The sequence below is a fragment of the Euprymna scolopes genome, chromosome 23 (genome assembly GCF_053919585.1).
Source record: "Euprymna scolopes isolate OS-2025 chromosome 23, ASM5391958v1, whole genome shotgun sequence".
Lineage (NCBI taxonomy): Eukaryota > Metazoa > Mollusca > Cephalopoda > Sepiida > Sepiolidae > Euprymna > Euprymna scolopes.
In genome coordinates this window covers 11,757,910-11,865,693 of record NC_136504.1, presented here as the reverse complement: position 1 = coordinate 11,865,693, position 107,784 = coordinate 11,757,910, and the positions used below count along the sequence as shown (strand labels likewise).

The 107,784-nt window shown below is 31.5% G+C and overlaps 2 protein-coding genes across 2 annotated transcripts; one reads left to right on the top strand and one right to left on the bottom strand.

The window, feature by feature from the left end:
- The first annotated feature begins 398 nt into the window (after positions 1-398).
- Positions 399-79,682, top strand: LOC145245752 (kinesin-like protein KIF11-A). The gene is made up of 26 exons (XM_080107351.1): positions 399-603; positions 8,055-8,282; positions 15,828-15,969; positions 18,216-18,320; positions 21,174-21,301; positions 28,902-28,992; positions 31,130-31,196; positions 32,113-32,191; positions 34,653-34,749; positions 36,814-36,909; positions 37,085-37,173; positions 41,403-41,490; positions 43,064-43,252; positions 46,511-46,718; positions 47,802-47,974; positions 49,172-49,297; positions 51,645-51,812; positions 55,329-55,403; positions 58,667-58,722; positions 59,115-59,214; positions 62,085-62,168; positions 65,347-65,442; positions 67,953-68,175; positions 72,644-72,792; positions 76,633-76,707; positions 79,136-79,682. Exons 1-26 carry the CDS (start codon positions 551-553, stop codon positions 79,268-79,270), a joined length of 3,120 nt encoding a protein of 1,039 aa, XP_079963477.1. The 5' UTR covers positions 399-550; the 3' UTR covers positions 79,271-79,682.
- Positions 79,683-89,933: 10,251 nt separating this feature from the next.
- LOC145245751 (RYamide receptor-like) lies at positions 89,934-94,600 on the bottom strand. Its single transcript, XM_080107350.1, has one exon. It carries the CDS (start codon positions 94,458-94,460, stop codon positions 93,405-93,407), a length of 1,056 nt encoding a protein of 351 aa, XP_079963476.1. The 5' UTR covers positions 94,461-94,600; the 3' UTR covers positions 89,934-93,404.
- Positions 94,601-107,784: the final 13,184 nt, after the last annotated feature.

The following is a 107,784-nucleotide window of genomic DNA, read 5'->3' as shown; positions in this document are numbered from 1 at the left end:
AAGACGTCAGGGGACGGTAATGTCCTATTCCAAAAACCACGTAAATTAATCAAGTTTTGTAAATAAAATCATTTTTAAACCATTTACAAGGCTAATACCGCAAGTTTAAATTATTGTAGACTTATCTGCCTTTTTTTTCAAGATGATATCGTCTCTTTGCTTACTCATTAAATTTGATTTTCTTAGTTAAAAATAAAACTTCTTGATGTTTAGAATAAAGTAAAACTACGTAGTTTTTAGCATATGACATTTTCGTTGTTAGATAAATCATAAAGATTTTCTTCAGTTTAATTTTTGAAAATAGGTTTAATACTAACAAAAAAACACCCTAAATATTCAATTTCCTACGATATCTTAAGCGGCACTAAAAAGCAAGCACAATAGTTCCAAAAGATCGTAAGCGGCAATTTGAATTCAGCCAATCAGCACCCTCGCTGCAATTTGATTGGTCGAGTTTTTAAATTACACGAAATTCGAATTTCTGTTAAACGACAAATATTTCTCCAGCGAAAGTTTTTATTGACACAAGTTTATATTTACAATTTACAAAATGCCACCGAAAAAGAACGGAAATCAAAATATTAAAGTGGCCGTAAGATGCAGGTACGTTAATGATTTTTATATTAAAATATTTTTTTTAGTACGATTGTTATAGTTTAATATTTAGTTTTCAGCCGTTTGGCTTAGTAATCATTTTTCACGTTTTTTCAAAATGTCAATCTCGTTTTAGAAAAGACCTTTCTTATCAAAACCTTAGTTTTGTTTAATTAAAACCGTAGTTTTCGTTTAATTTAAATACCTAACTTCAAAATTCTAACTTTTTACTTATGTTTGTCACCTCCCCTTTCCACGTCGAGTTAATGTGACACAAGGTCCGTTTAAGGTAGGGTGATTTTAAACCCCGACTTCCAACAATAAGTACTACTGTTGATTTTGTTGTAAAATTTGACGTGATCAATCCCATCGTCATCCCTTGCAATCGTCAATAAATCGATTTATTCTTCCGTCTCTGGGAGAGTGGCCTCCTGGGACCGAACAGAACTACTTTATATTTTCTATATTAGGGTAGTTGTTAAAGATCGCGTTCAAAGCATAATGCGGGGGGGGGGGGAAATTGCGTAGACATGAAACCTGATTTTATGTTTTTGTTTCATATTATTAAATGAGAAATTATTTCGAGTTAAAACTCTATTTAATATTGTGCATTTAACTTGAGATTATCCTATTTTAGCCTTTAGGGTTCGTAATCCGCATGTAAATTAAAGATGGACTAACGACTAAAATATTTAAATATCGCCTAATTTGTTATTTGCATTGAAGTGAAATTTATGTTCTTTTGCTTTTAAAAAAAAAATTAGTTGCTAGTGCAGTAGTCCGTGCTGAAATAATAACCTTATTATTTAGAAAACCATTCTTAACATGGGGAAGGAACAGTGTTTTGTAACCTTACAATTTAATAAAACCAGATATCAATTAAACTTAAAAGTATTTATTTTTTTAAATAGCGCGGATCAATAAGTGCACTAGCGACAAATTTTATTTTATTTAAGTATCAACGATGAAATGAAACTTTCATTTTACATATTAATCAATTAATGTAATTGTTTACAGTGCGTGGCCATTTCAATTTTTTTTTTCAACGGATTTTTAAAATTTGATTTTAAATTAAAGCACAAATGCCTTAGACTTAGTTTAACCGTTATTTTTATTTTTGGTATTATTATACAAACACCGTGACAGCGTTAGGGTTAGGGTTAGGGTTTAGGGTTAGGGTTTAGGGTTAGGGTTAGGTTTAGGGTTAGGGTTAGGGTTGGGGTTAGTGTTAGGGTTAGGGTTAATTCGCTGTCACGGTGTTTGTATAATTTTACCTTATTTTTTTTTTAATTTGCCGGAACTCGTGAAATGGTTGATTTCATATCGTCTAAGCAGATTCTTCAATAAAATGAATGAATGCGCGATAATATATAAATATGTGTCTGTGTGTGATTAAGAACGTCTGGAATTAAAACAGATGAGTATTTACGTCGTAATTAAGCTGCGTTTTAAAACTTTGGGGTTGTGTTACTATACAAATAGATTCGAAAGAGTTGTCAAAAAACAAATATATAAGAAATAAATGTTATCAAAGGCAAGATAAGTTTTTTTTTCTACCTAACTGGGTAATTTTTTAGTGCTTTTATTTAATGTAACGTATTTATTCGGTTAGAAAAATAGTGTTTACCGATGTATTTGAAAAATGCAAATGGCGGCAGACTCTGTGTTGAATACGTAAGTTTGGGAAAATGAGTTCAAACTAAGAAAAACTATACAAAATACTGTTAGAAACCCACCGAATATGTCAACCTATGTTACGGTAACATATATTGAGTGGGTTTATTTATTTTTATTTATTTATTTTTTGACACTTTTTTTCGCTTGTTGGCTTCTCTGTAACATATTCCAAGGGAGTAAATAAATCCGTGCAGTTTTAACAAAATTAGTTTCCAACGAACAATTTATCAACAGAAACAAACAACAAAAATGAACATGTGTCGAGTTAATTTACATTCTAAAATCCTGCAATTTGCAATAAAATGTTGTTAAAGGTATCAGTCTCTGTACGACCGTATTGTTGTTGCCACATGAACTCGTCCAAATGAGATGGTAATATTCCCATTTACTTACCTCCCCATGAGGGTAGTGTTAGACACAAGGGCAGTTTTTAATGTGAGGAAAATCCAGCTTCTCAAAAAGGCGCACTCTGGATAGGAACAAAAATAAAAATTGCCTCAATCATAAAGGATTTCTCCTCCACTGATCAAGAACCGACAAGGTAGTGTAGCAATGTAGCATCAGAACAGCTACTACACTGTGATCTTGGCCCGAAGGCCAAGGAAGGTTCTGTAGTTGTGGTAACATAAGTGTACGCAACTAAAAATAAAATTACACAACACTTTAAATCATTGTGAATTTATTTAAATGGTCCTTGATCTCGCTAAGTAAATTCCCCTTTCCCAAAAATTCTGTATACCCATAAAAGTGAAATTGTGTGTCATTTCCCTACCAAACTACTCTGCCAATTTTCGATCTACAAACTCGAGACTTGATATAAGAGGTATTGAAATATGGGAGAACCTTTTAATCGGTTTTTGACCAGAAATTTGGCTGTTAAGGGGTCAAATTTTAAATGTAGGTTACTTGGACATGGATCAAACTTTTTAATTTGATTTGAGCCCAAAACAATAAATGTAAAGGGGTCAAAGTAAAAAAAAATTACCTCTGCAGTCGCTACAACTTACTCGGCCAATTTTTGGTTTAAACATTTGAAATTTTACATAAAGGGTATTCAGATATAGGGCAAGCTTTTTAATTGGTTTTTGGGCAAAAATTTGTCTACCAAGGTGTCAAAGTTCCAAAGATTTGACATTTGCGGTTTCTAGCAAACTACTCAGTAATTTTGGGTCTAAGCATTTGAAATTTTACACAAAGGGTATTTAGACATGCGGCAAGCTTTTTAATCAGTTTGAGGGCGAAAATTTGGCTGCTAAGAGGTCAAAGATGAAAGAACCTTTGCAGACTTTACCAAACCCCTCCACCAATTTTGGGTCTAAACACTTGAAATTTTAGATGTAGATCTGATTTCTGCGGTCTCTACCAATTTTTCTCTATGGTAGTTAAGGAAGCCTAATATATATAAAGGCATTACCGTCATATGCACACTTTTTAATATATACATATGCACATAAAGTTATGAACAGTACATAGGGCCCAACCAAATCCGGGCTAAACTGCTAGTACACATATATAATGATTTTTATATCGTTAACTGCTTCAGCAATTTCCGGGACTGACTTCATAACAAATGGTACCTCCCCTCAATATATATATATATATATATATATATATATATATATATATATATATATGTGTGGTGCTTATGCACTTATGTTACCATGCTATTTTTTAATAGTAGTTTCAAGTTTTACGATATCTTTTTTGTTTATTAAATTGTTAGATGAAAGTACAGAATAGTTATAAAACACCCACCAGTCCGGTAACATAAGTGCATAAGTACCAATAAAGTGATTTTTAATATTGTATTCAGCTAAATCCATTATAAGCATCACTTGAATGATTTGTTTTATTCTCACTACACCGTAATCACATGATTAAAATTTTTGCAGACGAGGAGAACCAAAGTATCATTCTAACATGAAACAACTTGTCCTACTACTACTACTACTACTACTACTACTAATAATAATAATAATAATAATAATAATAATAATAATTATTATTATTATTTGTCTAAAAATGTAATAAAATTATTTCAGTTAAAATATCTGTTGGAAAATGTTTCGTCAAGGATACCAAATCATCTATCACCATCTACACAACAGAAGTAATGATATTATGTTTTTGTCGTGAGAAATACGCTAGAATGCCAAAATAAACTTTTAAAAATCCAATTTACAAAATAAATAAAAAAATAGTTTAATTAGGAATTTAAATCCACCATAATACATTTCAGTTTCATTTAACTGAGTACTTTTAATATTTTGTTAATAGTTTAGATATAAAAAGCAAGAATTAGTTTGTGACCATTTGAAGTGGATGTGGTACTTGTGCAGTTTACAGACTGTGCTGAAGTAATAATGTTATTATTTAGAAAGCTATTCTTAACATAGGGAGAGGGACTTTGTTAACTATTATCTACTTTCATCCAGCAATTTAATAACCAAAAGATACCATAAAATTTGAATTTAACGTAAAAATCCTATCTAAAAAAAGCACAGTTTGTAAACTGCACAAGTACCAGAGATTCGGAAGTCTTCAAACTGTCGAATGGAATATCACTTAAACTGGCTTTAAAATTCTAAACTAATTCTTATGTATTTTTGAAGCTATTTACATCCAATCATTTTATCGAGATTATCAATTACTCATCATTTTATTATTTGGTTCAGTTAATAATTAATAACTGAACGATACACTTGTAGCGACAATTATATATGACCGGAACAAATCTTTGGCAGAGACATTCTAATAACAATCACCATTGTCAATGTGCATGAAGTACACACAAAGACACAACATCATAATGTGTTCATCTGCACACATGCGGTAAAGAACTGTTACGCTTCGCGCGCAGTAATACAATAAATAGTCCAGAATGTTCTAAAACTCTCCTATATAAGCTTTTGTGCACATAAATCAGTCTGGTATGCAGTTCTACGAATAACAACATCGCTGGCGACTCTGTCTTGTGGGACATAAAATCACCAACATGACTTTGTGTGCGTTAAACACTTAAATTCTCATCATGGAAAGTACCATATCAAATGAGAATTAATTCTTTTCAACAAGTTATTTCGAACTGCTGTTTGTATATGTATTAAACACACACACACTCACCTCATCACTTAAGCAAGTAATGATTGTACTTTCCCTCTATAAAATAACCATGCATGTTCCCTCTCGACATGAAAATTCATGAACTTTTGCCTTTTCTCCGAGACACAGATTAATGAACACTTGTCGCAAAAACCTTAACGTTGAAATGATTTGAATGACTTTTTCTTAAACAAGTTAATAAATATTATTTTATCACAGTACAGCGATCTCGGGTGATTGATTTTTTTTTTTTTTTTAATACATCACACACATGAATCATTTTTCATAATTTTTGGAATTCATACTAATTTCAACTTGATACATAAGTAGATATTTTAAATCTAAAATGCATTGGTTTAAAAAAATCACCAATGTAAATAAGCACCTGAAAATGAAAGTAAAGATGCAGCTTTTTTTTTTTAATCATCTTAATTTTCTAAACACTTTGATGGTTGGATACTTTTGCTTGATTGCATGTGAAACTTGTTTTTCTTTGGTTTTAAGAACAGAATGTATCACGGTCCATACTATTTGACATTTTTTTTTTTAATTTCAACTTAGAATTATTTTCTATTTGGTAAATTAAGATTTTAAAATTATGAATGGTTAAACAGTTGTCAACCATTTTCTTATCTATTAATGGCTAATTGTGCGTGTATATATTGGCCCTAAACTGATGTTGAACCCTTTTTAAATAGTACTCTGGTAATATTACGGTATCTGGGAACTGTTGAATGTTACAGACATGAGGAGAGGTGATTTTTAGGTCTAACAGTGTGGCATCTAAAGGAGTTCACTTGAACTTGTATCGCAGCCATTGTGCAAAGGCAGCATGCAATTTGCCGATTCATCTGTCACAAGTGAAATAAAAAAATAGAAAAAATTATAAGCAAGTTAGAAATGTAAGAATGGAATAGATGCAGCTAAGAGAAGGCATAACATAATGATCAGGAAATGTATCGAATTGCAGAAAATAGGATCTGGTGCACACACACACAGGTGCAGGATTAAGTGAAGAATTGCGCAATGTTCTGGATGAGTATAAAATCTTCAAAGTTTGTTTTTAGTCTTGCAGGATTCAGTAACAAATATGGTTGCTGGTGTCAGGGAATGTGGTTTACAATCAATATCATGCTTCATACATTCATTGCAAATTTCAATAAATGACATTTTCCCAACAAGACAATTATTACAACTAACAGAAATATAGTCTTTCACTTTAATCATTCTGGTAATGAGATTCCTACCTTAACAACTTACCAAAGGAGACTTGTTCAAAAAATTATACAGTTACTGAACCCATTTGAAGACATCACCAAAGAAACATTGACACAAAACTTTAATTATATCGATGATATTACCAACAATTTTAGCTTTGAGATTATTTCTTTCAAAAGCTGTCCAATCCAATTCTGATATTTCTGACTTTAGTGGAATCCTTTTTACCACTGTTGAACAATTCAATGAATCAATGGAAACAAGATTTTCATCCTATCTAAATGATAAAAACTTATGTCTACTTTCCTAGATCCAAGATTCAAATTTAAATTTCAAAAGAATGACATGAAAAACACTATTAAGAATTGGATTCCACATCTACTTTCCATTGATAATGAATCAGAATCAGCAGAATACACTTCTTCAAGCTTTGTTGAAGGTGAATAAGATTAAAGTGAAAGTAAAACTGTATCTATTTGAAGCTTGTTTGAGGAATTAGTTTCAAATAAGTCTACAGTAACGAATCAAAACTTAGAGCAGGTAGAAGCAGAGTTAAAATCTGGAGACTGCAACTACAACAGAAATACAAGAATCACAATCTAAACTCAAAAGGAGTAAATCCTTTATGGTTAAGTGCACAAAAAACTTGATCATTATGTAGCTTTACAACTACTTGCAAGAGGTGATGATCCATTTCAGTGGTGGAAGAAGGAAATATTTAAGTGCACCACCTTCATCTGTGGAGAGTGAAAGGCTCTTAAGTACAGGTGGTAATGTGTATGAACCTATGAGGAACAGGTTATGTCTTGAGAATGGAGAAACTCAAATGTTTCTACACTACAACTTAAAAGTATTCAACTTTAAATACTTATGTTGGTATGAGAGCAGAGGAGGCAGGCAGCAAGAATAGAAGAGGAAGTAGAGCAGCAGCAGGTGCAGAACTTCAGTTTATAACTATTCACTTAAAGAATTACAATTTGTATTTTGTAGTTGGTTTGTAATTTCTTTTTTGCTTATTTAATTGTTTAATCATATTCATTTAAGAATTGGAAATTTTACTTTGTATTTTTTGATTTTATTTAATAAAGGCAAAAAAGCCATATTATTAGCCAGACACTTAACAAATATTAAGTTAAATTAGCAGTTACTATGTTAATGTGTCGAAGCTATCTAATGACTCACTTGGCAGTGATGAAATGGTTTTAATTTAATAGGCAAGAGAAAAGTAATTAACCGGCCGATTAGGTTGATTACCGATTACCTGCTGATTAATCGGTGCACCACTAATTTATTTATATATATATATATATATATATATATATATATTGAACTTTTTAGACAGCATCCTTTCAAGCATTTTCCATTGAATATGATATTCTGAGTCTATTAGAAAATATTTTAATAAAAATTTGAAATTAGATTATTCCTAAAAAAAATGCAATCTTTTTTCCTTTTCTTTTCAGGCCTATGAACAGCATGGAAAAAAAGTCTGGTTCTTGCTCTGTGGTAAACCCAATTCCTGAAAAGCGTGAAATTCACGTTAAGGAGAAGTTGGGAATTTTCACACAGATGAAAACATTTGGCTTTGACCATGTTTTTGCCCCAAGTGCCCAACAGATTGATGTTTACAAAGCCGTTGTTGTACCCGTTGTTGATGAAGTTTTGTTGGGTTACAACTGCACCATTTTTGCGTGAGTAATTCATCAGATTTTTTTTTTTTTTTTAATTACAACAATACTTGGAAAGCAATTTGGATCACATGAAAAATATCTTAAAAATATATATGTACTATTAAGATTATATATGACTAGCAGTATTACCCGACCTTGGTTGGGGGTTGATTTAATGCCATTTTTATGCTTATGAAGTGCAAGATAAAATAAATATGTAAAAATATAAATTTTCGAAAAAAAAAAAAAATCTCAATCGAAATTTATGAGAAGATTAAATGAGAAGAGAGAATTTTAAATAAGTGTTCGTAAATGCATAAGTATTGTATAAGCAATGTGGTTTTGTTGTTGTGAGGATTGTTTTGTTTTGATTAGTTAATTAAAAGAAAAAATCATTTTTGGTAAATTAATGAATTTGTATTTGTATAAATGTTAAAGTCAAGTTAATGAAAAAAATGAAAGAGCTATTTTAAAATATAAAAAAATGTTAAATTGTATTTATACTGTAATTGAGATATTACCCTCTGTGAATTTTTGATTTAAGAAAGGTGTCCAATTGTATCAATAAACATCTTTCCAATTAATGGAACAACATTAAGAAGTTACATCGTAAAACAAAAAAAGGAAAGAAAATATGCTGTAATGGTCGTGTGTTCATCTGTGCGCGAAGTGTGAAGTAGTAGTATGAACAATTCCATAACAGAAATACGGTGTTAGCATTGGTCTGGCTCGTTGCTAAGCATGGCCGGTCATTTTCATTTACATACGTACAATAATAGCGATTATCAGTTGCCGATACTTGTTGGAAACATTTCAATGCAAAACCTAGCTTAAAACACTGCCAGGCATAACAAGTACCTTTGTGTGTAATTTCATAAAAATCGATGGAGTCTATAATGAATGAACTTACACACACAAAGTTGCATTTATATAATTGTATAGATATAGATATACAAGTATAGTTTCAGATATTGTACTGGTATTTTTTTTCTGCAATTTATATATATATATATATATATATATATATATATATATATACAGAAAGTTGTTAGATAAGACAAGTCATTGGTACCATCGGTTTCAAGCTTGATAATTAGGACCGTTTTAGATATCCATATCAAGCTCTCTTCAGCCAATACTTATCTATTTTATAACCGGAAGTGGAAAATATATATACATTATAAGTTCATGTTTAACTCTCGTTTTGCTAAAAAAAAAAATCCCCCCTCCCCCGTTTATTTATTGGATGATGATTTCATTAACTTTAAAATTTGAAATATTTTAATTTTAAAATTTAATTTTGATTGAAGTTTTTTATATATAAAACGCCTTTAATATTGAAGTAATTTAATTTAAAAATCTAATTTTTTTATATATAAAAATTTAAACTTAAAATTTACATCAATATCAATTAAAAACGTAAAATTTCATTTAAAAATGAAATCTAGGTTTTGTCTTTTTCATTGACCCAGTTTATTAGGAGTGCTTTCCTTCTATGTATACAATTTTTCAAAGATTCACTCCTCACATTTAAACATCTTATTTCTGGGTCATGAATTGTCCACAGGATGTGGTATTTTTCTGCATTACAGGGCGAGCATTGACTTAATTCCGGGGCGTATGCTGGTTTGTGCTCGATTTTTCTCCATTTTATATAAAAAGTTGTATCCTTTTCTTTTAGCTCTCATACCCGGGTTGCTAATGCTGTATTTATCCTTGTTTTAGTTTTAAAGGAGCTCATATGTGCATAGTATCTTTGTTTAAATGGGCCTTGTGTCATACCTATATATTTTTTCCGGTGTGTTTATTGATTGGTTCATTATTGTAGCCTCATAAACAAGGGATTCAGCTTTACAATTGCCCTCCAATGGGCAACTATTTTTGGTCCTACAAGAGCAGCCTGCATTATCTTTCTTGGTTCCTTAGATACAATCGACTTGATTGATGGTGCTGTTGAGTAACTAACTTTCACAGTATTTCTATTAAAAATTTTATGCAGTTTGTGTTTTTCTGGGAAATGCTTATCTAGAAATCTAAGAAAAAAATGTCCTACTCTAGTTTTTGTATTAATGAGAACGGAGGTAAGAACCAAATTATCTTCTGTCTCCTATTTCGTTTTTTATTTTCTTTTTTATCCTGAGTTTGAAATTTTATGTTTTCTCTGAACCCACTTTTCTGTAGTGCTTCGTTATATGGTGCTGCTTGTTCAAACACTTCAGCATTTGAAGAAAGTCGTGATATTCTTTTGCTAATATTTGCTACCATATTTTTAAACACTGTGGGTGGGTGGCATGAACCCTTATTTATGTACGTGAGTTTTTCATTTAGTTTGTGGAAGGGTTTGTATTTTTTTCTCGAGAGTTGCATCTAAAAAATCTACTTCATCTAAGTTTGTCTTTATAGTTATTTCAAAGCCTAGCTCCTTGAAAAATTCAACTAGGTCTTTCCTAAGCCTGTCTAGCGCACATCCATTGCAGTCACGCAATAGGCAAAGTCCATCATCCCTATATAAACCAAAAAAGTGGCCTGGGAATTTATTTTTCATAGTATCTAGTAGGAAAAGTCCAACCAGATCTCAGATGTCCACACTGTCATACGTCCCATCATGACATCAAAGGGGTCTTCGGGATTTGATTTTTTGACTCATGTTTTATCGTCAAAAAATAAAAGGATCTGCCTTGCTTGCATGATGGTTTCCTTATCCAGCTTGCTTATCTTTTTATATTTTGATGTGAAAAGCAATGATTTTTCTAGAATTTCCTTAGTAATTGAAAGGTAAAAATCGACGATGTCCAGTCGTATGAATTTACATTTGTGGTTCAGTTATGCTTTTAAACCAGTCCAGTACCGCGCTCGTGTCTGCCCACAAATTAAGATTTGATTTTCTTTTTATATCTTTGTCTATTTCTCTAATTATAGACTTGCTAGCTAGACCAATCTCGCTTTCAGCCGGGTTTATTAGCCTGCAGGTTGGCTTATTATTAAAATTATCTTTGTGGTCTTTTAAAGTTATAAGCACATTTTTCTTTGCTAACCTATTTACTCTGTATTCTGTGCCTAACTTTGTGGCTACTTCTGTAGCCTTTTGATTAATAGATTTATAAGTATCCTTTTCTGCTAATTGGTATTTTTCTGTAATAGCTTAGTACAAGTTATTTTTTTCTTTTCCTTTTCCATAAATGTTTCGTTTTATCTGAGAAAACAATCGTCTCCTTTTCTCTTTTTATTTTTTTGATATCAGCTGCCATTGTTTTTTGAAATTCATTTGATCTATGTGCAAAGTCAAGCTTAGGGATAATGTCTAGTAAATCTTTTTCGAAATTTTCTAATTCATCTACTTTATCTGCATATTTTATGGATTTTAATCCGAAATTATTTTTTACTTTCTCTTGGACGTTTGCTTCATTTATAATCTTCCATCTCATCCTCTTGATTACATCTTCAATTTTCGTTAGGATTCTTGTATATAGCTGGTTACTGGGTGTTGGTATATTTTTAGTGGAGTAATTTAACATATATTTTTCCATCTCCGGTTACTTTAAAGAAGGTGGTCTTTGCTTTCTGTATTGTGGTGTTCTTTCCTGATAGTGCTCAACCACTGGGCTATTGATATTCACTCTAAATTCCTGGTGGTGGATTATTAGTTTTTCTTGGAAAAAGAAATCCAGCAGAGTGCTCAATTATTTTTTTTAATTCAACATCAAAATGGGTTAGGGTTATTTAATTCTATTATACAACAATATTTTGTAGTACTATATATATGCACAAATATTATATTTTAATTAATAAGAACTGAGACTTGTGCATGTGAATATTAGTTTTTTTCCTAAACTGTTCACTTCTTGTAAATAAAAAGAAGAAAAATGCTTGAGCTGAGATCGAAACCAAAACCTAAACACAGCAAACCAAGTACAATAACCATTAGACCAGCTGGACATGATCTTTTAAAAGTGTTTATTCTTAACATAAAGAAACTCGTGTTTCATGGCTGCGTATGCACATTCATGAAACATTTGGCTACCAGTTAAAAATCCTATGACTCCCAAGTACCAATTTTTCAATTTTGGCCCCTTAGCACCTCTTTTTTCCGGATGAGAACCAGATTAAAACGTTTTCCACGTCTGAATATCCTATATACCAAATTTCAAATAGATCAAAATTTTTTTTTTAGTATATAGGTCGAGAAGTGTGCTCACACACATTCTCATTTTTATAGATACTACTCGTGACCTGTTGAGTCAGTATATGTTATAACTACCTATGGAATAGTGAGTATACAGAATTAATGTATAAAAGTGCAAAAAGTCAATGCACATGCGCATGAAAACAAATATGGCGACCAGTGAAAACAATATGGAATACATTGGATAATAAAGATCTTAACATCACTGCCCTTAGATTAAATGAAAAATCCTTTCTATAAGATGGGTATAATCTGTTGAAAAAGAGACGAAAAAAAAAATTACAAGTAGAGAGTGTGCATTGTACATGGCCACCCTAGTTTTTTGTGTGTTAACAGCCTTAAATATATTGGGAAATAATAATTAATGTTTAACCTTTCAAAGTAAATCTTTACCCCCCCCTCCCCCCAAACACACTTTGTATTTTTAAAATGTTTAGAACTTATGACCCCCCCCTGCCCCCCTCTCTGTTCCCTCTTTTTGCCTCTACCTGTTGCCACCAAACTTTAAAAAATGCTAACCATTACATTTTGTTTACCGCTATGTGGCTAAGAAGCGGGTGCTCATTTTATGTTAAATTTATATAGGAAAATGATATCCTACTCTAAAATGTTAAATGTTTATTATTCAAAAAATTTCTTTTATATTATCTTTTAAAAGCCATTGAAACATATTAGCTGAAAAAAAGTAGATTTTGATTTCTTTTTAGGAGATAAACTATGCTGGGTTAGGTCAAAAAAAATACAAAATATTTTGAAATATATGTAAATTGATCAAATAGTTTTTTTTTTATATATTAGAAAATGATTCCAACTTACAATGAAAATACAATCAAAATAATCTTTTTAAAAATTTGGAATGCTAAAATTGTACATGGTTTTAGAGGGAAGTCATAATCAAAAGCATTCGTGAACAATATTTGTTAAAAAAAAATTCTATTTTTATTGTTTAAAATTAAAAATAAAAACGTTTATATTGTATAAAATTATAAAGTTGCATTTATATTAAAAAATTTTAAAAGTTCTGTATATATTGTTTAAAATTTAAAAAAAAGACGTTTATATTGCATAAAAAAATATTGTTTTAAAAAAGTGTTTATTATTAAAAATAGTTACGTTTATATTTATTTTTGAAAAAAGAATTTCTGTCTTTTTAAACTTCTGAAATATCAATGTTATTGTTTACATGGTAACATAATGGTGATTAGGGGAATTTGGTTCCTTTTATGTGATATAGGGATCAAGAGTATTTTGCCACTCAATTTCCAATCTTACCCGATTTTTTTTTATTTGTAATGCAAACTAATTTAAAAAAAAAAAATATAAGAAATGTGAGATGTTATCATGTGTTGACAATTAAGTATTTTTTTATTAACATGGTTTCAATTCCTGGGCAAGCTGATTTGAGTAATTTTGTCATCTTTAAAGGGTCAATTACAGAATATATAAAAAAAATTAAATCGTAAACATTTATTTAGTTTTTGTTTGAAACGATTCCAACTTGCAATGAAAAATACAAATAAAATTCATAAAATACTGATGAAAAAAAAAAGCAAAAGGGATTTACAGCTTTCTTATTTGCATATTTAAAACGCGAAAAAATTGTTGATTAAAAAAAAATGGATTTCATAGCTTTGTTTTTATTTCTTTATGCATGCGCATCATAAAACAGAACCGGAAACCTGGTTTCAATGCCCAAACAAGATGATTTGAATTTTGTAATCTATTATATATATATATATATATATATATATATATATATATATCATAATAGATAATAGAAAGACATCAGAATTTCATAAGGATCATTATGTATGTTTTCACTCTGCTTGTAACACCATTTAACTTTGTTTTTGTTGTTTCTTTTCCCCTTATCTTACTTCCTAATATAGTTGGAGGAGCTGAAATATTGGAAAACTCTGAATTAGTGTTTTGTACAGGACTTAAAGTTCATTAAAATCAAATATGAGTTTTTAAGGAGGTTCTGTCCCCATGGGTTATTTAAAGATGGAAGCGTGTAGAGATTCAGGACCAATTTCATTTTTTTTTTTTTTTTTTTTTGTCAGAAAATTTTGTATGTAGGATATTCAGATCTGGAACATTGAATTGAAAACTTCTCAGCTGATCCTGGAATATGACGAAAAAACAATTGTCTTGCTCATGGTCACTAACATACAAAATTTGATGGCCATTAATTAGGGTTTCCCTAATGAGAATTCGATAATCAATAAGAAAATTTTGAGGAAATGATTTTGTTCAAATAGGACCATGTTCCCTTGAAATCTTCGACTCTATAGCACCTAAGTTGGTTAATTTCTTAAGTGTTGGAAAGATATTTTGCAAATCTGAAGATTTCATGCCTTGTCCAAATTTTTACTTTCAGTTTTTTTTTTTCATCAGTATTTTTGGAATTTTATTTGTATTTTTCATTGCAAGTTGGAATTGTTTCAAACAAAAACTAAAGAAATGTTTACGATTTAATGTTTTTTATATACTCTGTAATTGACACTTTAAAGATGACAAACTTACTCGAATCAGCTTGCCCAGGCATTGAAACCATGAAACTACCATGAAAATACTTAATTGTCAACACATGATAACATCTAACATTTTTTTTATAAATATTTTTTTTTTTTAAATTGGTTTCCATTACAAATAAAAAAAAACATGTTCAGAAATTAGGAAAGAAATTCAAGCTTTTAATAAAAACAAAACAATTTTTTCTGGACTAAGGAAAAAATCTCAACATATTAAGAAAACAAAACTTTTTATTTATAAAACCTGTTATCTGTTAAAAATATATGGAGGTAGTTCCAAAAGTATTCCCCCCCCCCCACCCCCATTTTTTTTTTTTTTTTTAACTCAGAAAGTTGAAGACTTATTAAGATGAGCTACATTTGTATTTAGGAATTTATTTTTCTACATAGTCACCATCATTCTCAATACACTTTTGCTAGAAATTCAATGATGCACCTCCATGACGGGTTGCTTTATTAAAGTCTCACAATATCAATATCTGCAACAGGGAGATGAAACTTTCAAGTCATTAATGCATAAGTTCAGTCATCATAACAATGCAATTTGTAATCCTCTCTGATCTATTTAAGTGGAATAAAAAGTAGGAGGTATTACTTTTGGAAAATCATAAATAACGGATATCGAATTACTATATTAAAAAAAAATTGTCTTGTGGGATTTACTCTCTTTTTTAAATTTTTTTTTTAATTTAAATATTTGTAACATTGAGTTCTGGTCTTCCTGTATTTTTTACATAAAAGCCAATTATCAAGATTGCTTTGCATGATATTAGTATTGCATTAAAATTATATGAAGAATTACTTATTTATATGAGCTAATAAGTTGTCTTAATTGTTTTGATATTTCAGATATGGTCAGACTGGAACAGGCAAAACCTTCACAATGGAAGGAGAACGCAGTCTAGATGAAAATTCTTCTTGGGAGAATGATCCCCTGGCTGGTATCATCCCACGAACTATGCATCACATTTTTCAAGAATTAAAGAAACAAGTAAGCAGGTTTATGAAAGAGGAAAATGAAAGAGAAAAAAACTGACATTTTTTTTTCTTTTGCTTTATAAAAATGATTTTAAAAAAAATTTAAAATTAGTTTGGTACTTGTCCAGAATTCTGCTTATATTAAAAAAACAAAAATAAAGAAAAATATCTATTAAGTATATCCGCATGATCGAAAGAAAATATCATACTCTAAAAATCATGTAAATTGATTAAGTAGTTTTATTTTTAAACAAGAAAATCAAATTTTGTAACTAAGCAACCAGCAACAATATCACAATGTCATCTTGAAAACCGGCTAAAAACAAGAGAAAACTCCAAATAATTCAAACTTGCAAGATTTTAGAAAACCATTCTTAACATGGGGAAATTAGAAAACTCAGATTTGCTTAAAAATAATTTTCTTATTTAAAATTAAAAGTATTGGTCAATTTACATGATTTTTGGAATATAGTATTTTCTCTTATGGATCTGTACATCAGATTTTTCTTTTTTTTTTGTTTTTAATATAGGGAGAATTCTGGACATGCACCATTAATTTTTCTTTTATCTTTGATGCTTGAATTTTATTTATACATTGTTGCAGACAGATATTTTTTTACTTTTCTTTCATTAGATTTTTCACAGTGAACATATATTTTTCATTAGATTTTTCACAGTGAACATATATTTTTCATTAGATTTTTCACAGTGAACATATATTTTAACATATTTTTCACAGTGAACATATATTTTTCATTAGATTTTTCACAGTGAACATATATTTTAACATATTTTTCACAGTGAACATATATTTTAACATATTTTTCACAGTGAACATATATTTTAACATATTTTTCACAGTGAACATATATTTTAACATATTTTTCACAGTGAACATATATTTTAACATATTTTTCACAGTGAACATATATTTTAACATATTTTTCACAGTGAACATATATTTTAACATATTTTTCACAGTGAACATATATTTTAACATATTTTTCACAGTGAACATATATTTTTCATTAGATTTTTCACAGTGAACATATATTTTAACATATTTTTCACAGTGAACATATATTTTAACATATTTTTCACAGTGAACATATATTTTAACATATTTTTCACAGTGAACATATATTTTAACATATTTTTCACAGTGAACATATATTTTAACATATTTTTCACAGTGAACATATATTTTAACATATTTTTCACAGTGAACATATATTTTAACATATTTTTCACAGTGAACATATATTTTAACATATTTTTCACAGTGAACATATATTTTAACATATTTTTCACAGTGAACATATATTTTTCATTAGATTTTTCACAGTGAACATATATTTTAACATATTTTTCACAGTGAACATATATTTTAACATATTTTTCACAGTGAACATATATTTTAACATATTTTTCACAGTGAACATATATTTTAACATATTTTTCACAGTGAACATATATTTTAACATATTTTTCACAGTGAACATATATTTTAACATATTTTTCACAGTGAACATATATTTTAACATATTTTTCACAGTGAACATATATTTTAACATATTTTTCACAGTGAACATATATTTTAACAATTGTTTATTGATGAACACTTGTAAGTTAAGAAAAAAGATCAACTTCTGGTGTAACTTGTGCGTCATCAAAATAACACTCTCGCATATGAGAACGAAGGAGGAGTTTGAATAGACTCAAACTTATGCATGTTGTTGCTCCTCAACTCTTAAGGTTATGCATATCGCCTTCCTTCCTTCCGGTGCTGCCAGATCAGGCTGCTGTCCGAAGATACTTTCTGGCCTAAAATACATCAAACATTGATGTTATTGTTTTTTTCTTTTTCCCTTTGTAAAATTCAATCATGTTCTGAAAAGCCAAAAATAAAAACAATTTTCCGTTACAAAACAATCAAACTAAACAACTTAAAGCATAATTTTTTTTTCTTTTTCAAAATTACTGGATTTGACATTAAATAACCCCAAAAGGGTTGATGATATGCTCTAAAACAAAACAACCAAACCAAACACCATGAATAAATATTTAAAGATGTAAACAACTGAAGCATAAACACTATTTTCCAAAATTATTGGATTTGGCATTAAATAATCTAAAAAGGGTTGATAAGCTGTAACCCCCTCCCCATGCACACACACTTCTAGCATCTTACATTTTTACATACTTGGCAAAAAAAAAAAAAAAGAAGATATTATATCAATAATTATTTTTCTTTAACAGGATGTGGAATTTTCAGTCCGTGTCTCTTTCATAGAGTTGTACAATGAGGAGTTGTCTGATCTTTTGGGGACGTCGAATTTAAGAATTTTTGAGGATCCTAAAAGAGTGAGTTTTTACAATTTTTGTTTTATTTCAAAATGTTTTAATTAAATGAATTTTTAATTGAAAGCACTTCATAAATCTAAATACCAAAAACTGAAGTGAAAAGTGTTGCATTCAAACGTTTTAACCTTACAAATCATTGTTATTTTAAATTTGCAGACTTTTAATTTAACTTTCTTCTTTTTTCTTTTTCAAAATATAAATCCGTGATTTAATAACATGCGTTTATGAAACATCTTTTCACACTGTGCGTGATTTAATAACATTCTGTACTTTTGTGGTGAAGCCAAGACTACAACTTCTCCATGACATTTCTCTTTCTCTCTACCTTTCCCTTCCTTCCTTCCTTTTCTCTCTATGTGACCAGAGGTTGTAGCCAATCAGGACAGAGAACAGTTCTGGTGGGAAAGGAGATACAAAAAGTTTTGGAAGCAAAAAGACGAGTTGTTCTAGCATCAGGGGACAAATGAAAATCCCGAACTTTCTATGACCCGATACCACTTGGACGCTGAAATGTATATAAAACCGTTTCGTTTTGAAATGCCTTTTTTCTTGATTATTATTCCCTGGTCGGTTTCTCAACCGTTCCAACACTCCCGTCTTATTAATTTCGATGACTCCCCAAAAGGAGGACCCGCCGAAATGGTGACCTACCCAACAACATTATGATAACCGCCCGATGTCCATATGAACAAGGACAAATGATGACGACGTAACAGCAAAATCCGAGGACAAACACGCACACAAAATCACAAAACAAAAAAAACAAGTGAATATATATATAAATCCGCCTAAGGAAGTGTCGATAAAATATATTTTTACTGTTTTGTGACACGACTCGCCCTATCAACAGGAGGGGGAAAAAAAAAAGAAAAAATTACGTGATTCCCACCGAGTAATTTACGTGATTCAAATAGGATCTGGTCTGAGAAGTCTGAAGGCGGATCCCTTGTAAAATACAAAAAAAAGTCCAAATTAATGGTAGGATGCACTTGTACAAAATTCTAAAATTTTGCCTGGATACACACAAAAAAAAACAAACTTTCAAACACGCATACAAAAATAGTACATTTAATTGTTGCCATTTTAAGCATGTGTAGGAAATTCACACGTATAGAAATTTGCCTGGACAATAACGCAGTGTTGTGTCAAAAACATTAATCAAAACTAGTATATATATATATATATATATATATATATATATATTTCTAAAAAAAAAAAAAAAAATTTTTTAGCAATAACAGTTTGAAACACAAGTCTCTTGATTAATTCAACCTCTGGTGAGTAAATGCTGTTCCTTCCTTTCTATCATACCTAGCCCGCCCCCCTCCCTGCCATTTCTTTTGGTCGCGACTACAAAAAATATTAATGAAAGATATAATAAAAATAATCATACATAATTTTTTTTTTTTTTTCAAATAAATAATATTAGTAAAATCATAATGGATGCTCAACAAGCATAAAACCCCCACAATTTATGGAAACCAGTGTCGAGGGATGGTTTGCAATATTAGAAGCGCAGTTCCATCTCCGACATGTTACTATGGACAATACTAAGTTTTATACGGTTATAAGTGCATTGCCACCTGACGTAGTGACGAATATACCGGCAGCGGTTTTACACTCGTTAGATTATGCTAAATTAAGGGAGGCGGTATTGTCTATCTACGAAAAGACTAGACTTGAACTCTTGGAGAAATTGATGAGGACCACTACGTTGGCAGGTCCTCTGTCAATATACCTCCAGGAGATGTTAAGTCGAAAATAGAATAGGAGCAAGCGATGAAATAGTGCGCCATAAGTTTATACGCACACTGCCGAAGCAAATTGCCCCGGTGATAGCGGCTCACACTGAGATGCCCTTGGTAGAGTTAGGTCAACTATCCGACAACTTGATGCCATTAATAGAAAATACTCCGGTATTTCAGACTGTAGAGAGTCAGGCTCGAACAAGTCACCACGGTGCTAGACATACAGGCGAAACAACACCAGGCGGTCTATGCCCTTATAGAAGGAAACAGTGACCGAGAGTATGTAGAACCCATATTTGTTTCGCAGAAGAGGCTCGTACATGTAAGCTGTGGTGTAAATGGCAGAAGAAAAAGAGCAATATACAAATGCTACCTAACTCGCGTCCCTCATCTCCCATTCCTAGCGATTTGGAAAACTAAAAAGGCGGACTACGTTTGCTCCGGTAGTGCCGCTGTTACTAGAAATTACTGCAAAAATAGGAGCGTCTAAAGTAAATTTTATTGTAGATACAGGAGCCAGTATTTCCATTTTAAAATGCTATGGTCAAACTAGCTTAGAAGTCAAGATTCCACGTTTAAGATCTTTCCAGTGGAGAAAAGAAGGAAGGAAGGGAAAGGGAAATAGAGAGAAAGAGAAATGTAATGGAGAAGTAGTAGTCTTGGCTTCACTACACTTTAACCTAATATTTTAATAATTCAACTTTTTTTTTTTTTCATTTTGATCCATTATTTTACAAAATGCTGATAAATAATTATCAAAAAATATTAGGTTTACACACTGAATGATTACAACCTATTCTGTAAAAATGGATATTGGATCAGCTGTTGTTGATGGAGCAATCCAGGATTATTATCAAACAAGTTCTGGCTTTGTGCCATATTTACAGTGGGCAATGCCAGTATACGAGTCCTGCTAGTTGACAGTAAAATTGAAATAACAAATTTTAATTATTTAATTTGTTTTTATTGAAAGTATGAGACAAGCTACCCTCTACCTCTGTAAAAATAATCATTAAATGTAATTTTTAATATTCATTATTATTAAACTTTTTAAAAAATTTAATACTGTGATAAGTTGATGTTTATTTTTTAATGTTTCCCTCAGCCTGGATCAATAATCATTCATGGAATGGAAGAAATCACAGTGAACAATAAAGACGAAATTTATCAAATTCTGGAAAGAGGTGCTGCTCGCAGACAGACAGCTGCCACCTTGATGAATGCGACTTCCAGGTCAGATTTTAACGATTAAAATATCTCATTTTTTTGGTCCTCCGATTTAGTGGTGTCCGTATGTCTGTTAATTTAGACGATTGCCAGATAACCGTTCATTAGTTTTTTCCTGAAATTTGGCCACAAATTGTATTTCATTAAATAGATGTGCACAGTAAAAAATTTTTTTTTTTTTTTGCAAAAGTTCCCGTTGCGTCTCCAGGGGCTCAAAAGATGCCCCAAAATGGCCAAAAATTATACGTTTTTCCTCATAACTTTTGATCCATCCATTAGATTTTTCTGAAACTTGGCCAAAATGTGGAGCCCATTGTTCTTAATATAAATCTAATCTAGAATGGGTGACCCTGGCAAAATTCTGGTTTGCATCACCGGAGACTTTTAGTGCTAAAAAAGCCCTTTTTGTGGCTCTTTTTTCATATTTCTCAAAATTTTGATATGTCTGTGTTTCATGGTGGTCAACTCCAATATACATGTGTTAAGGCCTGAAATTGCAACTGATTTGGCATCAAAAGAGGCTCAAAAGGAGTAAAAAATGACACTTTTTGCCTCATGACGTTTTATCCATCCAGTAGATTTTCCTGAAATTTGGCCAAAATGTGGAGGCCATTGTTCTTAATATAAATTCAGTATGGGTGACTGGCAAAATTCTGGGTAACATCTCTCTGGGACTTTTAGGGCTAAAAAAAAATGCTTTTTTAGAGCTCTTTTTTCATATTACTCAAAAACTTGATATACAGTGATGATCATATTTATTGGCACGGTAAAATAAAAGTTAAATTTTGTCTAATAAATTCTAAAAAAGGGATTAAATTAAAGAAAATAACAAAGTATATTATGTATTTTTAACTGGCCTTTCCGATGCAGCAATCGGATTTTAGAAAAAAATAAATAACAAAGGAACAACAAACATAATTGCAAAAAAACCTTGTTCAAAATTATTGGCACGATTTATTTAATAATCAATTGTATAGCCTTTGGCCTTGATTACCTTCCTCAGTCGCTTTTCATAGTTTACAACCAAGTTGTTGCACTCTTCAGTAGTAATTTTAGCCCACTCTTCCTGACAATAATCCTCCAATTGAATAAGATTCTTAGGCTTCCTTTGCATTACCCTCAATTTTAATGTTCTCCATAAATTTTCAATTGGATTAAGGTCTGGGCTTTGTGATGGCCACTCCAAAACATTAATATGATTGTCCTCAAGCCATTTCTTAGTCAGTTTAGCCGAATGCTTTGGGTCATTATCTTGCATGAACCACCAACGACGACCAAGTGAGAGCTCTTTAGCAGAGTCTTTCAGGTTTTCATCCAATATTTTAACATAATCTTCCTTTTTTTATGCTACCTGTGACCTTAACAAGTCGCCCTGGTCCAGAGGCAGCAAAGGATCCCCAAAACATCAAACTGCCTCCACCGTGCTTCACTGTGGGTATGGTGTTCTTAGGCAGGAAAGCTTCGCCAGATTTTCTGTAAATATAAGACACTTTATTATGGCCAAATAACTCTATTTTCGTTTCGTCAGTCCATAGAACACGTTTCCAGAATGCAACATCTTTATCAATATGACTTTTGGCAAAGGCTAGCCTTGCTTTCAGGTGCATAGGCTTCAATAAGGGAGTCTTTCTTGGACGACATGCTTTTAAACCAGCTCTCTTCAAAACTCTACCAACTGTATGTCGAGATACATTCACTCCAGAGGTGCTCTGTTCATCAACAATCTCCCCAACAGAGATCCTTGGGTTTTGTTTTACTTGTCGAACAATTTTCCGTTCATCTCTTGGGGAAAGAATCCTTTTTCTCCCTCTACCCTCTAAACTCATAACGTGGCCTTGCAATTTGAACTTGTTTATTATGGCTCTAACAGTGGATTTGGGAAGGTTTAGCTTCTTTGAAATCTTATCATAGCCCTCCCCATTGGTATGGCATGCTACAACAAGCTTCCTGACGTCTTCGCTGTGTTCCTTAGTTTTAACCATGGCGATTGAAAATTATAATTTAGTCACTTATAATAGTTTAAATAAATCGCTATCTAAAAATTATCTGAAAAAAATTATTCACTGAATTAGCGTTAAACAAGCATAATATGGCTATAAAAAAGTTCAGAAAGCACGTAAACCGGAAATTGATTGATATTATATTGATACTAAAAGAAAAACAGAGCCGTGCCAATAATTTTGAACAAGGGTTTTTTGCAATTATGTTTGTTGTTCCTTTGTTATTTATTTTTTCTAAAATCCGATTGCTGCATCGGAAAGGCCAGTTAAAAATACATAATATACTTTGTTATTTTCTTTAATTTAATCCCTTTTTTAGAATTTATTAGACAAAATTTAACTTTTATTTTAGCGTGCCAATAAATATGATCATCACTGTATATGTTTATATAGTGGTTTCCCATAGTGCTGAATTCAAATATACATGTCTCAAGGCATGAAACCGCACCGTATATCCATTTTCAGTGGGGTTCGGTGTTCCCAGGATCTCAAAAGGGGCCACAAATGCCCCAAAATTGCAAAAAATAACATTTTTTACTCCGTAACTTTTGCCCCATCCATTAGATTTTTCTGAAATTTGGCGAAAATGTGAAGGCAACATTGGCCCTTTCACACTTCTCCCATTCATCATTTCTTCACTATTCTTACAAGAAGTGAACGGTTTAGAAAAAACATACGCATCTCAGTTTCTTTCCTTTTTTTTTTTAAGGAATTTAATGTTATGTTTAATACTGGACAATGTCAGGCAGCCTGCTAGTTTCTTATAAAACTCGATCTTGTAAATTAGTGTAGTTTTGAGTGCAAAATCATAAATATTGTGAAATTCCCTTAGATTTCAACTTTCGATATCAAAGTTTTTCTTTTTTTTTTATTCATCTTAAACAAGGGATGTTGCCGGTTGGATGTAAGGGGCTACTATTTAGTACCATGTCTATGTAATGAGTTGAGCAATAAGATGTCTGTTTGCATTTAAATTTGTACATGTTAGTACAGCAGGAAACTGGGAGGGAATCCCAAAGTTTAGGAGTTCAAGGGGAAGAAACTACTAGAGTAGAATGCTTTCCTGCATCAAGGAACCTCTACAGTGAAGGGGTGAGATTTTGCTGCTTGTCAGGGGTATTTACATCAAGGAAGAGCACAGTAGTTACAAGTTTGGCAGATTTTATTCCATTAAAGCACTTGTAAAACAAACATAGGAATACAACATTGCAGTGATGGGACAGGGGTTGGAGCCTGGTTGATAGTGCATAAAAGGTTTGAGACTTGGGGGGGGGGGCTGTCTAAAAGGGAGACACTAATAGGATCATGTTTAACAGGGGACTTGTGGGAATTTGAGCAGCAAAATGTCTGTTCACATTACATTTAAACTTCTACAGTTTAGTACAATCAGGGAAGCAGAGAACAGGAAGGGAATTACAAAGTCCAGCAATTTAAGGGAAGAAACTATTAGAGTAGAAGGCTTTCCGGCATCTAGGGGACCTCAACAATAAAGGGGTGGAATTTTGTTGCTTGTCAAGTTAGTTGGGGTTACATACATCGAGGGGGAACTAATGTTATGAGTTCATCAGAGCATATTCCATTAAAGACACAGGTGTGCAATGATAGAACAGAGGTTGGAGTTTGTTCGACCTTGTCTGAGAGAAGGACTAGTGGTTGGCATACCATCCCAGATGTGACAACAATACTCCATATATGTGTGAAAGGTGGCTTTGTAGAGATACAAAAAACTGTCAGATATGAGTTGTTTTCTAGCACGGTAGAGATAGCTTACCTTTTTTTTGCAGCAGCCTCGGTAATGTCTTCAATCTATCTGTTCCGATTCATGTTGCCTGTGAATGTTAATCCGAGTTGTAATGATGAGCTCTCAAATATGGTGTTATTAATCATGGCAATAGGTGATTGAGAAAACTTGTTTTAATTGTTTATTTAACAATTTTTCTTTATGAATGTACAAATATTTGTTCTTTTCTAGGCTTCTAGTTGAGTTCCTATTTTTGGAAATGGGCAATTTATTTATTTATTTGGATTTTTATTTATTTGGATTTTTATTTATTTGGATTTTTATTTATTTGGATTTTTATTTATTTATTTATTTGGATTTTTATTTATTTATTTATTTGGATTTTTATTTATTTATTTATTTGGATTTTTATTTATTTATTTGGATTTTTATTTATTTATTTGGATTTTTATTTATTTATTTGGATGTTTATTTATTTATTTGGATTTTTATTTATTTATTTGGATTTTTATTTATTTATTTGGATTTTTATTTATTTATTTGGATTTTTATTTATTTATTTGGATTTTTATTTATTTATTTATTTATTTGGATTTTTATTTATTTATTTATTTATTTGGATTTTTATTTATTTATTTATTTATTTGGATTTTTATTTATTTATTTATTTATTTGGATTTTTATTTATTTATTTATTTGGATTTTTATTTATTTATTTGGATTTTTATTTATTTATTTGGATTTTTATTTATTTATTTATTTATTTGGATTTTTATTTATTTATTTATTTGGATTTTTATTTATTTATTTATTTGGATTTTTATTTATTTATTTATTTATTTGGATTTTTATTTATTTATTTATTTATTTGGATTTTTATTTATTTATTTGGATTTTTATTTATTTATTTATTTGGATTTTTATTTATTTATTTATTCATTTATTTGGATATTTATTTATTTATTTATTTGGATTTTTATTTATTTATTTATTTGGATTTTTATTTATTTATTTATTTGGATTTTTATTTATTTATTTATTTGGATTTTTATTTATTTATTTATTTGGATTTTTATTTATTTATTTGGATTTTTATTTATTTATTTATTTGGATTTTTATTTATTTATTTGGATTTTTATTTATTTATTTGGATTTTTATTTATTTATTTATTTGGATTTTTATTTATTTATTTGGATTTTTGTTTATTTATTTATTTGGATTTTTGTTTATTTATTTATTTATTTGGATTTTTGTTTATTTATTTATTTATTTGGATTTTTATTTATTTACTTATTTATTTGGATTTTTATTTATTTACTTATTTATTTGGATTTTTATTTATTTATTTATTTGGATTTTTATTTATTTATTTGGATTTTTATTTATTTATTTATTTGGATTTTTTATTTATTTATTTGGATTTTTAATGTGAAAAAAATGTTAGTATTTTTCACATTTAGTGTATACAATATTGTGTATAAAAAAAAATGGTTCTTGTCATTGTGGTCAGTTTTAAGTCGGTTTTGACAAAAAAATTGCAGTTCTAGTACAAATTTTGGGAGTTGGTTGAAGGTTCAATTCTCAGTGTGGGTGGCCAAAAAATATAGTTGCAAATTACTTAGGACCTCTCTCCAGTCATGACTGATGGAACAAGAGCATGTTACCCCCATGAAGTAAATAAAGAGTTCTATTCAAAATTCCGTCCAAATTCTTGAGTTCGACAAGATACACCCAAAGAAGGTTGAAGATTACATCGACTGAAATGTTGTGAAAATGACATCAAGATGAGAACAATAGTCCGAAGAATCCAAATAATACAAGATTTTTCTTTATTTTTGTTCTTCATGAGGAGATTTCTGGACACATGCACTAAATATTCTTTAGATAAATTTATTTTCATTTGTATGTAACATTATGTATGGAAAATGCATTCAAATAAAAAGAATGCAAACAATAGCTTTATAAACTGATTATGTGAGGTGCTTATTTAGAATTAAACCTATTTTATAAAAACTAAATTGCAGAAAATTCTTGACTTGCATGCATATCCGTCATAGAACAGAGATGTCATATTTCCAAAATCGCGGAGATTGATCAAATAGTTTTTTTTTTTTCATATAGAAATGTTTTTACGATTTTTGTGATTTTTTAATAAGAATTACAAGGCGGCTTTTGATCTTGATAGTTTAAATTGAGTTGTCTTCTTATTTATATAACCTGGTGGGTCAAAACATTTCTTTCTCATAAAATTTGATGTTAAAAAAAACCCCCCAAAAAACTACATGATCAATTTACACAATTTTTTGAATATGACATTTTTGTTCCATCTCAAAGTTATGTTTTTTTTTTGTTTAAAGATTTTTCTGTACTTTTGTTTTGAAAATAGGTTTAATTCTAAATAAGTTCTGAATTTGCTTTTGAAATAATTCTTTATAAAATAGGTCAGAATTTTAACTATACTACAAGGGTTGCTCCAAAAGTAAGGTCTATTTTTTAACTCAAAAACTAAAGCGTTGAAGAGCTTCAAAGACAGGTGATGCCATTTAAAATGAGTTACCTTTTGTGCTTCAGAATTTATTTTTCTACATAGTTACCATTATTCTCTATGCACTTTTGCCAGCCTCTTTTAGTCATAAATGTCTGAAGCGCACTTTGTCACTTGCATCTCGGTCGCCACACTTAAATCAACGCACCCATCTCCTGTGCTGATACAACTGCATTGACTTCATAAATATACAATAGGCACCGGTGAATATTAATTGGTTCATTTTTTTTTTTTTTTTTTTTTTCTGTATGGAAGAATTCAATGATGTATTTCTGATTCTGATGCACACCCATGACAGAACTTGCTTTCGTAGTTTCACATTGGCAATATTTGCAAGAGAGATAAAACTTTCAGGTCATGGATGCATAAATTCAGTCATCATAACAATGCAGTTTGCAATCCCCCCTCTGATACATTTGGGCAGAATAAAAAATAGGAGGCATTACTTTTGGAACATCCTTTGTAGTTAATTTTCTATTACATGTATGGCAATCAGATGATCTCATCTTTTAAAATGGGAGTGAAAGGTGATAACTTATTACAGTTCTTATTTAGGATTCAACTTAATTATAAAAACAAAAATACATATAAATCTTTATGTATGCACTCCTCACGGAATGAAGATGACATATTCCAAAAATTATAAATTCATCAATTTAAAAAAAAATTTTTTTTTAAACTAAGAAAATAAAATTTTATGATGAGCAAGCTAGGAGCCACCATGTTGTTTTAAAATGTGTGAAGATTCAATGCCAACAACTCCATTCAACTACATAGATTTTGTTTGGTGCTAATGCACTTACTGATCCGTGCTATTTTTTAAATCGTATTTCCAAGTTTAATTAAAATTTTATGTTTTTTTTTTATTCAATTGTAAGGTTAAAGTACAGAATAGGTACAAAACATCCTCTCGATGTTAAGAATGGCTTTTTAAATAATAGCGTTATTTCAGCACGGATCAATAAGTGCATGAGTACCTTTTGTTTAAATCACTAATTAAATTATTAATCGTTAAAAATCAAATTTTAATTTATTTTTTTCTTTAGTTAAAAAAAATATAAGTATTTGATCAATTTATGATTTTTGGAATATGACATCTTTGTTGTGTGATGGACATAATAAGGATTTTTTTGTATTTTTTATTTTTTTATTAAGTCAAATTCTAAGTAAAAACCTAGATTTCATTTGGATAAATTTGCTTTATTCTTTTATATTGTATTTTTTTTTTTATGTAATTGCGTCCAGTGTTTTTTTTTTTTTTTTTATGTAATGGTGTCTTGTAATGTGCTATATATTTTTTTTTATTGCTTAATTGCAGTCGTTCGCACTCCGTATTCAGTGTTACTATTCACACGAAAGACACCACCATTACTGGAGAAGAATTATTAAAAACTGGAAAACTATATTTGGTAAATATCTTTTCAATTCTTCTGACTCTGTTCTCAATGAAACTATCTATTCTCATAACTATCAACTTCTTGGGTTCCAAATGCAACACTAATCTGCCTCAGACACCATGTTCTTCACATTGCCACTGTCAAAATCCATATCCTCCAGCTCTTCAACCATTATGACCCATTCTACTAACTGTATTTTTATTGGAAGTTATTCTTCATTTAGTAATAATGAAAAAAAACCTACAATTACTTTTAATGTGTGTAAACAGATATTTTTTGTGCATGTTCTTCCATGGCTGTAATTGTTATAAATTGCTGCCTCTAGATTGTTGGATAGAAAGTAATCATACAAATGAGAATTTAAGACTTTGAAGAATAAAATGGCTGGTTTATTTACAAAGAAACTGAAATGCATTTTGGTGGATTGAATTTTGTAATTAAATTATTTAAGTTCATATTTTACCCCACTGCGTTTTTGATTTGAATCATGTGCCATAAAAAAAGGTGTCCGTCATGTACAGATGAGAAACACACTTGGTTACATGATTTTTGGAATATATCTTCCTTCTCTAACAAATACGTATATCAAAGATTTGTCTGTATTTTTCGTATAGTTTTTTATTAAGTGTAATTATGAATAAGCACTTCATTTTAGTTTCGTTTTTAGATGAACACGACATCAGGTGAAATTCGGTGGCCATTTTATTTTATTTTTTATTTATTTTTTTTCAATTTTAGATGCATAATACTAACCGGATTTTTAATGAAAATGACTCCTCATATAAGAGAACACCAACATAAACACATTTTTAATGTATAAACAGATTTTTTTGTGCGATCTTTATAAATTGTTGCTTCTAAATTAACGGATAGAAAGTAATTGTATACATGAGGATTTAAAAATTTAAAACCATTTTTTTGTGTCTTCTAAATGAGTTTAAAATGTTTCCAAATTCCTTTCAAATATCTAAGATTATAATGTCTTACTTGTTTACAAAGAAACTAAAGTGCATTCGGCTGGATTTTATTTCATAGTTAAAGTAAGTTCGTTACCTCATTGCATTTTTGATTTCAATGTGTTATGAAATATTGTATGTCATGTAGGAGAAACGCACATGAAGTGATTACATAATTTTGTTGATATAGTGGTTAAAAGTTGTAAAAAAATTTTTTAAAATTATTTTGGTGGTTGTGCAGATTAGTAATTTTTTTAAACCAACGCATTTCAGGTGAAAACATAATTACATACTTATGTGTCATGTTGAAATTAGTATTATGAAAAATGATCCAGTAGATGTGCTAGATGTATTTTTAACAAAAATCAGCCGTAATTATGTCCTATATAAAAATGGTGGACTCTTAATTTAAGGGAGATTAGTCATACTGAATTGTCACACAACTCTTCAACATTAAAACCTGCAATAAAACTCAGTAATTCGATGAATTCGATTTTTACTGGTAATTATTTTTCTACTGGTTCATTTTTTTGTAATGTTTGGAATTTATACTAATTTCCATATGACACGTAAGTACGTAATGTTTTCACTTGAAATGTGTTGGTTTAAAAGATCATCAATTTACACAAACTTCCGTAATTTAAATATACAAAAAAAGCCTTCTGGAAACAAATGTTGATTAACGTGACTTTAATATGTTCTGAGCAATGATTTAAATATGCATGTTGGAAAGATGGCTAAAAAGAAACGGACTAAAAGACTTGTCACAAATAATAAGCAAGTTTTGTAACCTTCTTTTTGTGATCAAAAATGGAATGATCATTTCCTTGCAATTTTTTTTTTTTTTTTTTTTTTTTTTTTTCCTGGTTCCTTGACAAATCAAGAATTGGACCTTAATAATTCACTCCTGTTCATCCGTTCGTACTTTTCTTAACAACCACGCCTTGGATTTAAAAAAATTTTTTGCATAGACATATAAGTCATGGTGAAAGTAAATTTTTGTTGGAATGGATTTTTTTGGCATAACTCCAGTTGCCCTCCCTAGGGGCCATTATAGGGTAAAATTTCCCCCAAATCGTTCATCCATTCATTTGTTCACACTTTTCTCAATAACCACGCCTTGGATGTTTAAAAAATTTTGCACAAACATTAGTCATGGTGAAAGTAAATTCACATGCTGCTTTTTTTTGTAGGTTGATTTGGCTGGTAGTGAGAATATTGGCCGTTCTGGAGCAGTTGATAAACGTGCCAGGGAAGCAGGTGAGGATTTAATTGCAAAGCTTGGGAAACTTCATTGTACAAATATATGGATATTTTAATTAAAGGAAGGAAGGTTAAATTACTGGACTGACTCAAACAAATTAGTGTGTGCACGTGTGATGTGTTGGTAAGAATAATAGATCTATCAAAATTTGAGCAAGACAGCAAATCTTGCACAATTAGTGATTGATATCACTATTGATGGATACAGCTATATAAATAATCTATTATTATACAAAAGGAACTTTGTGTGTGTGAGTTTGTTTCCTATGGACTTAAAAACGGCTGAGCCAATTATTTTTCTCACAAGTTTTGAAACCTATTGGCAGCACTAACATTTTGACTTGTCTAATATCACAAGGATGTTATTATTTGGATTATTCAGACTACTGTTCTGATGTTGAGTTTTATTTTCACATTTCAATCAATGTAACTTCCTACCTTCTTTCAAGCGTATCTTGTCAAACTCTGGAATCTATTTGGAATTTCAAATGTAAATCTTTATTTAATCCAGTAGCACCCTCTCGTTCCCTCAACCATTACTGAATAGAAGTCCTCAGTCTTTTTAATTTATATTTTGAGTGTCACCTGCACTGAGGATTGAACTTTAAACCTCCAGAAAAGTGTAATTTACAGCTGAATTTTACCAAGTACTTTATCCGCTATGCTATGATTCCTTTTGACAAAAGTTACATTGATTGAAACGTTGTGCAAATGACATTCAAGATGAGAATAGTCCAAATAATAAATCCTCATCTAAAAAATTCAAAAAGTATTCTCAAGGATGCTTCATACCAAATTTGAAGCAATTTCTGTCAAGTTGTTTTGGGGTCTATAAGTTAGTAATGGGGTAAGTGGATTCTAAACTTTATAAAATGTATTATCATTTTCTTTTTTTTTTTTTTTTTTTACGCAGGTAATATTAACCAAAGTTTGCTGACATTGGGTAGAGTGATTACAGCTCTTGTTGAACATGCTCCTCATGTTCCATACAGGTAAGAAACATAAATCTCCTTCTTACAGTTTCAATACTCTACCATCCTATTTAAAACTTAATGCTTGTTCATTCAACTTATAAAAACAATTATTTTCACATTGGTAGTTCTAAATTTTTTTAATTTGATTTAAATTTTTAAATTTCTGAAGAAATTATAACACATTTCAGGTGAAAACATTATGTACTTATGTATCATATTGCAAATTAGTATAAATTCTAAAAATTATGTAAAATAATTCAGTCGAAAAAATAATCTGATATAAAAGGCAAAATCGACAAATATCGAAAAATTGGCCAAAAACACCGGGTCACTGTTTTCGTTGACATTTTTGCAAACCATTCAAACCTTGCGTCAAGACCTCACATAAAACATGCTATTTCGACCGCCTGTGATGTCACAATCGCGGTGAGTGCATCGATAAGACCGTTTGCTTTTTTTTTAAATTTTTTTTTTTTTTACCTCCTTTTTCTCTGGCGCGTTACATTTTTGAGCCTGCTTATTACTCCTAAATTTTTTTTTTTTTTTTTTTTTTTTTTTGCGCTAGCAAGAGTACTTGCTGTTTTTTTTTTTTTTTTTTTTTGCTCAACCAACGCCGGGCACTAAGTAAAAATAAAATTTGAGTTTATCGCTGTATAAAGTTTGATGTTGAGAGGTAGCAAGATCAAGGGGAGATAACTGCAATTGATTATTTGACTAAATTACAATGTGCCATTTTTAAACACCAAATGTTGGAACTTAATACTGGCTGATTTTTTGTTAAAAATACATCTAGCACATCTACTGGATCATTTTCATAATTTGTTTTTGCATTTATACTAATTTCAATATGGCATGTAGGTACCTAATGTTTTCACCTGAAATGTGTTGGTTTAAAATATCACTATTCTACACAAGCACCAAATTTTTTATGGGTTAATATTTCTGGACTACACAAACTAAAATTTTAAAATTCTAATTTTGTTGTAGAAAAGTAATATTTCAGGTTTTAGTATTTTTATTTATTTTAGTCTTTTAACATTTTTTATTTAAGGTTTTCGAATTTTCTGAACATTTAATTAGGATGACTTTGCATTAATTTTTATATTATAACGGCCAAGGACGTTTATTTAATCTAGACTTTAATAAATAATTTTTGGTTTGATATTTTCATGATTTGTATTCTGAACTTTATTGTTTTTAAGCTGCAATGGAAGTACATAACCCCCAATGAAAAAACAAAAATAACAAAAAATCTTAAGTGTACATACTTGTGATGGAAAAAAAAATGTCATCAAAATTGGTGGAGAAGTTTCATTAAAAATAAAAAATACAAATTAAATTTTCTGGCGAAGCGACAATTTACGATCTCTTGATGCTATTTTGTAGGGAGATAATTCCAAGTAATCCAAATTTTTGAGAGATTTTAACATGGGGAAGGGTGGCATTGGAAAAACTTAAATTCTCTTCAGAATGATTTTCTTTATAAAGGTAAAAGTACTTGATGAATTCATGTGATTTTTGGAATATGAAATATTTTCTTTCTGTTATGGATATGTATATTATAAATATCTTTCTTTATTTTTGTTTTTTCTTGTGAAGTGAGAGTTATGGACTACCCTTTTTCACTCCTTGTACTTTTCAACCTGAACTTACGGCATATACTTCTTTACTGTACCTATTGTGGGCTGATGCAATGGACTAATATGACTTCAGTATCTTGCTGTTTAATTTTTTATGTGTAGTCCTATAGTAAATTTCTTGAAGATAAATAACCTTTTGTATTTTATTTAACTTGTTAACTATACATAATTTTTCTATAATCTTCCTATAATAAAATCTATTGATTTAGAACCATGATCTTATTTTGAATTTAGAACCATGATCTTATTTTGAATTTATAACCATGATCGTATTTTGAATTTAGAACCATGATCGTATTTTGAATTTAGAACCATGATCTTATTTTGAATTTATAACCATGATCTTATTTTGAATTTAGAACCATGATCGTATTTTGAATTTAGAACCATGATCTTATTTTGAATTTAGAACCATGATCTTATTTTGAATTTAGAACCATGATCGTATTTTGAATTTAGAACCATGATCGTATTTTGAATTTAGAACCATGATCTAATTTTGACTTTTGAACCATGATCTAATTTTGACTTTTGAACCATGATCTAATTTTGACTTTTGACCCATGATCTAATTTTGACTTTTGACCCATGATCTAATTTTGACTTTTGACCCATGATCTAATTTTGACTTTTGACCCATGATCTAATTTTGACTTTTGACCCATGATCTAATTTTGACTTTTGAACCATGATCTTATTTTGACTTTTGAACCATGATCTTATTTTGACTTTTGAACCATGATCTTATTTTGCCTTTTGAACCATGATCTTATTTTGACTTTTGAACCATGATCTTATTTTGACTTTTGAACCATGATCTTATTTTGACTTTATTTTAGGGAAAGCAAATTAACACGGCTCTTGCAAGATTCTCTGGGTGGTAAGACGAAAACTTCAATAATTGCTACCATTTCCCCGGCAGCATGTAACCTTGAAGTGAGTTGAAATTCTTATTGATTTAAAAAAGTATTGTAGCACTCATCAATTCTAAGGATGAGGTGATACAAGTGCATATTTATAAAAAGAAATGGCTTTTAAAAAATTTTGGAGATGAGGATCGATTATTCGTATTATTGAACATCTTCAGACACTCAAAAATATAATTGTGAATTGCTTAGGACTTCTACCTAGTCATGGCTGATGGAACGAGAGGAATATATCCCCATGGATTAAATGGTTTCGTTCGAAATTCCATGCAGATTCTCAAGTTCGACAAGATACACGTGAAGATCTGAGGTTACATTGACACAAAAGAATGTGAAAATGACACTCAAGATGAGAACATAAGTCCGAAGATTTTAAACAATACAAACTGACTTCCTGTTCTGAAAGTGACCCACACTAAACAGCGTAGCAAATGTTTCATTACATTTAATTTATGTGAAAAATCCATAGTTTAAGGCAATGTTAAGTAAACATGTATTCATTTTATTTTCTATTTATTTATTTGAATTTATTATATTTAAAACAAAATTACTTTCAATATTAATAATTTTTGGAAATAAACATTTATTTTAATTTAGTGTACTTATATAAAAAAGTTGATGTAAATAAACATATTTCAATGAAAATAATTTTCAGATATTATGTGTAGACCTATATTTTCATTGAGGTCTTCAGTGTAGTCTACACCATTTGGTGCAGGCTACTTTCCAAGCAAGTAGTTTGTCTGGGTAAATATGCACTTTGTTGCTGTGAAGTTAGCAATATACATGATTCATATTTATCTTTATCTTCTGGAAAATGAGGAAACTCAAAGAATCGGGGTATTAGCTAGGATACGGTGACTTCTTCCATAAATCGAATATAAAGATGAACGCAAAATGGCAACCAACAATTAAGAAAGGGCAAATGATTACAGGAATAATTGTAATAAGTAATTACAACATTAACGTGCAATATGACCTTAGGTAAAAATGCGATAGTGGCAAACGTATTTGTATCAATTTCTTTTTGCAGATGAATCCTAAGATTCACTCTAAAATGGAATGTGAATATGGTTGTGAGAATGACAGTTGAAAGATCATGTTACTTGTTCAAATGTCCGGACACATAAATTATTTTTTGTTAAAAAGGAGAAAAATTGACGCGTGTGTATGTGTGCACACTGTTGTATGATAGCAGTTCTTGCGAGCTGTGAGCTGACAGGCCTGTCAAATGTAAGCAGTAGAAGGTCTATTCGCTTAAGCTTTTATTCATTTCTATTTGTATAAAGCTATAAAAAAATTTTTTAGTGAATTATCACATCAAATTGCCTGATTAGTTGACCATGTCTAAGGTTTACATTGGTATAATAACTCTGTTCTAAGAATTAAATAAAAGATTCTTTTATGTGCTTGATGTATTTCTACTTATCTCCCAACATAAAATTTATTCCTTGTTTTCCTTTTCTTTGATTTTTGTTATTTTTTTTCTTTGCCCATATTCCCTTGTAAGTTTGAAAATGACTTAACCCACCTGCTTTGTCTTTTTCTTTCATTTTTCTTATATCTCTTCTTCTATTGTCCCCTCTCTTTCATTTATTTCATGTCTGTTATTTGTTAAAGTTTAAAATACTTTCATCTTTTCTAAAGAAGTCTTTTGATAATGAGGAAATTATCTGAATATAAAAGTTAATTTGATTGCTTTTTTTTTTTTTTTTTTTTTTAAATTCATCTTTACATTTTTATCATTACCAATAATTTCTCTACTTCTAATATTTGGCATCCTGTTTGCGTTGGTAACATGGCCACATCTGGATAGATTCAACTTGAATAAAAATGTTACATTATAAAGAGTTATAAATCCCAGAAAGTCATTCTAAGTAGTCCTAGTCTTGTGGATAAAATGAAATCAACTTCAAGGTTGAGTTCAAACTGTGATAAACAAAATAGATTTTTAAAATGGATGACAGTAAAATCTTTTATTTGTTAAAAAGGTTTTGCTTTTTATTGATAAGTTAACTGTAAGCCCAGGTATTTAGCTAGGAATTGATCAATTGATTTTCATTTAATTTTTTAGGAAACTTTGAGCACTTTGGATTATGCTCATAGGGCAAAAAATATCCAAAATAAACCTGAAATTAACCAGAAACTTACAAAGAAAGCACTCTTGAAGGTAAGTTTGGTGACTTTGATATATTTTGTTTTATTTATTTATTTTTTTATATTATAGATATTTACTTTTTTTTTCTTTCAACTAAATGTCAAGTTTTTCTTTGGTCCACTTATTGCAAAACATATTCATTTTTATATACATTTTCTGAGAATTATTTTTAATTTATTACCCGTAGGAGTACACCTGTGAAATTGAAACCTTGAAGAAAGACCTTGCCGCTGCACGTGAGAAAAATGGAATTTATTTGGCAGAAGAGAATTACAAGTGAGTCTAAGTACATTCTTTTTTATTTATTTTTTTAAAATGCTTTTTTTTCATAATTGCAAGTTTGCAATTTGATTTCTTTGAGCAGTTCTATCCTCGGAAATCCTTTTAGAGTTTTTTTTTGTTTAGTAATCTAATGATAGGACTAGGAACAGCACTTTTTGCTTTCACCTATGGAAGAAAAAAACAAAGAAAAATTTGTATCCTTGATTTAAAAGAAAATATTGTACACCAAAAAAATCATAAACTGATCCAGTATTTATTTTTAAATAAGAAAACCATTTTTAAGTGAAATCTAAGTTTTTCCAATGAACATGTTAAGAATGGCCTTTTAAAATCTTAAGTTATCTCCTTTGTTTCTTTCAAATATTTTCAAGATAGCATCATCAGATTATCACTGGTAGTTTAACTATAAAATCTTTTTTTTTTTATTTTAAAAATAAAAGTACTTGACTACATGATTTTTGGTGTGCAAAATATTTCTTTCCATTACAGGTACGTACATCATATAGAATTTTTGTTTTTTGTTTTTTTTCATGGAGGGAATTCTGAACAAGCACCAGTGGCAAATAAATCTGAGGGATATAACTCTTGTTGACTAAAAACAAAATGCATTTTTTGCAATAAATAATTTGGGATGCAAAACCGTAAGTACCAGAAATGGTCGAAACAGTTTACAAAAATAAAACGCATTAAAACACATGCAGTTTAAAGAAAGAAGCTTTGTTCATGGAATCTACGTTTTGATTTAGGCACAGATAAAGAGTCAGGAAAATTGAGTGTTTTCGGCTAGGTGGGTGGTATATTATGTGTGCTTGTCTGTCGAAACAATGAGGACCATCTGATCATCGTGAGTATGGATATGGCTGATAAGCCCAATCTTTGCTTGAAAAGTTCTATTGCAGTGGGAACAGGGAATCATGGAATCATAGCAGATGTCGAGAGTTTCAAAACATTGTCCTTCCTATCCTTTTTGCGCTTATCTGCAGTAACTTTTCGGTAGCTTTCATATTTGAAGGCGCCGTTATGAACAGTAGTCAGTCACTTGGCTCTATCTAAAGCTGTCTGCTCCCATGATGACGGATCTACATTGAAGATCTTCAGTGATGCCTTCAGAGTGTCTTTAAATCGTTTTCTTTGGCCACCATGGGAGCATGTGCCATGTTGAAGCTCAGCAAACAGAAGCTTCTTGGGTAGTCTGTAGTCTGGCATGCGGGCTACATGACCAGCCCAGCAAAGCTGAACCTTCATCAGGATAGTGGGGATGCTTGGGAGCCCAGCACGAGTGAGGACTTCTGTGTCTGGTATCCTTTCCTGCCAGTCTTATGTCAAGCAGTTTCCTCAGTTTAGGAAGCTTTGGTAGAGGTAGCACCTTTCGATTCCTAGCTACTGTGTCCATCAGGGCGGATAGGGGTCACTGGTCCTCACGTATCTCCTAAATCTCACATTATATTATACATATATTTATCGATATATATATTTTACACCATTGAAATAAAACGTTTCTAATTTTTGTATTGAAATATAAATATTAATAACACAAAATTCTTTTAGATGGTTCAATAGTTCAATACTTGAACTAAATTTTTATAATATACCACTTCACTAAGAACGCTACACATTTTATACTCATTTAAAAAAAAAAAATATAGATCTCTAGATAATGGATGATTATATATGCAGCACATAATGTGTGATGATAGCTATAAAATAATTTTTTCAAAAAGAACTTTCCAAAATTGTAAATGTATTAGAGCGTCGGTGAAACGGACTACCTCTAGGTTGATATGGTTTTTTTGTTGCTTTAGTTTTTATACATATTTTATACTGATGAGTGCCCCTACTGATATAAGAATAATAAATTCATAAATATATACCTCCCTTTTGTTACAATTAGAACTCTCCAGTTTCTTTTTTTCCAAGACTCAATTTTCACTAATTGTCTTCAAAAACTGTTTTCATTAATAATTAATTCTCTATCTTATCGGTTTTTGTAACTATTGGATATGTTAATTATTGTGACATGACAATTCATATCACTGTAATATAGATGTAGATACCATTGGTTTCACTTGAAATTCCATATTTCAGTTTTTGAATTTTATCATAATAAAAAAAAAAAAAAAAAAAAGAACCGTTTATTTTTCAGTTAATATTTTAAAACCTGATAAAGGAGGGGAACTAATGTGACATTTTTATTCAATGATTAGTTGAATCTGTAACCTCTACACGGCCGGCATAGATGCACAGGCTTGAAAGAAAGGTGCAACTGGTTGCAATCTCTGTGGCATCACCTTTTGTCTCCGTCCAGTGGTTCGCTCACTTATTTCCAATCTTGATCCGGCTTCCAAACTGTCAACAGGGCCGATCTGAAAATAGACTGCACTTCCAATAAACGGCAGTTTCCAAAAAACGAAAGAAGTCGAAGATTAACTTTTTTTCATAACGTAAAATAATTTTCTTCAATGTTACAAATAGTATATTCACAAACACGTTAATCACTTATACAAATTTTAGGGGCTGGCATTCGCTAACAAAGTTCTTCGTCTGTTATCGTCAGTTTACACTTGGGAAAAAATTCGACTGAGAAAAGAAACAGGTGCGTCTCAACCAGGTTGCAATTGGGGGGAGGGTCGCCGAAGACGCATGGCAGAGTGTCGTTCAGATGTCTTCGCTTAACGTTTTATTAGAATTGGTCAGCTGTAACTCCGGCCACCCAATACGTCCCAAATGGCCGTCAACCAATCAGAAGCTGTCCTTTTTCTGGGTCCAGTAACGTTCTGCCTCCCAAAGGTGGGGGGAGGTCCAAGTATTTCCCACCAACCTCCGAACGCCCTGATGCAGAAGAAAAAAAAGAAATAAAAAAAAAACGACCTTTAAAATTATTGAAGAAGAAAAAAAGGTTTTCCTCTCCTTATTTGAATTCACCGGTGGTCATGGCAAACCAAATTATTATTTTGGTAAAAGCAATAAATATCCATGCCCCGTGGATTAGCGACTTTTATAGTTTCACTATCAGCTGTCGTATTCCTTAAGTTGGATTTTATGATCACCAGTCTGTCTTGCAATAACCAATTTTCTTGCCTTCGTCCTTCAAGTGGTTTTTGTGGTCAATTACCACTTACTGTGGTCACTTGACAGGCGATTACCTTATTCTCTTTAGAGGTTTGTTAATTAACATAAGTGCTAACCTTTCCTGCTTGGAAATTATTTTTGATTTCCATTTCACGTGCAGGCACCCTTTGACTATCCATTTTTGTTGGGGGGGGGGGATCATTTTGATTATCTGTTAAGAACACATTCCTCCTTTTTTCACCATCATCATCATTAGATTCAACCATGCGAAATCTGAATTCGTGTTAAAGGGATCACCCAGGAGACCGGCTGTCTCTCAATCCACTAGCCAGATCCTCCCAGCGTTGTCTGGTGCCCCATCTGGTCACAAATCTATCCAGACGTGGCCATGTTACCAAAACAAATAGGATGCCAAATATTAGAAGTAGAGAAATTAGTGATGAATGAATTAATGAAAGATTTTTTTTTTTGTAGAGATGAACAAATTACTTGGATTTACATGAATTTTCATGAAAACAAATTTTTTGACTTTAAAAAATTTTTTTTGATTGAAATCACTCCAGACAAAGAATGAAGCCACCTGATGTAAAAAAAAATTAAAATTTCAAAGTAAAAAAAATTAGCCAACAATAAGTGTCAGCTGAATAAATTGCAACTGAGAAACATTTCTCATGAAAAGTGAAAACTAAAGGAAGTGAGTCCCAACCCAAGATTCTTGCTGTTTGCATGTGTACACATATACACATACACAATAATGATTATGAATATTAAAACACTTAATGCTAAGCATATGTATAGATAAATGGAAAAGGCAGATATAAACCAACAATACAATCAAATTAATTCATTTGGAGATTGTTTCTTATTCTGTTTTTATTAAAATTTCTTAAGAAATGGGTAAATATAGTGTTTAAAATTTTTACAAAAAAATGACAAACCTGAGATAAGGGCACTTAAAAAAAAAAAAATGGATGAATTGAAAGTTATTTTTCAAGATTACAGTGTGATGTGGCGAAAGAGAAGACGGTGAAATTCTTAGAATATTTCTGACAACTAACATGACTTTTTTTTTTTTTTTTTTTTTTTTTAGTGCATTAAAATTTATCAATTAAAATAATTTTGTTTTTTGTGATTAATTCTTTAATTTCTTCCAGCATGATGACTGAAAAAATAAAGGATCAGGAAATGGCGATTAAGGAAATGGAAGACAAAATCACTGTTTTAGTTGACGAGCAAACTAAGGTAAGGGTTTGAAATTCCTTTTACAGATGTTCTTTACATTCTCTCTCTTTCTTTGATACTTATTTAGAATTCAAACCTAATTAAAAAGAACTTCATAAAATTCTTAAAAATGATACCCATTACAGAACAAAGATGACATATTTCAATAATCATGTAAATTGATCAAGTAGATTTAAAAAAAAATTTTTTTTTTTTTTAAGAAAATCAAATTTTGTGATTAAACAAGACGTTTTGTTTTGATCCATGTTTTATAAATGAGGTCGAGATAACTTAATTTGAACTATGGAGATCAAAATCAGCCTTATAATAGCTACTATTCCCCATTACAACTGCTAAAAATTGTTAAAAAAAAAAATTTTCTATATAAAAAAATTACTTGATCAATTTATGATTTTTGGAATATGACGTCTTCGTTCCATGACACGTACATCATAAAGATTTTTCTGCAATTTAGTTTTTTAAAATAGGTTTCATTCTTAATAAACACCCCTTTTTATTATCTCTCTTTTTTTAAATTTTTTTTTTTATACACTTCAATTAGAATGTAAGGAGTAAGGCAGTTGTTCTGTAAGGGGCATACATTTGATTTTTGGCAATTACAATTATTGTATTATCATGAATATCAATGCTTGTACCATTGCTTTTCAATATTTTCTTGTGTTGCTTTATTATATCCTTTCTAGGTTTTCAGTGCAGCTATGGCTTAATTTTAATGTATTTTTATTAAATGTTTTATGTAGTATATTACTTGGTGATTAATGAGTTGTAGAAATTCCTTGATCAATATACAAATAATAATCATAAGATATGAAATTTAGAGTTAAATTGAAAAGAGAATTATTTCAAAGTACAGGTATGTGAAACTATATGGTGTTAATGAGTCAAGCATGAAAATGCAGAATTTAAAGGATCTATTAAACCGTAGTTGTATATAATCATAAAATTAAAATGCAAAATATAAAAATTACCAAAACAACAGTCTAATATCTGTAGAATGATGTCTGATAGTCTTTTTAAAGCTATAATAAGTAAATGGTTTATCAAATAAAATCTTTCATCCACAACAGGTGTATGATGTAACAAAATTTGTTGATCCTAAAGTATCAAAATAACCAAATGACACTGCCAATAAGATATACATATATATATATATATATATATATATATATATATATATATATGTATATAAACAATGCAAGTTGTCCACAATGGTGTTTTTATAATTTTTTTAAGGTAAACCATCTGAAGAGTATGTACTAAATATATAGCAATGGCATAATTTTGCAAACTTGCAATATGGAACAATATTGTAATGGATACCTTTTGAAAAGTAATAAATGACCAACTGAGAAAACTTGATATTTCGACTTTGGAAAATTATTATATTACACTATATATGCTTTAGAACCTAATAAAATGTATTCATTGGGCTTGGATTTTTTTTCAAAATTTATATATATGTGTGTTTGTGTATATATTCTGATGAACTCATATTTTTTACCTATTCTAATGGCATATTTTATGCTTAGATTCCAGGTATATTTTAGATAATGTTACAATCTTTTTTGTTTAGATTCAAGAGCTGTTTGAAAAGACTGATCGTCAGTTGGAGAAGACTACCAATACGCTTCATCAAACAGAGACTGAACTGGGTGAGACTAAAGTGGTTTTAGAAGAAAAAAAAACTGAATGTGAAGAGCAGAAATTTTTGGTTAATGAACTTGGAAAGACCGAAAAAGAGTTATTTTCACAGGCAGAACAGGTACGTTCTAAGTTTTCTTGCTCGACTAGCAGGGGTTTTTAGAAGTGTGTGTGTGTGTGTGTGTGTGTGAGTGAGGAGGGGGGGGTAAATCGAAGCAAAGTAATAACCCTGTTTAAATATAAAAAGAAGAAAACAAGGTTAAAAAAAATTGGGGGGGGGGGGAATAAAACGAACGATGTTAAAACTTAGTGGGGATCCCTGTATTTGGAAGTGTACAAAAACAAAAAAAGAAGTTTTTGTAGGCAGGTAGGCTCGAACCCAAATCCTTGAGGCAAAGGTGGAAAAAAAAGTATGATGACTTACCTTAACGCTATGGGGGCAGCAGCAATTATAGTGTTTAAAATTAAACCATTAAGATGTTAAGTGACAGGTGGGAAAAATTAATGAGGTTAAACTTCACGCCATCATCGGATGAAATCCCGCACTTAAATTTGGCTGAGAGGCAGATTTTTTGGTTTGGTTTTGTTTTGTTTCCTCAACATGGTGGGGGGAAAACCAGTCCGAATGAATAGTAATTGTCTGATATGATAGTTTTCACCACATTGATCAAAGCTGATTTGCTTTCTGGACGTCCCCGGCGGAAAGGTCGGGGAATTAGCTTCGCTCGTTAGTTTCACTTTATTTATACTAAAAAGCCCAACAAACAGGCGACACAATGAAATAGCGTGAATTTTATAAAAGTCGATCAAAATAAATCTAGACATGACGTCCCTTTGCAAATCGTACATATTATGATCTAGAGGGTATATAAAGACTTTTAATGCATAGTAATCCCCCCACCCCACCGCATCCCCGAGAACCCCGCAATAAAAAGCCTTTCTTGGACATACAAAAACGGGCGCGGCCGTTTTGTTTTTTATATATATAATAGTGGGGAGTAGCCGGCAGTTCCCGGGTGTTTGGAGGTGTGTGTGTGTGTGTGTGTGTGTGTGGTTTTAGGTAAAGCAAAACACCCAGATGTTTGTGTCAGAGGGGGGGGGTAAAATAAAAAAAAAGTTTTGGTAGGTAAGTATGAAGGATCGAACCCTTGAACTGAAGTTGGAAATTAAAGTGTAAAAACAAACGTGCGATGTTAACCAATGGGCCACCACAAAATAGTAACGGAAACATGTTTGAATTTATTTAAATATTAAAACTTGGCAGGTGCCCGTACTTAATGAGGTCAACTTTAACTGCGGGGCAGGATTTTTTATTTTTATTTTTTTTGTTTTTCCAAGATGTTGCGGGGGGGGGGGAAAACCAGCTCCCCATAAAAAGGGGATTGTCCAAATTGAATAGCAATTGTCTGATATAAGGAGAAACTTCACATTGATCAAAGCTGATTGCTTTCGGACGTTTCTGGAAAAATGCTGCCAGAATTAGTTTCGCTTTTATTATATGAAAAAGCTTAATGCACATGTGGCGATCGAAAAATGTTTTCAAAGTTGAGCAAATTAAATAGACAGGCGACCCCCGTTGTTAACTCGTAGATATTATCATTTAGACATGATATAAAAAGTTTTAAGAATGAGTCAACTGATCGCTTCTCGGAAAAAAAGCCTTTCTCGGACATACACAAAAAGCGAACATACATACTTACATACATACACGCATACATACACACATTTTCGCTTTTATATTTATAGATATATATATATATATATATATGGTAAAATGTTTTCTTAAATAGTTTTTTTTGTAATTTTTTGATATATTGATTACTGTAACATGATAATTAAGTAGACACCATTGGTTTTCCTTGAAATTCTATTTTAAAAATTTCGAACTTTGCTATTACAGTGTAGTTGCACCAAATATTCATTCTTTGACTTTAAACTGGCACAGATTTTGTTGTAGGAATGGGTATGGGTTGGTGTTTCCAACCAATTGATGTACCAACTAAAGGGAGGTAACTGACATTTTAATTAAAGAGTTAATCACTTTTTGCTAACTCATTCCTTGAAAAATTCTATAAAAGCTAGTTGTCTGCATGTGTGTCCAGAGAGAGGAATGGGCTGGATGGAAAAGAAAGAGGAAGGAGGGGAGTCGGATGGAAAAAAACGGGTGAAAGAAGGCAAGATAGGAGTTTTTATAGAAATCTGTACACTTTTGCACCATGCAATGCCAGATAACTGTGCTAAGCTAATATAGATCTAAAACTGGTTTATGTAAATGTGCTAGGCAAAAAAGAACTGAGTTTTGAGAGTATATAAAAAAGAAAATGTGTATGTTGGGTCAACCATTAAGCTTAAGATTGTTTTGAATTGGAAACAGGTCTCCGACAAACTATCAAACCATCTCTCTTTCACACACACGCACACACACGCCTTGAAAGAGGAATTAATCTCTGGGAAGATGACCATGATCAAGTTAAACTAAACCTTTCTTCAGACAAAAATTGAACCAAACCCTGAAATCCGAATATGGCAAGGATTTCCTGGCTGGTATGAAAAGAAAAAAAAATGTTGTGGCTATCCATAACAACAAAGTGACATAAGGTCAGTTCATTGTGGAAAAAAAGAATGGCTTTCTCAAGGGGACACTGAAAAACAATACAAAAATAGCTATGAACAGATTTATTATTATTGTGTAGGAATGCTTTAAGTGATCAGCAATAATTTGACAATCTCAAAGGAAAATGTAATGTCAGCTCGTATAAAAAAACAAGTGAGTTTATGAAGTCAATTGTAAAAAAATCTGTCTCTCTCACTGTTGGGCGATAGGAAAGCTAAAATAGTATAATTCTCATGCACACACGATCATAATCATATGTATTCGGGAACTAACACACACAAAATCCATCTAACTCTTCCACACTGACATCGGCTGATTGCAAACAAATCTATAAACTTATATATTTTAATACTCCTGACATTTCTCACTGAACTTTCTCCAATAAAAAAAAAAAAATGAATATTGACTTTTATGAATAAAACTTTTAATTAAACGAAATTTTTGCAATTGAGTAGGGAAGTTTGGATTATGGTTTTTCAGACTTGTGGATAATTCACTTAAATTATTGATTTGGACTTGCTCAATATTTCAGCTAATAATTCCTCCTTGTTCTCCAAGAAAAATATTAAACATTCTATGTTTTACTATCTATGTAAATTTCAATTTTTAAATATATATGAAATATCTCTTTTGCGAATTTATGCTTTTGAACTTATTTTGTTTGTGTGTATCATATCACATTTTTATTGTTCTTTCACAGTTAAGTGTTACCAAGTCGATGTAGTTTTCAAAACTTTAAAGTCTACAAATGTTTTGTTTCTGCAGCTGCTGTCCACTGCTAATGAGTCGACTTTAGATGTGGAAGGTCTACATGCCAAACTTGATCGGAAAAAAATCGTTGAAAGCAATAATGAATCTGTGACGCAACAATTTCACAAAACATTTCAGAAGTCTGTGCGTGAAATGCATCAACTGAATGATGCCATGTTAGGCACTGTGTCTCAGTCCTATACTGACATTTCAGCTAAATTTGGTAAGTAATTACAATTCTGAATTTTTTAGATGAGGTATGAACGTTTGTATTATTTAGATTAATTAAACATTTTTTATTTTATCTTTTATCACTCATAATGTTAACATCTCAAAAAAATAAAAAAATCTGGTTAAAAAACAGATAATACATGATTAACCATACTGAAACCAGCAACCTCTTTTTCGTAAATATTATGTTTGTAAAAACTTACAATTGGTTGATGGATTTAATTAAAAATTTAGTCATAAGTTAGAAATTATACATGTAGGGTTCCCTGATAATTTAATTATGTCTATAATTTGTGTGAACTTACTTCTAACTAGATCCAAAAATTTGAAACCTTAGAGTGCAGAACTAGCCCCCACCTTCCTTTTCTGTCAAAATATGGTGACTTTCACACCTGATGAACGTCGAAGGTCGGCTAAAACATTGTGCTGATAATACTCAAGACGAGAACAAGAGTCTGATTAATCTAATACAAACATTAGTAATCTTCTGAATTTAATTTTTTTTTAATCTTGTGATGAAGAGTTATTCCCCTTTATCGTGTAAGATTATTTTTGAACAGAAAAACAAGCCTGACGGTTTTTGTTTACTTATTTTGAGTAGTTTTTTCATTGTAAGTTATTGACATCTATTGATTTTTAATGCTGATTCTTTCCCCCTTTTCTAATTGATGGTTGGATATGGTTAAATTTTTTATCATTTTTTTGTCTTAAATATGAACTATTAATCCCTATCTGTACATATAATGGATACCTTAATACTTAGTTTGCTGCGCCATATCATAACAAAGCTACATACAAAATTTCAACCAGATCAATCTAGTAGTTTCTGAGAAAACTTCTAGAATAAATGTGGTATTGTGATGACTAATCCCTGTTTATTCTTAACTGCATCGAACGGATACCATAATACTTAGTTCATTGCACCTTATCATAACAAAGGTCCATACAAAATTTCATCCAGATCAGTTCAGTAGTTTCTGAGAAAGTGGAATGGTCAGATAGACAGACATACATTTTAAAAGAAATATATAGATTTATGTGCAATTTCTTATCCTCCCCTAAATGTCTTTTGTAGATTTGCTGATGGAAGTTGTCAAGAACCATTCAGAAAATATGCTTAAATCTCAGTTGAACATGGTGGAGTCGGTGAAAAAACATGTTGCTGAAATGCAGGAGGACAAAAAGAATGAATTAACTGCAACTACAACATGGTTAGAAGAAACCAAAAACGAAGTTGAAGAATCTGTGGTAAGAATTTAAAATTAATTTTTTCTGAGATTGCTTTTTTTTTCCTTTTTTTCTTTTTTCTCAAACATTAATTTTAAAATCTTTACTTTCCATAGCATTCATCCAAGTTTAACTTCTTTTTTATGATCAGATTTGTCAAATCATTTCATTTCAATGCTTGCATCATTCAACATTTCTGCAACAATGCCTGAGCATCCTCCAGCCTTTCTTTCTGCATCTTACAGCTTCTTCATACCATTTCTTTCTCAATTTTTATTGCTGAACCAGATTGCTTCAACAATTGCTTAATTTGCATGGTCTGATGAAAACTCAATCAATATTCAACAATTTGCATCATTTTAACCCTAACCTTCATATCCTGTTCATTTATTATTCCATTGTCATTTAAAATGCATTTCTCCAACAATATCAATATTTTTATTTGCCATAAGTTTAATTTTCTTGAATCTTACTTTCTCAGCCTCATTCTTGTTTTTCGGTCCTCCAATTTATCAGAGAGGAACCTGTGTTTTCAGTGTCATCCATGCATCCATTATTCCGGATGATTGCCAGATAACCGTCCATTAGTTTTTCCTGAAATTTTGCCACAAATTATATTTCATTAAATAGATGTGCACAGTAAAAAAAATTTTTATGCAAAAGTTCCTGTTGCGTCCCCAGAGGCTCAAGAGGTCAAAAATGCTCTCAAATGGCCAAAAATTACATGTTTAACTCCATAACTTTTGATCCATCCATTAAATTTTTCTGAAACTTGGCCAAAATGTGGAGCCCATTGTTCTTCATATAAATCCAGTATAGGTGACCCTGGAAAAATTCTAGTTCGCACCCCCAGTGATTTTTTTAGTGCTAAAAACGCCCCTTATTGTGGTTCTTTTTTTCATATTTCTCAACAAAAACTTATGTCTGACTATGTAGTGGTTTTTGACAGTAGTCAACTCAAATATACATGTGTTAAGGCCTGAAACTGCACCGTTATCCATTTACACTGGGATTCAGCATCATCAGGGGCTCAAAAAAGGTAAAAAATGATACTTTTTGCCCCATAGTGTTTGACCCATCCATTAGATTTTCCTGAAACATGGCCAAAATATAAATTCAGTATGGCAAAATTTGGTTCGCATCCTTTTTTGCAATTTTTTTCCAATTACAAAAGCTATTTGAACTTTCCATGAAAAACAAATTTTTTGTATTTTTCAGAATGTTGGTATTGACCATGCTAGTGCCATCAATAAAGAATTGATGGCAGCTTTACAGGTTCAAATGGAAAGTTTTCAAACTATCAAAACTTTCATGAATCAACTTAAGCTGCAATCTGAGAAACATGTAAGTTGACCATTTTATTTTGTTTATTATTTTTTTTTTTTTTCAAATTATTTTTTATAATTATTTGTGATAATTGAATCCATACTGTGCAGGAAGTGAGTATACTATTGTCTTGTATTTTTACTTGCTATCCATTCCACCTGTTTCATGGTTAGGTTCTCGATGACCAAACTGGCACCCTCATCAGGCATATCTTATCCAATAGGGTGGGGTTTTCATACATACATAAAATGAAATGTTCAGGTTTAAATGAGCTCCGTGGGAACCAACGGTCATCCATACTGATGGGAGTACATCCTGGATTAATTTTTGCCAGCCTCATAACTTTCGCTTCCTTCATATTTTGTCTTTTCATCCTTACATTCCATGTGCAAGGTTTGTAACAAAATGGCAGGGATGTGAGATCTTCACCATTTTGTAATAAAGAAAAAGTATTATTTCACTTTTTTTTTTCTGTCATTGCTTTGTCTTTTCCTGTTTTGGTTCTTGTTCAGAATTCCCCCTAATATTAAAAAAGAATTCCCCCTATATTAAAAAAGAATTCTCCCTATATTAAAAAAGAATTCTCCCTATATTAAAAAAGAATTCTCCCTATATTAAAAAAGAATTCCCTCTATATTAAAAAAGAATTCTCCCTATATTAAAAAAAAGAATTCCCCCTATATTAAAAAAGAATTCCCTCTATATTAAAAAAGAATTCCCTCTATATTAAAAAAGAATTCCCTCTATATTAAAAAAGAATTCCCTCTATATTAAAAAAGAATTCCCCCTATATTAAAAAAGAATTCTCCCTATATTAAAAAAGAATTCCCCCTATATTAAAAAAGAATTCCCCCTATATTAAAAAAAAATTCCCCCTATATTAAAAAAAAAAAGAATTTCCATTATATTAAAAAAAAAAAGAATTTCCATTATATTAAAAAGAAAAAAAATCTGTATCATGTACGTGCCAGTGACAAAACTTGTATTCCAGATATCACATAAGTGAGCAAGAAAATCAAATTTTATGAGTAAGCAAAAAGGGACTGTCTCACATCACCATCTTAAAGAAACAAGGACAGATATCTATAATAATTCTAACTTGCGAGATCAGCCTATCATTTTCTATTAAATTCTTAAAATTTAAAAAAAAAACAACTTGATTAATTTTCATGACTTTTGGAATATGATCTTTTTGTTTAGTGATGAGTACATACAGCAAAGATTTTTCTGTATTTTTTTTTTTTTTATTTATGTTTATTTTTTTAATATAGACGAATTCTAGACAACCACCAGATCTGCTGTTTGCCTTATTTTACTTTGTGTTTCCAAGATTTTAATTTATAAAATTTACCAAGCAATTTAAGAATAAAATTTCCAATGAATGAAGCATGTATCACAAAGTAGATACTCATTAAAATTATTTTAAATTTATATTGCATTAGAGTGAAATAGTTTATAAATGAGAAGCATAAAACTAGCTTCATGTAGAAAAGTTGTTTGGCTATTTTTTATTACATTGATCATATTTTAGTAAAAATATAAAAATGAGATTTTTTGTTTTTTTTTTTTTTTTACTATTCGACAAATTTTTTGTAAAGGTACAGAATAGTTAACAGAGCTCTCCATATTAAGAATGGATTTCTATAAATCTGGAAGCATAGTGTGGAAAATAAAATGTTTTAAAGATGTGAGATGCACCTCTATAAATATATTAGTAAACACAAATGCAGTATGGAAAAAAAACAAAAAAAAACATAAAACATCTTTTAACAAAACGACCAAAAGGTTTATTTCAATGGCAGGAAGTTGGACAGTATCTGAGCGAGGAAAAGGAAGAATTGAAAAAGTTCTTAGGCTGTCAAAGGGTTACCAGCAGTTATCTTCAGGCAAAGATTGTCAATGCTAAAGCGTCCAGTGAACAGATAGGAGAGAGGGAAGAGATGTCTTTCTTTCCGTCAAACTCTGGAAATCTTTCTGTTCAACTTGAAAATCTGTACAGAATTTTGAACTGTTTATTTAATCGATAAAAGTAGCATGCTCTCATTCTATCAGCCATAATCGGGCAGAAGTCCCAAGTAATTTGCAATTGTATTCTTAGTATTGCCTGACTGAGGATTGAACCTTCAACCTCCAGAAGAGTGTCACTTACAACTGAATTGTACCAAGTAATTTATCTATTATGCCTCAGGTCCTTTGTGCACATTTTATTTTTTAAAATATTAACTAAATCTTTAAGCATTGTTGTCAGATGTAGTTGTTGTTTAATGAATTTTAATGCTGGCAAAAGGTCTTTTTACAAATTTTGATACTTAACTGTGGAGTTGCTCATTTTTATTTTATTTCTTTGTTTTACTTTTTCTTTTAGAAACATGAACATGAGGAACGCATGAAAGCAATGTCGGATTGTCTGAACGAACAATTTTCTAACCATTCATCTTTGGTAAAGAATCACGTCTCCTGGCAAGAGGATCAACTCCAAGAATTTCAGCTAAATGCTGAGAAATTCAATGACTGTAATGAGGACCTGGAAAAAGTAAGTATTGTTGTCTGTTCATCAATTTGTCTTTCCGTAACTAATATCAATCGACTGACACAAGGGTTTTACTATTTAAGTACAACTAAGTTATGTATGACTAATTACTGCTGCTGATTATTTGCTATTCAAGCAATTTCGAACCAAGTGATTTGCTGTCAAAATTCGTTTCAATATTATTGAAATAAACAAAGTGAATTTATTTACAAGTTTTAATTGCGTTTATTTTTGGTAACTATCTTAGATTCATACTTTAAAAGATATTTAACAAAAGTAAACATTTTTTAAAATATATTCTGATAAAAAATATACAAAAATGTTCAGACCAGATTTTATGAGTGACTTTAAAATTTCAAATTTTTAAGCATAATAAATCTACATAACATAAAAAGTAGAAAATCTTTATAAAAAGTCCACAAAGAAAATAAAAACACAGTTATTAGGGCTGTGACAACAGCATATTCTTTTCATCGTTTTTACTCTTGAGTATATATCCGTTAATATTTTATGTTTTTATATAGACGGATGTGGTTCTCGGTTGATTAAGTGTGTCTGTGTCGGATATATACCAGAGAGTCAAAAGAATGAAAAGAATATTCTGTTGTCACAGCCCTGGTAATTATATACATCAAAATGAACATTTTCTACACACAAATAATATTGATATTATGTTTTGTAAAAAAAATTATAAAAGGTCAAATAATAAGTCTTAATTGACATTGAATGTTTTAGATTTTGTGCCAAATTAATAGCTACCAAATCAGGCGTTTTGAAGATACTGTCTTCTTGGCCTAAAATGTATCAAATGCTGATGTTATTGTTTTTTCCTTTCCCTTTGAAAAACTCAATCATGTTCTGCAAAAAAAAAAAAAAAACCTTTCATTACAAAAACTCAAACTAAACACTATGAATACTTATTTGAAGATATAAAGAACTTGAAGCATAAAATTTTTTAAAAAATTACTGGATTCTGGATTAAATAAACCAAAAAGGGTTTATATGCTGTAAAACAAAACAAGCAAATTAAAGAGAATGGCAACTATTTTGAATTGACCATATCAAAAACAAATTATTTAAATGATTTTTATTATTTATCATACCTATATTGCCTTAAAAACAACTTGCTATTATTTCAGTCAATAATACAACATAGTTTTTAAAATACCAGATATCTAGAGTAAAGGAGTAAAAACTCAAATCCGACGTTTTTAACTATTTTCTTAACATTTAATGAATTAATGTTTGTGATGTTATTTGTAATTTTATTTATATGCAATAGCTTTGTATATTTAAGTGATTCATAGAAAGGATAAATTACAAAAACCTTTCTTTAAATATCATGTTCATTAATTTTACAAGCAGGCTTTGTTTCTTTTCACCTTTTACCTTTTTTTCCTTTTACCTTTTTTTCCTTTTACCTTTTTTCCTTTTACCTTTTTTTCCTTTTACCTTTTTTTCCTTTTACCTTTTTTTCTTTTACCTTTTTTTCCTTTTACCTTTTTTTCCTTTTACCTTTTTTCCTTTTACCTTTTTTTCCTTTTACCTTTTTTCCTTTTACCTTTTTTCCTTTTACCTTTTTTCCTTTTACCTTTTTTCCTTTTACCTTTTTTCCTTTTACCTTTTTTTCCTTTTACCTTTTTTCCTTTTACCTTTTTTTCCTTTTACCTTTTTTTCCTTTTACCTTTTTTTCTTTTTACCTTTTTTCCCTTTTACCTTTTTTCCTTTTACCTTTTTTTCCTTTTACCTTTTTTCCTTTTACCTTTTTTCCTTTTACCTTTTTTCCTTTTACCTTTTTTTCCTTTTACCTTTTTTCCTTTTACCTTTTTTCCTTTTACCTTTTTTTCCTTTTACCTTTTTTTCCTTTTACCTTTTTTCCCTTTTACCTTTTTTCCTTTTACCTTTTTTTCCTTTTACCTTTTTTCCTTTTACCTTTTTTTCCTTTTACCTTTTTTCCTTTTACCTTTTTTTCCTTTTACCTTTTTTTCCTTTTACCTTTTTTTCCTTTTACCTTTTTTCCTTTTACCTTTTTTCCTTTTACCTTTTTTTCCTTTTACCTTTTTTTCCTTTTACCTTTTTTTCCTTTTACCTTTTTTTCCTTTTACCTTTTTTCCTTTTACCTTTTTTTCCTTTTACCTTTTTTTCCTTTTACCTTTTTTTCCTTTTACCTTTTTTTCCTTTTACCTTTTTTTCCTTTTACCTTTTTTCCTTTTACCTTTTTTCCTTTTACCTTTTTTCCTTTTACCTTTTTTTCCTTTTACCTTTTTTTCCTTTTACCTTTTTTTCCTTTTACCTTTTTTCCTTTTACCTTTTTTTCCTTTTACCTTTTTTCCTTTTACCTTTTTTTCCTTTTACCTTTTTTTCCTTTTACCTTTTTTTCCTTTTACCTTTTTTTCCTTTTACCTTTTTTCCTTTTACCTTTTTTTCCTTTTACCTTTTTTTCCTTTTACCTTTTTTCCTTTTACCTTTTTTTCCTTTTACCTTTTTTTCCTTTTACCTTTTTTCCTTTTACCTTTTTTCCTTTTACCTTTTTTCCTTTTACCTTTTTTTCCTTTTACCTTTTTTTCCTTTTACCTTTTTTTCCTTTTACCTTTTTTTCCTTTTACCTTTTTTCCTTTTACCTTTTTTTCCTTTTACCTTTTTTTCCTTTTACCTTTTTTCCTTTTACCTTTTTTCCTTTTACCTTTTTTTCCTTTTACCTTTTTTTCCTTTTACCTTTTTTTCCTTTTACCTTTTTTTCCTTTTACCTTTTTTTCCTTTTACCTTTTTTTCCTTTTACCTTTTTTCCTTTTACCTTTTTTTCCTTTTACCTTTTTTTCCTTTTACCTTTTTTTCCTTTTACCTTTTTTACCTTTTACCTTTTTTACCTTTTACCTTTTTTACCTTTTTTACCTTTTTTACCTTTTTTACCTTTATTCCTTTATTCCTTGTTTCCGTTATTCCTTGTTTCCGTTATTCCTTTATTTCCTTTTTTCATTTATTCCTTTATTCATTTTTTCTTATCGCTTGCAGCAAGTGTATTCTTCAGGCATTTCAAAATAACACCACAGACAAACAACACGCAAATTTTTTACTAATTGTTTTTTTTTTTTTTTTCAATTTAACACTATGGCAAGAAAAAAGAAAAAAATATCTAAAATTCTGAGGATGCAGTCTATCTCTGAAATATTACTTTTAAACAAATAATTTATTTTCATATTACATTGTAATTTGGCTTATGAACATATTTTATGCATATTTTATTTAAAAATTATAACAGTGCTTCTATCACGGAAGACATTATTTGCTTTTCAAAAAAAGAATGTTTTGCAGTTTTTACTAATTTCAACATGTTTTAATTTTTTTAACCTAAAATGCATTTGAGATCCCAATGCTCTAATTGTTATGATAGAAGTAGTCGTGATCAACTGTTTTTGTGAGGACGGAACAACTTTACATCTTAATCCATTGTATAATCACTTTGATCCAGTAAAAAATGAATGTTTAAAAAAAAATGTATTTATTTGCATTCAATTGTAGAATTTGTGCCAAGCCATGGAAATAATAAAATGTATGCAAGAGACACGAAAACAATCGTCTACATTAACTGAAAAGGTGAGTCGGTTTAAGTTTTCTTTTCATTTCTCTTTTTGGTCCCCCGACAAAGGAGAGATTGGACCTAGTAATTTATTCCCATTTGTCTGTTTGTGTGTTTGTACTTAAGAACTACGCTTCATATTTAAAAAAAATTTTTGCACAAACATTAGTCATGGTGAAAGTAAATTTTTCACTCGTGTAGAGGGACCCCATCATTTTTTTTTTTCTTCTTTTTAGAAATGATTTGATTTCTTTTTTTACTTATTTTGTGCTGTAAAATTTCTAAATTAAAATCCTATAAAAGGGAAGAAGCTTCTTGGATGACTCAAAACTATTTTAACTTTTTTGCTGAGGTGAGGTGTAATTCTGAGCTTGCCTTATACTCAAAATTTAGCTCTATGGATTGAAGTATTTCTCCATAAAAGTCAAATATTTTCCAAAACCGTGTTACTTAAACCATGTCCTATAACACTTGTTGGTGCTTATCCAGTTGTACAATATCAAAAAAAAAAAAAAAAAAAAAAAAAGGCTGTACACTAAAATTTAAGCAAATTCATCCAATGTTTTTGTTTTTATAAAATCAAATTTAATTGGTAAATGATTTTTAGCCGATATCATAATGACTGTTGAATTATGTCCCTTTGCTTGTATAAACAGAATAATGAACAAGACATTTGTAGATGTCAAAGCCACCTTTTCTTTGTAGTTGACAAAATTATTCTCTATTAAGTGGGAGATTAAAGAGAAGTCACATGGTCTCCTTTGCCAAGAAATAAAGACAAAAAATATGCCGATATTATAATTACAACCAAGTAAATTTACTCACGTCATAGATAAGTTAAAAATTGTAAAAATTTAAAGTGAGGTCATCTCGTCAACATCAGATAAGGCCAAACTATTTGCCAAGAACTTTGCAGCTAATTCTATTCTATGCGACGAAGGCCATCAATTCCCCATATTTCCTCCTATAACACAGAACACGCTAGGTAACATACAAATATCTGTGCATGAGGTCACCAAGCTAATCAAGAACCTTGATTCCAGTAAAGCAACTGGCCCTGACGGCATCTCAATTATATTGTTAAAAAAGTTTCAACCAGAACTTGCTCCCATACTTACGAAACTGTTTAAGCGTTGCCTTAACAATAAGTGCTTTCCAACACCCTGGAAAACCTCGTCAGTATGCCCTGTATTTAAGAACTTCTGAGATAAGTCATCTCCCTCTCAGTACAAACCAATAAGTCTCCTGTGTGTCATGCGTAAGTTGCTGGAATCCATATTAAATAGAGAAATAGTCAACCATCTCAACAGAAATAACTTTCTTAGTGACACACAATATGATTTCCGTTCTGCAAGATCTACCGCAGATGTGCTAACGGTTATATCTCATAGGATTAGTGAATCTCTTGACAAGGCTTCCTTTCTAGGGCAATTGCTCTTGACATATCAAAGGCCTTCGACAAGGTATGGCATAAAGGCCTACTTCACAATATTTCCAGCTACGGTATAACTGGAAATATTCTCAATCATTAAATCATTTCTCTCTGATAGGCTCATAAGAGTAGTGATAGATGGACAAAAATCAGAGGCCTGCAGTATTAATGCTGGAGCCCCTTAGGAGTCCATCCTGGGCCCAACTCTCTTCCTGATATACATCAATGATCTCCCTAAACACATACTTAAATCATTCATTGACATCTATGTTGATGACACGACCATCTACGGCAACACTTCAAAGGCTATAAATGACAAAACTCTCTCTGATTCTCTCTCCTCTGATCTCGAACGAGTGGTTCAGTGGGGGAAAACGTGGCTGGTTACCTTTAATGCATCTAAAACCAAACTCCTATCTTTACATCATCAACGCTCTGATCCCCATCTGGCATCAATTGTAATGGATGGCTTTCGTCTAGGAAAAGCCCCATGTTTGACAAGCTTCTGGGTTTGACCTTCACTCTTGATCTGAAATGGAACACGTACATCAAGTCTGTTGCCAAGGTCGCTAGAAAGATGGTGGGATCCTTCTACCGCTCCAGAAGATATCTCACTACTGATGCAATTTTCTATCTATATAAAAGCCAAGTACGTCCAAGGATGGAATACTGCTTCCATATCTGGGCAGGAGCTGCTAAAAACAGCCTATCCTGCCTTGACAGAGTACAAAATAGACTTTGAGGCTTAGTGGGGAATGCCCTTTTCTCTTCCCTGCAACCTCTCTCCCACAGAAGAGACGTTGCGAACCTGTCTTTGTTTTATCGTTATTTCCATGGCAGGTGCTCGTCTGAACTCCAATCTCTGGTCCCCCCTCGCCAATCTTTTACGAAAAACACCCGTCTAGCTGAATCCATTGTCAAAAAACTTTCTCCACTCTTTATCTAAGCCTAAATCAAAACGTAGATTCCATGAACAAAGCTTGAACTCTGCCTGTTTCCCACCTGACTACAATCTGGATGTCTTCAAGTCCAACGTAAACAAATTCCTGATGAACCGCCCCCTTAAGTACATTAGTGTGGAGATTTATTAAATCTCCACACTAATGTACTGTACTTACAATAACCCTTATCCCTGAGTGGCTTCCCGGCCTTGATAAGCGGTGACCATCTTGTAAAAAAAAAAAAAAGAAAAAAAAGATGTATAAGTAATGTTACTTGCATTTTGGCCTCCAGAGTCGTTGATGAGAGGTCGAACATCGGTTTGGAACCAGGAACTGTTTTTCATCATGTCTGCATTGTTGTGAGGTTCAGCAAAAAGAGAAAATATGATAGAAAACTGGATGTGAAGGTAGGCTGTATCGCCCCCTTGTGGCCAAGAAGGATATTACCAGAGCTAAGGGGTAATAATCGTGGTTGCTTTAAAGTAATCAGTTTATGTTTGTGTGTTCACTTGCATAGAGAACTTGATTCCTACACATTTCACTGTTAAATTTTTTTTTTTTTTCCATTTTTGCTTAAAAAATGTTTCCGGATTTTGGAGATGATGATCGGTTATTTGGATTCTTTATACGACTATTCTAGAATGTAATTTTCATAATGTTTTGATCAATGTTAGCTCCTACTTTCTTTAGGTGTAGCTTGTCGAACTTAGGAATCTTTCTACCGAACTTGGGAATCTGTACAGAATTTTGGGTGGAATTCTTTATTTAATTCATGTGGGTGAGCATGCTCTCATTCTGATCATGCTTTTATAGGTGTTTCATAAATACTTCAACCATAAACTTATTTTTAATTTTTATTTATAATCTAATGATTTTTGTTTTTTATTTATTTATTTTTTTGTTTTAGTTGAATGGTTTGATAAAGACACAGAAAGCGGTGACAGTATTTGATGATCTGGAAAAGTGAGGGATTCTTTTTAACTTTTTCTGAAATAATTTCTTGTTTTTACTGTTTACTATTATAAAACCTTTCTAGCATTGTGTGAGTGTTATTTATGCTTAACTTAAATTTATTTTTATATAAATAGTTTTATATATATATATATATATATATATTATGTGATCATGCACACACACGCATATAATTTCATGTGCTGATACATGTGTAGAAATATTGAAATCAATTTTACTACAGTAGAAGCGTCACTTTAATGAGGAATTTAAAATTTGTCAAGAAACCAGATAACAGGAAGCTAATTTTTTTTTTTTTTTTTTAAATAAATTTATTTTTTAATTTCAAATTTTGTTCTTTATCAGCTTTCTTCATTAAATTGAGATTTATTTTTCAATTACAGAAATGTAGCGACCACCCGAAAATATGTTGCTGACCAGAAAGATCTGGAACAGACTCGTATGACTGAGTATTATGACACATGTGTTAGCCATATTGAAAAGGTATATTTTCAAATTTATCTTTTATGAAATATGTATGTATGTAGAGAAAAGAAAGCAGGCCCTACAGTAATCTGGAGTGAGAGCTTAGCGAAGGTTTAATTGATGGTCTTAACCATGATACAGAGCTGGAAATGCAACACTTGTGAATGAGTGCTTCTGTCAAAACTGGCTACGTCAACCACCTTAAGTCACACAAAACTCCTGTTCAGGTTAACTTTGTGCCTATTAGTCCAAACCAAATGATCTGATAATAGGCAGCAAAGTTTGCAAGTCTACTGCTGGTTTGAGAAGACATGTGGTTGTTTATAGGAATACTCTTCAGCCTCTAGAGGAAGTTAACCCAGCAGAAATTGCTCAATTTGTATGCCACATCATCTTCAAGATGTGCAAATCTGCAGCGAGAGTGCAGAGTCATCTAAGATGGCATGGACGACGAGATGGGGAGAACTCAATGTGACGGCAATGATCTGGAAAGATGCAGCAATCGTGTGTGTGTGTGTGTGTATATATACACACACACACACACACACACACACACACACACGTTTATTTATATATACAAGATATAGTGTCACCGAAGCATAATGAAGCTACAGTGATAGGGGCCAGATTTATAAGGGCAACCTTGAGTTGTATTACCAAATTGAACAAATGTGTTGTCATTTATATGTAACCATGTCTCTGTATGTCTAATGTATATAAGGTATACATGTTTCTGTCATCGATGCTCGTGTATTGTCTAGTGGTTAGAATTATGAGGACAGTTACTTTTCTTTGTATACGGGGTGTCTGTACATGTCTATGTATTAAGTGTATATTTAATAGTCTTTCTATGTGTATGTCGGTGTTTTGACATATCCATGACAATAACAAATAGTTTTTGATAATGACAATAACACTCTTGTCTGCTTGACATATACTTTATCATTGTCTCCCTCTCCTCTGACAGCACGCACCTGAAATGAAGGCATCCTCTTCTGAATAGAACATCCAAGACATATTTATTTAGCTGTGTGCTTAACTGTGTATTTAACAGCTTATTGTCCTTGTGTTCTAAATATGTTAATGGCTTGTGACTCGTCTAATGTTTGTGGGTGCGTGTGTGTATTACAAGTAATTCACGTTACATTTATAACGACATACCTGTTACTGCGTGACCTTCCGTTTTTTTGGCTGCTGCCTGGGAGATTCACCAATGCCTTGGGAGCTGGGTTCTGCTAAAACAAGTTGTATGCAAGACAGACACAAGACGATGTATGTTTTTATATATTGGTTTATTTCACTCCCAGGCATTTCATCTTTTGCAGCATGGAGTGAGATTGGGGATCTTGGACTTGTTGCATTTCTCTGCATCCATTATGAGGAGACCTGTTTAACCCATCTTGCTTGTTCAGTGTCTCATCCAACTCACTAAACTTAACTCAGCTTATTCAAACTGGAATGCCTTAGTTAACGCACATATTTCCATCTAACACAGTTTGATTTCACTAAAATATTGTTGAAACAATTTGAGTACACATCTCCACATTATGACTGAATGACCCAGAAATGAGTAAGATTCCTATTTTTGTGGATATTTTGATACTTAAAGCGTTCTTTCAAAGTACATTTTTTTCCTTGGTCCTATTAAAGTTTCTATGGAGCACAGGGATCCATATAGACCTAAGTTGGGAACGTCTGGTACAGATTTATTTGTAAACATTTTCTCTGCTAGCTGCAGAATATTCACTAACATGTCTGAGTGTTCTCCAAGTCTTACAATCTTCAAAGTGTTCACTGGTATAGATGAATATCAGTAAATTCGACAGAATTTGACTTGAGCCTGACTTAATTGATTCCCAAATATACGTTATTATCTATTACATCATTTGTACCTTCCAATCCCTATGCTTACATTTCAGAGTAACTTGCTTTGGTGTCCACTAACTGACCTGATTCATGGTTCTACCAGATCAGGCTGTCTGAGACGAAATGCACATAACCTTGATGCTTTTTGTTTTTTTACTTCCTTTTGCAAAACTTTGTTCTGAAAAAAAAAATAAAATAAAATAACAAGCCACCTTTTCCCCCTTTCCATTTCCCTCTTTCTCTTTTTATCTCCCTCACTTCCTGACTAGTTTCCTAACTTAAAATGTACCAAACATTAATACAGTAATCCTTTTCCCTCTCCCATTGCAAAACTCATTCATGTTCTGCAGAGCAGGGAACAAAAACGATAAAATCCACTATAAAACAACCAAACCAAACACAACAAACTAGTGTTTGAAGATACAAAGAATTTGAAGTATAAAAACCTTCTACAAAATAACTGGATGCAACATGAATACTATTTCCAAAATAATTTGATTCGGCATTAAATAACCTGTAAATGGTTGATATGCTGTAAAACAAACAGAACTCTACAAATAAATATTTAAAGATATAAAGAACTTGGAGCATAAAAGCTATTTCCAAAATAATTGGATTCAACATTAAATAACACAAAAAACGGTTGATATGTTGTAAAACAAAACAACCAAACCAACTAACGTGATTCACAAAGCAATAACGTTAACACTGCTACAGAGATGGTGCAAGAACAGTAGTGGTCAACTGAAGACGTGACTTGCAATTGTCTAAAGCTGGCTTAGAAACTATGACTGACCATTGCGTCTTTGGTGTGCAACAATGGAACCGTGAATGGCAGAAATATGCTGAAAAGTCAGTAACGGACAAATCTGGATGAACTGCTCTGACTCGTGATGGAGCTGGTTCAACCCACTCTGAATGAATGGGATCGCAAGTACAAGTATATAATGGTGTTTTTGTTCAATGAGTTTTCTGTACTGCTTTTTTATTGCTCAAACCAACTTTCAAAAATTTATTTCCAGGTTGAAAACATTGTTACAGGCGTTGAGGAGAAGAATTCTTCGATGAAAGTGAAATTTGTAGAACATTTTACGAAATCCAAAAAGGTTAGTAAACTGCAAAGCGATTCTTGCATATTTATTTTTTATTTTTTTTATTTTTATTTTTTATTTATATTTATTTATTTTTATTTATTTATTTTTATTTATTTATTGATTTTTATTTATTGATTTATTTATTTATTGATTTTTTAAATTTATTTTTATTTTTGTATTTTTTTAATTTATTTTTGTATTTTTTAATTTAATTTATTTTTATTTATTTTTTATTTATGTATTTATTTTTTTAATTTTTTTATTTAGTTATTAAAAAATAGTTATTAAATATAAAGATTTTTCCTTAAGTAATTTCTTAAAAATAAAATATAATTCTTTTTTTACAAATAGCAGGGCTATCCAGTGTTAACCGCGACAAAAGTTTAACATATTTCTATTAAAACCTTTTATCTCTCTATTTCTCTCTCCTCACCTCTTCTTTCTTCTTTGCTCAACCCATTCCTCTCTCTGAACACACACATATGCATAGACAATTCTCCTGATGGTGGTATATATGGTAGGTAAATTGCCAGGAAGTTGCTGCTTCATGGGATAATTGTGCTAAGGTATATTTAACACTGTTCTGTAGCATATACGACAGGGCACAAAAGATGTTGAATGGAAGAATTAGTCGATGGTCAGGGTCAGCCAGTCTAATTGAAAGTCTATTGCACTTCACTTGTAGATGTAGCTCACACAGGTGATTTTATCTGAGCTATCGAAAGATACAATGTGACTCAAAATCAAACAGCCCTTAAATTAGTTTGGTTTTCCAGACATTTCATATACTTTCTCATACATTATGCATCAGTTTAGGATCAAACAATGACTATTTTTTTCTAAATTTTAGATATTATTCAACCAAAGCAATTATTCAACCAAAGCAATGCAAATCACGAATTTATCAACTTTGTGAGTCATTGTTTTGTAGTTTGAGACTTTTAGCTGGGCACATACACAAAACTGCTCTTTATATAAATGATAAGTAAGTAATAAACTTGGAAATATTTTTCTTAAGCAGGAATGTTTAAAACAAAAAAAAAATATGATGCTTGTGTTGGAGTCACACTGCAAAACCCAAATTGTAGCTTGCATCTAAAGATGATCATTGGTGTCGGAAATAATAGAATTTTAAAAAGAAAGGAAATAACAAAGTTGTTGTTGTATGAGGCCATGCGGTCCTTATCGCAAACCATAATATTGTTTTTGTAATCTTTTTATCTGCTGTTTTGTCGTCTCTCACATTGGCAACTGTCTACAAGTTGCTCACAAGTATAAAAAAATAAAATTAAAAACAACCCCAAAATAAAATAAAAATAAAAAACTGACAGTTTCTGCAAATATTAGTTGAATTTTCGTTTTGTACGAGACACCATCGACCCTCTACACACTATAGTTCACATTTATGTTCTGTCAAAACCGAATTCATTAGTTAATGTCAGTTCATCTCAATCTACTAAAGCTCTTTCGATCTGATCCAAGCCACAATCTGCCTTCGAATAAGTCAGACTTAGAATTTTTCTCAACTCTGTTGACTGTCACAGACCACTTGCAAGCTTGTAAAACTGTCACTCCCAAAACTAACTCTAAAAATATATTGCTTCCTTTTGTTCCCATCATCTACTACACTTTCATTACAATCATACCTTAGCTCTCCTTTGTGTACCTTGAACAACTTCCTATGCCTTTGTTCTACTGATAAACCTATTTCTTTCCAATTTTTTACTTTCCAACACTTAGAAGCAATGTAGATAGTATTACACCGGATCAAACCAGACATTTTGTTTGATAAAAATTTAGTTTCTCAAGATGATAAACCTTTTTTTTTTTACGATGCATCAAAAAATCAGAATAAAAATAATCTTGCGATAATAAGAATAAAAGACCATGATTTTCAAATATTAAAATTCCAGTGCAAGTCACATTGTTATCCATAAAATCCAGCCTGTTCCAAATAATTTTTAAAAACGTTTAACATTTTTTATTTAAAATGTGCTTTAATAAAAACAAAAATACAAATATTTATGATGTATGTACCTGTCATATTCCAAAAATCACTAAAAAATTGATCAGGTAGTTTTTTTTTTTTTTTTTTTTTTTAATTAAGAAAATCAAATTTTATGGTGAGTAAGATGGGAGTTGGGATCCGCCATGTTATTTTAAAATGTGTTAAAATGAAATTATCTTATTTTTTTTTTTTTTTTTACATGGTAATCCCCACTTATCAAGGCCTGGAAGTCACTCGGGGATAAAGGTTATCGCGTGTACAGAAATTAATGGGATAGTATCGTAGTAATCGTTAGTATTGGAGATTTGATAAAGTGTCTTACTTAAGGGAGCGGTTCATCAGAAATTTGTTTATGTTGGACTTGAAGATATCCAAGTTGTAGTCAGGTGGGAAACAGGCAAACGGAAGAGAGTTCCACAGGCGTGCACTTCTAAGAAAGAAGCTTTGTTCATGGAATCTACATTTTGATTTAGGCACAGATAAAGAGTGGGTAAAATTATTGACAGTGGTTTCAGCTAGATGGGTGTTTTTTGTGAAAAATTTTGTTTGTATTCAAAATAATTAACTTTTTTGTTTCACTAAAAGGGCATAAATTTTTGTCTTAGTTAAAAAAAAAATAGACTACTTGATATGATTTTTGGAATATGACATTTTTGTTTCATATAAGGTATTTACATTATAAAGATTTTTCTGTATTTTTGTTTTTAAAATTAAGTCGAATTCTAAATAAGAACCTGTTTTACTTTTAAGAGCTTAACTTGTTTGTTAAGTCATTTTGCATTCAATTGATTAGACAAAACTTTTCTGTTGTCGAGTGCAGCAATATCGTATATATCCAGGTTGTCATTAGGGGCTCATATTTGTATTTTTCAACTTGTAAAAAGCTTCCAATACACAATGCCACCTTCCAAATGTTTTCCTCTTGTATTTTAATGTGACTTAAAAAATTAAGTAAATTCTCAAATTTTAAATATTTTCACATCCTGTTTTTTATTATATTGTATTGAAGTAGCAGGGGATGAATGGCTTGAGCACAATGTTAAACTGGTTCTTCCTTGTTTGAACTGTAAAAAAGTTGTTTTTAAACTTTGTATGATGTCTGTTTTCACTCACTTTTTATCAAAAGCACTATTTGTTTTTTATTTATACATCTCTCTTAATGTGTCTTTTTTTTTTTAATAGAACTGGGAAAATTGTTCATCAATTCTTACTGATAAACAAAACTTCTACCAAACAGAGATGAACACTTCCATGAATGTTTTCGATAACAAATCTCAGGTAATTGTTTTCTCAAACTTAAATTTATTTTGTTTTTCTGAAACCCATTACTTTCGTTTGATTGATTTTGTAAACATGTTTGTGTGTTACTTGTTTTGATTGGACTATTGTTCTCGTCTTATTAGTGCAACGTTTCGGTCATTGCAGCCGGTTGGACAAATAACATTCAAGATGAGAACAATAGTCCAATCAAAACCAGTAATACAAACAATCAGCCCTCATCTCAAAAATTCAGAAACGTTTATTTTGTGAACATGTTTTATTGATTTTGTAAACACGTTTATTATTTTGTAGACATTGATTTTGTAAACCCAAATGAAAAAAAATTAACCTGATCATTATTAAACTAAAAAAAAAATGCTTAGGTATTTATCTAAAACTATCTATGAAATTTACTAATTTTATTCATTTGACTGCATACTGACCCTTTTCATATTTTAATGCTTAATTCGGTCATTTTGGTAAAATTTTTGTGATAAGTTTTTAATATCTTTGAATATTTATTGCTTTAACTAATTATACATTATCTAAAAATGGTGTGTATACCATCAGATAATTCATTTTATGTGCACTCTTGAATAATTAGCCCTAGATACAATGATAAACTGTGTCAAACACCCTTGAATAAGATGTTCTCTGATGGTTAAGTGTTTTCCACTGGAGCCAGGATGCTTCTGAACCTGAAGGTAGGATCTAAGAAAGAAAGGTAGATTTCCATGTCAGTAGAAGGTGAGAGGCAATCCACAGCTATAGTCATGTCTCTTCTTGAGATCTTTTTAGGGGTTTGACATGGCTGAGAAAGCTTCTTGTTGACTTCAACCATTGGAATGCTGGTTCGCATCCATGAAAAAGATGGCGTTCATCATTGATAGTTTTTCTGATCTCTACTCGGCTGGTAACTTCCTGTCTCATATCTGAAGAAACAATGCCAGTAAGGAGTTGTAGGTTGTTAAAGTTCTGTGCCTAAACCTAAACATAGATTCTATGAACAAAATTTCTTTCTTAGAACTGCACGCATGTGGAAGTCTCTTCTGTTTGCCTGCTTTCCAGCTAATTACTATATTGTCGTCTTCAAGTTCAACATGATGAAACATCCTCTTAAGTAATCCAATTTACCAAACTTCTACTAATAATGATTACTACTAGTCCCATTGACCACTGTACACTTGTTAACCCTTATCCTCAAGTGGTCTCTGGGCCTTGATAAGTGATGACTCCTTTGTTTAAAAAAAAAAAAAAAAAAAATTGTAAGTTAGTAGGCTTAAACCAACCAGTGATCAAGTGGCAGGTCTTTTTCAAAGCTGAGTTTAGGTTTTTGGCATGCATTGATCTCTCTCCAAACAGAACAAACATAATCCGCAGTGGAATAGCAGAGGGCCAAGGCAGTCAGGGACATCTTAATGTATGTTCTGTGACTCCCGACTTGGACTTGAGTAATTTCCGTAGAATGCTGACTTTCATTTTTATCTTTACATACTCCTTATATGAAACGGTACGGTTCAGTGTTATGCCAAGGTAGACATTAAAAAAATTAGTATTTTTTTTAATACTTATTTTCACCCCAAGCAAGACATGTTGGCTACTTGGACATAAGGGGTTACTATTTGGGATCGTTTCTAGTAGGGGACAGAGGGGGGTTGAGCAGTGAGATATCTGTTCACATTACATTTAAACTTCTGTGTGTTAGTATAGTCAGGGAAGCAAGGAAGGAATTCCAAAGTCCAGCAACCTAGAAGAAAAAACTATTAGGGTAGAATGCTTCCCAACATATAGGGACCTCAACATTATAGAGGTGAAATTTTGCTGCTTGTTGAGATAGATTGAAATTATAGAACCACAGATTAGTGGACATGATATCAGACTTTAAATAAAGAGTAATCAATGTATCAACTGTAGATTTGTATGCCAGTTTATGATTTGTTGTTTTTCATTTGTTTTTTTAACTTGTTGTATGATTTAGAGGAGAGAGAGAGAGAAAAGGAAATATGATTGGGTAGAAGTCATTTTTTTTTTAATGTAACTAATTGCATAGATTTTTAATCATTCTGCATTAGATAATTTCTTCAGAGTTTCAGAATTTTGATGATTAATTAAAACAAACAAAAATACAGAAAAATCTTTGATGTATATACTAGTCACGGAATAAAGATGTCATCTTCCAAAAATCACAATTTTTTTTTTTTAACTAAGAACATCAAATTTTATGAGCAAGACAGGAGCCACCATGTTGGTTTAGAATGTGTTGAAATTTAAGGGCGACAACTCAATTTGACTATCAAGATTTTGTTTATTAAAATATTAATCACTAAAAATTGTAAATTTTGATTTTCTTAGTAAAAAAAAAAAAATGCTTGATCAATTTATGCGATTTTTGGAATATGAGTTGGTTCTGTGACAGGTACTTACATCATAAAGAATTTTCTTTATTTTTTTTTTTTTTTTTTTTTAAATTAGTTTCAATTCTAAATAAACACATTTTTTTTGTAACTCTTAACTTTTGTTTTCTCCAGCAAACTGTTCGGTCAAGTAAAACTGCGTATGAGCATTGCGAGTCAGAAAGCAAAGAGAACCAAAAGAAGATCGATGCTCAGTTTGATGATTTGAAGCATTTGCGAGCGTCTAATCTTGATTTGATGTCGCAGAAAATCGAAGAGCTGAAGATTCAATTGACGGCTAGGGAGGAAGAAGTCGATACTTTGTTCATGCAAGATATTCTCAAGGATGTTCCGACAGGTTAGTCGATAAACTACTATTTACGTTCTATTTTGTTTTAAAAATTTATAACTATCACTGTCAGCTATAATATAAAAGGCAGTTATTTGTGTGTATGTTTATATGTTTGGCTAAAACTAAAAAAACAGCAAAACAAATATGCACAAAGTGGCCATTTACTTGTGTTATTCTGTACGAATAATATTTAAAATTTAGAAATGATTCATTCTTTAACCATAAACTGATGTAGATTAGGTAGAGAGTTGATTTTCGCACTAGATTATGTACTAAAGGGAAATAACTCTAAATTTTTAATCAAAGAGTTAATTCCCTTGTGCTAACTCATTCCTCGAATCTATGAAAATGAGTTGAATGTGCAGGTACAGAAAAAGGAATGGACTGAATGAAGAAGGGGAAAGGATGGGGGTCAAAACGAGGTGAAGGAAAGAGAGAGATCTGAGTAGCGATAGAAGTTTTAATAACACCATGTAATTCTGATAATAGTCATAGAAAACAATAGTACCATCTATTATATAAAGGCTAGTTGTCTGTAAACCTGTTTGTATGTCCAGCTAAAGTCAACAAAGACAAAACAAATACTCACAAAGTTGATATTTTATTGATCAGCATCATCCCAGATGAATGCTTTCTTTAAAATTTAGGAAAAATTATTCATTCTTTTACTTTAAACTAGCATAGAGGTTGTCGGGGTTAGTTTTCCAGTCAGATTATGTACTGAAAGGAAGTAACTTGGCATTTTTTTATCCAAGATGTTCATTCCCTTAAGAGTTTTGTATGTGTATATAGCCATAGTGAGGAATGGGCTGGGCGAAGAAGAAAGATAGGAAAAAGAGAGGAAGAGATAGAGGTTTTAATAGAAATCGGTTACACTTTTATCCCAGGCAATGCCAGTTAGCCCTGCTAGTGGTCTAATAAAATTTGTTACAATGGAATTTATCTTGGTTGGCTTGAAGCAATTGCTTCTCTCGCCTGCATGACGTCCTGATTCCTGCATGGCTGTCTTCAGCAAGGTCACCCCAAATGGCTAACCAATTGCAATTCCATGAAAGGCCAACCACCTGTGAATAGAAGAGCTTGATGGTTATTTGTCCAAGTCTTCAACTGTTCACTGATACATTTGCGTCAGGCATGTTACATTGCAAATTAATTTTCTTTCTCTTTAATTTTTCTACCTGGATACCCAAAATATTGTTATTTCAACAAGAGACAACAGATCAGAAAGGCGAAAAAAAGAAAAGAAAAAAAAATGACCTCCAGTAATGGCCTAATTCATATTTTTTTTAAATTTAAATTTATTTGCTATTTATTTAAATATATAGTTTACAGATATTTTATTAAAGATGATATCTTTAAAGATTAATGCCGAAAATATTTTATTTTTTGTCTACAATAATATTTGAAATTTTCACTATTATTACATATTTTGTTAATGGATCAATTATAACTGGAAATGTTTTCTCAATCATTAAATCATTTCTCTCCAATAGGCTAATAAGAGTAGTGGTAGATGGACAAAAATCGGAGGCCTGCAATATAAATGCTGGAGTCCCTCAGGGGTCAATCCTGGGCCCAACTCTCTTCCTGATCTACATCAATGACCTCCCTAAACACATACTTAAATCATTCGTTGACATCTATGCTGATGACACGACCATCTACGGCAACACATTAAAGGCTGTAAATGACAAAGTTCTCTCTGATTCTCTCTCCTCTGATCTTGAGCGTGTGGTTCAGTGGCGGAAGATGTGGCTGGTTACCTTTAATGCATCTAAAACCAAACTCCTATCCTTACATCATCAACGCTCTGATCCCCATCTGGCATCAATTGTGATGGATGGCTCTCGTCTGGGAGAGGCCCCGTGTTTTGACAAGCTTCTGGGTTTGACCTTTACTCGTGATCTGAAATGGAACACGTACATAAAGTCTGTTGCCAAGGTCGCTGGAAAGATGGTGGGATCCTTCTACCGCTCCAGAAGATATCTCACTACTGATGCAATTCTCTATCTATATAAAAGCCAAGTACGTCCAAGGATAGAATACTATTGACATATCTGGGCAGGAGTTGCTAAAAACAGCCTATCCTGCCTTGACAGAGTACAAAATAGACTTTGAGGCTTAGTGGGGGATGCCCTTTTCTCTACCCTGCAACCTCTCTCCCACAGAAGAGACGTTGCGAGCCTATCCTTGTTTTATCGTTATTTCCATGGCAGGTGCTCGTCTGAACTCCAATCTCTGGTCCCCCCTCGCCAATCTTTCACGAAAAACACCCGTCTAGCTGAATCCACTGTGAAAAATTTCCCCCACTCTATATCTGTGCCTAAATCAAAACGCGGATTCCATGAACAAAGCTTCTTTCTTAGAACTGCACACCTGTGGAACTCTGTTCCGTCTGCCTGCTTCCCACCGGGCTACAACTTGGATGTGTTCAAGTCCAACGTTAACAAATTCCTAATGAACTGCCCCCTTAAGTAAACACTTCATCAACTCTCCACACTAACGTGATGTACTTGCAATAACCCTAACTCTCCACACTAACGTGATGTACTTGCAATAACCCTTATCCTTGAGTGGCTTCCGGGCCTTGATAAGTGGTGATCACTGTGTAAAGAAAAAAAAAAAAAAACTTATACTTGAGGCACTGCCAGAATTAACAACAACCAAGAGGAAATATTTTTGACTTGACAGATTTTTTTGTGCTTATTTAGAATTAAGCCTAGTTTCAAAACAAAAAATAAAAATCTTAAATTTTTATACTTGTACCTGTCACAGTGAAGATATCATATTCCGCAAATCATGTCAACTGACCCCCACGAGCTCTACCAACCTGGTATTGCCTGGGATGCAGTGAAGTGATTTTATTAATTTTAATTTTAATTTCCCATTTTTTTAAACTCGTACAGAAAAAGAAAAAAATTTTAGTTATAAGGAAGACAACTTTTTTATAGTTTGTCATTAAAAACTCATTCTCTTATTTTTGATTTTTGGGTCAGAATTAAAAAAGTTTTCATGTTACCAATTTCTGATAAGTATTTGTTGATGCGGCATTTGAAGATTGTCATAATCTGCAGGAATGTATTCTTTGGATTGGAAATTCTTGGAAAGAAATCATGGAAATGTCGCCTTATACTAAGCACAGGAAGGAAGAAAAAGTTCCTGCCTGTTATGGAAGGAAGATAAGTTTGATAAATTCATATTGCATAGAATTAAAGATGTAGAGGTGGAAGAAACAGATAAAATCTCAAAGAATTTATTCAATAGAAACTACTTTGTATTTTAATTTCAGGAGAACAGAAAGTAAACCTTGGATAGTTTTGGCAGTTCCGTAACTCTTATTTTGTTCCTTTAATCCTCACATTCCATAAACAAGGTTTCTGACAAAGGGGAATGAATTACTGTTTTCTGGGGTGAAATCTATCCATATGCCATTTATTGTTGGTTAGTTTTTGGCTTTGAAAGATTTTTAACTCCTTACATCAAGTGGCTTCATGCCTTGTCTGGAGGTGATTTCCATTAAAAATTTTTTTTTTTTTCTTCAATTAGTATAGAAATTTCAATTTTACTCTTTCTTTCAACCATTTCATTTTTCATATTTATTTCATCACTGCAGATAGTCTAAAAAAAAATTCCTTAAAACTCCTCTTGTATAAAGAGTTACTTTTTCTTTATCAATAGATTTTAAACAAAACCACTGAATGTTTTAGTATCGGCACACTGTAGACCAATTTCTATCACACATGCACGCATGCACGATACAGAATTTTTACTGTGCACTACTTCTGGCCTATAAAGTATCATTTTTATGTTTTCTACTTAAAAGCACTTATTTAAATAAGATTTTATTTACTTCTGGTCATTTTGCTAAAAATTATATTTTAAATGCTATCATATTCACTATCTAAAATATTGTTTTCCTTTCTTTTCATGTTATTGCTATTAAAGAATTAAGGTGCTTATTCAGTATTGAAGCTAATTAAAAAACAAAAATACAAAAAAAATCTTTAAAAAAAGACTTTATGTACATACCTGTTACAGGATAAAAATGTCATATTCCAAAAATCATAAACCGATAAAGTAGTTTTCTTAACTAAGAAAATCAAATTTTATGATGGAGCGAAATATTTTGATCTGCCATGTTTTATAAATAACAGGAAGACAACTCAATTGGTACTAGCGAGATCAAAATCAGGCTGCAATTTCCTATTAAAATTGCTAAAAATCGTAATAAAAAAAATTTTACAAAAAAACTTTATCAAAAATTTTTATTGAAATATGACTGTGATGTACATAATAAAGATTTTTCTGCAATTTTTTTTTTTTTTTTTTTTAAATAGGTTGAATACTAAATTATCACAAAATTGTTTTTTTTAATGGATATAAATTAAAATATAATTAGTATTTTATTTTTATTTTTTTTACTGCATCAAAAGTGAGACACCTAGCTAATTTATCTTTTGTTTCTTTCTTACAGGCCTAACACCAAAGCCACGTGAATTTTTGTATCCGACAAGTCTTCTTCAAAGTGAACCTCATGATGCTTTGCTTTCGAGATTCAGGGAAAACATGAAAAATGCTGAAGAATTAGAGCAAGCTCTCGTTGAAAGTCCGCAAAATTCTAATGTATGTGAAATAAGAACTTTTGTTTTCTTCTTTTATAGATTTAATTTGGTGCCAGTATTAGGAATGCTGTGTTTCGAATTGAACATTTGTTTTTTATTTATTTTTTCCAAGTCTTCAAATGCCAATAATAGAATAATGAGACCATTTCCTGATTATATATTTTCTATTGTTTGGTAGTTTTGCAATTTTTTTTAACTAAATGCATTTATCTGGCGTTGTCCAGGAGACTATTTCCTTTCATTTTTGTTTCATCAAGGAGAAAAATAAGTGCTTATATAGAATTACACTTATCCAAAAAAAATACAAAAAAACACAGAAAATCTTTATGTACTTGTCACCGAACAATGTGTCATATTCCAAAAATCAGGTAAATTGCTCAAGTAGTTTTTTTTATTCAAGGAAATAAAATTTTACAAGCTGAATAGAACAGCTGCTGGGCACCATGTTTTAAATTTTGCCAAAATTCAAGGGTGACAATTCAGTTCGATTACAGAGATTTTGTTTGTATTTGAAATAATTAAAAATCTTAAAATTTGATTTTCTTAAATAAAAAAAACAAAAAAACAACTTGAACAATTTACGTAATTTTTGGAATATAATACATTTGTTCCATGATGGGTATATGCATCATAAATATTTTCTGTATTTTTTATTTTTTAAAGTGTAATTCTAAAAAAGCACTGAAAAATTGCTAAATGCAATTTCTGACGAATTGTTATTTTACCTTAAAACAATGAAAAATGTTGGAGTTTATTTTTTCATCAAATTTTTTTTTTCTTTTATAAGATTTGAGACATTAAAATTTTATTAACATATCTTTTGGTCATGAAATTAATTGAAAGAAATTGTTTAAAATTAAACCTGAATTTAAATTGTCATGCTTAAATGTCTCTCACGCTTAAATAAAATTGGTTGTTAAAAAAAAATTATTTTTAATCATTATTAATTTTTTTTTTTTTTTTTTTTTTTTTTAATAAAAAATGCAATAAAATAAAAAGGAATTTTGAAAATTTTGTTTAAAAAGACAATGAAATAATTATGAAATTTAATTGGCAATAATGCATTTTGATTTCCAAAACAAATCGGCGATTTTAATTTTATTTTTAATAGCTGCTGCTTCAAAATTTGAAAGCATTTCAATTGTTGGATAAAAACTAATTTCTGGCTTTAAACTCTTGAGCAAATCCATATTTAATTAAAATGTTGAAAACCTGTAACATTACTTTAACAAAATTACTTGTAATTTTATAACAATTTGGAAGGCTGAACGATACTGTACAAATTAGATTGTAATTTTTAAAAACAAAAATAAAGACTCGTGCAATATCAGGTAAAGTTTTTTTGAAATAATTAAATTTTCTCATCTTGTTTCTTATGTATTTGCAAGGCTTCTGCTGATGTAACCTCCAGTAATTGAGAGAAAAATGTAATTTCGAAACATTCAAACTGTTTGGCAAGAATTAAAGTTTAATGAAAAAATTTAATATTTTGATAAAGCAAAGAAAAAGAAACAAAAGTAAAATTATATATATATATACACGTATACGACAGACAAAATTTGTGTTTTGACACTTTTTCCAACTTCATAGATGATTTCAAATGTGTTTATCCCCCCTCCCTCCCATTTCTTATGACAATGTAACTCTTTTTCCTTCTTCCGTTTTTCTGTCCCTTTTCTTTTTCTGTTTCTTTTTATTTTATACTGTTAATTCTTGGCACTCTTTTTCCCTCCCTTTCACTTTTTAATGTTTGAAGTCTAAAAATGTAACTTAACCCCTTTTCAATTTATCGTTTTATTTTATGAAAAAAAAAATAAAAATATATTTCCTCAATTCTCCCATTGGAGAACCAGACGCTTTCAGTGGTACATAAACTTTATTACGTCACCTAATGAGGATTTTTGGTTTTTACTGACCAATTGTCTGAAACATTAGCATGTTCAGTGTAGCGACTATGTAATATTTGTCTATATAAATAAAAACGTATATATAGTTTGTGTCTTGAACCCTCAGGAGATTAATAGTGTTTAAACGGATTAATTACGCGTTGAATATTTTCGAGGTTTATGTATTTCATTTATAATTGCTCTGCATATGTATTGAGCACTTTTGAAAAAAAAAAAATTTTTTCTTTTGTTTTTTAGTTCAATATATTTAAACTTATATATGCATATATAATTTATACCGGCCTTTTCTCCTCTTCTGACAAAAAGCATTTAGCTTTGAAATGCCATGGCATAAGAGATTTCTCCCTTATTCTCCTTTCTGGAACCCTTAATGACTTGATAATGTAATAAAGTTCTTTGGCAACTTTACGCTTTATCTTATTCTCATTCCTCTTTTAATAACCTTAAATTTTTAAAGCTAAGAAATTGGTGGAAATGTTAGTTTTATCAAATTATTTTTAATTCGGATTTCTGTGATTTTTTTTTTTTTTTGTTATTCAATGGAATTCTTTAAAAGTAAAAACTTTATTTAAACAATTTGTGACTATTTTCAGTAATTGTCCAGGATTCCCTCTGTATTAAAGAACAAAGAGAAGAATATATAATGCATTTCATTATGGAACGAAAATATCATATTCGAAAAATCACGTAAATTGATCGAGTAGCTTTATTTTTGTAAAGAAAATCATTTTTAAATGATTTGAAGCAATGAATGGAAAATTGTAATCATTAGAAGGCTGATCTTGTAAGTTTGAATTATTGTTGAGTTATCTAATTTTCCTTAATGATGGCAATGTGAAATAGTCCCTTTTTGCTTACTCATAAAATTGAATTTTCTTAGTTAAAAATATTACTGGATCAATTTACGTGAATTTTTAAATCTGAGGTTTTCGTTCCATCACAATCGTAGAGATTTTCCTGCATTTTTTTTTTTTTATTTTTTTTTTTATATTTTTTTTTTTTTTATTTTTTTTTTTATATTTTTTTTTTTTTTATATGCAGAATCTTTTTTTATACAAGCAGAATTCTGGACAAGAACCTAATTTCCCTATATAGAGGTGCAATAACGAGATTCCAACAAGCTCTAATCAATAATGGGGTTATAATAGCAACAAAATGTTACAAAGTAAATCATAAAATTGGACTCATTTCAATCACAATCTGTTAAGCGGTTTGCAAAAGATCTCGGATTTATCAAACTGGAATTTATTATTTCTATCTTTTTAGAAATTTTCACTTTTCCCTCTTAAATATAAAATAATATTGTTACAATCCCAGAGTTCCACTAAACTAAAGAAAACAAAATAGAGAAAAATCTTTATAATGTATGTACTTATAACAGAACGGAGAAGTCATATTCCAAAAATCACAAATTAATTGAATATTTTTTTTGTCTAGAAAATGAATTTTTTCCGATTTTTAGCGATTTTGCTAGTAAATTGCAACCATTACAAGGTTACTTTTGATTTCAGTAGTTCGAATTTAATTGTTTCTTTATTTATTTAACATGATAGATCTAGACACAATGTCTCTCTCTTCCTCATAAAATTTGATTAATTTACATGATTTTTGGAATATTGTATCTTCGTTCCATGACAGGTACACCATAAAGATTTTTCAGTACTTTTTTTTATTAGGTTAAACTTTTTTTTATTAGGTTAAACTTTTTTTTATTAGATTAAACTTTTTTTTTTATTAGGTTAAACTTTTTTTTTTATTAGGTTAAACACTGAACTTACACTTTTTTTCCTTTTGAAGTTTATGTACCATCACAGGAATTCGTTTTTCTTATTCATTCCGTGTTCATCCATTCATAAATAATTTTAGGTTTGCATCCCCCTCCCCCAATAACAACTTTATATATTTATTACATCGTTATCGTCTACTATTCCTAGGTTGACAGCGATGACACCATCGAACGCCTGTCTGATATCTCCTTCTGTTCAAGGAATTCTGACGTCAGCAACAAAGTATGTGACGGTTTCTTGCTTGTATTCTTTTATCTCTTCAATAATGAAATATAACATATGAATAAGAACTGATGCAGCTTATCCAGTTTTGCCCCAATATTAAAATCTGCTTGTTAAAGTTAATTGAAATTGAAAAAATGGGAACTTTTTAGGGTATCAGAATCGGAAAAATTTGTGCTTATTTTCTGATGCCCAAATGATTCTTTTTGTTTTTCTTTGTTTTTTGTTTAAAATTTAATTTTCTATGGCTCATATTAATGATGAGATGACAAATATTTATCAACTAATTTGCCTGTAAAAACTAAAATTTATAAAAAAAAATACCCATAAGTGTATTTTTGCACTTGCACGCGTTACATGCGTTTTTGACCTGCACGCATGAAAAGATATTTCTGTATTTAGAAATTGCAAAAGAATTAGAATCTGTAATTTAGAACAAAATTGGTAATTGTATCGGAATCGGGGGGGGGGTATTGGAATTGTTCCACAATATTATGTAAATTTATCAAGTATTTTATTTTTAAACATGAATAAAAAAAAATACATTTTAACAATGAAATATCACTACTGCAGTCATCATAATAATATCGGCTAGAAATCGTTTACTGATCATATTTTATTATGTTTTATAAAAACAAAAATATTGGATGAATTTGCATAAATTTCTGTTGTATAACCTTTTTCTAACCTAATGAATTTTTTCTGCAATTATTTTTTTTTTTTTTTTAAATATTGAGGTAACACTGGATAAGTGCTGAATTGCTTAATCATTGCTTTTAAAAATAATCTAAATATTAATTTACTTGTCCGACATCACAAAAAAAAAAAAAAAAAAACGATCATTGCAAACAATAATTAACGAGAAACAACTTACATCCCTTTATAGTCACTATAAAAAAAAATCATTAAAACCATTTTTTCTTCAAAAATTTTCCAAAAACAAAAAAAAAACATGACTTTGTTTACAGTTTCAAATTGACTATTTTATTTTATAATTAGAAAAAAATGTCATGTTAAGAGTTTTGTTTTTTATAGATGCTTTTTAAGATTAAAAATGTGCAAGCGAATTTACATGTTTCTTTATAAGTTATATAAAAAAATTATTCGGAAAACAATGTGTTGTGTTGAATTTTCATTGAAAAAAATGTAATTCTTTTTGGTTTTAAAAGGTTAAAGAATTTACTAAAAAAATTGTCTTAAATTCGTTATTTGTTTTATTTTATTGTTTATTTTATGTTTAAAAATTTTTTTAACAACCATGGAATTTCCATGGGAGGTCTATGTAATTTCGTTTGTTCCTCTCTTTCTTACTTTAAACAATTTTAATTTTGCCAATACATACCTTTGAAATCCAAGCGATGTAATTCATTCAAACTTGATGTTGTAGTAGTATTAATACAGCTTTATTTGTAGGAGTAGCCATGCAAATGACCACTGATTTTTTTTTTTCATGTTAATTGAATTACAAATGTTTTATCTTGGATAGTTAATATTAACATGAATTTGGAAGAAAAATGAAAAAAATAATTGAACACATCTGAACAAATTTTGTTTTTATTAAATTAAATATTTTTTATTAAAAAAATAAGATTTCCTAAAACTGAAAACTAAGTAGAACACATGGGTTTAGCACCCTGATTATGTATGCTGACAACTTAACTGGACATGTTCGATGTGCTATAGCTGATGTTACTCAACTGTCATGCGTTCCCAAACATTTCGAAAACAAGTATTTTCAAATGTACAATGTACTTAATTTTAGAATAACAATTTTTATTTTTGAATAAAATCTGCAGATCAATGTAAATTTTATTTCTTACAAAATTAAACTAAATCTAATACATTTTATATTTTATTTATCAATTTACTTTTATTCTTGTATTTATTTTAAATTTTATTTTTTAAATTCTATTTATTTTTTGAAATTTTATTTTTTTTTTTTTTAGAATTTTCTTGTAGGATATTTTTTTGTATTTTAATTTTGTTTTTTAGTTTGTGAAATTTTACTTTTATTTTTTATTTTTGTTACACAAAATTATGAAAAAAAATACTGAAATTTATTTCTGTTTAATGGGAAAAAAATTGTTATGTTAAAGCTGTTCTATTATTGAATTTGCAATTGGTCCACTTAAACAATTTACAAAAGCCTCCAAAAATGAAATAAGTATTGCATAAAAAAATCAAAGATTTAAAATATTGATGTATTTTTTAGTAATATTTTTTCCATGCGTTTAAATGTTAAATGCAAAATTCTTTGATAATTTCTGAAAAAAAAAGTAGTTTCATTTACGTGTTTATAAATTTGGATAATATGCTTTTTATTGACTTCCTCTCGTCTTAAATTTTTCATTTTTTCAAGTCGTATTTTATTTCTCCATTTTAATTTCGGGATGTTTTCAAGTCATGAAATTTCTATTTTTCTTCCCAGATGTCAGAGAGCAAGGAAAATTGCCCACAAATGCCTCCACCTCGTTCTGCAAAGAAACTGAAGCACGTCCGCTCGCGCTCAAATTCAAGTAGTTCGCGCAGTAGAGTTCCATTAAAAATATCCAACAATTCATGAAACAAATAAAAAAAAAACAACATTCTCATTTAATAACTGATTACCTGTGATTCATCCCAAGAATTCATTCGATTGTTGAAATGATATTAAAAATGCTGACAACTTTTTATTTTGCATTTCTTATAAACGTCTCACTTTAGCACTGTTTTTCTCTTCCTCTCTATTTTTCTCAATCTCTATCTGTCACTTTCTCTCTCTCTTTTTCTCTGTCACTTTCTCTCTCTCTCTCTATTTCTCTCTCTCTCTCTCACTCTATTCTGTCTTTCTATTCAAGATACCATCACTTTTTTTTATCTATGAACATCTTTTTTATATCTTCATTTCTAATTTTATTCTCCCATCTTTTCCTCATTCGTTTCTATTCATTTATCTTCATAAATATAAGTAAAATAAAGTGTCATTTTAAAAATTCCATTTGTTTTATCATTACATATTTTGGATTTTTTTTTTTTTGTTTTGTTTTCAGTTTTCATTGATTTCATTTCGATATATATCCTAATCAACAACATTGCATTCCGTACACTTTTCGTTTTTATTTTTCGTTTTTTTGTTTTTCAGTTTTTCTTTGTTTTTCCCCTGTTTTTTTCTTTTCTGTTTTTCTTTGTTTTCTTTGGTTTTTTCTTTGTTTTCTGTTTTTGTTTTGTTTTGTTTTTTCTTTGATTTTTGTCTGTTTTTTGTCTTTTTGTTTTCTGTGTTTTGTTTTTCATTTTGTTTTTATTGTTTTGTTTTTTTTTCTTTATTTTGTTTTTTGTTTTTTCTTTGTTTTTTTTGTTTCTTTCTCTATCTCGTTTTTATTTCCCCCTTTTTTTCTGGATCCATTTAAGTTTGTTTTTCCTATGGTACTATTTGGAATAATATATCTGTATTATATTTCTCTTAGTTTATCTGTTCCACTTTTTCTCAAACTACTGAACTAATCTTTATTTACCCGGATTCAAAGTCATCCTTTTGTTGGTGCCTGTCAGCATCTTTCTCGTCCGTTTTCGTGTCTCCACATGAAAACTCTCATAAGAGACAAAAGGGAGGAGGTAACTCCACCTTAAATAGAAAAGGTGTTAGCTCCCTTTGATTATGATTTTAGTCTTTAACATCCACACAACAACCAAACCAAACACCAGGAATAATTATTCAGAAATGCATGACCAAAATGGCTGGATTTGGTATTGAATGACCCAAAGTGGTTTGATATATGCTTTAAAGCAAACAGCCAAACTTTTTTTTATTTTTTTAACTCTATTTCACCCCAAACATGATACAGTGTCATTTTGACATAGGGCGCTACTATTTGGGACACTATGTAGGGAGTTGAGTAGCGAGATGTCTGTTCAGATTACACTTGAACTTATACCTGTCAGTATCATCAAGGAAGCAATGAACTAGGAGGGAATTCCAAAGTCTAGCAGTTTGAGGGGGGGGGGAGAAACTATTAAAGTAAAAGGTATTCCTGCATCTTGGGATCTCTCCAGTGAAGGGGTAGGATTCTGTTTGTTGAGTTTATTTATGTTGAGGAGGCACGTTGGAGCACTTTCCATTAAAATACTGGTAAAATAGTAGTGTTGAGATGATTAATCTGAATCAGAAAAATCTTAACATTTTGTGGTATCAGAATCGGAATTGGTATCAGAATTGGAAAATTATGTGCCTATTTCCTGAGGCCAGAAACGATTCTTTCAATTGTCTTTTTTTATTTGATTTTATTTAAAACAAAATCTAATACTGCTGATAGTATTGATAAAAAAATAAATATTTATTGATTTTTTAAACTATTGCTTATGACCTTCCTCAGATTGCTTGTGAGCCCACCCGTGTGTCCGATACTACCAGTCAGTATGCAAGCCTTCTAGACTTTTTTCTCACAACTTCCCCTGAGCTATGTTCATGTTCCGTTCTATCTTCTCTGGGATCCTCCGGACACTCCGTTATATCAGTTAAGATAAAAATGAAATGTAATAAGTCTTCAGACGTACCTCTCCACTGTACTGTATACCGATACTCTATGGCTGACTGGGATAGCTTCTGTACATTCATATCTGATCTACCTCTCCATTCCATGTTTAAAAAGGATGTGTCCTCTATAGTATCAGACCTGACTGAATGGTTAATTGTAGCTATAGACCAATTTATACCATCCAAAAAATTCCAACAAAAACCTAACAGCCAGCCATGGTTCTCCCCAGAATGTGCTGCTGCCATCGCGCACAGAAATCACTTTTTCCATAACTACCAACATAATAGATGCACTGAGACTAAAGCTGCTTTCAGGACTGCCAGCAACCACTGTAAAAGAGTAATAAAAAATGCAAGAGAGCTATATGCCCAGTCCGTTAAATCCAAAGTAACTGAGCAGCGGCTTGGTTCCCACCAGTTTTGGCAAATAACAAATAGGATCCTGAACAGAAGCGTGCATTCTATCCTAACCATTATCAATGGACCAGAGGTCATCTCGTCAGCGTCAGATAAGGCCAAACTATTTGCAAAGAACTTTGCAGCTAATTCTACCCTATGCAACGAAGGCTATCAACTCCCCATATTTCCTCCTATAACACAAAACACGCTAGGTAATATACAAATACAGTGATGATCATATTTATTGGCACGGTAAAATAAAAGTTAAATTTTGTCTAATAAATTCTAAAAAAGGGATTAAATTAAAGAAAATAACAAAGTATATTATGTATTTTTAACTGGCCTTTCCGATGCAGCAATCGGATTTTAGAAAAAATAAATAACAAAGGAACAACAAACATAATTGCAAAAAACCCTTGTTCAAAATTATTGGCACGATTTATTTAATAATCAATTGTATAGCCTTTGGCCTTGATTACCTTCCTCAGCCGCTTTTCATAGTTTACAACCAAGTTGTTGCACTCTTCAGTAGTAATTTTAGCCCACTCTTCCTGACAATAATCCTCCAATTGAATAAGATTCTTAGGCTTCCTTTGCATTACCCTCAATTTTAATGTTCTCCATAAATTTTCAATTGGATTAAGGTCTGGGCTTTGTGATGGCCACTCCAAAACATTAATATGATTGTCCTCAAGCCATTTCTTAGTCAGTTTAGCCGAATGCTTTGGGTCATTATCTTGCATGAACCACCAACGACGACCAAGTGAGAGCTCTTTAGCAGAGTCTTTCATGTTTTCATCCAATATTTTAACATAATCTTCCTTTTTTATGCTACCTGTGACCTTAACAAGTCGCCCTGGTCCAGAGGCAGCAAAGGATCCCCAAAACATCAAACTGCCTCCACCGTGCTTCACTGTGGGTATGGTGTTCTTAGGCAGGAAAGCTTCGCCAGATTTTCTGTAAATATAAGACACTTTATTATGGCCAAATAACTCTATTTTCGTTTCGTCAGTCCATAGAACACGTTTCCAGAATGCAACATCTTTATCAATATGACGTTTTGCAAAGGCTAGCCTTGCTTTCAGGTGCATAGGCTTCAATAAGGGAGTCTTTCTCGGACGACATGCTTTTAAACCAGCTCTCTTCAAAACTCTACCAACTGTATGTCGAGATACATTCACTCCAGAGGTGCTCTGTTCATCAACAATCTCCCCAACAGAGATCCTTGGGTTTTGTTTTACTTGTCGAACAATTTTCCGTTCATCTCTTGGGGAAAGAATCCTTTTTCTCCCTCTACCCTCTAAACTCATAACGTGGCCTTGCGATTTGAACTTGTTTATTATGGCTCTAACAGTGGATTTGGGAAGGTTTAGCTTCTTTGAAATCTTATCATAGCCCTCCCCATTGGTATGGCATGCTACAACAAGCTTCCTGACGTCTTCGCTGTGTTCCTTAGTTTTAACCATGGCGATTGAAAATTATAATTTAGTCACTTATAATAGTTCAAATAAATCGCTATCTAAAAATTATCTGAAAAAAATTATTCACTGAATTAGCGTTAAACAAGCATAATATGGCTATAAAAAAGTTCAGAAAGCACGTAAACCGGAAATTGATTGATATTATACTGATACTAAAAGAAAAAGAAAGCCGTGCCAATAATTTTGAATAAGGGTTTTTTGCAATTATGTTTGTTGTTCCTTTGTTATTTATTTTTTCTAAAATCTGATTGCTTCATCGGAAAGGCCAGTTAAAAATACATAATATACTTTGTTATTTTCTTTAATTTAATCCCTTTTTTAGAATTTATTAGACAAAATTTAACTTTTATTTTACCGTGCCAATAAATATGATCATCACTGTATCTGTGCGTGAGGTCGCCAAGCTAACCAAGAACCTTGATTCCAGTAAAGCAACTGGTCCTGATGGCATCCCAATTATAGTGTTAAAAAAGCTTCAACCTGAACTTGCTCCCATACTTACAAAACTGTTTAAGCGTTGCCTTAAGAAGTGCTTTCCAACACCCTGGAAAACCTCATCAGTATGCCCTGTATTTAAGAATTCAGGTGATAAGTCATCTCCCTCTCAATACAGACCAATAAGTCTCCTGTGTGTCATGAGTAAGTTGCTGGAATCCATACTAAATAGAGAAATAGTCAACCACCTCAGCAGAAATAACCTTCTTAGTGACACGCAACATGGTTTCCGTTCTGCAAGATCTACCGCAGATGTCTCATAGGATCTACCGCAGATGTCTCATAGGATTAGCGAATCTCTCGACAAAGGCTACCTTTCTAGGGCAATTGCACTTGACATATCAAAGGCCTTCGACAAGGTATGGCATAAAGGCCCACTTCACAAGATTTCCAGCTACGGTATAACTGGAAATGTTTCTCAATCATTAAATCATTTCTCTCTGATAGGCTCATGAGAGTAGTGGTCGATGGACAAAAATCAGAGGCCTGCAGTATTAATGCTAGAGTCCCTCAGGGGTCCATCCTGGGCCTAACTCTCTTCCTGATCTACATCAATGATCTCCCTAAACACATACTTAAATCATTCATTGACATCTATGCTGATGACACGACCATCTACGGCAACACATCAAAGGTTGTAAATGACAAAGTTCTCTCTGATTCTCTCTCCTCTGATCTCGAGCGTGTAGTTCAGTGGGGGAAGACGTGGCTAGTTACCTTTAATGCATTTAAAACCAAACTCCTATCTTTACACCATCAACGCTCTGATCCCCATCTGGCATCAATTGTAATGGATGGCTCTCGCCTAGGAGAAGCTCAATGTTTTGACAAGTTTCTGGGTTTGACCTTTACACCTGATCTGAAATGGAACACGTACATCAAGTCTGTTGCCAAGGTCGCTGGAAAGATGGTGGGTTCCTTCTACCGCTCCAGAAGATATCTCACTACTGATGCAATTCTCTATCTATATAAAAGTCAAGTACGCCCAAGGATAGAATACTGCTGCCATATCTGGGCAGGAGCTGCCAAAAACAGCCTATCCTGCCTTGACAGAGTACAAAATAGACTTTATGGTTTAGTGGGGGATGCCCTTTTCTCTTCCCTGCAACCTCTCTATCACAGAAGAGACGTTGCGAGCCTGTCTTTGTTTTACCGTTATTTCCATGGCAAGTGCTCGTCTAAGCTCTAATCTCTGGTCCCCCCTCGCCAATCTTTTACGAAAAACACCCGTCTAGCTAAAGCCACTGTCAAAAATTTTCCCCACTCTCTATCTGTGCCTAAATCAAAACGTAGATTCCATGAACACAGCTTCTTTCTTAGAACAGCACGCCAGTGGAACTCTGTTCCGTCTACCTGTTTCCCACCTGACTACAACTTGGATGTCTTCAAATCCAACGTAAACAAATTCCTGATGAACCGCCCTCCCCCCCCTTAAGTAGACACTTTATGAAATCTCAACACTAACATACAACATACTGTACATGCAATAACCCTTATCCCTGAGTGGCTTCCGGGCCTTGATAAGTGGTGACTTGTAAAAAAAAAAAAAAAAATATTATCAGGTTGTTCAAAAAGCGCTTTCCAGTCTATACAATTGTTAACACTTTATGACCTGGTTTAACAATTTCGTTCAGTCGTAAATAAATGAATATAACTGCATAAATAATATATAGGAATCACCACTTATCAAGGCTCAGAGGCCACTCGAGGATAAGGGTGAATGGGTATACATTAGTCAATGTGATTATAGCGTAGTAAACATAAGTCGTGGGAATTTTGTAAATCGGTTTACTTAGGGGAACGGTTCATCAAGAACTTGTTTACGTTGGACTTGAAGACAGATTGTAGTCAGCTGGAAAGCAGGCAATCGGAAGAGAGTTCCACAGATGTAGATTTCTAAGAAAGAAGCTTTGTTCATGGACTTTAGGTTTAGGCACAGATAAAGAGTGTAGGAAATTATTGATAGTGGTTTTGGCTAGACGAGTGTTTTCTGGGTAGATGACAGATACTTCCAGATTGCAACTGTCCATTGCTTACATTCATTATGCCGCCATCTGCCTCAGGGAGTGTGATGATTTCGTTTGTTGTCATAAATATACTTTTTTCAAGCACTATGGATAATAATCAAGGTAAATTTATGAAATGCAAAAATTCTCAGTAGTAGTTTAAGTATTGAACTTCATAAATTTTCCAGTTTGAAGACAATCGTAGTATCATTAACCTTTAAACTAACTAAAATTAGCAATAAATATTTTTTTAATCATTTGTATCGTAATTCAGATCATAAAGGATTAAATTTACTTTTGTCGCAGCCGGTGAATAAAACACAACACAGCTGATCTATAAGAAAATATATTGTTTTTATTTCACACCAAAACTCAGCTTTGGATTTAAAATTATTACTAGGGCTATGACAACAGAATATTGTTTTTGATTGTTTTGACTCTCGAGTATATATCCAACACAGTTAATCAACAGAGAACCATATCACTTTATATAAAAGCGTATAAAATATCAACGAATACACACTCAAGAGTCCAAACAATGAAAAGAATATGCTGTTGTCCTAACCCTAGTTATTACTAGTGTTTTGACATCTCTGAAGGTGCATGAGGTGGGTGTTGATGTTGGCGGTGAAGAAATGTATCACGCTTGCTCTCTCTCTCTCTGACCAACTGCCTCACTTTCTCTTTGTGACGATTTATAAACATTCTTTTCACATTGAAATGTTTGATATTTCCTATTATCTATTGTTTCAATCCTTTGATCGATATCCTTTCACATATTTCTGGGTCAAATTATGCATTCCGATAGACAATGGCGGAAAGTCCCGTATTTCTCACATCGAATCTATCTGCGTGTGTGCAACCCATCGAACGTTTCCCTTCCTGGGGTCGTTTTCCAACACTTAATCCTCTGGATTTATAAGGTCACTGCATTATTTCATGCAGTGTGTCTTGGGCAAGAATAGCCTGGCAGTGCTCATCTCTCTCCAGGCTTAAGAGCACATAGAACATTTGGTATTACTAAAATGGTTAGCCGTACTAGTACTGGCCAGACTCAACAATGCTCAACTTTGGTGATCTAATAGGAATCTGTGTCAACATGATTGTTGTATAGCGATAAAAATAACAAATAATATATAGGGCAAACGTATGTATGGATGTATGCTAAAACTTGAAAAACACTTAACAAACCCCTATAAAGGTTTTCTTTTTTTTTTTTTAAATCGGTATAAGCTCATGTATTTAGAAAAAAGCCGTTCTTTACAAATAACCATTTACATTTAATATTATCAATAATTAAATATGATTTTTGATATCATGTAAAGGAAACTTTAATCTTTTTTTTTTTTTTTGTTCACAGTATGTGGATTTGAGTTGTGTGTGTGTGTGTGTGTGTGTGTGTGTGTATGTCCAGAGAGAGGAATGGGCTGGGTGAAAAAAAGTGTGTGGAGCAAATAACAGAGGGGGAGGGGAGTAATAGAGGTGAGGAATTTGTCTCTTTTCATAGAATAAGGAAGAGTTACTTTAAAATGGAAAACATCAATCATCATCATATTGTATGAATCCAAAGATTCTGTTGTTGGTATTGGTTTCCCCGATATTTTTCTAGTCAGAATTCTTTCTAGAAAGACATTGGGGATTACAAAAGGAACTACGTGAAGGTTGCCAACATCCTAAGTGCAAGTGATTTTTAAAACAAACTGGATTTGAACCTGGGACACCCAGGTCATAGGTCCATGTCGTTAACCACTAGACCACCTTTATCTTCCGGAAACAGTAATAGGACGAATGTGTTAACCAATGAAAATTGTTGAGGACACAACTGGCTTATTTGTGAGGTATGTTAATAAGTTTAAGTGAAGGAACTGGCAAAAAAAGGATTAATTAGTCCCCATCCTCATCAAACCTTCACACACGTGTGAGGTCGGTTTCTAGATTTTTTTCTAGTGCTACCAGATCAGGTTGTCTGAAGATATTGGTTTTCTGAAATAAAATGCACCTAACATTGTTGTTTTTGTTGTTTTTATTCCCTTTTGAAAAAACTTAATCATGTTCTGCAAAAACATAAGCAACAACAACAAAAACAGCCTACCTTTTCCCCTCTTTTCTTTTCTCCTTCCTCCACTTCCTGACTAGTTTTCTAACTTAAAATGTATCAAACATTAATATATAATCCTTTTCCTTTCCCCATTGCAAACTCATACATGTTCTGCAGTGCAGGGAACAAAAGCAACAAAATCTACAAGAAGACAACCAAATCAAACACAACAAACTAGTGACTGAAGAATAAAAGCTTTCTACAAAACAACTAAACCAAACTCTATGAATAAATATTTGAAGATATAAAGAACTTGAAGCATAAAACCTTTTTCCAAAATGACTGGATTCGGCATGAAATAACCTGAAAAGGGTTGATATGCAGTTTTAGTCGAATGCATTCTGAGAGCTTTCCTGAGCTTACCATGCTGAAAACTATCAAAAGACTTTGTGAAATTGACACCAAAAATTCCATGAAGAAGGATTTTATTTGATACAAATTATATCAACGCAATAAAAAAAAACTTCATCTATCGACTCTATCTCAACCAGCACCCAATTTTCATCCGAGAGTTTATTTTTGGTAAATATATTTTTAGGTTCATACCTAAAAAAGAAATAAATTCTTGACTCTTAAAAATATTTCCCATTTTACATCTGAAAAAATTATTTTTTCTTTAAAATTTGAATTTTTTTGGATGCTTGCACAAAGAAAAGCAACAGATTAAACAAGGGAGATAAATCGTGAAACAAGGGAGATTTTTTAAAAATTTAATTGTTAGGTGAAAATATGGAATAGTTACAAGACACCCTTCCCTCCCCATATTAAGAATGTCTTTCTAAATAATAACCATATTATTTTAGTGCGGTACAATAAGTACAAAAGTAGTATTTTTTTTTTCTACTTGGGAGTCACCACTTATCAAGGTCCAAAGGCCACTCAAGGATCAGGGTTAACGAATGTAAGGTGGTATTTTAGTAATTTTTAATGATGTAGATTGTGTAGAATTTGATTATTTATGGGGACAGCTCAACTAGAACTTGTTTACATTGGATTTGAAGGCTACTATGTTGTATTCAACCAAGAGGCAGGCCAGCGGAACAGTGTTCCACAAGCGGACAGTTCTGGGTAAGAAGCTTTGTTTGTGGAATCTGTGTTTAGATTTAGGCACAGATAGAGAGTAGGAGGAGATTGTATATAGCTCAGTTCATTTTAGTTAAACAATAAAAAGCAAAAACTTTAATCTATTTTCGTAAATTTATATCAAAAATATTTTTTTTTAAATAAAAAAATAAATAACGAAAAAGAAGCAAAAATTGAAAATAATCTTTAATATGTTTTCTAAAATAAGCAATCTGAGTTTTGTCCCCTGTTTCTGTAATTTTATTTAAAAAAATCGATCTGTCACCTTTGTACAAACATCTTTTCCTTTTTTTTTTTTTAACAAAATAATAAATCTACATAACATAAAAGTAGAAAATCTTTGCAAAAAGTAAAACTAAAGATGCTTGTTAAAATAGAGTCAACAAATCGATTTTTTAAAAATTTGTTGTTTTATGCAAAAAACAATAATTTAATTGCCATGTCGTAAATCATAATATATTAAAAAATTACAAAAATTTATTGAATAGAAAATTATTTACAGTTAAAAGTAATTTTTACAGAAAATTGGGGGAAACTGCATTTTTCGTAGATGTGAACACCTTGAAGATTGCGAATACAGAGAACATACTTATCTCCCTTTTCGCCACTTCGATGTCTGATGTTTTGTTTTAGCTGACTTTTTTTAAAACTAAAAACACAATAGCAGTTGTTTTACTCCATGAATTTTCGTAATTTTTGGATATATTACTATTTTCGACATGACAATTAAGTAAGTACTGCTGCTTTGGCTTAAAACAATGTATTTTAAAAGATAAATCTGTCGTCTCTATCAAGCACCTTACTTTGTTTGCTCGACTCTATCTTAACAAGCACTCAAAGTAAATAGAATCCGAAGCCATTATGGTACTTACGCACTTGCGAACAAAAAAGTCCATTAAAAATTTCAGAATTTTGACTTCATGAAAAAAAATCCTTGGTCCTGAAAATACATTTTTCCGTCCCTGGTATGCACTCTCATATTGTCCCAACTGAAAATCAAAAAAAGTGTACTTATGCACAAGTGCCGTAATTATATACATATATATGTGAAAGGAGTTGTGTTTGAAGGCTATCTCAATGCAGTTCATAGGAAACACAGCGAACACAAGTTGTTATATAAAAATAATGACAATATTAGCAGAAATTTTCAATAATTGTCAATAATATTACGTTTATTTGACAACATATTTTTCATACAAGATGGTAGGCGTTGATGTCCCTAATTTTCGAGAGTAGTATCTCTTCTTCAGGAGAGAAAATAAAAAGAAACGTGTACAACTATTTGGCCAGGCTTTCCTTTGTTTTATTTATTTTATTATACATATATAAATCAACATTTGGGGATTTATCAGATAAGCCAAAAAAAAAAAAAAAAGGTAAAAAATATAACAAATAAATGTTACCAATGGCAAGATAAGTTATTCTTCTACTTATCTGTAGTCGCCTAAAAATGTTTGAGTGAATCAGCACAGATTGTAGAGCTATAATAACTTTATTCTCTTTTACGACAAATCTTATAATTTGCACAAAAAAAAGCAATAAAAAAAGAACGAAAACAAGCACTGATAATTTCATGACTATAATATTTACAAATTAATGGAACAAATACATCATTTTGCCAAGAAAAAAATATTGATAAACATTTGATATTTATATAAAAATAAAATAAATATAACGATTTATTTAAGAATTTCGAGTGGGGGATCAGTTTCACACATAAATTTAACATTAGCTCATATTTCTAAGACATTTTACTGTTCTAGAACAGTAAACCAAAAATCTCCATTTTTCTATGGAAGATAAATTCTGTGAGTATATTTTGGGAGGGTTACATTTTTTTAAAGTGATTATACATAGTTTTACAAATTTGTCAATCGGATTTAGGGTTAGTGATAAAAAATTTATTGAATGTCTAAAAAGTGAGAATGGTCCACAAATTATCATTTTACATTACATTTTTACATGAAACTGATTTTCCACTTTAAATTCTAAGTTAATTGTTTTATATTTTTCATCAAGTTTTTTAACATGTTCACATGTAATCACCAAAAATAATAAAATTAAATTTTTGGAAGTTGATTTAGCTGAGGGTTTTAATCTAAAAATTTGCCATTTATTATTATTATTATTATTATTATTATGTAAATGTTAATTTACTTTTCCGTAAGTTCAGTATCACAAAAAAAGCATCATCATCATCGCAAACATTAATTAATGAGAAACGAATTACTTCCTTTTGTAGTCGATTAGTTAAAAATCATTAAAACCATTTCCTCTCCAAAATTAAAAAAAAAAACAAAAAACAAAAAAACATGGCTGTCTTTTTACAGTTTCAATTGGCTATTTTATTTTATAATCAAAAAATATGTTGAGAGTAGACTGCAAGTTTTTTTTTTTATCGTAGTTTCTTTTTAAAATTAAAAAAAAAATGTGCAAGTGAATTGACAAATGTTCTTTTATAATTTATATAAAAAAAATTATCCAGAAAAAAACCCAGTGTGTTGTGTGTTGAATTTTCATTGAAAAAAAAATCTAAATTTTTAAAATCAATTCTTCTTAGGTTTAAAAGGTTAGAAAGAATTTGCTGAAAAATTTGTTTAAATTCGTCATTTGTCTTGTTTTATTTTTTATTCATTTTATTTATATGTTTAAAAAATTTTCAACTACCATGGAATTTCCATGGGTTCTGCTGCTGCTAATAGTAATAAGAATAATAACAATAAAAATAATAATAATGATTTTTATTTTTGTAATTTTTTTTTATCTGGCTTTTCTTTTTACAGTAAAACAAATCAATCCAGTAACGGATCAAATTTTATAATTAGAATGAAAGATGTGAACATTGTTTAATAGAGGGAAAACACAAAATAGTTAACAAAGCCAACCATGTTAAGAATGGTTTTCGAAATAGTAACATTTAGAAAGTCATTATTAACATGGGAGTGGGATTTTAAAACTATTCTATTTCTGTACTGGCTTTCTTATACAGATATTTAATTAAATATTTAGAAATTTTAAAAGGATCAGAATCGGTAATTGTATCAGAATCGGAAAACATATTGGAATCGTCCCATCACTAGTACAAACTAGTATGCCACTCGGCGTTGTCCGGTCGTAAAATTCTATATAATATTTACCAATCGTCCACTATTATTTATAATTATTTATGGGGGAAAAAAAAATCAAATAACAACGACTAATACAAATTGGTTTTGTTTAAAAAAAAAGAAAAAGAAATCTTTAGTTGCCTCATTATTTTCAACCAATTACAAAATTAAAAAAAAAAGAAAAGAAAAGGAAACCAAAAACAATATTTAGAAAGATTTAATCGTATAATGTATTTTTTAATGTTTGCAAAAAATATATACGGGTATTGCACAAGAATTTTATAGTAATTTGAAAACTTAAAGAAGCGACAAATATCTAATTAAATATTTAGAAATTTTAAAAGAATTGGAATCGGTAATTGTATCAGAATCGGGAAACATATTGGAATCGTCGTATCACTAGTACAAACTAGTATGCCACTCGGCGTTGCCCAGTCGTAAAATACTATATGATATTTTAATTCATGCGGATTTTGTATTCATTATTATAAAGCCAATTCTCTATTGATTATTATATTGTACCCAATATATAGTAGTGATTTCAAAAGCTTTAAAAAAAAATATGACTTGGATGCCATCAACTACAAACGAAATCAAAACATTTAACTATCAAATAAATACTGTATTTAAAAACTTATATAGTAATTACGACATTAAATCGGAGGATTCTTTATAGCAAAATCGTGTGGGCATCTTATCTAGATTTAAATCTGATATATATATATATATAGTTAGTTAGTTATAAATATGGCAATTAAACTACACTGAATATTCCGCGTTTCATCCACTCTAGGATTCTTCAGGCTTATGCGCCTAGAGGAAGAATCCTAGAGTGGATGAAATGTGGAATATTCAGTGTAGCTTAATCGCCATATTTATAACTAACTAACTAGCTCTACCTACGTATTGAGCACTTTTTAAGTAAATACTTAAAGTTTACGCATAAATCTATACTTTCGTATATTAATTTTATGTGAGTAAATGAAGTAGTTTATATATATATATATATATATATATATATATATATATATATATATATATATATTAGTGATGGGACGACTCCAATATTTTTCTCGATTCCGATACAATAACTGATTCCAATTCTTTATAAATCTCTAAATATTTAACCATAAAATTTGTTATTTTTCACGATTACCATAAAAACACCCGTTAAATGTGTAGATATTTTCTCAAACGTAAAAGTACATTTTCGAGGGATGATATTTAGGTTTTAGTTTTACTGTTAGTTTAAACATCAAAAGATTTTCATTATTTTTCATTACTATCAACAGTTTGCTTTAAACAAAATCAAATAAAAAATACAATTAAACAAATCGTTTTTTGGCATCAGGAAATAGGCACAGATTTTTCCAATTCTGATACCAACTAATGTTCCGATTTTTTCCTGTTTCTGATTCATTGTCCCAATACTAGTGTATTTGACATTTTTAAGAATTGCAATTTTGGGGGCGGGAGAGGTTTTGATTAATTAGAATAAAATCTGGAGGCAATAAATGTTTAACTAGTTGCAGTGGAACAGGTCTTATTAGATTCTTCCAATGATTCTGCAGAAGACAAATTTGTTCTCCCCAAATTCAGATGTAAGAGGGTGAAAAACTCTGTCCGGAATTTACTGTTTAAGAAGCCGTATACAATCGGATTAAGGGTGCAATTAAGACTCCATGATTGAATGATGAAAAAGATTAGGAAATTGACAGGGCTCTCGGGCTTGCGATGCGTGAAGAATTTCGACACAGCAGCGATGAGGAAACTGGGCACACAGCTGGCGGCATACACTGCCGATATCCAGATAACAGTCCGATTCGTCTGCTGCAGAATTTTTGTCTCAGCTGCAGACTTCTGCATTTGTAACTCGTTGTTGATCACATCTGCGTTAACTTTCACCTTCCTCTGCTGAGACCACTCCACGTGTGAGCGGGTTGTTTTTATGACCCGCCAATAGAAAGCAGACATTGCACCAAGGACGCACAGCAAGAAGACAAAGAATCCGACACAGTAGTAATAAAGTTCCATCTCAATGTAGTAGCTGCAGTTCTGCACGAGCCTGCCATTGTCTAAAGTGTACACATGTGTGCCAGCAAATACGGGCACTGGCACTGCCAACAGAGTGGAGATAAAGAAGATGGCACCTGACAGAATCTTGGCCATTTTCTTACTCACCTGAGTTCCCGTGCTGCGGCACACTTTCACGTATCTCTCCACCGATATGAGAAGTAGCATTAGCACCGAACAAATGTAACAGGCGAACATGAAGAAACCCGCAAATTTGCAGGCAGCAATTGATGCGTAGTCGTAGAAAACAGACAGGCTGTACATCTCCATCGGAATCGAGATGAAACAGCTGATTATATCCGATACTGCGAGCACGGTGATAAACAAATGAAGGTTGCTATATTTTAGATGGAATCCGTAGATGTAAATCACAGATGCGTTACCCAGAATTCCGAGCAGTGACATAAGACCAAGGAAAACCAAAGCAGGAATGCGGTAGCGTAAAAACTCTTGGTTGAATTCAGCCAATTGTTCCAAGATGGTCGAGTTGAGGTCGGCCATGTTTGGTTATTGATTAAAGTGCAATTATCTCTTACGCAAGAACGTGCACCTACCCCTTTTACTCCTATTTTAAAAGTGTCCTTTTCAGAGGAATGTATATATATATATACATATATATATATATATATATATATATATATATATATATATATATATATATGTATATGAGAAAGAGAGAGAGAGAGAGAGAGAGAGAGAGAGAGAGAGAGAGAGAGAGAGAGAGAGAGAGAGAGAAAAGAGAAGGGTGGTTGAGAACTATCAAAGTCTTTTGTATGTATATATGTATATTGGAGCGTACATTTTTCACTTTACTTTCTAAGATCTCAGAAGGTTTTTATTTTAAACAAATTTAAATTGCAGAGAATTCTTTTTCCAAACCGAAATAGATTCAGAAAATCATTATTTACTGTACTGAATTTATATATATATATATATATATATATATATATATATATATATATATATATGTATGTATGTGTGCGTGTGTGTTTAGTAATAAATACTGTTATTTACATCTAAAAACAAAATAAGTTTAAGGCTTCTAAAGTTCGTACTAGAATTAACCACAAGATAGAGTACTTGGTAAAATTCAGTTGTAAAAGTTACACACTTCTGGAGGTTAGACGGTTCAATCCTCAGTGTGGGCGACACAGACACAAATACAAATGCGAATTACTGAAGACTTCTAACCAGTTATGGCTGATGGAACGAGAGCATGCTATCCTTGTAAATTAAATAAAGGGTTCCGTTTGAAATTCTCTGCAGATTCCCAAATTTGACAGGAAGATTCAAGAGTTTGATGAAATATACCTGAAGAAGGTTAGAGGTTACATCGACCAAAATGTTGTGAAAATAATGCTCATGATAAGAACATTGGTTCGAAGAATCCAAATAATAAGAAATTGCTGTTTGTTAGAAACAAAGTTTGGAAGAGCATATGACTTGTAACGTTCGTCCATTGGTTAATGTTTTAGGGAACTATTTCTTAGTTCTGAATTTTTTTAGATGAAGACTAATTATTTGTTACGTGTTTTGATTGGATGAGAACGATAGTCCAATCAAAACAAGTAAAACAAACTTTTCTCTTTTTTTTTTTTTAAGTTGACAAGATGGTAGATTTTGTGTGTGTGCGTTTGTATCCTCTGTCATTGGAAAATTCCTCACAAAAAATATTAAAGAATATTAACAATATCCAATATGGTCCCAGTCTATCTTCTCGCCATTGTGTACATATAATATATTATGTATTGTTTAGGGAAGAGAGAATTTTAATTAACTGCAGAATCCTTCACGTCTCGACGTTTTGAGGGTTTACATCTTACTGACTCTTTGTAAAATGATAACATCAACATCTGCTTTGGTGTTTACAGTTTTAGGAAATCGGAATAGGATACATATATTTACAACAAAAACAATGTTTGCTTCATGTATCCGGGAATAATTTGCATTATAAGTAGATATTGTCATTTTTTAAGGACATTGCATTCATCATCCCAATATTTGAGAGCCTCACTTATCTTAGGCATTGAATAAGAGGAAAACATTGTTTTATTTTTAAGTACTCGAAAATTGTCTCCAAATTTATATTGGGCGTGTACCAGCACTTTGTGCGGGGCCGATGTTACACATTATTGGGGCCAATCACAAAACTGATGTTAGAACAGTTACTCCATATAGTCAGATATTTTCCATTTTCCATTTCAAAATAGGAATCAGAAATATCTTAACATTTTTGGGACTAATCGATAAATCAGAAAAAAAAAATGTGCATAATTTCCGATTCCAAAAGCAATTCTTAAAAAAAAAAAAAAGTATATTTAAACTTAATTTTCCATTGCTTGTATTTCAGGCAAAAAATGAAAAAGTTTTTGCTGTTTTTAAACTACCAGTAATAATTTAAATCTATACATCATAACAACATAAAAAAAAGCAATGCAAATTTATTTTACTTGTGTCCAATCCTTCAACATTGGCAAACCTGGCAAACGATGTTTTCAAAAAGTATTAAAAAACTTAAGACATTTTGAAAGACTTGATTGAATTAAGTATAAATAAATTAGTAAATTTTAAGTTTTTCACAGTTCACTTGGGCACCAGTTCTTTGATTTTTGAGTTTCCTGTCTATTAAATGGCAGTAAAAGAATTATAAATATATAAAAAGGTGAATGGGTTGAAGATAGAAGGCAATAAAATCAAAGATTTATTAATTAAAATGATTCTTTATTAATGTGGTATGGTCCCTGGCTTTGTTAGAGGCCATTTTCAAATGATGACAGCATCTTTAGGTATTACCAAGAACCACATCAACATTTAATTTAAGTTGGATATAAATGTTTTTTAGCAAATGGATGAAAATGAAGGCGTGCATGCATAAAAATGGAAATAAATAAAACATTAAGAGTATAGAAGGTAGCAGACAGTATTATTGAAAATTGGAGAAAATGAAATTTTAGAACAAAACATTTTTATACAAATTATAAGAATATAAAAGTTATTTGGAGTAAATGTTCATTTATGCAAACACGCGTTTAGTGAAAAAGGTTGGGTTAGTAGTCACAAGGCTTATAATGCAAATCTCCATTACTAACGATTACTACGATATTGCCCCATTGATTACTGTACATGCAATAACCCTTATCCCCGAGGAGCCTCTGGGCCCTGATAAGTGGTGACTTCCCTGTAAAAAAAAAAAAAAAAAAAAATGCATACATTAATTTGTTCATATTGTTTTGATTGGACTATTGTTCTCATCTTCACTGTTATTTGTGCAACGTTTTGGTCTGTGTAGCCTTCGACTGTCATCCGGCATGTTCTGGTTGTCTTGGAAAAGAAAGGAGAAAAGTTACTGGTTACGTAGATATTTTTGTATTCTTGGAATTGTTCATGGCTGACGATGGTCGAAGGCTACACTGACTGAAACATTGCACAAATAACACTCAAGATGAGAACAATAGTTCGCTCCAAACAAGTAGTATAAAAAAACAGCCCTCATCTAAAAAATTCAGAACTGTAATATCTTCATAGCGTGAATATGCGTGTGTAAGTATTATATACGACATAATCACACCAGTTCTCATCAAATCACTGAAGTTAAGCAACATTGAGCCTGGCTAGTACCAGATGAGCGACCATTTGGAAATTCTAGGTGCTGTATGTGCTCTCCATTTATCTTGGCATTGTTTCCAATCATCCTGAACCTCCACTTGCCACTGGTATTTAACAATACCGACTCAGAAATGGTGTGGTTGGAGATTGCGCAACTCTTGCCACAAAAATTCCATGTACAGGCACCCTTACAGTGGCTATCCATAGTCTGTCAAGACTAAAGGAAGCTACCAAGTGATATACTTCTGTGAGTATTTGGTAGCGTGGCATTGTTTATGTGTGTGTGTTGGTTTACCTTGTTCTTGTTAATGTGTGTGACTCTTGCTAGTGTGTAGGAATGCGTGTGTGAGGTGGATAAGGCTAGTATATGAGTCATTGAGTCCTTTTTGTCTTCTCTGACCAAAGAACGGAGGGGCGGTGTTAAGAACACGTTTTTTGAGTCATATTAAAAGTGCAGCCGACTTGATAATTCTGGAGAAAACTGACTTTGTTGACCCGTTCTTATAGACGTTTCTAAATTTGCACTGGCTTATTACTTTCACATATATGTGTTAGTTTTTGACGTTTTAAATGATTTTCATTGGTTGGGAATATTTTGAGTTAATCCATTTCTGTGAAAACTTCCTTGCTTTGGGGAGAAAGGAGGAAAGCGAATTCCAACGAAACACAGGAAGAAAGTGCATAGCAATTAGAGTCATTTGATTCGTAGGAATCACTTCACAATTTTTTTAAATTTTTACAAAGGAGGCACTGCTTATCAAGGCCTGTAGGCCACTCGAAGATAAGGGTTAATGAGTGTATGGTAGTCAATGGGACAATATCATAGTAATTGTTAGTAATGGAAATTTGGTAAATTGGATTACTTAAGGGGACAGCTCATGAAGAACTTATTTACTTCTTATATAGTATCTCTACAAATTTTGCCTCAAATAGTAATCCTTTACATCTAAGTGGCACTGTGCTTTGTTTGGGTTAAATTAAGTTTTCTTTTTATAGAAATAATGATGACAGGTAACGCCGAAACAAGTTAAATGAGAATTCACATAACAAAACTCCCGGGCAATGTCAGAATACCCAAGAGCTAGTAAAACAAATGATAACACTGCATAATATTACAATGTTATTGAAATATAAAACAGAAAGAATGTTAGAAGATAAGTAGTTGGAACAATGTAACATGACTGTTATGCTCCCAGACCTCCACACCTCCGCTACCGGCAAAAAGGAACAAACAAATCTTTAAGAGCATATCTGAAAAAAATTGACCACATCCTGTTTGCTCATCCTTTGGCCAACATTCACGTCTGTGGCAACTTCAATGTTCACAATATGGAATGTTTAACCCACTCAAACAAGACAGATGATGAGGGGAGGTTCTGTCACGATTTCTCTATTGCTTATAACCTTACTCAGATTGTTTGTGAACCCACCCCTGTGCCCAATACTGACAGTCAGCATGCAAGTCTCCTAGACCTTTTCCTCACAACTTGCCCTGAGCTATGTTCATCTTCCATTCTATGACCACAGACTCGAAATTGGATATACAGAGTACTGAGATTTGGGAAAATCTTTGTGATCGGTTTTCGGCCAGAAATTTGGCTGGTAAGGGGTAAAAGTTCAACGATTTGACCTTTGAGAACTCTACCAAACTCCTCCGACAATTTTGGGTCTAAACACTTGAAATTTTAGATATAGGTTCCTTGGACATGGATCTAATTTAATAACTTGATTTGAGCCCAAAACAATAAATGTTAAGGGATCATAATAAGGGTCAAAGTTAAAAAAAATTGACTATTTTTTTTTTTGTTTTTTTTTGTTGTTTTTTTTGTTTTTGCTCAACATACATCTCCAAACACCTGGGCAACGCTGGGCTGAAATGCTAGTATTAGTATATTTGTTTGTGCTTATGTGTATGTATTATTATATTTGTATGTGCGTAAGTGTATATATTAGTATATTTGTATGTGTATATGTGCATATATTATTATATTTGTACGTGTGTATGTGTATGTATTAGTATATTTGTATGTGTGTATGTGTATGCATTATTATATTTGTATGTGTGTATGTGTATGTATTAGTATATTTGTATGTGTGTATGTGTATGTATTAGTATATTTGTATGTGTGTATGTGTATGTATTAGTATATTTGTATGTGTGTATGTGCATATATTAGTATATTTGTATGTGTGTATGTGTATATCTATATGTCTATAGGAGTGAAATTGTCTGTGTGTGTATATGTGTGTGTGTTTCTGTTTGTGTACATTTCCTTACCAAACTACTTTGTCAATTTTCAGTCTCCAGACTCAAGATTTGACATAAAGAGTATTGGGATTTGGAAAAATCTTTTTAATTAGTTTTCGGCCAGGAATTTGGCTGTCAAGGGGTCAAAGTTCAACGATTTGACATTTGAAAACTCTACCAAACTCCTCCGCCAATTTTAGGGCTAAACACTTGAAATTTAAGATGTAGGTTACTGGGACATGGATCAAACTTTTTAATTTGATTTGAACGCAAAACAATAAATATTAAGGGGTCAAAATTTTGAAAAAACTGACCTTTGCGGTTTCTACTAAATTACTCAGCCAATTTCTGATCTAAACATCTAAAATTTTATATAAAATGTAATCAGACATATGGCAAGCTTTTTAATCGATTTTTGGCCGAAAATTTGGCTGCCAAAGAGTTAAAGTTCAAAAGATTTAACCTTTGCGGTCTCAAGCAAACTATTCAGCCAATTTTGGGTTCAAACATTTGAAATTTAACATGAAGGGTATTCAGACATGCAGCTTTGTAATCAGTTTTTGGGCAAAAGTTTCAAGGTTGAAATAGTTGACCTTTGAAGACTCTACCAAACTTCTCCGCCAATTTTGGGTCTAAACATTTGAAATTTTAGATGTAGGTTACCTGGATATAAGTCAAACTTTTAATATATGTATACACATGCACATAAAGTTATGAACAGCACATAGGCCCAAGCAAAGCCAGGTTGAACTGTTAGTATCAGTAAATTTGTATGTGTGTATGTGCATATATTAGTATACTAGCTGGTTGCCCGGCATAGCATGGTCGTAAAATATACTTAAATATGGTATTTTTATTAATGCAGATTTCATATTTATTATTATACTAGCCTGTATGCCCGACGTTGCCTGGCATTGGCAGGGTGTTTGGAGATGTGTGTTGAGCAAAAAAAAAAAAAAAAAAAAGGTAGTAGGCAGGCAGGCTTGAACCAGTGTGTGTGTGCGCGCTCGTGCGTGTGAGTTCCTTCCTCATAGGTTAAAAAAAAACTGAACTTATCTTTTGCAAATTCGCAATAAGGTAATTTATATGTCTGGCAGTGTCCTTAGATATGTTTTGTATAGAAATTCATTCGATATGCATCGAAAATCGAACAAATCCGACCTTAAAAAGGGCTTTTCTCTCTTATAGATAAAAAAAGAATAATTTTTATCTATGACAGAGGAAAGACTATGTTTAAGATCGTCAAGCCCAAATGTCAGCTGACGTGATATTGTAAACAAACACAGACGGAATTTGATGAACGACATTATCATTATTATGTTTTAATACTTTTTTGTGAATTAGTTCAGTGGGCAAATTATTCTTCATAATATATAATATTCAATAGAGGATTGATTCTATAACAATACATACGCAATCTGCAAAAATTAAAATATTATTTGTAAGCGTATTGTACGACCGGGAAATGCCAGGCGGCCAGCTAGTCCATACATACTTGAGTGGTAGGAAGGCAGAGTCTAAATGACACAAGTGGGGCATTATGCAAGAGTGGGAGGGAAACATAAATGGCAATGTAGCAATGGTAGAAGGAAGGTAGAACAGACTAGTGGAGGAAATTTGTTATGGAAGAACAAGGCAGCAAAATGTGAAAATAGGATTTTTTTGTTTTTTTTTATAATGGGGTCACCACTTATCAAGGCCCGGAAGCGACTCAGGGATAAGGGTTATTGTAAGTACAGTACATTAGTGTGGATATTTAGAGTGTCTACTTAAGGGGGGGGGTTCATCAGGAATTTGTTTACGTTGGACTTGAAGACATCCAAGTTGTAGTCAGGAGGGAAGCAGGCAGACGGAACAGAGTTCCGTAGGCGTGCAGTTCTAAGAAAGAAGCTTTGTTCATGGAATCTACGTTTTGATTTAGGCATAGATAAAGAGTGAGGAAAGTTTTTGACAGTGGATTCAGCTAGATGGGCGTTTTTCGTGAAAGATTGGCGAGGGGGGACCAACGATTGGAGTTCAAATGAGCACCTGCCATGGAAATAACAATAAAACAAAGATAAACTTGCAACGTCTCTTCTGTGGGAGAGAGGTTGCAGGGAAGAGAAAAGGGCATCCCCCACTACACTGAACACAATAAGAAGATTAAGAATTTAATAATTTTTTTTTCTTTTAGAGCTTTTTCGGTAAGATGGGCCACCACAATTTGTTGCTTATAGTTTTTTGTCTTGTGGTTATCTGGTTTTGATATTTTTTTAATTCGAGGAATGTTTTAATTTGAGGAAAGTGTTACCCGGTTAATTTTTTATTAAATCAATTAACAGAGTTATTTTTTTATTTTTGTTTGGTGTTACTGCGTGAAAAAAAAATCTTCCTCGAATCCTCTTATTGCCAGCGCTATTGGAACACTGGTTTATTAAATTACTTTTTCTTTCGCGAGTTTTCGAATCCTCTGTGGCCTTTATTCTTTTATTGTATTAATTATTTCTAATCATTTATACTTCATTTAAATATTAAGTTGTAATTCCGATACTCCTACTAATATATATATATATATATATATATATATATATATATGGACCTAGCCTAAATCCTCTATTTCAAGTAAACCCCTTCCATTAATACATACAGGGGCCCGACAATATTTTTCGGACACTTTGGAAAAAGTATCTCAAGGTGGTTACTAGTGCCAAAAACTTTGGAGTTGCGGAGTAAAAATCCACTACTAGTGCAATCATTTTTTTAGTTTGGCTTTGATAATTTTAGTTTTTTGTGATTTTTGCAAAAACTTGTGCAACACTATTTTTTGGACATAACAAAAAATCTTATTTTATTAAGAGCTATGTTCATGTATATGTTGCTGTATGCAAATTTTCTGCTAGTACACTTAGCTATCATCATTAGAATAAATTATCTGTTCTATTCTACTGGCAAAACAATTAAGTTTAATGAGGTAAAATGCATTCAAAAGAAGTCGTTTGTTTTGGCACGGAAAAAGCAGGAAGATGTCCTTGGCATCAGAAGGATCGCCATGGATTTGAAGCTGTCGAAATCAATGGTTGAATACATGCTGAAGACAAACTCTGAGCGGAAAAAGAAGAAAAGACGGAAAAGATCAATTGGCAAGAGGACTGAACGGAGAATGAAGAGGACTGTGACATGGCTTTTAACATCTGGAGAAAAAGTTGCAGCAAGAAAAGTGAAGGAGAAATATAAATTGGATGTAAAAGTCCGAACAGTACAAAGAACGCTGCATAGGATTGGTTTGAAGTATGCAAAGGCTAAGAAAAAAATAACACTAACAAAAAAACACAAAGGAACAAGACTGGAGAGTGCTAAAAGGTGGTTAACAAAGCATGTTGACTTTAAGAAGGTTCTATTTACTGATGAGAAGCGTTTCAACTTTTCATGGTGTACTTGGTCGAGATGGGGTGAGCCTGTTGTACTGAACAAACGACAGGTGGGAGGAGGAGTTATGGTTTGGGGTATGATCTTTGCTAATGGAAATATATGCTTGGAGTGGCTTGAAAGATGACAGATCACTTTAATTCTCCCAAACAGTTTCAATATTTTATCTCTCGCTGCACAATTATTTCGCTCCTAATGCAACTATCGATAGACGTCGCATCCCTATTATGTTACCTAGCATCTTCTCTTCTCTTGTGATAAGAATTAAGCTTTGAAATACCATAATATAAATAGTTCTCACTTATCCCGCACCCCTAATTGATGTATCATCCTTATTGAATAAACGAATAACTCTATATACATTAGTATATATTTTGATATTGTTATTTTTCTTAATTTATTGATACTCTATATAAGTTCCAAAGCAATTTGTTGAAATTTGGGTACTTGTACAGTTTAATCAACACATCAAAAAATGAAAATATCGAAAAAAGGTTATATTGTGCGTATCCATTATGGAATGAAGTTCTCTGAAAAAAATTTCACTTAATTTTTTTTTTTTTTCAGCGAAAAAACAGTTGGTTATAATATCGAGCGAAAGATAGTCATGTTTCAATTTTTAGGAAGAACAGCTAGCATTTTAGATGGGGAGGGAGTGTCGAGCTTTAAACTGAATTATCTACCCGTGGCGTGTTAAAAAGAAATTCAAAGATGGCTACCTTCAACATGCTGTCATAAAAACGTGTTTTTCTGCTGTAAAAAAAAAACAAAAACAAAAAAACTACACAATCAAATTAAGTGAAATTTTTTTTCCAGAGATCTTCAGTTCAAAACGGATATGTACAATATAACCTTTTGTTGATATTTTCATTTTTTAATGTCTTGATTAAATGTACAAGTACCAAACTTTGCACTATCCTGATAAGTCTCCTCTTAAAGAATCGATCTTATTCCCAGCTTTTAACTGCCCCGTGTGTGTGTGTATATATATATATATATATAAATTAAAAAACTCATATACTATAATTATATAAAATATTATAAATGTATAAAAGAAAATTATATGTTTATTAATAACCAGATTCACTATATAATAATTTATTTACCAGACTCATTATATAAACAAAGAAGAAACCAGGAAAATATGCCAACTTCGGACTGTTACCTTGTGCCATGGATTACTCAAAATGCAGATTGGATCCCATTACCTCACTGCTACCAAAGACCTTCACTTCGGATTTTACCATGTGCATTGGATGTAAAATTCAATATCCTTTTCATTAACTTCCCTTACTCTATGATATTTAAATGCTTAAAAAACTTTTAATTGTGATTTTCCATGTCTTACTGGTTTTAGAAAATAAGGTGTAAACCATTATATTTATTTCCTAATATTTTCTCCTCTGAAGAGATGGTAGACATCGAAATCCTATAGGATAAGGAGATATAATATTTCAAATGTATTCTTTGTCTTACATAGAATAATAAAAATTTTTTGATTTGAAATTTAACCATTTCATGTCATAAACTTTAAATTTATTGAATTACTAAAATTTGCTTTAATTGTGCTATCTTGTATATTGAGCAATTTGTATTTAGATGGGATTGTCCTTATAGAATATTGATGCAAATAATATTTTGTAAGACCTATAATCACAGGCTTCCATACCAGTTGATTTGTTGGATAACTTTATTCGGAAGTAAATGAAACATTTAAATAATAGAAAAGTCATCATGTAATCTAAAACCACACGCCAGAGACATTAAAGTGGCACCCACGCAAATTCTGCGGGCATAAAACTAAAACTTGCCTTTTTGCACAGACATAGTACTTGGCAGTAACACGTGACAGGGTACCCATTTATTATCTAATTAGCGTTCAGAGAAAACACTTATTAAATTCTTTTTCTGATAGCTTTCTCCTGCAGCCGATCAAAGCATATAAAAAGGCACTGTGCGAAACCCAACAGTTCAGATCAGGACAAACCATAACCGCTTGCTCCATCTCGTGACATTAAACTATTAATTTGATTTTGCACGCCATGCACCTAAAGCTTATAAATCTCCCTGGATTAATTACCAAAAGAAAAAATATATAACTTTGTGTTGCATCAGATATATTCATGGAACTGATTAAAACAACATTTTCATTTTGTAAAAAGAAGTAAAGAAACATTTTTCTACAAAAATGACATTCTGCCTCAGTCAGAGAAAGATTTCTCTCTCCTGCTTTTCATTACATGTTTTAATTTAAATCCTATCAGACTTTTTAAAAATATATATCAAGTTACAAACATAGCATTTATGCCAGAACATTTTCACATTCTCACAAACATCGCACGATTTATTAATTTATTATTTTTTGCTCGTGTGTGCACATAAAAAAAAAGTATGTTCACAATAAAAATACGATTTATTATTTCTTGCTATGCTAAATAAAAACCACAAGTTAATCAAAAACCTTGATTCCACTAAAGCAACCGATCCTGACGGTATAGTACTCCAGTTATAGTACTCCAACTTCAACCAGAACTAGTGCCCATACTTACAAAACTGTCTAAACGTTGTCTTAAGGATAATTGCTTTCCAATACCCTGGAAAATCTCATCAGTATGCCCTGTATTTAAGAATTCAGGTGATCGCTCATCCCTAAAACATTCTAAGACACTTGAAAACTCAAAAATATTCTGCCTCCATGGAATTTTAACCTTTGCAAAAAGGACTACGGAAACGAGTTTCCAGGAAGGGGACTGACAAAAAAGAACTTTTAAACAACACAAACTCAGAAAGTAAAAGCCCCCAACAAACGAACTTTCTAAATGTTCCACCCGAAAAAGGGCGCCCAGAAGCTTCGAGTAAGTGCCCCCCCCTTTTTTTTTTCTTTCTTCCTCCTTCTCTATCTCTCTTTCCTTCTCTTTCCCTTCACTCTCTCCCCTTTCGGTTGCTACTACAAGAACACTTGTAAGCCAGATGGACATTTTTGGCAGCCCCATAGAGGTCACAAACTTTTTCTTTTGATATCATATTTAATAAATTCTATTTCTCATATTTTTCTCTTTCTTCCTTGATTAATAGTAACGGCTAATTGATTAAGAAGAATTACCTTCCACGGGAAGAAGTGGATAATAAAATTTCTTCAAGAGAAGTAATCAACCATCTCAGCAAGAATAACTTTCTTAGTGACACACAATATGGTTTCCATTCTGCTAGATCTACAGCAGATGTGCTTACAGTTATATCTCATAGGATTAGCGAATCTCTCGACGGAGGCAACCTTTCTAGGGCAATTGCTCTTGACATATCTAAGGCCTTTGATAGGGTATGGCATAAAGGTTTACTTCACAAGATCTCTAGCTATGGTATAGCTGGAAATGTCTTCTCAATTATTAAATAATTTCTTTCTGACAGATTCATAAGAGTAGTAGTTGAGGGGCAAAAATCAGAAGCTCACAATATTAATGCTGGTGTCCCTCAGGGGTTCATCATGGGCCCAACTCTTTTCCTGATCTACATTAATAATCTTCCAAATCACATCCTTACATCATTCATAGATATTTATGCTGATGACACTACCATCTATGGTAGCACATCTAAGACCGTAAACGACCAAGTTCTCTCCGATTCTCTCTCCTCTGATCTTGAGCACGTGGTACAATGGGGAAAGGAGTGACTGGTTACTTTTAATGTATCTAAAACGAAGCTTCTATCTTTACATCAAACCTGCTGCCAAGGCTGCTGGAAAAATGGTGCGATCCTTCTATCGATCCAGTGGATATCTCACTGCTGATGCAATTCTCTATCTATATAAGAGCCAGGTATGTCCGTGGATGGAGTACTGTTGCCACATCTGGGAAGGAGCTGCTAGAAAGGACTTCTCCTGCCTTGATAGAGTTCAAAATAGACTGCGTATCCTCGTAGGAGATGTCCTTTTCTCTTCTCTGCAACCTCTATCTCACAGAAGAGATGTTGCGAGTTTGTCTCTGCTTTATCGTTATTTTCATGGCAAATACTCGACTGAGCTTCAATCTATGGTCCCCCCTCACCAAACTTTCACAAGAAACACTCGTCTAGCTGAAAACACTATCAATAATTTCCCCCACTCTTTATCTGTGCCTAAACCTAAATGTAGATTCCATGAACAAAGCTTCTTTCTTAGAACTGCATGCCTATGGAATTGTCTTCTGTTTTCCTGCTTTCCGGCTGACTACAATATGGTTGTCTTCAAGTCCAACGTAAACAAGTTTTTGATGAGCCGTTCCATGTAAGTTAACAAATTTACCGAACTTCCATTACTAATGATTACTATATTGTCCAATTTCTAATGTACACTCTTTAACCCTTATCCTCGAGTGGTGTCTGACCTTGATAAGTGGTTATGCCTATGTAAAAAAAAAATTTTTTTTTTTTATATTGGACTTCGTCTTGATGCTGATTTTGACACCTTTTAATGTTTTTGTTGATGCCGAGGAACAAGAAAAACGTTATCACATCCACCTGTGTAACACTGATGACATTCTCCGTTAATCTGGTCCCTCACCGTAACACATAAACAGAATTTTGTACAAA

Coding starts and splice junctions, on each gene's coding strand:
- LOC145245752 (XM_080107351.1), top strand. CDS start 551: ATGCCACCGAAAAAGAACGGAAATCAAAATATTAAAGTGGCCGTAAGA. Junction 58,723..59,114: donor GTATTTGATGATCTGGAAAA/GTGAGGGATTCT, acceptor TTTCAATTACAG/AAATGTAGCGACCACCCGAA. Junction 65,443..67,952: donor TTTTCGATAACAAATCTCAG/GTAATTGTTTTC, acceptor TGTTTTCTCCAG/CAAACTGTTCGGTCAAGTAA.
- LOC145245751 (XM_080107350.1), bottom strand. CDS start 94,460: ATGGCCGACCTCAACTCGACCATCTTGGAACAATTGGCTGAATTCAAC.